The sequence below is a fragment of the Tamandua tetradactyla genome, chromosome 15 (genome assembly GCF_023851605.1).
Source record: "Tamandua tetradactyla isolate mTamTet1 chromosome 15, mTamTet1.pri, whole genome shotgun sequence".
NCBI lineage: Eukaryota > Metazoa > Chordata > Mammalia > Pilosa > Myrmecophagidae > Tamandua > Tamandua tetradactyla.
The window spans coordinates 46265218-46384126 of NC_135341.1; the positions used below are offsets into that span (position 1 = coordinate 46265218).

The 118909-nt window shown below is 40.6% G+C and overlaps 1 long non-coding RNA gene and 1 pseudogene across 1 annotated transcript; both read left to right on the forward strand.

Moving 5' to 3' along the window:
* The first annotated feature begins 1628 nt into the window (after positions 1-1628).
* LOC143657385 (uncharacterized) lies at positions 1629-67669 on the forward strand. Its single transcript, XR_013162833.1, has 3 exons — positions 1629-1729; positions 40820-40997; positions 67466-67669. It is a non-coding gene; the product is annotated as an uncharacterized LOC143657385 (long non-coding RNA).
* Positions 67670-78733: 11064 nt separating this feature from the next.
* Positions 78734-107811, forward strand: LOC143656814 (zinc finger protein ZXDC-like; annotated as a pseudogene).
* Positions 107812-118909: the final 11098 nt, after the last annotated feature.

The window sequence follows — 118909 nt, forward strand, 5'->3', positions numbered from 1 at the left end:
TTGCTTTGAAAGAAAATATTATTTCCTATGGTTGCAGACTTGAGATCTCTGAAAACTTGAGCCTCACTGTGTGAGTAGCAGATTTACAATGTAAACTAAAGTCTCAACCTTGCAGGGGTCTGCTGTTAAAGTAAGGCTTTTTACTGAAAAAGAATGAGATCCTTAAATGTGGGAAGGGGATAAATGGTTTGATAATGATGGTGATGGGGAGATAGACTCCCTGGAATCTGCTGAGCCTCTGCTATCTAGACCTGCAATGGACTGCCCTAAGGAAAGAGCTTCCTGACATCCAACTTGCCTTGAGGAAACAGCTTCCCAGCCTCCAATCTGTCCAGAGGATTCTGCCATCCAACCTCCACCTAACAAAATTAACCCTTCAATGTCTGCTAACCCTATAACCTTCTAATTCTTTTCATGACCACCCCTATCACCCCTCTTTTCTTCAAGACCTATAACTAGACTAAAGCCCCAAAAGGCCCCAAAAGGTAAAGTACAACATGTGATCCGTACTCCAAAAGAACTGCAAGAGTTTTCTAATCTATATATTCAGAAATTAGGAGAATATATGTGAAAATGGATATTAAGAGTGTGGGATAATGGTGAAAGGAATATAAAGTTGGATCAAGCTAGATTTATTGATTGGACCCACTAAGCAGAGATTCTGCATTCAATGTTGTAGCTCGAGGGGTTAGAAAGGGCATTAACAGTTTGTTTGGATGATTGGCTGAAACATGGATCAAAAGGTGGCTGGCATTACTTGAGCTTGAGATGTCAGAACTGCCCTGGTATAATGTAGATGAGGGGATCCAATGGCTTAGAGAGATTGGAATGTTATTGTGAAATTTATCCCGGAAGACCTCTTCACACCCAGGAATGTCCTGAGGACACATCTTTCACCAAAACCTTGAGAAATAAATTCGTGAGACTAGCTCCATCATCCCTGAGCTCTATAGTCACCCTTTTCTGTACGTCAGGTATTACCGTGGGAACTGCTCTCACTGAGCTGGAATCCTTAAACACAAGGGATGATCAGATCCTGAGTTGGCAGAAGCCAACAGCTAATCACCATCGACAAGGTGGGTGTGGCTACAAAAAAGAGCAAAAGACTCAAAACAACAGTCAAAATAATCTGACTCACAGAATTGTAGTGTTGGGTACCTAGAAGTAAAATAGATGGGCAGTCTACTAAATTCTTATTTGAGCTGTATAAGCCAAAGAATTCTAACTTGAATTACAAAAAGCAGAGAGTCATGGCTCCTTAATTCTCAGACTTGAGACAGTTTACAGACCCAGAATCTTTTGAATGAGGCAAGGGCCAGGTATTCTTGGGGAAGGACCCTTTTACACTGCCTCAAATTTATACTGTCAATCTTCCTCCCAGCTTTCCCCAAGGAGACCCACAGACTTTTACCAGGGTGACTGGGCACTGGGGAAAAGGAAATGATAAGATATTTCAGGGATTTTTAGACACTGGCTCAAAAGTGACACTATTTCCAGGAGACCGAAAATGTCACTCTGGTCCACCAGTCAGAGTAGGGGCTTATGGAGGTCAGGTGACTGATGGAGTTTTAGATCAGATCCATCTCACAGTGGGTCCATTCTGTGGTCATTTCCTTTGTTCTAGAATGCACAATTGGAGTCAGCATACTCAGCAACTGGCAGAATCCCACATTGGTTCTCTGACTTCTAGAGTGATGAAGGATTGACATAAAAATGAAGCAGATTTCAGGTAGGTCTTTTAAGTAAGTCTTGCTAAAACTCAGAGCTCTGAAATATAGAACAGGGTGTCACATCCCCACCCCATCCAAGGTAAACAATTCATGTTTTCAAGGATATGGGAGATGATTGTATATGAATGTGGAAATAGAACTTTTCCCACTTTAATACTTTACCAGTCTATAAAGTCAGCAAAATCCTACATCAGACTGAAAGTTGAAACGTGTATCTTTAAAAGGACTCACAATTTGAAGGTGACAACCCAATATAAAGTTATGACTAGAGGATTAACCATTACTCTTTACTCTTGAAGCATTCCAGGGGGTGGCAGGTAGGGGAGGAAATTCTTCAGTGTGAGCCAAGAAAATGCAAGGTAGCCTCAGAGCTGGGTGACCCAGGGGCCCCCATGACCCATGACCAAGTAGAACTACGTGAAGAACGGAAACAAGCCCTGTTTGAAGGTTTGGCTGCAGCTCCAAGGACCTGCTTGCTGCCAGGGTGGCATGAGGCTTAGGGGAGCCCTGTTCTTACGTTGGCATGCACATCAAGAGGAGGGTTCGCTAAGGGCTTTGATTACACATTAAAGGGCACATGAAAGAGAAGGCATCCAACAACATTTGTCACTGATTTTTTGTTTCCTTCTTTTTCAACTGGTTTCAGAATTTATAAATAACTGGCGGTGGAATTGTCTGTTTTCTGGGATTTAATGTCTTACAGTCCTTTATGTGCACATATATAAGTTAAACCTATAGCCCAGGGCTTAGAAACACTGGGGTCTGCCAAACCCATGTTTAAATCCTGGCTCTCTGCCACTTACCTCCAGTGTGATTGTGGGCAACATGTTTGCCTCTCTGATCATCACTTTCCTTTTTCGTAAAACAGAGCGTGTGATACCCAGCCCACAAAGCTGCTGTAAAGGTAAAATATGAAAATGTATGCACAAATCTTGGCATACCCTAAACTCAGAGCAATTTCGTAAACACATACAATGCATAGGGAAACCGCATGGATCATGAGGGCCTCTCTCATCCTTAAGAGGAAGATACGATTCAGTCAAAGCCTCATTAAATTGATCATAGAGGGCCAAAGTCCTTTGCAAATCCTCTGGGGGCTTCTGTTCTTCTAGGATATCAGTCAAGGAGTGACAGAAATATGGGTGGAGTGAGTACAGAGGTGAAGCAGGGAGCACATGTTGGTGATGTGTGACAAGAAGACATGGTATGGACTGTGGCTAGATGAAAACTATGCGGCGTGCCAAGAGGAAACAGCTGCTCTTAGCGCCAAGCAATTGTTGCCAGGCAGGAATGGGGGGTTGAAAGAAACCATTTCTTTAAGAGAAGCCAGAAGGCCAGATTTCCCCCTAAATTCTCCTGATTTTTAAATGCCTCCAGGTAATTAAAAAAAAAAAAAAAGCTTGTACAGACCAAACAAAATAAGAGCCAAGGCTGAATTTGGCTCACATTTCTGGTTTGCCATATCTGCTTTGAAGTTTGCAGGGTGGCCGGCGTGCTTCAAATGTCAAGGCCAGCTTTTGTTTGGTCCTCCTTGGTCCCCACTAGTTTCCATCCATTCTCCAGAATGCTATAAGGCAGACATTTCATAGGCAGGGACAAATCTTTCCACGTGTCGACAGTTGATGACATGCTGTGAAAGCCATCGGGGGCAAGAGAAATAAGAACAGGCCCCAAGATCAAAGTTTCTGAAACTCCTTCCACCTCCATACAGACATCTGTTTCCTTGGAGGCTGAAAGTCAATCTGTTTCAACTCAATTCATTTCAATTAAATTTCCCAAACATTACCTTTGAATGTCAAGTCCCAGGCCAGGTTTTGGGGGATAATTTTTGCATGCCTACTGTGTGTTCAGCACAGAGTTAAATGTTTTAAACACTTTGTCCCACCATCATCTTGTGTAGAAATTATCCTCTTAATTTTACCCACAGAGAAATAAAGCCTCCATAATGGTGAAGCAATTTGTCTAAGGTCACCCAACTAATAAGTAGCAGAGCTGAATTTCAAACCCAACCTATGGGGCTCCAAAGTACTTCTTGGCTTCATGCCAACTTTTGGACAACGATATGTTAATTGTACAAATTGTAGCAAATATGATAAGGACTCTAATAGAGGTAAGTGAAAGGTGCTGTGGGAGGATAGAAAAGGGAAGTACCTCCCTCAGTGATTCTCATGCTTCAGTGTACACACAGATCACAGATTGCTGGGGCGGGGGTCTTGTTAGACTGCTAGTTCTGAGTCAGCAGGTCTCGGGTGGGGCTATAGAGTCTGCATACCTGAGGAGTACCCAGATGATGTCCTTGTTGTCTGCCATGCTTTGAGAAGCAAGGCCCTATTCCATGATCTCAGACACCCCCCCATTACTATTCCTGTCAAAGAACCCTTCCGTCTGGCAGTATTCCATGAGATCTGGAGAGGGGAACTAGTACACACAGCGTGATACTATGAGTCTGTGGGTAGTGGGGTACCCATTGGAGTCTTGCTATGATGCAGTGTGTGATAGTGCCAGATTCCGGATGAGGCAGGTATGCCTCTGTACCAACCGAACAAGGTAATTTATTGCTGGAAATACCAAAAAGATATAAAGAAGCTGCTGTAAATGCCATTGGCTGCCCTCTTCTGAGAGGGGCACCCATCACCCAGCTGCTATGAGTGTTGGCTTCAAAGTGTTTACAGCTGCCATGTTCTCCAGAGACTTGTCCTTAGCTGAATGGAAGCTGCCTGTCCCAGAAGGCTACTCTACTGCCCTCCACCACCATCATGTGGAGACAGTCTATAGGTAAAGACTGACTGATGCAGATACAAAAGTCCCACTCCATGTAGGGCCAACTCTGTGGTGCAGTTCATGCTCACGGGATCAGGCAGAACTCATCCTCCAGCTGAGACCACATCCTTGCTTAGCTGCTTCCCCTGTCCCATTCTGCTTCTCTAGCTCCCTTTCTCCCAAGGGTACTTCCCCAATAAACCGCATGGACCCAAATCCTTGAATCTTACCTAAGGCAGCAGCTCACAGGGGGGTTCCTTCTGGGCATTGGGAACTCTTTAAGTCCTCACAAAAACAGCAAAAGAAGGGTGTTACTATCCCATTTTCACAGACAAAATGCTGAGGCTCAGAAAGGAGAATTCACTGACTGAGTATACACAGCGGATAAGTGGCTGGACCAGGATTGGCATCCAGGTGTGTGTCCATGTGCTTTTCTACTAAGCTCCACCTGACACTGATTCATTAGACTCACTTTCACCTCTCATATGGTAGCAGGGCACATACCCAGAGGTTTACACAGTGAGGCCCTAGTGTGAGTAAGGATAGTAGGAGCCTTTGGAAGTGGGCATCATTGAGCTCTCAATGAAGACCCAAGAAGAGACTATGGCTGTGTCCAAATAAATTCTTGCACTCAGAACTGATCCCTTTTGAAAAATTTTAATTTTTTTTACCAGGTTCTTTGATTCAAGTTAAATTTTCTCCCCTCCGGTTCTTCCCTGGGCACATCCTTGCCAGAGGTAGCCATGCCTCAGTTTAGTTCAATACTCTAGCAGGAAACTAGAAAACTTGGGTGGAACAAGACTGAAAGAGAGGATCTAAGAACACCATTTTGATGTAAAGCGGCTCATACTTGCCAAGGACTTTGAGTCTGCTGCTCAATTTGCTCATCAGTTATTCTGATGCACATTTTATAGATGGGGCTCAAGTTGCTTTATGGTTCTAACAAGTGCAGGAATCCTAGATTTCACACAGGGAATGTGGGCTTACGCTGCAGTAAGAGGAATTCAGTGCAGTAAACAATGCCAGTTACACAGGCATCACATCCCATGTGAAAGGGGATAAACATCTTAGCCCAGAGCTTCCCCTGATCCTAAGCTACAGAGGTTGAAAGAGAGTGATGGAAAGAAGAGAAGCACTCATGTCAGTTTCCCAGTTTAGGTTCTACCCATAAGGGTCCATCCCTGGGGCCTCACTTAGTTAGACTCTCTCCAGTGGAAGCCACCAGACTCAGAGCTCTGCCCTCACTGCCAACTTATTTATAGTTGCTTATGGTCACCTGCCCTGTGTGACATACGGCTGTAGGTGGTGATCATTTCCAGATGCCAAACAGTGATTTGAATGGTTACTCTAAGACTTGCCTGCTTGTTTCCCATTTTTATATCTTATCAGTGAAGAAATGCTGGGACATTTTGAGGAAAAAGACATTTAGGATGAGAGAGAGTATGATGGAACTTTTGGAATTAAGTTATGCTTTGAGAGGTACGTGTAAGCTGTCCTGCTGGGATTTTTTGGAGAGCCAACATTCCATATCTCTAGTTTTCCTGGTCACCCTATAAACTAAGCCTTTATCAATCTCTGTAGTGCTCTCTAAGGAAGTTGAATGCAGGGGCTTACTGTTTTCTAGTCAGGGTCTGTGTTGGGGAGAAAAGATCTGGACATCTCAGTAACACTAGGCTGGAAAAGACATGAGTCACAGTGGAAATTCAGGCTGAGTAGTCCTGTTGGAGGAATAAGTTGTATGCTGCTTCTTCTAGGGCTCCTTAGTTACCAGAAAAGTGCTCCCACACCCTAATGAGAACCCCAAGGGTTTATAAATTTCCCATGGCCTAGCTGGAATTGAGTCTCGGAAAGCAGAAAAGGTTAAGAATGTGTTTTAAGCTTCAGGCAATTATAGCAACCTTACAGAACCCCTGACACCAGGAGGATTTATATTGGATTTTTATTTAATATTAACATGATATAATACTGTTGAGTATTGCAGCTCTAAGGGGCACCTGATTTTCCAGGAGAGCATCTTTTGGTTTAAGATTTAAAGGAAGACAGTGTGATGCTTGGGATCCAGGCCTCTCCAGGACAATACAATCAGGAAATAAAAGAAGCTGAGAATTAGAAATAGTGTCTCCTGTCCAAATTATAAATGCATGCCCCAAAGGTAAGTTTGAGATAGAAAGAGTCATATGTAGAATTTCATTCTCAGGAGGCCCTGAAGAATAGAGCGGGCACCTCACATTCAAACCAGCAATACAGCTTGGAGGCAGAAAGAAAGGCTGGAGATCCTAGTGGTCTCCAGCTGCAGTGGATCTCAAAGTGTAGTTTCAGGACCAGCACCAGCATCTCCTCAGAACTTGTTAAAAATACAAATTTCTGGACCCCCACTCCCACCCCAAAGCTGTTGAATCAGAGACTCTAGAGGTTGGCCCCAGAGATCTATGTTTTACCAAACTCTCCAGGAGATTCTGATGCCTACTTAAGTTTGAAAACTACTATTTTCCATTAAAAGGGGGACTGGATCTGGCCTTCAGAAGCATTTTTATTGACCAGTGGAGTGTTTGAAATATTCTGAACTGGATTCCCTTGTTTCGAAATGGGTGTTTTTACATGAAAACTTGCATTTCTGGCTTTTCTTAGAAAAAAAAATAGATCTAGCCACAGAGGACTCACGTGCCAGCATGATAATAATTGTCTGGAGGTGAGAAGAGAGTACGGCTTTTAGAAAGGGCACAAGTGCGTCTGGGAGCAGAGACCCTACGTTACCTGTCACACTGGCCTGCTTTCATTATTTCCATCTGGAGGCATTAGAGCCATTGGCTCCTGGCCTGTGTAATGTCTATTATCACCTCAAATTGAAGTTCATTCAACAGTCACTTGATGAATATTGAAGTGAGAGCATGGGGTCTTTCTGTTGCTCTCACAACCTGCTTTTCTCCCTGATCCTTATCATCCCTTCTCCAACCTTAACTCCTCTCCACTCTTTGCAAAGACAGGAAATAAAATTCAGATTTGGTTAGTGCAATACCCAGAGTACAGCCAATAGGAGTTGGTTAATACCTAAAAGAAAGATGATTAATTATTTAACCTATACTCCCCTCCTGATCTCACTCTTGAAGGTGAATTCATTATCATATTTAGAAGAGGGACAGTGCCCTCCTGTTAGGTTTGGGGAGGCCTTTATCTATGGTTCAGAGATATCAGAGGTGGGCAAGCTCAGCTTTCAGCAGCTGATGGCCGCTTGGCCTGGGATTTTTGTTCTCCTATTCTTTCAACAGATACTTAGTGACTACCATCTCTGTGCTGGACTCTGGACTGGCCTCTGAGAACAGGTGATAGGGAGCCACTATCTTTTTCTTTCCGAGAAGGCTGGCAGGGACAGCAGGCAAAGGTCGGTCTCCATTGCCAAACCCAAACACAGAAAGACCTCTCCCTTGCTGATGGGAGACATTCTACCCTTTATGCATTTTTTCAGCCTGTTGCTAAACCCCTTTATTGAAGGTTAATATTCTTACATGGGATAATATGTTTACTGCCTAACTCTTTGTAGAGGTAGGGTCCACCATTCTTTCATCAGGTTCATTATTTATCAAATGAGGAGTAGGTTCTGAGAAAGAAATAAAAATAAAAGCTTGGGATTGGGGAGGAGTAGAGTACATGTGCGGGGGCAGGGAGGGTGTACTGGCAAAGATATGCTTGGCCCTGTCACTACCTTTTCTAGACCAGCCCTGATTTGAGAGCCTAAGCCATCCTCAAATGAAGACGAGCCTTCTCATCTCTGAGGGCATCTATAAGCTGAGCACCCACTGGGGCTTGACTCTCCATGGAGACCCAATGGTCTTTGGTGGGAATTGGGCAGAGCATGAACAAAGCAGAATCCTCCTGATGAGTAGACACTGCTGCTGACTACTCTCCGGGCCTGCCCATGCCAAGATGCAGAGGCAGAGGGGATACTGGGGGCCAGATTGAGCTGGAGGGGATGGGGGAACATCAACAAGAGCTGAGGTCAGAGGAGGGCAAAGATGCATAAGGCTCTGTACAAGGGAAACCAAGAGGAGTGAGCGTGAGAGACATGACGGAATGACTGAAGGCTTACTCTCACGAACATGGGGTAGCCTGTATGGTGATCCTTTGAGTTTGGCACCTCTCATAGCTACGGGAAGCTCCTGAAGGGGACTGCCTTCAGCATCACACATTCTTCAAAAAAGATGAGAGGGAGAGAGCAGTGAGGAGGAAGGAATCAGGGCATTGAGTCATTAGTTGTAAGCTTCACCTCAACCCTACAAAGTAGGGAATTACATTCCAACCCACGTGGCCCAGAGATCTGCAGAGATCAGTGTATCCTTTGAGATCTAAATGAAGATGGCTTTGCCCCTGTTCCCAGTCTATCTCCTTATCAAGACATCTGTGAGGCCCCATGGCTGGGCGTGCTGAAGGTCAATTTTAAACTCCTGTTTTTCACCCTCACTGGCCTTCTAGGCCCACTCTCCTCTCTTTACTTCTAGGGCCACTCTCCTCTCTTTTTTCTGTCCTGCTCTTCCTTGTCCCATACTTTGCTACCCTCCTTACTCTACTCTTAACCACCTTTTGGGTGGTGGTAGACTTTACCAAAGGTTTGGGAGCAGCAGATGGTTTTTCATCACAAACAATGTAAAATGATTTTAGATAAAGTCTTTTCTTCACCAGAAAGCCCTCACATCTCCCTCCTTTTTTTTTTTTTTCCGCATGGGCAGGCACCGGAAATCAAACCCGGGTCTCTGGCATGGCAGGTGAGAACTCTGCCACTGATACATCTCCCTTTTTGAATCCTCCATTTCTCATCTGTATCTGCTCACCTGATTCTCTTCCCCATTCAAATTTTTGCTACTATTTAAGCAACGAGCATTTTACGTACCATCTTGTCTCACTGTCTCCTTCCAGGCCATTCTCTGGGGTCCTCCCCCTTCTTACAATGTAGCCCATCAATAGTTACCTAAACAAAATATGCAGCTCCCTAAAAAGGGATACTGATGCCAGCCAACATTACAGCTTTTTCATTCTGTTACCCTGATTTCACAGTGGAGGACTCTGAGGCTCCAAGCTGAGGATTCTGATGCCCAGGACATACTGCTCCTGGTCCTCCTGGGGAGACCAGATTTCTAAGGGGAGTGCCTGTCCCAGGAAGCCAGAGCCATGAAGGGCCTCACCCTGGCTGTTCTTTCTTCAGGACACCTCCTTTCCCAGTGTTCACTCTTTTAAAGCAAGGTTGTGGACGGAAGGCTCTGATGTGCCTGGCATTCTATTAATTTACTCTTGGGGGAATGGGTAGGGGTGTTGGGTAGGGCCAAAGTGCTGCATTGTCAGCAAGTTCCATCTCTGCAGTGATCACCAGTCCAGCACACTTTTCTCAGCTTAACACACCAGCGGGCACATTGTACCTCATAGCTCAGAATCAATAAAGCCAAGGCAATTTCCTTAACATGCCATCAATAAGAGATTATGGAAGGGGGAGGGTTTGCCTTAGAAGCTAATGCTTTACTAAAGTTCAAATGAGGCAATATATAGTAAAATAAATTCAATCTCTATTTTTACTCCTTGCAATTTTAGTGCAGACTAAATGAAATGGAACTGTGTTGATCCTAACCTGTTCAATATATCTTCACTACCTAAGAACCAAGGTCATTTTTACCTTCATGGGAAGGGAGGCAAAATATAAAATACTCACCCATACTGAACAGAAATGCATTGCAGGTTTTTGAAAGCCAGGTAGATGACTGATATATTATGTAATCCATTTCATGGCATAGCTGAATGTGTTTTATAGATAGTGTTTAACCTTGCCAATTCTGCTCTGAGATAATCCCCCTTCTGAGGATAAAAATCATATATGTAACATAAAAGGAAAGATTGGGGGTGGGTGGGAAAAGCTGCATAATGCATCCTGTACAACAGATAACCAGAGTTGCTTACACAGAAAGATGATCAGTCCACTGCTGCTTCGCTCTATTAGTTAATCATCATGTTAAGACCAATCAGAAATGCGGTGATAACTGCTTGAAAGGCTGTGGCAGTGCTGCTGCTGAATGACAAAATATGCCCAATATAGTATGGCAGGATGGCATGTGGGAAATGGCACAAATGCAGTAGGGCAAATCCCAGTTTGATCCTTGGCTCTGTACTGGATGTGTTCTGTGACCTTGGGTAATTTACTTAACCCCACTGAGCCTCAGTTTCTTTGTTTGTGAAATGGGCATAGCAACATTCACTGTAGCAGATAATATTGGTTATTTACTCAATAGCCACATCTCTTCTTTCTCCTTTCATTTGCTTTTACTTGCCCCCCAAACCACATCTTCATTCTTTTATCAACCTCCTCTTCTCTGCCTCCAGCTTGGCTACCACCTGGAAGCTGATTCATTGACAGAAGCGAAATGTTAAGATCCTTATAGCCCATGGCCTATGAGATAATGTCCAGTATGGTTGAGGAAAAAAAATCTCATTAAATTTCCCAATTCTACAAGACCGGAAGTATGGTGTGCCATTTATGTTTTAAAAGACTTGTTTAGCCCTACAGGCTCTGTAGGGGAAGTGTGCTATTGTTTGCTTCCCAGAAAACAGGCACATTAGATTTATGGGTTTGTTTGTGTTTTTTTGGTATTTACTCTTAAATTTTTTTTTGAGTTATAACCTGCGTCAAGTGTACAAATCTTAAGTGTACATACCGAGGAAATTTTACATATACATAAACTGTGTAACCCCTATCCAGAACAAGGAATATACCTTCCCTCAAAGGCAGTGACTGTTCTGGTTTCTATTACCACAGATTGGCTTTGCCCATTCAAGAACTTCATATTAATGGAATCATACTTCTCTTGCTCAGAATTGTCTTTGAAATTTATCTAAATTTTGCATGTAGCAGATTTCTTTTCCAAAATAAAAAGGGCTGACTTTACCAAGTAATGACGAGAATGCAGAGAAACTGAGAATGTAGAGAAATGTACCTGAATTTGTTTTAATCTATTCTTCAGTTGCTGGACATTTGTCCTGTTTCCATTTTGGGGTTATTATGATAAAGCTACTAAAAATGTACCTGTGCATGTGTTTTGGGGACATTTGCGTTCACTTTAGCTGGGTTTATACCTAAAAGTGGAATTGCTTGGTTGTGAGCTGTGTATATTTAGCTTTAACAGATATTGTTAAAGTTTTCCAAAGTGATTGTACTAATTTATATCCTCCATAGCAATGTATGAGAGTTTCAGTTTCTCTACATTCTCGTCATTACTTGGTAAAGTCAGTCCTTTTTATTTTAGTCATTCTTGAGTGAGTATTTGGCCATTCTGGTGGAGATGTATTACCACATTTTGAAGCCCAAAGTCAGGGCTCATCAAGTTACGATCCATGCACCAAATCTGGCCCATTTACTGTTTTTTGGTAAATAAATTTGCACTGAAGCACAGCCATGCTCATTTGATTATGTACTGTCCATGTCTGCTTTTGCACTTAAACAGCCAAGCTGGGTAGCTGCAACCAGAGATAGCGTGGGATGGCAAAGCTTAAAATAGCCGCTCATTTACTGAAAAAATTTGCCTACCCTTGCTCAAAGTAAGTGATTCATGGGGAAAAGAAATTCAGTAATAATAATCACAAACCTCCTGTTGCTATTCTATTGGCTTTGTCAGCCAATGGGGCAGGCCACAGGCTGCAGCTGTTCAACTGGTGTGTCTGGCTCCGCTGGTGCTGAGATAGGAGGCAGAATGCTGATTGTTGATTCCTCAACCCTCAGGGTAATTGGGCAAGGCTTGGGATAGTTGGAGACCCTGGGAAGGCCTTCTCTGGTTTAAGCAGCTTCATCAATTTGTCCCAGTGTTTTGTGTAAATATTACAATTTTCTGAGTGTGCCATGACCTGTAAAAGGTTAGGAGGCCCTAAGACAGGAGTCCATACTGACTATCTTTATTTTCTCAAGACTATTCCCTATTACCCTGAACACTGGCTTCTGCCTGTCACTGCTCACTGAAATTACAAATCTAGGATTCTTCTCAAGTCTTCATGTTTCTTAGTCTCTCTGTTGCATTGGCCACAATTTTTTGCTACCCCTTCTTCAAAACAATTGCCAACCTTGCCTGCACAATAATTATAATATTGGTTAACATTCATTGAGTTCCTCCTAAGAGACATAAGATTTACATCCAGCAGCTCAGCTGTTTATCACAACAATCTGGCCCAATGTTACTGTGGCGAAACAGTTTCCGCAAGTCTCAGTTCCCAGCTAGTAAGTGGAAGAGTAGGGGCTGTGGATACTCCCCCAGAAGCCAATGCTACCTCCTGCTGCATGCCACGGCCTTTCCTCTTACCTTAGGGATCTCTCTTTTGTTCTTGGCTTTTATCCTGGTCCTTTTATTGCCTTCTAATTCTTGTTTCTCCAAAGGCTCAGGCCTTAATCTCACATACTCTTTCCCTCAAAGTCTGGCTCATGGTTTCAACTTTAACTTTGATTCTGAAAGTGAGTTAATATTGATTTTTCAGAGTGCTCTGGGGCCTTTACATATGGCAGCTTACTTAATCTTCGACATAACTCCAAAGGTCAATTCTACCCCCACTTTACAGAAAAGAGAATCGAAGCTGAGAGGAGCCTGTTGACCCAGCTGAAGTCCACTCAATTGGAGGGTGGAGAGACGGGGCAGCTCAGACCCAGTTCTGCATGCCTTGGAAGCCTTGAGGGCCTAGGACCTCAAGGTCCAGACCTCCAACTGCCCGTAGGATGTATCTGCTTATGTATTTCCCAAAGATCTTGAAATCAAAATGTCTTAACAAACTCTTATTTCCCTCTTCTATCTCTATGCCAGTTCTGCCTAATAGATTCTCCATTTCTGAGGAAGAGCACTCCAATCTCGTGGGTACCTATATTGAAGTCTGCAAGTCACCTTGGATTACAGCCTCTCCATTCTGAACCTACAACCTGTCACCTAACCCCACCAGACTCTGACATTTCCTATGTCTTCCTAAGTCCAAGTCATGCATTTTTATTTCCTGGCACCAAGCACAGCTGTCCTGGATCACAGCCCTTTTCTCTCAACCTCTAGCTCTCCTTGTCTTTATTGTTCCTTCTGGGACTTGGTGCAATGCAGCTGCGCAAAATTACATAACTGCTTCACTCTGTCTACCTTTGCAATCACTTGGGCTTGTCCAGTCCCATCAGCGTAGGGAAGACCCTTTAACATTATCTTTCATGGTGGCCCTCAACTCTCCTGTGTCTTAGAATCAACGGCTGTCTTTTTGTTTTGTTTTGTATTTTTTAAAGATGTACAGATGACTAATCTATCCACAGACCATTTGATTCAGTGGATCTGAAGTAAGGCTGAGAACTTGTATCTTTGCAGGCACCTTTGTGATTTTAATGCAGGAGACCCCCTGCCTCACTCTGAGAAATGAGGAAGGAAATTGGGAGAAGAAATTTGCTGGGGCAGAAGGCTCTCAGCTCCCACAGTGCAGGCACATATTCCTTCTGGCACTCAACCCTTGGCTTCTGTTTTTCCCTCTTTGGTGCCTTCACTAATGCTTTCTTTGCACATATTGAGTGCTCAGTGATTGTTTATAGAATGAATGAATCACATATTCCTTCTGGCACTCAACCCTCGGCTTCTGTTTTTCCCTCTTTGGTGCCTCCACTAATGCTTTCTTTGCACATATTGAGCGCTCAGTGATTGTTTATAGAATGAATGAATTTTGGAAGCCTTTGTCCTCAAAATTATTCTCTGGTTGTAAAGTTAAGAGATTGTCATGGAAGTTGTGTGAGTTCTCTCTTCCAGAGGGATTTCTTGGGGAAAAAAATGTCAGGGCTGAGGGACATTCCATGAAATATCTAGTCAGGACTCCTCAAAACTGTCAAGGAAAAACAAGGAAAGCCTGAGAAACTGCCACAGTTAGGAGGAAGCTAAGGAGACAAAGGATAATATGATTACCTGGATGGGATTTGGGTACAGAAAAAGGACATTAGGTGTACACTAAGAAAATCTGGACTTCAGCTAATAATTAAACAACGAGTGGTTGAGCAGGAATCTAAATTACCTGTGTTATCTTCCTTTTAGCACACAGGAGGTAGCACACAGGAGGTTCGCAGGCATCTATTTACAACCACAGGGTCGACCTCTTAGCCTATTCATAAAATCGATGCTGGATGCAGTTGCACAGATTGATCTGAGACCAATGATTGCTCTGTTTCCTGTACATTTTCTGGGATGGATGCTCATGAAGATTCTGGCTGGCTTGAAAGCCTGGATGATGCAGTTGGGTCCTGGAGAGCAGGAACCTGGGCAGGAAGTGCTGATGGATAGGACGGCCTGGTAGTTTCAGCAGAATCCAGCCCTGACCCCCAACAGTGTATATATTTGGGTTTGTCACTTATCCTTCTTAATAAATGAAATGGGGGTGATGGTGCCCTTCTCACACAACCTAATACTGTGAACATTCAGTGGCGTAGAGCTGGGGACACAGTAGTCAATTAATATCTGGTAGCTGTTACTCTACTTAAGGCACTATTCAGCTGGGCACTGGGAACTTCAGGTTTGCTAAAGAAGACAAATTTGGGGTCCCTTTGAACTTCTGCCTAGAATTTATTTTGCAAGTTGCACTCCATCCTGTCCCTGCGGTGCTGCAAGATACACCTTCTCCCAGAAAATCCACCCTCCCTCACCCCCCACAGTTGGCTGGGCTACCTCAGCTATAACTCAGGTTTCTGGTTCCTTATAAATGGGACATTCATCTGCCCTGGCCCCAGATGTCATTTTTATTGGTGTCTAAAAATAAAAATAATAGTAATTTCCTTAGCCATAATAGCTTCCACCCAGCCAGCTCGTGTTCTTCCTCTAGGCATGCTGTGAAAAGCCTTTCACACCACGTCCAGATTGCAAACCTCTGACCTGCCACCAGCCTGTCAGTGTCAGTGTGAGGCCGGCAGAGAAACACAGTCCAGCAGTCTATGTAGGAAGCTTTCAGCTCAGAGTGCAATCTCAGTGTCAGGGATGCTTCCCCTCTGGCCTGCCCCTTCAGCATTGGTTGAGGACACTGATGGAGGGAGGGAGGGGAGTAGGAAGGGGAGGAGAGAGAGGAAAGAGAGAGAAAGAAGACCCTGACAGCTTAAAGGTAAAAGAGGTAGGTAAGAAACAAAGGTGGCTTCCTCCTGCATCTAAGTCTATGCTGCTGATTAGATTTAGCATCACCCAGAATCATTCTCTGATGTACTCCATGCTATGTGGGGGGAAGATTTACAAGTGCAATTCTCAGAAATGCTGTATTGGGAAGTTATGGTATCTCTGCACAGTGTAGCTGGGGAGGCCAGGAAAATCTGATGCAATTTAAAACCCTCCATAAATCTTTTTGGACACCTTCTCAATGTATCACTGTGACTGCAGCTACTACAACAATGCAGGGAATGGGAGTGGGTTGGGATTGGCAGACCCCTGCAGGATGAAATATTACTGGATCTCTTTGGTTCCCTCTAAAGGCCCCTACATCCAGCAGAGATGCTGGGAACCCCCCTTGGGTGAAACTCAAATTCAGCTCAAGGGTTCTGGATTCTCAAGGACCGATGTATATTTTATTTTTAAATTTTTTTTAGCATTGGCAGGCTCCAGGAATCGAACCTGGGTCTCCAGCAAGGCAGTATTTTAAAAGTTTTTAATCATCTAATTAATGCCCTAATGCATTCTCCTTTTTTTTTTTTTAAAAAAAAACTAAATAAAGCCATACAGATAACTGAAGTTTAGCATATGCACCACTCCTACAACTTTCCTCCCCATTAAGAGCTAACTACTATCACCAGTTTGGTGGATTTCTTCTATAGCTATTCAATGCATAACCACCTATAATATATGAAGCCATAGGAAAAGATACAGTTTTGTGTGGGGGTGGGTGGGTTGAGGGGGTGGAAGGTTTGCTTTTTTTTTTTTTCTTCCTGCCTTCTTTCCATTCTCCTTTCTTTCTGTCTTTCTCTCTTCATCTTTGAATAATATTAATTTATTTATTCAAATGGTATTTGTATACATTGTGCTTCAGTTTGCTGTTTTTACTGTTCAATGAGTGTGCTAATTCTGGGCTCCCTGGGAAGCAGAGATTGAGAGGAGTTAGGAGTAAGAGAAGTTTATTGGATAACTTGTGAAAGATAAAGGGGAAGGGAGCAGGGTTGGACAGCTAAAGTGTTCTGATAGCAATGTAGATCTGAAACCTGGAAAAAGAAAATGGGGGCAATATTGGACAGGCCGAGAACAATGCGATACAGATCTGATAAAGTCTAAGCCAATATAATGGGGAGCTTGGGAGGAAAGTTTGCCTTTTCGAGGAGTCCCTCATTGGGCAGCAATGGCCAGGCCTTATTTTCCCAGGCATACTTAGTCATCGGCTAGGGGCTGCTGCAGAAGAGCATGGGCTCAACTTACGTGCTGCAGTGAATTCCAAAAGCTCTGAGGCTGGATCCAGTCAGCTCAATGCACTCCTGGAAGAAAGAATGGCAAGTTCTTTCTTGAAGAGATGTTCGAGTGGTGCACGTTGACCATCCTTGGGATGTCTGTGTGTGAGGTATGCATATCTGGTGTTGGAAAGTGTTCCATAGTTTAGGTCTATTACAATTGATTTAACTGTTCCCCTTTCTGATGGACACATAGTTTGGTCCTTTTTTTTTTGCTATTAACTGTGTGAAAATCACCATCCTTATGCAGGACTCCTTGAGTCTTCCCCCCACAGTAGGTGTTGATGAGGTCTTCTCTGGGGGCTAAATATGGAAAGAAAGAATTAAGAATTTCTGGGTCTAAGGATGCAAATTATGAATTCACAGATTGAGGCAAATTGCCCACTTAGAAGTCTATGTACATAACCCTTCTCCCTCTGGAATGCGAGAGCATGTGTTTCCACACCTCTGAGAGGTCTGGATTTGATGTTGGATTTCCAGCCTCTGGGGCCTGCCTCCCTGTGTTGGTTCTCTGATCCTGTTAGTCCAGGCTTTGGAACTACTGCTGTATCCTGAAGATTCCTTCACTTAAATTTTTGTCCTGTATTTGTTGGCTGGCCCTTGACCAGCTGAGGCAGCAAGCACGGGGTTTATGATTAAAGACTCTGGAACCAACTCATGAGTTTAATCCTAGTTCCTCCTGTTGCTAACTATGATGCTGGGTAGGCTACTTAACTTCTCTTTGTACCTCAGTTTCCCTACCTGTAGATTTAGGATAATGAGTCTGATCCAAGCCTTCTTTGGAGAAATGCCTGAATCTAGGGCAGGGGCAGAGAAAATACAAGATGAAACTGGAGCATCTTGTAGTGCTGAACGTAAGGAAGCATTCAGAAAAGGACATCTGGGGCCATGTTAAAAGGATTTCAGCCTGAAAGAGCTCCCAAGGGCCAAAGCTCGAAAAATTTGAGCAACAAAATAAATAATGATATTATTGAATTATAACCCAAAAAAAAAAAATCCTAAAGTCAATTCTGACATGAATGAATGAATAAAGAAATGGGAAGAAGGGAAATATCTTCTTTACAGAATTCTAAGAAATAAAGGTAGATAATCCCACCTTCAGGTGGTGTGTATGTGCACACACATGTGTGTCTAGGAGAGGGCAGGAGATGAGTTGGGGAAGTTTGGTTTGGGCCAGTTTGGGACTAGTTTTTAATGCCATTCTAACAAATTTTTTTCCTTGTGCCAGATTTCCATCATTGGCCCTTGTTCTACATCTTAGAGTCACAAAGATTAACTCCTTAATTTTGCTTTCATGCGACAGGTCTTATGATGGATGTGTGAAGGCAGTGCCTTAGCTCTGAACCCTCCCCTTTCTATGATAAACACAGAGTTCTTTCTCCTATCCCTTGTATACCAGAAAAATTATAATGATAATCATCATTTGTCAGCCATTTACAATATTCCAGGCACAGGGCTGAGTGCTTTGCTGCTCATCATCTTCCTTAAACCTCACCCAAACCCTTTAAAAGCAGCTTTTTAAGCCAATGCCCAGAGACCATTGAGGTCCTGCTTCTCTCAGCCTGAATAACATGTCCCTGAGAACACAAGGCTTGATACCCCTTCCTGAGCTACCTTCGAACCTAATACAATGGTTCCTTTCAGCAGGGTTGGAAGACTTAACCTCCTACAGAGGTCAAGCAGGTGATACCAATGAGTGAATCTGGTCAGTTGAAAGAATGAGGAATGATGGTGACTGTGAGGACCTGACAGCCGCGTACTCCATCTAAAGGGGAGGAGGCAATCTCACTACTACCCATTATTGCCATTAGGATGTTGGGCACAGCATTGTTAAATTCCATTTCCTGGAAAAACTGGAACCCTCTCAATTTTATGATGATAGCAACTAACTCAGGTGAACCTGGCCAGCCAGTTCATGCATCTGCTTTAGGGTATTTCTGCACAGTTTGTCCCAAACTTGCTGTGGCACCTGAAAGCTGATGGAGTCTTTCTCTCTAAGGCACATAGTAGCTTCACCAGTTGGAAACATTTAAGTGGCAATTATGGGACATTTTGGAATGTCAGTAGCCTGTATTAAACACTGTTTTCTTTGGGTTTCTGGATCTTAATTTCCTGGATTCTTGTTTGACTTCTGTTAATCATGGTCTTCCTTCCCTTCTTTCTGCAAGGGCAGGTGATCAAGTGGGTTAGCTGGCATGTAATATCTGTTAAGTGATTGCTAAGTTTGGAATCTAGGGACTTCTTTCCTTAGTAAGGCTTTCTGTCTGTAACTCTCCTGTGGGGTAAAATTAAAGCTAGCTGTTAGCAGCCTGTTTAACCAGATGGAGAGCAAGGCCTTTCTAGAACCACAAATCTTCCTTTGGTCCTCCTCTTGCATTTTTCATTTCCAATGGCTTTATTTACCAGCTGCCAAACCTCCCTTCTACCCAGCTCTGTCCTTTGCATATATCTGGGCACTGTCTCATTGCTACATGCTAGAAATTGAAGTACGTTTTATGCCCTATTTATTCTCAGAAACTGCTACAGGACTTTGACAGTGTAGTCAGAGTTGCTGAGAACTCAGGATCTCCAGCTTGGTGGGGCATGGGACTGAGCATCAGGGGCCACAATGCCACTATCCTAGTGTAGGGTGGATGACTTCTCCTAAGGGCATTACACTCAATTATCATTTTGATTCACTCAGCCCACCCTGCACATGGAGGGAATGAAGAACTATCTTACAAAGGTTTTCAGACTTCATTTTGTCAGGGGAGACTTTCATTAAATGGCATTGTATATGAAAACCCAACATATAAAGAAAGGGATGAGGAGCTGCTCTCCTTGGAGATCCTGGCATGCTTAGTACCTCTTCAATGCTCCTCCCAACTCGAGTGGCCCCTTAGAGTTTCCTTAAGCTCTGAAGTTCCACAGTGGAGACCAGTGTCCAAAGCTGAATGTTTCTGGCGATCATTCCTTCACCTTCAAGATAAAGCTCAGCAAGTGGAGTGGACATTGTTCTCCACCAAGAGCCACTCAGTTTCCTTTTACCAGATCCGTGTGTGTCTCTGTCTTTGGTGAATTTTAGCTTCCAATAGCTAATCATTTCTGCTCCCTCTCAGAGGCTTGTCCTTTAGCTCCTGGAACCCATTTGCATATGGAGAGCTGGAGAGCTAATGACCACTGACTGACAAACCAGAGAAGGAATATGAAAGCCCAGCTCCCTTACTTGAGGGAGGGACACCAGTGAGGTTTATCTTATACTGGAGAGCTTCCCTGTAGGATCAGGCAGAGGCTGCTTCCTCAAGGACTTTGCCTGAAATTTCAATCTTGGTTGACTTTCACTCCTTCTCTGTTCTGCTTCCTTCCCTTCCTTACCAATCTTGTCTATGAGTAATCCTTAATAAATTATTTGTATCTGAATCCTTGTGTCCGATTCTCTCTGAATATCTCTCCCATGAGCCTTTTTATTTCACCAGGAAACTCACCTCTTTTCTTTGGCCAGTCTATAGTCAGTATCTTTGCAGGTTCAAAGTGGCACAGGCACCAATGACCCTTTTGGATCCAGGCAACTGTCAGCGTGGGTCTGCAGCCATTTCGTTCTTCTATGTGTTGGTTTATTTCAGGAAAGCACAACTTATCAGCCAAAGTTTGACTTAAGGATGCTGTTGCCTTGGAAACATGGGGCCAAGGGACTGAGGAGCCAAGTTGAAGAGAGCTGATGCCTGGGGAACCTTCTTTTGAAAGTAGGAGGAACAGCTTCTTTGGAGCTTCTGCCAGTTTCAAGCTCTCACAGCCCTCTTCTCTTTCATGTGGCCACATACCTCCGCCCCTGAAAATCTGATGCGCCTTTCATGTCTTTGATTAACAGTTTCCTTTATGAATCCAAATTAAGTCCTGTACATGTTCCTCAGCTCTATTGCACCGAAAAGCTTGACAAAAAAATGGCCTCCTCTAATGTTTCTGTCTGGCTTTTATGTGATCACATATACTTCTGAATGGTCCACGTAGTGAGGGAAATAAGGAAGGCAGATGTTACTTCTGGGCACCCAAGACCTGTCTTGACTTCCAGAAAAACTGAGCTAGGGCCTCTCCCATGTGCTCCCATAGACCCCTATTGTGTCATTTAGCACACTATTTTGTAATTGCTTTTTTATATGTCTAGTTGTTGAAGTTGAATAGAAAACTCTAGATCTGAAGGGTTTGAAGTCACTGAACAATAATATTTGAAAGTAAATCATGGTTTCTTAATCAAGTGATAAATTTCTACTTTCTGGTTATGCCCACTTGGCAACAAAGGAATAGCCTCAGGCTGAACATGAGTATGTAATTTGAACCTGGAAGAAAATAGTTTACTCTTTATAGTCATAGGCTATTTTTAAATAAAAAAAAGTCAAGGCACAGGGTTTTACACAAGTACTTAAGGTAACTATGGGAGAGAATAGTTGTAAATCCAGAATTGGTTGCCCTCGTCATTAAGCAGGCCAAGCTGAAGCTTCTATCCCTGTAACTCTCCTACCCCAACTCTGGTCCCACCTCACATTCATCAAGGGTAATGGAGACTGAATCACTCCCTTTTCCTCCCTCCCTTCCTGCCATCATCCTAGGCACTCCTGGGGGGATTGTTCCAACACCCCACATCTCCTTGACCTGCTCAATTCTCATGGCCTTCCCCTCCACTCTTCTGTATCTGTGACATGTACCAGACTTTGTTGCTTATGGAGCTGCTGTTGACTTTACATCGCTCCCTTTCTGGGCTCAGCCACTTTTCTATCCAGGCTTCTTGACCCTGAGTCCCAGGACATTTGCACTCTGGTTTCATGGTGCTTTCATTTCCACATTTGCTCTCCATTTTTGGGTTTGATAAGTGCCTTTCAGTATTATTTCTTCCCCAATTTCAGAGGGCATAAATCATCCTCCCTTTGATTAACACCCATTACTCCCCTGCCCCTTAGCTTGTAGCACCACTTTGCAAACCCCAGTGGAGATGCAGACCAGCATTTCCCTTTATCCTCCCTCTCCACCCTCCCCTTTCCTGTCTAGCTGCATCTTAGGCATGCCTTCAGTACCACAATGCCACTCTATTATGTGCCTTGTTCCTTCTGCCCTTCCATTCCAACTGTCCCAAACCCATTCTCAAGCCTTTGATGAACTTTCTGTATAATGGAAGGAAATAAGTCTCTAGCCCGACTTCTCCACTCCCTGTCCCCATTTGGTGTGAACCCCTCTGCCTCTTGTCTCCTGCCCATCCCTTACTGCTTTACTGCCTGTCTCCAATCTAGAGAGATGAGGATTAAGGCTAGGCAGCACTTTGTCCAGGAAGTCTTCTTTGAACTCCACCCCACTCCCAACCAAGACTAGGTTAGGGTATCCTCCTATAGGTTCCTACACAAACCTGATTTTTACTCTATCAAAGTACTCAACACATCACACTGTATGGTCTATTTACTTGTCCATCTCCTCTTCTAGGCTGTGATCTCCTTAAGGGTAGAAATGGTATATTTCTTGTTCCCTTTTATATTTTCAATACTTATCAGAGTGCCTAGCACATAATAGGACCTTGACGAATATGGTATTGAATGAGTGAATCTCTTTTTCTTTACGTAATTATTCTATTCATCTGCATTCGGATCCCTTCTTGTCCTGCCTTCTTATGTCATCAGTTGTTCCTTTTCTGTGTTGTATCTTCAATCTACCTCCCTATGGTGTGTTGCATTCAATCATTGTTGCAATTATTAATAATATTCTTATTGCATCCATTATATATTGGGCACTTACTGTTTACCAGCCATTTTGCTAGACACCTTATATAATGCTGTAGCTTAATCCATACAATAATTCTAACAGGGTAATATTAGTATTCCCATTTTCTTGGTACTATTTAATTCTCCCTTATTTAAAGCAAAACCCTTCATAGAGTCTGTATTCCTCTCCACCTAATGCCACATATCTTTCCATATGTTCATACCATGTTTCTAAAGTATCGTCTCTACCAGTTGTCTCCATATTCTGACCTCCTTTTTCCTTCTATCTTACTGGAATTGAGCCCTGCCTTACTGAATAACTCCCATTGACGTCACCAGTGACCTCCTTGTGGCCCATACAGTGACTCCTTTCAGGCTTTATCTTCCCGGTTTCACAGTAGCAGATGCAACTGATGGCTACACCCTCCCTGTGATTCTCTCCTGCTCAGTTTCAATTTCCTCTGGCCCCAATTAATTGTTTGTGTTTCCTGGGCCTGGTTCTTTATTCCTGTCTTTCTTGCCCTCTCTCCAGGTGTTCTCTGCTCTAGCTCGACTGAAAACCTCTCACCCAGCTTGACTGAAATCCTCCTCCCCAATGAGCCCCAGAACCACATGGCCAATGCCTCTGCTTCTGCTTCGATAGCCTTTAGGCAGGGGCCAAACTCAATGCGCCCATTGGGCCTTATCTTTTGCTGTCTTTGTCAACCTGTCCCAACACCAGCTCCTCCATTCATATTCCTTGACTTGGCCAATGACACAATCACCTGCTCAGTGGCCCAACTCAAAAAACGTCAATTTTTTTTCTTCCTCTTTCTATTAAAACTTTCATCTCTAGCCAGCCCCCAAATCACATTTATTGTTTATACTAGGCTTCTCTCATGTCTGTTTTTCTTCTTCTCTGTCTTCATTGGGATCGCTCTAGTACAAACGGTTGCCATGTTTTGACAGTCAATTACCATGGCCATTTGAATGCTTTCCTTTTCATCTGATGAATATTTCTAAATTAAAAATTTAACACATTCATTCTGCTTCGTTTCCTCAGTGACTCCCTATTTCCCTTGGACAGACTCTTAAATGCTCAGCATGGCTACGAAGACCCTTCATGATACAGGTGCCGTTGACTTTTCTAACCCCACTTCCTGCCTTCTCCTTTTTATTTTATGTGCTAATAATACTGAAATGCATGCCCTTCTGAAAATCAGCCAAAACTCTCCCACACCTCTGAATTTTTACACGTAGTCTCCCTTTCCTGCTTGATGACTGGTCCACCCTTCCTTTGCTCTACTTTGTGTATTCTTCATTATAGAATTTAGTATTCATTATAGAATTGAATTCATTATAGAATTCATTATAGGTGATGCTTAGCACTTAAAACCAGGGATGTAGTAAATGGGCATTCTTGGTACCTCTTTTCTCCTGTCTACTTTCTGAAGAGGGACTCAGGAACCTCAAAAAACCAGGAGATAGTGTCTTGGGTGAAGAAAGGGGAGGAGTTCTATATCTCATGGACATTTATGTATTTTGTCTCACCTAAGAGCCTTAAAACCTGCAGGCCTTTGTATATAGTTGAGGATTTGAGGCCAACGGTCCTGAAGGTGGGACTTGGATGTTGATAATCAGCTTTTATGGGTGGTTTCTTTACTTGAAATATTCAGGTTTGGGGCTCTGTTTCTTCTACTCCTTGAAAGAACCTCTGACACTTAACTGTCCCAGGAGTAGAATCTTGATCATCAGCACACATGAATAAACAGAGTGCAACCTTTCTTACACCAGTAGAGCACAGCTGAGCTATCTTTACTTGATTGAATAATGAGACTTATTTTCTGATTCCTTCCAGCAATCTTGGAAGTCAAGCTGTGCCCTAATAAGAGAACCCACCTGAGGGAGCTCTTTAGGCCCCTCAGGAAATGCTGTGTCACATTGGACAAGAGCCTTCCATTTATAAAAGGAGAAGGTGGACTAGATGTTCTCTCATGTGCTAAAATACTGGAATCCATGTTAGGTAGAGTACTCTCTGAGAATGACAAGTTCACCTTGAGACATTTACTAAGAAGGTACATTATAGGGATGAAGAGCCATTTTTCTTTTCATTTGAGAACTTAATGCCTGGAAATGGCTGTTCTCATTTTGTGCTGGTACCATCACTATCCAAACATGTCTGGGCTAACCTGCTAGAGGATAAAAGACTTGTGTCCCAGTTACCTGTCACCCAGCTGATAGCAAGCTGGTCCCCAAAAGCAAGAGCCACCTGACTGACTTTCAGCTGTCTACAGGCTCATTAGGGAACCCAGTTAAGACTAGAAAAACCAACCAGCTGAGCCCAACCTAAATTGCTTATCCTCAGAATTGTAAGCCAAATGAAATGGTGGTTGTTTTAAGCCCAAAGTTCTAAGATAGTTTGCTTAGCAGCTAAAATGGGCTAGTAGTATCCCTCTGCTCCTGACCTTCTTGCCACAGCTCAGCAGACAAGGAGAAGTAGATATGGTCAATAGAAGTACAAAGCAACAGGAAACAGAGCTAGGTCTCTGGTTCCATAGGTCACCAACTAGACAACTGGGAAAGAAATGGAGGAATGGACTGCTGTTCCTAATGAATTCAGAGCACAGTGGAGTGGACAGGCACATGTTGGCATCCCTGAAGAGCCTCAAGACCACCTCCTTAACCATTGGAGCAGATGCAGTAACTCATTTAGTCCTACTCTAGAAAGAACAAAAAAATAGAGTTTCATGTTTCAGTCAGAAAACCACTTAACGTTCTATAAGACAGCTCCTGAATCTTACCACAGGAGGGCTTAACTTGGGGAATTGAAGGGTCAAATGGGAACAATGACAGAGAAAAGCATCTTCGGAGTGAACTTAGTCAGAGATGCCAATGCATCTGAAGGGCAGAACATGAAAGGTAGTAATTTGCTGTGGCCCAGCCAGAGGACAACGTTAAATGTAAACAGCTGTTTGCTTTGTAACTGTCTGGTCTGGAAGGCTCCATGACAGGGTGAGTCATAGACTCAGACCTAGCAGGGGTCTTAAAGGTTGCCTTGTGGGCAATCTCTGCCCTCTACTTGAATGCCTCATTTTTATTTTTATAGTTATGGGTTTTTATTACACAGGCAATACCTGAATATATTCTCCTTGTAAAATAGTCAAACAGCAACCACATTCCCTCTTCACGCCATAGTGCCCACCCATCCCCACCTTTGTGGAGGTGACCACTGTTGGCAGAGCTGTGGCCATTCTACCAGCCCCTTTTCTACATATGCGCATTTGTATAAAAATGTACAAATAATCACAGACTGATTTTTATTGTAGTCTCGTATTCAGCATAATGTTTTAAATTTGATTTTCTCACTGTCCAGAAATGCTTTGGAGATCTTTATAGGTCAGTACATAGAGGTCAAACTCATTTTTCAAAGGCAACGTAGTGTTCCGTCACATGGCTATCCATGCTGTGTTTACTCAATTATTGATGGAAATGCAGATTGCTTCCATTTCCTCTGCTCTTACCACCTCAGAGCAAGAAACATTTTTTGTTATATATATATAACTCTTAGCATATATCCAAATACTTCTTTAAGATAGATTCCTAGAAATGGAATTGCTAGAGCAGGAGGCGTATGTGATCCTAAGGTTTGGTGATAAGGTTTGCTTATAAACCATCCCTACCTGGTTACTGCTCCAGCAGAAGTTCTTTATCTACCTTTTCATCTTTTCCTCCCAATTGCTTTAATATTGGTCTATTTAGGTTTTGCCTCCTCTATTTTTTTTTTCCCTAGGAAATCAGCCATTACATTCAGATTTTCTCATTTGCTGACAGTTAGGTTTAACTACGTAGTATATTTCATGTATTTTAATTCAATTTATTAAAACATCTTGGATTCATGTCTCCCTTTTATCACTGATATTCTTTCTATTTTCTAGATCTTTTCTGGATCACATTTGCCAGAGGTTTGTCTGTTTGTTGGTCTTTTCAAAGAACCAGTTAAGATTTATTGGTTTGTTTTTTATTCTATTACTTTCTGCTTTTCGCATTTTTAATTTCCCTTTTCTACCTTCTTTGGGACTATTCTGTTGGGCTTGTGTATAATTTGGGGGGTTGTGTGTTTAGTTCATTTATTTTCAAGATTGTAGTTTCTGAATATATTCATTTAACATTAATATTAATTTAATATTTAATTTAATATTTCTAAGCAGGTGGATTCCTTTCATCCATTCTTTTGAATATCCTTTCTAAGTGTGTGACATTATGGTCAGAAAACATGACTTGCATAATTTCTGCTTTGGGGAAATTTTTTTTTTTTTGAGATTTATGTATAGGGTGGGGTTGGGGGGTGGCTAATGCATGGTCAACTTTTGTGGAAAATTTTGTGGGCTTGAAAAGAATGCTCATCCTCTATATCTAGCTACCTATGTACCTATCTATCTATCTATCTATCTATCTATCTATCTATCTATCTATCTATCATCTATCTATTTATCTAATCTATCTGTCATATAACTATCATCTAGTTAGCTATCTAATCAAGTTTATCACTATAGCATTCAAATTCTCTATGCATTTAGGATTTTGCTTAGATAATATGAGAGTGATGAACAAATTTTCCTCTCTGATGGTGAATCTGTAGATGTTTTTCCATGGTATTTCTATCATTTTTGCTTTTTATATTGTAAATATAACGGTTTATGTCTGCTGAATCTTTTTAGTAGTTTGGGCCTTCTAGCAATATGAAATATTTTTCTTTAACCCTTTTAATGTCATTTCCCTTTTCTCTTATTTGTGTGATCTCAACATATTTATTCTTACTTCATTTTGTTTACAATTTTATTGGCGTATCTTTTTCTATTCCTTTATTTTAAACATTCCTACCTCAGAGAAGCCATATAAGCTAGAAAGTAGGGTTCAAAGCTCATCTTTATCACTTCCTGGTTCTGAAGACTTTTACGAGTTATTTGATCTCTTTGTGCTTCAGTTTCCTGATCTACAAAATGAGAGAAACCATAGTACTACCTCATAAGCATCAGGGGTGGATTAAAAATAGAACACAAAATAAATGCTTAATAAATGTTAGAAAGTATTATTTTGTTTAAAGCATTATTATGTAAACAACTTATAGCTTCGATTCCAATCTAAGAATCTCCTTCAATTAATAGATGAATTTACATTTGAAAATTGCTTTAAGTAGCTAAAAGTTTCACCCATTTTAAGTATGCAAGTCCATGGTATTTAGTATTTTACGGAGTTGTGCAACCATCACTCCATTCCAGTTTTAGAATATTTCCATCATTCCAAAAAATCTCTTGTGCCCATTTGCAGTTTCCTCCCCCAGCCCTAGACAACTATTAACCCGCTTTTTGTCTGTATAGATTTTCTTCTTTAGACATTTCACAAAGAATGGAATTGTATAATATGTGTGGTCTTTTACATATGGCTTCTTTCACTTAGTATAAAGTTTTTGAGGTTTGTTCATGTTGTAGCAATCCTTTTTAAACTACCAAATAGTATTATTTTGTGTGGATATACCACAATTTACTTATATACCAGTTGAAGAACATTTGAATTAATTCTACCTTTTGGCTATTATGAAAATGCAGCTGTGAACATTAATTGAAAATCTTTGAGTAGACATGTTTTCATTACTCTTGGGTAATTCAGCAGGGTTGCTGCCTGTTCTCCTGGACTTCTCCACCAGGATAGAACCTCTAAGCAACAGAGCTGGGGTTGGGGGGATTGTGAGTAGCCTTAACCTACAATGCCGTAGGTTCCAACTGTTCTTAAAGTGCTTTTCAATTTGTTTCATGCTTTGGTCAATCTTCAGAGTCTTTAAAATTTTTTGATGTTTGTTTTTTCATGCTTTTTGTTTGTTTTTCTTTCTTTAAATTGTTTTTTTTTTTTTTTTTTTGTATGCTTTGTGGCTGGGGTCACATTTCATTCTTTTTCCATGCGAGTATCCCATTACTGCAGCACCATTTGTTGAATTTTTGTTTGTTTGTCTGTTTGCTTGTTTGTTTGTTTTGGGAAGTGCATGGGCCGGGAATCGAATCCGGGTCTCCCACATGGCAGTCGAGAATTCTACCACTGAACTACCCTTGCACCCCACTATGTTTGTCTTTACATGCTTTTTTGTTTGTTTAGTTTACTTTTTGGTGAGAGATTTGCTTTGTCATTTCAGAAGTTCTCCCCCTTCTCCCCATTATGTATTTTATCACGATTACTGATAGAAATTTATCTCCATCTCCTTATTTTTGCTTTCCATTTACCATATTTTGTGTTCTGTTTTTTCCCTATTCTGCATTTTCTTTAATGCTTTTTCTTCTTAATTATCTGAGAATGTCTATACTGTTTCTAGTTTTCTAGTGATTACCCTTAAGGTTTAAACAAATGCACTTAAACATTTTTCTATCAATGTCTAAGGTTAATCAGTTTATATCTTCTCTCCAAATAAGAACATAAGCTTCCCATACTTTTATTTCCTTTGCCTCTCTGCCATCTCTCTCCCATTCCATTGCAACTTTTTCCCATGTGGAGATCATTTTGAATTTTATCTTTAATTTTAATTGTTATTATTTTTATTTAGTAATCAGTGCCTTTTTAGATAGCTCTGAGTTTTGTTGATCTCATTGTCACCGTTCTTTCTTCAGTGAACCTGTCACCCATTCACACAATCATTCTAGGTCAAAGTCTAGACTTTGTCATCCATAATAAGTGACTCATGACCTAATTCTCAATTTAAAATATCTCATTATCTGACCATTAGCTTTTTCCCTTCTGTCTCGTTACTCTGACTCTCTCATGGCAAGAAATATCTTACTTTACTGAAACTTTCAAATCTTTGATTCTCTCTTTTATCACTAGCTTTACTGTCAATTTCCTTCTCTATCCCCTTCAGTTTGCATGGACAGAACAGTATAACCTTTCACTTGTCTTGTGTCCCCTTTCCCTCCATTATTACTCCAGCTAAAACAAGCTGGTTACTCTATTTTTGTACCCAAGCAGCTGAATATTTCCGGGAAAGATTATATTAACACACTTCACATTTATGACCTTAGATCTCAAGTGGGCACTCAACTCTTCCCAAATAAATGAACTTTTCCACCCTCCCAAGTAATGTTTTTACTTCTTCTCCTTTCCTCACTCAAATAGCTCCTCACCTCTCAATCTTAGCTATGATTTCACCTCTATTTAATCAGACGACAATGACCTTATCTTTCTACATTTTTGGTCTTCTATGCTACCTGCATTTATACTCCATTGTTATAATAGAGGGTGTCCTAGATTCTGTATAAGCCCCTCACTTTACTCTGGATCCCATCTCCTCATTTCTTGGATCCTATTCCCTACTGTGATGATCCCTTTTCTCTCCTGCATTAACAATTTCTCCCTTTCAACTAGGTCATTCCCACGTTAACCTGGCATCCCTCTTCCCACTCCCCTCCTCCACTCCCCATTTCTCTGTTCCTGGTTGCAGAAAAACTCTTGAAATACTCAAGTATAAACAAATCTTCCAAATTCCTTGCCTCCCATTTTTCACTTCAGCCACACTTTACTTTCATCAGTCCAACAATAGGACTTTTATTAACCTTACCTTTGACCTACATCAACCAAAGCTGAAGGTTAATTTCCTGTTTTCATCTGATATCTCAGTGGCATTTGATCCAATTGACTGCCCCTTCCTACTTTGAAACACCTTTTCACCTGACTCTGAGATAGCACACTCTTCTCATTTTTCTCTGACTCCATTGTCCATATTTTCTCAATCTCCTTTGCCGGCTCCTGTTTCTGCTCCAGATCTATAAGTGCGAGATGCCTAGTTCTCTTTCCTTCACCCATTCCTCTTTTGGACTCTATTGGTAATCTCCTCAACTCATGTACATAAATAAATGTAAGCTTTAATGACTCTTAAATTTTAGTCAACAATCTAGATATTTCCTATGAGCTTTAGGCTCATATATTCAACCATTTACTCAACATCTCCACTTGCTTATCTAATAGACATCATACACTTCACATGTTCAAAGAGAACTACTGCTTACCATCTCCTCCTGAAGTCATCCTGGCACCAACTATCCCTTCTGAGCTATTGTCTGGTACTATGTGTCACCACCATCCCTGCAGTGTATGGTGCCAAAAACTTAGTTCTCAATTCTTCTCTTTCCCTCTCTCCCTAATGTAATTCATTGGCAAGTCTTCTTGGCCTTACCTCAAATCCGTAAAAAATCTGTCCACTTCCTTTGTATCTACACTACCCTTCATCCTAGTCCAATTTACCTTTATCTCTTCACTGCACTACTTTAACAGCCAACAGAGTGACCTTATAGCTTCTACTCTTGCACCCCTAACAATATCAATAAAACATATATTGCAAAATATTTCAGACTTACAGAATAGTACAAAGACATAATGAATGTCCATGTATCCATCTTAAGAAATAAAATATATGATTGAGGTATTTGAAGCTCTCACACGATACTCCCTGAACAAATCTCTCTCCCATCTAGTGGTAGTACCATCTTTAATTTAGTGTTTTTATCCTCACACATGGTTTTTATGCTTTAAATACGCATGTACAGCTATCCCTTAGCAATATGTCATTTGCTTTCCATGCTTTAAAACTCTATATAAACAGCATGTGGACAGAGAATAAGAATATAATTTGTTCCAGAAAATAATGCTCTGGCTGAGGAGGCTCCTGAACTGCCCAGTTCAGGCTGCTGTGCCAACCTTCTCCTCATCCCTTGGCTTGCATTTAAAGAATGTCTATGACATTCTTGACTAACTGATATTCCCTCTTTCCTCTGACTTCAAGGTGGATTCCTTCTGGATCTAGACTTGTGATGTGCCTCTGATGTATAAGACCTTTTGATTTGCACTGGGTGAATGGCCCTTCGGCTACTTCTGATTTTTCTCTTTACGTTTTCTTTTTGCCCCTACCACTCACTTACATTTTTTAAAATTATGTATTTATTTCTATAAACTGCTGAAAACCTTTCCTTATGATTGAGCAAGGCAGAGGTAAATGAATGAATGAATGAATACATAAATAAGTAAATAGACATCTCCTAGAGGAAAGAGAAGAGTTGATAGAGGTCCCTTCCATGATTGCAGCAGTAAACCCCTATTTTTGCTTTCAGGATTCTGTGCTACAACTGACCAGGTCACCTTGTACTGGCATAGAGGCTAATCTGATGTTTTAATAACATTTTGTATTAACTGCATTATTCAAAACTACACTGTAAAAGACCATGAACCATAAACCAGCTGCTCAAATACCTTATCACACAATGTCATCGTAAAGATATCCCTAGTCCCCATTTGCACTGGAGTAAGGAGATGGAATAAGGAAGTAGGACGTTCCTCTCAGATATCATATTTATGACACAGTATATTTAAGATCACCTCCATCATAACTTCTGTTTCCCTGAAATTGTCCCAGCATTGATTTTCAAGGAGAGGCAGGGCTTTTTGTATGTGGGACGATGGGAAATTTGGTAATTTTCTTCACACTTGTAAATGACCACCCTGAGGAAGAAGGATTAGATTTGTTCCATAAAACTCTAAGAGGCAAAATCAGGCCAGAAGGAATAGTTCATCAACAGAAAGGAAATTTCTCATGGTCAAAGCCACCCAAAGATGGAATGGTTTGTGCTGATTTGAGCCCCTTGCTAACCCTTCAGCATTCTTCCTTCAGCACACAGAGTCCTTCCTATTCTAAGCCTCCTGTCTGAGGGTTTTTGGTGACTGCAAGATTTTATGAAGACTGTGCACTGAGAAGGCCAGGAATGCCAGTGAATGGATGCTTCCAGGAACAGACTTTGATCAATGATGCTCAGGATTTGGTGGATAAGCAGCCTAGCTTCCCTTGGGGGGTTGGGGGTGGAGAGGGGCATCTCTGAAGCAGGGTCTACATAGTCTCCCAGAAGTCTCCAGTGGGACTGAGCCCTAGAGGCTCACCGTAGTAACACACTCATTCACCACTCTGTGAGCTGCCATCCCCACCCTGTGTCACCTCCCCAAACCCCTACTCTGAATCCTGGGTCTCCTTCCCAAGTAAACTACTGCACTAGAATCCTTGTCTCAGAGTCTGCTTCCGGGGAAACCCAGACTGAGACAGGGCCCTTGTGAATATGTTATTTGTTACAACTTACTTTCATCTTTCATGGTGGATTAGCATACACTATGGAGAGGTTGTCAACAGTTTGCCTTCTCAGAAAGGTAGTTTGGTAAAATTAATTAGACAAACAAATATTTATTCAGTACCTACCGTGTCACGACTCTGAGATGGCCACTATAGGATTAGTGGTCTCTCGTCTCGAAAAGCGGATGGTCCATCAAGCACCACAGCCCAGAGACTTCAGTGAAATATGATCAGTGTTGTAACTAAAGTAGGATCACGGGATGATGGCATTGCTAAGGAGAAAGGAACTAATTCTGATTAACAAGGTAGGATCAGATCCAAGAGGATGTAGCATTTAAGCTGTGTCTAGAAATGGCAGAATTCAACATGCAAAGAAGCAGGGAAAACAAAAAGAGAAGGGACGGCTGCATACAACTTCTTCCATGTTGACTATACATGTTCAGCGAAATATAAGTGCATGCATTTAAAAATTAGCAAGTGCATAAATAAGACAAATAAGCAAATAAATAAATAATTTTAAACATAATTCATAGAGTGCCAACAACCTAAGATGTAAATTTATGATTGGTACTTAGCAGAAATATATTGACAATTCAGACAAGAACCTTGCAAATTATAACACACAATTTGTTGTTAAAAGTCTTGAGACAAACCAAAAATGAAAATGATGAGTGAGGTCAGCTATGTCCTCTGGTTGGTAAAATTAAGTCTCCGTCAGCTGCAAAATAAAAAGACACTACTCATTACTAAAAAGTTTATAGATGTTCCAATTACATACCAATTTATTGAAAATGACGAATTCTGAAAATGCTTAAGAACTTCATGCAGACATTATAACAATGTGGACTTTGGGGAGAGATTCATGAAAGCAACTATCAACTCAGCTGTGGCTTCTCTAAAACAGCCTCATTATCCTCATTTATTCTGTTTGGACTTTTCTGAGGTGACAGGTGAGAGGAGGTCCTTTCCTATTCCTAGACTGTCCAGCTGAGCACCTGCAATGTTGGGAAGAGAGTGATGGTCCGCTGGACATTGGGTTGATGAGGAAAGTGATCCGTTGTCTAGCACCATCAACCTTTCCTTGCAGCTGGGCAGAGCTGACCTTGGGGTTAGCATGACCCAGAATTTGTTTCCGCAAGAGCTGGGTAACCCCAGCTTTTAATTTGAATCAATGAGAGGGTGGGAGTGATTGATGGCAAAGAAGTGGACCTTGAAGAGTGGGCCAGACACCCAGGTGCACTGGTCCTTTAGTTTCCCCATCAAATGCTACCTGGTGAGTCACAGGGCACAGAATGGGGGGGGGGGGGCAGTGCTGAGGGGCAGTCAGCTGTTACTCAGAAACACAGGTGGGCCACATGGTTGAAGACAGATCCAGGCTTCCTGTCAGACAGCTGGTGGTAAATAACAGGCTGCAATTTCCTGGGAGGAGCAGACAGGTAAGAGCCTCTCAGTAGATGAAAGAGCCAGGGCTGATGATCTGTATCATGGAAATTTAGTAAATTAATTTTTTCATTCATGTGTTGATTTAACAAACATCTTTAGCCTTTCTTCTCAAAGAATGAACCACAGACCAACATCAACGGCCTCACTTGGGAGCATGTAAGAAAGGTGGAATCTCAGGCCCTATCCCAGCCTGGGTGAACCAGAACCTGCATTTTAACAGCCTCTCAGGCATTCTTTAGTCACTTAAAAGTCAGAAAACCTGATCAGGAACCACTGCTGGGTAGGGCTCTGCAGAGAAGCTGGAAGGATGCATCTGATAAACGTCATGCCACCACTGAGAGGGCTTGGGCAAAGGGGTCCAGGGGGCCCTCCTGCATGTGTTACCTCTGTGAAGATATGCTTTGTACCTAGCTTATTCCATTCCGAAGTCATGTAACACCTCCCCACTTCAACAATACCACTGTCCCTTCAATATGGCTCATCGGTTTTTTGGGGAGCTTGCTGAAGGTCTAGTTGATGAAGTCAAGTATATAAGGTGACTAGGAAGGATATCCTCTGTCATGCCTGAGGGCCCCAGAGCTTGGAAGGGGTTGGGAATCTTCCTGAAGACTCTCCATAGGGGACCCTTGAGGCTATGTTTATATAATCGTGTTGGAGCTTTATCAGCCACAAAGTGCTGTGCCTACTCATGGTGCAGACTGGAAATCCCAGAACCTCTCTGCTGCCTACCACTTTCTCCTGGGGTGTTAGATAGCAGTACACTTTGCACCAATCTTAGTCACAGCCAGATGGATTATGCTGTAATGCAGGAACACAGTGAGCTCAGATCCCCCCTGATTCCAAAGTAGGCCCTGGCAGGAGGCAAGCTGGTGAATGGGCAGGTATGTGCTCTCCTTCTGATTGCACGGCATACACTCAGTGGCACCCTTGTAGCCTATGAAGATCATGAAGTCTTTTATTAAAACTCTCTGCCTCTTTTGGAGAAGGAAAAGAATGCAGAGTTTTAAAGAAATTAAAGGGAATTGTTCTGTATCAGTTTATTAAAGCTGCCAGAATGTAAGATACCAGAAATGGGTTGGCTTTTTCAAAGGAGATTATTAGGTTATGAATTTACAGTTTTAAGGCTGTGAAAATGTCCAAATTAAGGCATCTAGAGGAAGATACCTTGGCTTTGAAGAAAAACCGATGGCATCCGGGGTTTCCATCACTTGGGAAGGCACATGGCAATATCTGTGGTTCTCCTCTCCCATCTTCTGGTTTCAAACGACTCAGCAACTGTTTCCTGTGGCTTTCCCTCTAAGAGGCTATGGGTTCCTCACTTAGCTTCTCCGGAGCGGACTCTGGGTTTTATCTCCAAATGTCTGTGTCTTGGTTTCATCTCTCTGTGTCAGCTCTGAGTGCTCTCTCTCTCCGTGATCTCTTTTAAGGACTCCAGTAATTTAATTAGACCCATCCTGAATGGGTGGGGTCACCTCTCCATGGAAACAACCTAATCAAAAAGTCCCACCCAACAATAGGTCTGCCCCCCAAGATTGGATTAAATGAACATGACTTTTCTGGGTACATAACAAACCAGCACAGGTCCCCACACTCATAAATGCCTTTGGTGAAAGGTTGGGGTTGAAATCCTGGTTCTGGTTGTTATGTGACTGTGGACCAAGATCTCAGCCCCTCCATCTTGTGAGATGAAGATATTGACACCTATTATCCAAGGTTGGATGCCCAACACATGCTAGATGCTCAGTAAATGCACTTTCCGCTCACCGGGAAGGGAGCCAGGGATGTGGAGAGACCATTATGCAAAACTGCCCTCAAAGTAGCTGTGTAGTTGGCTTGCTGGCTGAGGAAAGAGGGATGAGTGGTGCAGAAAATCCATAGGCATTGCTGGTAATGTCCAAATAGCAAGGAAGGTCATGTGCTTTGGGATGAGGCAGACCTGGATTTGAATCTAGGGGTGAATGATGCTTGCTGACCTGTAGTTTCTTCATTTGTGAAATGAGAACAAAATTCTTATGCATGTTAAGGTTTAAAGGAACTGTTTGTCTAAACACTATGGTACCCATTGGTCATGTAAGGTAGACACTCATTAAATGGTGGTTTGCTTCTCTAAATCTTACTCTGAACCACTTGGGTGCAGGTGAAGGAACATTGGGCCCTGAACAAGTAATTAACATATATATTGAACATTTACCATGTGCAGGGGTTGCAAAGATGAATAAGACACAGTTACTACTTCTTAATAGTTCAAGTGCAAGGTCAGATGGGAATGTAAATAACAAGCTTGCACAGCAGTGGTAATACAGCAGGAGAACATGAAGGCCTTTCTCCTTGGAGTCTGGAGCAAAGCCAGCTGAAGTTGCCAGTCCCTTCTTTTGTGACCTCTCCCTGCCCCACTGAAAAGCCAAGTGTCCTCCCACCAAAGAAAACCTGTTCTTTCTGAAATGAATCTGCCATACATTACCTACACCTCTGGGTGAATTTAAATGAATGAGTATTTGCACATCTCCACCCTTGAAAACGGTTATACCTGTGCCAGAGTTGACAGGTGGGGAGGTGTTTGGGAGCAGAGAAGTTACTCTGTCTAGTAAACTCCTATTAAAAAGAAAGAATTGGAGCTTCCCAGGGTGGAGAAGAAATGGTGAATGCCCGTCCTGATAGTAATCATCCCAAAAGAGAAATCTGAAAGACACTATAAGGCTTATGAAAGTCCTTCTTTGCTGTGCATCAATGTTATAGGTGAAGAAATGGAAGTTCAAAGAGGTCATGACTTGTTCAAAGACACAACTAGTACATGAAAGAAGATTTCAGTTTGAATCTTCAAGTAGAAATTTTGGGTTCTTCATAATACTGGAGTAGAAGAGTTCTCAGTCAACCAAGAAGCCCCAATCCCTCATGTCTTCCACTTTCCATTAATTCATGCAAAAATATATTTATTGAGCTCCTTCTTTATGCTTAGGAAATAGAGCAGGTACAAGGATCTCTCACTCTCTCTGTCTCCATCTGCTATCTATCTATCTATCTATCTATCTATCTATCTATCTATCTATCCATCTATCTATCTCTATCTATCTATCTATCTATCTATCTCTATCTATCTATCTATCTCTATCTATCTCTATCTATCTCTATCTATCTATCTATCTATCTATCTATCTATCTATCTATCTATATCTATCTATCTATCTATCTATCTATCTCTATCTCTATCTATCTATCTATCTATCTATCTATCTATCTATCTATCTATCTATCTAATCTATCCAATCTATCTATCATGTCTATCCAATTTCTGCCCTCAACCTCAAGAAATATACAAACTAAAAAATGTAGAAAGGTTATACTCAGAAAACTATATCATGTCCCTGCCCATCTGGTAGGGACTAACTTTGATTTTAATACCCAATTTCTTGGTCCCCTAAATTCTGATGTACCCCCAGTGCATGACTGCTAGCTCTCAGAGTTCACCTGCTCTTGGGACTCTTTACTGCCAACTCCTGAATCAAGTGTGTTAACATTTCATTCTGCATCGCTGGAGACATGGAACTAAGCCACTTTACGATGGTCCATAAAAAAACGACTCATGCCAGGCATTTTGTAAGCTTAGTAGAAAGACAAGGGTCACAAAGTAGGAATGGCAGATAGAGTATGTGGCTTTTTCCCCCTTCCCACTCTGGGAAGCTCCAATTCTTTTTTTTAATGCTGAATCACTCACCCATAGCTCTATAGCTGTAGTTCCCCAAAGTTTCATAATCAAATGTATCATAGTGCTCAAGGGAAAAAAGGACTTTCCCTGTGTCACCAGGTCTGTAGACTGCATTTAGGATTCTTTTAAAATAAACTATTGAAGTCTGACATGCACATAGAGACTGCACTCATTAGAAGCATTCTGTTTGATAAAACTTCACAAAGTGAATATATGTATGTAACCAATACCAGACCAAGAAAAAAAATATCAGTGGCATTCCAGCAATTTTTCCAGGGGTATTTTTTTCCTCCTTATTACAACTTAAAGGAGAACATGGGAAGCCCTTTAGGGAGGGACAACGTTCCACCAGCAAATGGAGGAGGCATGGCTATGGCTGGAGCAAGCAAAGAAGGCTTCAGAACTGGACCCTACAGGATGGTAGCACTTGGGCAATTGAAAGAGATGAGAAAGGGAGTGGGAGGATGAACCAGGGTGCTACAGAGGGCTTTAATATGAAAAGTCATGGAGAGCAAAAGATTTCAGCAACCAGAATGGCTCCCAGTCTGGTTTGTGTCTGAAGATGGGGATGGTGGGGAGAATGCTGGAGAATCTAAGACTGGAACTGCATTGTGAAAGATCTGAAATGGCAGCGTAAGTGTCCTTCAGTGGCTTTTGCAGGATTTGGGTTTATCTATTAACACTCAGTGTTGCATGTGACAAAAAAAATCCGATTTGTTTGCGCAAATAAAATAAAAGTGACATGTTGGCTCCTGCAGTGAAATAGTCTATAGGGGTATTGCCTGGGACGTTGCTTGATTCAAGGTCCAAAAAGCTAGGCTTTCTCTCCTTTCTGTTATTTTATCTCCAACCTCAGGGTTATCACCTTTAATCTGAGGCAAGGATTTGAATGTAATTTGGGAAGCACAGGAGGTACCAATGAGTGGGTGGAGGAGTGAGACAGGGAAGGGAAGATTGCCAAAAAAGGGTGTGTTATTAAGTCAGCTGTCATTGCGGGTGCTTAGAGCTTAGTCCCACTATTAAGTGCTGGGAAACTGGGTAGAACACATGCCTCAGAGTTACTTCCTTGGAGGGGTGAGGAAGCTGAGGTACTTACATACCAATTCCTTTCAGTCATCAGTTCAGGGTTATGCCCAAGGAGTGTTAGTGCTCTAGCACTTCCAGCTGGCATACACTTAGGGAGCATGGCTTTCTGAGATTTTTGAGAAAGCCCTTAGACACAGAGATGCTGATAGTGGCAGTTAGGAGTATCTGGGACCCTGAAGGGGTGAAACCCCATGGATAAGAGTGGGGATCTAAGAGCATCAGCCTCTTCTCCATTCTTAGCAGGCTTTGCCTTTGGACTCACGAACAGCAGCCACCCTTTCTTGAGGCTGGAAAGAAGAAATTTTCTCCCCTCCCAAGTGAGCAAAAGGCTGATACTAGCTTTTGTTTTTACCCAAATTGGGTCACTTGATTCCATTCCTGAGGTCAGGGGAAGGTGATACTCTAGAAAAGAATCCCTAATTATTAAGTGACTCAGCAAGGGAAGAAAGAGAAGCAAGCTTGCTTGGCTAAATGAGGAACCTGGCTTGGGTGTGATGAAGCTTTCCTATGGGCAGCTGGTGTGTGATATTGAAGACTGAGAAAAAGCTTGGACTGAGGATGTTTACTTGAGTGTCTGTTTCCGTTTGGGTCCCCTCAAAGCAGATGCGGAGAGGAGGACTTAGGTGCAGGTAGTTTATTTGGGAGGTGTTCTCAGGAAGCACTAGTAGGGAAGTGGTGAAGTGAGACAGAGAAAGGAAAAGAAGTCAGTTCAGAGGGTGTTAATGAGCAGTCACCTGTGTGGGCAACGGCTCAATTCTCTCGGGGCCTTTGGAGATACCTCGTAGAATATATCTCAGAATTTCTCACCAAGGTGTGAGGAAACTGGAGTTTCTATTCACCCACTTCAGTTCCTCACTAGTGAAGGGACTTTCCAAGGCATTTTAGTCCCTTATCCTTCCACCCAGAGCTGTAGGTGGGCCAAGCCTGTGCCCAGTGGCCAGAGAATGTGCTTCGCCAGAGAAGCACAGGAAGCCCCCAGCAGCAGGGTACATCCCCTTGTCCCCTGGGTGCAGAAAACCTCCAGGGTGGGGCAAGTGTTGTGGTTACGGCACCATCACGCTACTGGGTGACAGAATCCCCTGCTGGGTGAGGAGGGGCAGAAGCCCACGGCTCCAGCTCACTTCTAGTCTTTAAATTCTCCAGTCCATTTCCCTAGAAGGCTCCAAAGTTCCCATCTTCTCTAATCCGTCCAGGGTACACTGGCCCTGGCTGGGTGGAAAATGGAAATGTGGTCCTTTAATAAACTCCCAGATTAAAAACAAACAAGAAACAGAGACTTGGAGGCCAAATGTTAGTCCAAGATTGCCCCTGGGAATGGAAATAGCAGCTATGCAGGTGGGAAGCAAATGAAGTTACCCAGCCCTCTATCTATTGTTTTAATTAAATTAATAATTCTCAAGTACCTGGAGGATATTTTAGAATCTCTGGGGAACCTCTTTCAAACCAGGCCCATGCCCCCTCCTCTGTATTTGGTGGGTTGGGGTGGGCACACAGCCCCTCTCTCCCTCCTGGTGGAGGACTGCTGTTAGAAATCTGGAAAGTTACTGATGGGCGAGCCTTGGAATGTGGACAATGCGGCAGCGTGTTCCCGAGATTGGTAGGGTGGGAGAAACTTATGGTGAGAAGACATGATTTGAATTTAGACCTGACCAGCTTCTCTATGCCTCAGTTTCATCATTTGTAAAATGAGAATGATAATGCAAATGCATTTCTCTTAATTGTGTTTTATGGGATCTCCCCTAGTGTGAGAATGAACAGTTTCTGCTACATTGTTTTAATGGCACACTTTTCTTTCTCTCTTTTTTTTTTTTTTTTTTGCAGTTAACCCTTTGTGATCTTCAATGCGGGTCAGTGGAATATCCCTGCTCAGTGCAGGGAAGGCTCTGCAAATAGGACCACCAGAGGCTGGATCAGACGTCTCAGGCAGAGTGCAGAGTAGGTCCACCCGTGACTCTTCTAACAAAGAGGACAGATTTTCCTAAGGCACAGGGAATGGAAGGTGAGCATCTTCCCTGGCAGAGGTGGGGGGTGTGAGAGTCATGAATGGACCTCAGAGATGTCTTCTTGACCCTCTCACCCCTCCTCCCAGGTGAATTTAAAAGCATGTTGCTTTGAGCCCCTACAGCGCATACTTTCACTAAAGAAACTAGCAGTCTTATTAATTACATGCATTTGTCAGGAAAACAGTTGCCTCCCTTTCATGTGTCTTTAGCTAGTGCTGAAATAATTTCCCTCAAATATTCAGCCTATTTTTAAAAAATAAAATAAACAAAACAGCACATGCAATAGTAAAAATTTTATTTGTAATCCTAAAAAGATACTGATTGCAGTGAACTTTACAAGAAGCCCAGGTAAGTTGCCAATTTATCTTAAACTCACATGTAAACACAAATGCTTTTAGAGGAGAGGGCCACTTGCTACCATTTGGAGGAGAGGAAGTGGGTAGAAATTCCCAGGAATTCCCTGGGTGAATCCTGCAGAGGCATTGCCTCGAGGAGGTTGACCCCAAATATAGCAGGTGCAGCTGGCCCCTGGCTGAAAAGTATTCCTCAGCTGTTCTTCATCCTTGGCCAGGAGGGATTCTGCCCAATAACATGTTCTCTCCTCTCTGCTTCTTGGATCAGTATGACATTCTCTGAGCCTTTTTTTAAGCCCCATTAGGCAAAATGCAAAGAAATTGCTGAACAACTCCCAAACACACACAATTGCATTACCCGGTGCAGCTGTTGGGGGTTGAATCATGTCCCCCACAAAAGGCACAATCAGGTCCTAACCTCTAGTCCTGTGGGTTTGAACCCATTTGTAAATAGGACCTTGGAAGATGTTATTAAAGTGTGCCCAAACTGAGTAAGGGTGGGCTTTAATCCAATGTGGCTGACGTCCTTGCAAGCAGAAGAAATTGGAAATTGGATACAGAAAGAGAAGCCACAGGGAGTGGTGAGAAGCTGGAAGTCAATGGAACCCAGAAGAGAAAGGAGAAGATGCCATTATGTGCATTGACATGCGATGGAAAAGCCAAGGAACTCCAAAGATTGCTGACCAGTCAGAGGATAATGACCCCAGGAGGAAGCAAGCCCTCTAACCTCTGAAATTGTGAGCCATAAATTCCTGTTAAGTCAACTCATCTTATGCTATTTGTTTTAGCAGCTGACAAACTAAAACTGCTGTTTTAGTTCAAGGACATATTTCTGAATTTTGTTTCCTGTAACTATTCTGAGTACACCGAGAATTGAAGCAGAAGGCTCCTGCAATGAGAGACTGCCCAATTAAAGTCCCGCTAGTGCAGGGCTTCTGAGAATGCCTGGCACAAGGGTGTTGTCAGGGAAATGGAGAAAATAATGCAAAGTGCCCCTGTCTAAAATATTCCACTGGTTATTTCTAATAGTGAAAGGGTGGCACACAACCTGTGTGTAATCCTTTCTGGGATAGACTAGAAATTAATTAAGAAATAATCACACATCAGCATGGCAATGTAAGACCTCCCCTAAAATAACCTCCGAAGAGATTTAGCAAATAAAAGGACAAATCCCACTTGCTTAGAACTCTGAAGGATAGAAGAGATTGGAGAAGGACTCCACAAATGCTGAATCAAAAAAAAAGAAAACATCAAGTAGGAAACTTCCGTCCTGGAACCGCTGGTCCACTCCCTCTCCCTCACTCAGACCCTCTCAGCCTGGGAGTTACTCAGAGACAGTGGCACTGATCCCTCTCACTTCCCAGTAGAGACAGAAGCAATAGAATGCCACACATAGCCAGGGATAAGGATCCAAGAACACAGAGACCCGGGACTGAACACAAACTGCTGAGGAGTGCTGCATATAAAAGGGCACCCAAAAACAGGGGGTGGTGGTGGCGGCAGCGGTGAAAGTGAGGTTGGAAAGTACTGCACTCATTCAATCCAGTTTATTTTGACTGGACCATCTAAACATGAAATGAACTTTTCTACAGTGACCCACCTTTCTAGATTGACCCAATATGGCTCCCGAGATGTGGGATACCAGAATAGGGAAAAAAACCTGAGGCAGAAAACCATCACAGAGGAAAATAAAACTGGGGAGGTAGCAGGGTTAAACTGAACTTCTGTAAAGCAGGAGGGTCACAGAACTACTAAGAATAAGAAAAATGAGGCATTGAGTGAGGGAGAGAATATAAACAAATTACAGGAGCTAAGGAGAAATTCTGTAAGAAAACAAACAGAAATGATCAAGATTCCTGGAGAAGGTATAGACGAAAGGAAGTTTTCTCCTAGTGGTGAAACAATTACACAAAAAGTGCAATCTTAAAAATTGTACCAAATATTCAGGGCAAGAATCAGACAAAGAAGAGTTGAGAAAATCTGATCACTTAAACTCAGGCTATTCTAAAGGTCTAGAATAAGTTGGACTAAGGGTCGAAAAAGAATCAACATGAAGCCAATCAACAATAAAACCTTAGACAAGAGGAAGAAACTAATTTTCAGAGGTAAGACATGAAGAGAGTCAGATATCTAGACATCAGCAAAAAATTACAAGCTATATTAAGAAACAGGAATATATGGCTCAGACAAGGAATTAAATGAACACTTCAGAGGAGATACAAAATTTGGAAGAACTAATCAAAGAAGTTCAAATAAATCTCTTGCATCAATTCAAGGAGATGAAGGGAAATAGTCATAAAGAGATAAAGGATATTAAGAAGACATTGTGTGAGCATAAAGAAGAAAGCCTAAAAAGAAACATTAAAGAAATTGTGGGGGTGAAAGGAAAGGAACAACATTAGAGATTGAAAATACACTACAGGCATACAATGGCAGATTTGTATAGGCAGAAGCAAGAATCAATGAACTGAAAGACAGGACAATTGAAATCATACAGTCAGAAGAATAGATAAAGAAAAGAATTGAAAAAATTGAACAATGTCTCAGAGATTTGTGTGACAGTATGAAGGGCACAAACATTCACGTCATGGGTATCTCAGAAGGAAAAGAGAAAAGAAAATGAGCAGAAAGTATATTCACGGAAATAATGTCCAAAAGATTCCCAACTCTTATGAAAGACATAAATAGACACATCCAAGAAGAACAATGTACTTCAAAAAAAAATAAATCCTAATAGACTACTAAGACACATACTAATAAAAGAATAAATGGAAAACATAAATATTTATGTACCTAAATATGGTGCTCCAAAATACTGGCAAAATGAAAGGGAGAAATAGGCACCTCTACAATAATTTTGGCGAGTTCGATACATTACTCTCATCAACAGATAGAACATCTAGAAAGAAGATCAATAAGGGAACAGAGAACTTGAATGATATGATAAATGAATCAGACCTAATGGACAAATATAGGACACTGCATCCCCAAACAGCAGGATATACATTCTTCTTAAGTGCACATGGGTCATTCTACGGGATAGACCATGTGTTGGGTCATAAAAGTCTGTATAAATTTAAAAACTAAAACTATACATAGAATCTTCTCTGACCTTAATAGGATGAAGCTGGAAATCAATAACAGGCAGAGAACTGGAAAATCCACAAATACATGGAAGTTAAATAATACACTCTTAAAAATCAGTGGGTCAAAGAAGAATTTGCAAGGGAAATCAGTAAAATATCTTGAGATGAATGAAAATGAGAACACAACATATCAAAATTTATGGATGCAGTGAAGGCAATGCTGAGAGGGAAACTCATAGCCGTAAATGCTTACTTCAAAAGAAAAGAGCTAAAATCAAAGACCTAACTGCACACCTGGAGGAAGCAGGAAAAGAATAGCAAACTAATGCCAAAGCAAGCAGAAGGAAGAAATAATAATGATTAGAGCAGAAATAAATGAAATTGACAATAAAAACAATAGAGAATTAACCAACCAAAGTTGGTTCTCTGAGAGGTTCAATAAAATTGACAAGCCCTTAGTTAGACTGACAACGTAAAAAGAAAGAAGATGCAAACAAATAAAATCAGAAATGAGAAGGGGAACATTACTACTGACCCCACAGAAACAAAAAGGATCATAAGAGAATACTATGAGCAACTTTATACTCCAAAATTAGACATCCTAGATGGAATGGGCCAATTCCTAGGAACACACAAACAACCAACATTGACTCTAGAAAAAGTAGACTACTTCACCAGACCAATTACAAGTAAACAGATTGAATCAGTCATCAAAAACCTCCCAGAAAATAAAAACAAAGGACCAGTTGGCTTCACAGGTGATCATTCCAAAACTAAGTAATGCCAATCCTGCTAAATTCTTCCCCCCAAACTGAAGAACAGCGAATACACCCTAACTCATTCTACAGCCAACATCACCCTTATACCAAAGCCAGATAAAAATAAAACAATAAAAAAACTATAGACCAGTTTCTCTAATAAATATAGATGCAAAAACTCTCAACAAAATACTTTCAAATTGAATCCAACAGCATATTAAAAGAATTATACACTGTGATCAAATGGGTTTAATTCAAGGGACACAAGAGTGGTTCAACATTAGAAAATTAATTAATGTAATACACCACATTAACAAAATGAAGGAAAAAAACTACATGATCATTTCCATTGATGCAGAAAAGGTATTTGACAAAATCCAACATCCTTTCTTGATAAAAGCACTTAGAAGAATAAGAATAGAAGGAAACTCCCTTAACACAATAAAGGGCACAGATGAAACACCCACAGCTAACCTCATACTTAATGGTGAAAGACTGAAAACTTTCTCTGTAAGATCTGGAACAAGACAAGGATGTCCATTGCCACCACTGTTAATCAATATTGTACTTGAAGTTCTAGCCAAAGGAGTTAAGCAAGAAAAAAAAAAAAAGAATAAAAAGTATACATATTGGAAAGGGAGATGTGAAACTTTACCTATTTGTCAATGGCATGATATATATATATATATATATATATATATATTCTATATAAAGGCTACAAAAATTCTATAAAAAGGCTACAAGGGCTAATAAACACATTTAGCAAAGTGGCAGGGTACAAGATCAACACACAAAAATCTGTAGTATTTCTATATACAAGCAATGAACAATCAGAACAAGAATTTACCAAAAAAGTTCCATTTACAATAGCAACTAAAAGAATAAAATATCTGGCAATAAATTTTAACTAAGGATGTAAAGCATTTGTGCACAGAAAATACAAAATATTGCTAAAAGAAATCAAAGAAGACCTAAATAAGTGGAAAGACATTCCATGTTCATGGGTAGGAAGATGAAATGTTGTTAAGATATCTATTCTACTCAAAATGTTTTATAGATTCAATGCAATTCCAACAACCTACTTTGAAGAAATGGAAAAGCCAATTATCAAATTATTTTGGAAGGGTTAGGAACCCTGAATAGCCATAAAATCTTGAAAAAGAAGAACAAAATTCCTGACTTTAAAACATTACAAAGCTATGGTGGTCACAACAGCACAGCACTGGCACAAAGGTAGATATATTGACCAAATGGAGTCAAATTGAGAGTTCAGAAATAGGCCTCCTACCTATGGCCAATTGACTTTTAAGAAGCCTTCCATGTCCACTCAGTTGGAAAATAATAGTCTTTTCAACAAATGGTACTGGGAGAATTGAACAATCATATGCGAAAGAATAAAAGAGGACACATATCTTATACCATAAACAGAAATTACTCAAAGGTCATCAAAGACTTAAATATAAGAACCAAGACTATAAAATTCCTAGAAGAAAAGGTAGGGAAGCATCTTCAGGACCTTGTTTTAGACAATGGTTTCTTAAATTACACCAAAAGGGTAAGTAACAAAAGAAAAATTGAATAAATGGGACCTCCCCCAAATTAAAAACTTTGAGTATCAAAAGACTGGGTCACGAAAGTGAAAAGACAACCTAGTAAATGGAAGAAAATATTTGGGAACCACACATCCGATAAGCGTTTAATATCCAGAATATATAAATAAATCCTACAACTCTGCAATAAAAACACAAACCATCCCGTTAAAAATTGGCAAAAGACTTGAATAGGCATTTCTCCAAGGAGGATATACAAATGCTCAAAAAGCACATGAAAAAATACTCAAAATCACTAGCTATTAAGAAATGCAAATCAAGATCCCAATGAGATATTTCATATCCACTAGAAGGACTATTATTGGGACAAAAACATTAAAAAAATGTTGGAGAGGATGTGGAGAAAGGAAAACTCATTGCTGGGGGCAATGTAAAATGGTACAGTCACTGTGGAAGACAGTTTGGCAGTTCCTCAGAATGCTAAGTATAGAATTACCATATGATCCAGCAATCTCGTTACTAGGTATTTACCCAGAAGAATTGAAAGTAAGAACTCGCACAGATATTTAAACACTGATGTTTATAACAGCATGATGTTCTAATGCCAAAACATGGAAGTAACCCAAGTGTTCATTGACCAATGAATGGATAAACAAAATATAGTATATGCATACAATGGAATAATATTTAGCCATAAAAGGAATGAAGTCCTGATGCGTGTGACAATGTAGATGACCATTGAGGATATTATGCTGAGTGAGTTAAGCTGGACACAAAAGGACAAATATTGTGTAATTTCACTGATATGAACTAACGATCATAAGCAAACTCATTGAGTTAGAATCTAGAATATAGGTTACCAAGAGACAGATTGGGGTTAGGAATGGGGAACTGATGCTTCATTTGTACAAAATTTCTATTTAGGTTGATTATAAAGGTTTGGAAATGGATGGTGGTGATGTTAGCACATTGTTGTGAGTGCAGTTAACAGCACTGAATTATTTAGGTGAATGTGGTTCAAAGGGGAAACTTTAGGTTGTGAATGTCACTAGAATAAAAATTACAAGACAAAGCATAGGATTGTATAACACAGTGAACCTTATTGTAGATGATGGACTATAGTTTACAGTACAAGCTCAAGAGTGTTCCTTCATGAATTATAACAAATGTATGACCCTAATACAAGGTGCTAATAATTGGGTGGTATTTGAGAAAAATACAACTAATGTTAAGTAGAGGCAATAGTCAATAGTACCATTAAAAATTTTTTTTATCAGTTGTAACAAAGGGAACTACTATTAAAAAATTAGTACCATTGTAAAAAAGTACTATTATCAATTGTAACAAATGTACCACATCAGTGCAAGGTGTTTGTGGTGGGGTGGTTTATGGGAATCCTGTATTTTCGCATGAATAGTATGTAAACCCAAAACTTCTCTAATAAAAACTTTTTAAAAAAGAAATAATGACACAATGTTACATTACATATTAATATATTTGGCATTTACATATGGAATGTATTTTCAGAACAGTTTGCAAATGCTATATATTCAGGGACTCACAGTCCATGATGTACACCTGCATTTGAATTTTTCTGTAATTGGATTTGTTGAAAAGTAGAGGAAAGTTTGACTCATTCAATAAAAGATTTTAGAGAGAAATAGTAGCATATCCTGCCCAGTACCATATGCAAAAATATACTTGGACAGGATTAAGAAGATGAACTTAATAACAAAGTACAAAGGTGTTAGAATAAATCACAGACTAGGTCCTTTAAAAAAAAAAGTTTGGATGAGGGCATTCCTAAGCAGGAAACAACCCCCCAAAATCTGTATAAGTGGGAAATTAACAAATTTCACCTCATAAAAATAAAAAATTATGAACAACAATAAATAATACCACAAACAAAGTAGGATTATTTTGTAGAAATTGATTATAAAATGTATATAGAAAAGCAAAAGAGCTAAACAATTTTGAAAAAGAACAAGTTTCTATGCACACTATCCAATTTCAAGACTTATTATAAAGATTACATTAATCAAGACAGTGTGCTATTGGTAAAAGGATTGACCCAAAGATCAATAAAGCAGAATAGAAAATCCTGAAATAGGCCCACATGTATATGCTTGATGGATTTTCTACGAAGTTCCAAAGGTAATTCAATGGAATAAAGATAGACTTTTCAACAAATGGTGCTAGGAAAATTGGATTTTCAGATGAAAAAAAAAGACACCAAATTCTTGATCCATACCTCATACCAGAGACAAAAATTAATTCAAAATGGGTCATAGAACTAAATGTAAAGCCCAAAACTATGAAACTTCAAGAAGGAAGCATAGGCTGCTTGTGAATGTTGTTTAGATGAAGATTTCTTAAAAGCCCTCTTGGGCCTCACTATTGCAGTGCCCGCCAGCCAATCTTCCAGTTATCTGAGGGCTTTTACTTGCCAGAAATAAGACCTTCACTCCCAGCAAATCTCAAATCACGACTGATGGGAGTGTAGAAATACCACTTGGCTCCCAGAGGGCTGACTCTGAGGTTTGCTTTCTACATAAGTTCCCAGATTTCCTTAGTGGGATTAACCTTCAGTTGTCAAAGACGGTGACTGGCTTTAAGACACACCTGTTATTTGCTTCCTTCTCTTCCCTGCTCAATTTCTCTCTCCTGGGATGCTGTCTCAAGGCAATTTTGCTTGAATTCTTTCTTGGAGTTTGTTTCTGGGGAACCTGAACTAAATCAATTGAGTTTTCCTGGAAGAAAGGCAGCTGTGGGGCACCACCCTTAAGCGGCTTCCTAAGAGATGAACATCAGTGATGGGACCAGAGAAGAGAAAAAGACATCTGTTCATGAGCACATGTGGGACCCCTTGGGGACTCTTAGCAACCCTTGGGGTTTGGAGCAGAAAGGGATGGGCAGAGTTTGCACAAGGTATGGGCTTAATCCACTGAAATGTAAATTATCTCTATCTTTAGTGACCACTTTGTTTACATTGCTGTTCATTGGGAACAACATACGCCCTCTAAGATTTTCTCACAGTCCCTGCTTCAAGTAAGACTATGACAGCTGAACTTGTGGGATTAGTGAAGCTACAGTCTTCCTAAACACCGTAAGCCACTGCTCAGAGATTTAAATTTCCCAAATGGAATCTGCAGCCTGTGAACTAATGCTGCTTAAGTTGGGTATTAATAATTTGTGCCCTAGAACTTCTACTACGAAAAAAAAAGGATTTTGAGAAATTACTGCTTATGTTGTGAATTTTATAACAGCCTGTGTCAATTCATCTTCTCGGGTCACCTGGTCAAATCAACTACTGTTCTTAATACTAGAAATAAGGTCTTCATTAATCCACATGGGCAGGCTGCGAAGACAAAGGAGAAGTTTCACACCTATCTGGAGCTACTCGGGCCAGATCTTCTTTCTCTTCCACACACTGTAACCATTGCTTAACAGAGTCAATACCACTTGGACTCATTGAGAAGATCATCCTTTCTGGCATGTGATATATAGTAAAGACGGTCCTTGGCTTCTCAGTCTCTGCAAGTACATTGTGTTCTCACCAATGGCAATCTCAGAGTGTAAGGCATATTGGCGTCAAGTGGTTCTGGTTGGGTCAGATGTTGCTGAGCCACCTGCCATGCTGGTTCCATATTATATCGGTCTAGTGTCTCCAAGATACAGCTCACAGGACAATCAGTTACTGCCATTGCATAAACTAAGTAGACTGGGAGGTGCCTTAATATGTGCAGGTGGGTGGTAGAGAATAAAACTTGTCTCAATGATATGGTTTATTCAGAAGCCATAGAACTGGCTTGTCTTCTCCTGAAGAGTGACTTTTTAAGGGAAAGCTGTATTATTATGGGAGACCATCTTTGTGGCATTTTGGCCTTATCCAGGTGTTGCTCACCTGATAACATGCCAAGTGGTTTGGAAAAAATTCTAACAATTACCCTGACTAGTCAAAAGATCTTTAATGAGAAATCCATATAGGTTTCTGCTAAATGACTGTAAGGAAGATTTTCTTGATGTAAAGCAATACAAGTCCTCTCTGTATCTATTTAGTTTGAGAAAGAATGTGAGTTCTTGTTAACAGTAGTCTCAAGCAAATGTTAGAGTTACAAATTTTAAATATGTGTACGGCCTCTGCATGGCATAAACTAAAATTTTAAAAGGCAGACCAATTGGAAAGGGCATTAGGTGGCTGAATATATTAGGATGGAATAAAGTAGATGGTTGCTTAATACTGGTAAGTTCCCTTTGAAAAATAACTTATTATTTTCCCTTAATTAAAAGTGTCTTTGCTTATGAAAATTCTGGATATGGTTTCATCAGTTTCCATCACTTAGTCTGGGTGTAGAGCAAGGTGAGGGTGGTAGATGGCCCATCGTACCCACCGACACCTCAGGAATACAGACTTGCAAGAAAACAGAGAATGCCAGGGAAGAAGAGGAAGAATAAGGATCAAGGAGAAGGTGAGGGCTCCAGGACAGGGGCTTACCAGGAAAACTTGGATTTGGGGTAGGAATTAGAAGGATCCAGACTGTGAGTGGTAGTCTAAGCAGGAGAGTGAGGGTGATGCAAAGGAGCAGTGGGTTGCAGTAAAAGGGGTATCTGGTTCCTCAGCAGATTCAGGGCTCAGTTCTAGCTGGCAGAGGCTTAGGACCAAATTTATGGACAATGGAGTGTGGGAGGCTGGCCCAACACAATGGATAGGGTGAAAGGAGAAGGCAGGGAACCCTTTGGTGGCCAGAGGACACATAGCAGATTCCAGGTCTGTGGTTCAGCAGGACTAATTCCAGCCCCACAATGGGCTGCTGAGATGCTTTCTGCTATAATGTATAACCCTGATTGGTCAAGGTTGTCAAAGACCTTGAATGGTGCAGTCTTTTCACAAGAAGACTAAATATGGCCTAGATACACACAGGGTTGCCTAATAAAGCATGCACAATTTAGTAAATTGCCACTCAAAACTCCATCTTACTGCTTTGCTTCACTCATGTGGCCTGACACATGTGGCCTCTGCTTTCCCTCAAGGAGTCCAATCATTTTCCTGCCTCAGGACCTTTGCACTTGTTGTTCCCTCTCCTGGACTGCCTCCTCCAGACATCAGTTTGGCTCACTCTCTCATTTTTTTCTGGTTTCTCCTTACATGAGCCTCTTCAGAAAGCTCTTTCCAGACCACTCTACCTAAAATAGCACATTTCCATTCTCTCACCATCTCACCACTTACCTGTCTTTATTTTTTTTCCTTCAAAGTACTTATACTTCCTTGATATTATATCATCTGCTTATTATTTATTACCCAACTCCTCTACTATGATAAAAACACAATATATAAATTGGCTTATTTGCCATCATTTTTTCAATGCATAGACCCAGGCTTGTTACAAAGAAGTGCTCAAGAAATATTTTGGAATGAATGAGCAAATGAATGAATATTATGCTCATAATATGAAATGAGTGGCTATGGTTTTCCCCACCAGCCCTCAGGTGGCACGATTAGCATAGTTAATTAAATGGGGTTGCCTCAAGTTGCCAATGATCCTAAGAGAGGACAGCGGGACTCCAGAAAACTTTGCCTCGCCAAGTGTCATAAAGAGAAGCTGTCAGCTGGCAGTGAATTTTCTTCTTCATGGCTCCCTCTCTCTCTGTCTCCACCTATTTCTTGTGGAAGTAGCGACACAGATTGACGTGCGCTCCCCAGACCTTCAGCAGGGACCTGAAAACAGGTGGCTCTGGGGTAAGCGGCAATCTTCATGACCGCTTGGGGGCTGCATGCATAGGAGAGAAGAACCTTTCGATTTGTATTCTTAGTAAGTACAAGAGGACACTGCTCTGATGAAAAGGGAAAGATCTGAGATCAGAATAGACTGTTTTTAATGAAAAATATGAATTCCTTAATTTATAGAACCATCCTGAGCATCATGGTTAACATAGTAGAAAAGGCAGGAAAGAGACTCATGGAGCTTGAAGGATGGTTTGATAAATTATCTGATTATTCAGAAATGCAAAGAAAGATTTTTTGTAAGTGTAAAAAGATTGAGATCATGAGCAAAAAGATAAGAGTCATGAAAAATGGATTCAGGAGGTATAATAAAAGCCATTTTCCTAAATTGGAAAAGACTACACTCTTCAGATTAAAAGGGCTTATCAAGCATCAGAGAAATGAATATAAAGAAAGACACATTTAGAAATATCCTGGTAAAAAATAAACACTTTAAGAATAAAGAAAAAAGTCTTACAAACAATTATGTAGATGAAACAAACATAAAAATGATAAAGTTGACACTTCACTTCTTTTCTGTATCTCTAAGGACCAGAAGAAAATGGAGCAATGCCTATAGATGGCAATTGAACACTTCTCAATGAGGCAAATGGAGAGAACTTCCCAGACAGACAAGATTTCAGAAAGCATACAGCTCACATCCCTTCTTAAATTCTGCTCTCTCAAAAAGTGGTCCAATCATTTTAGACATAAATCACCATAAAGATATCAAGTACAAAGAAATATGATATAAAAAACATTTAATGTGCAATGATAAAACAAAGTTAGAATTAATGTCTGAGTTAGTAAATTCAATTTTGTAAGGAAAATTAATGCAAATGTAAAAATAATCATCAAAAGGAAAATACTTACAATGCAACAATGTTGTCAACTTGAGCTTAACAACCAGGGTTATACTAAAAAATTTGGGAAGTTGGAGGAGGGCATAGGTAGGCAAGAAATGAAAGCATACTTTACGTAGAGAGGGCCAACAGGTCCTTCAATACTCTTGACACAGATAAAAGAATATAGGATCAAATATTCTTTTGAAATGTAAGGGTAGCTATAAGCTAATTAAAGATAGAATGCACAACTTTCAAATCTTTTGGGTAAAAAAGAGCAAATAAACACCAGATATTTGGCAAAAGATAGGAATCAAGGAGGTAAAGAGGCATGAAAAAATGCTTAAACTAAGGTGAGGGAAATAAGACCAAATATGTCAATTTTCATAATAAATGTGAATGGATATGATAAAAGCGAAAACTCCCAGGTTTGATCCAAATATACATGGTTTATGAGTCGTATCTAAAATAATGACAGAGAAATTAAAACAAACATATAAATCAAGGGAGGGGCAAGAATATGCCAGGGTAATGCACACACATAAATAAAGTAACCTGATTAAAATGAAGGCTCATGGAAGGAAGCCTTCTTTTTCCCCATAATTCCTCTTTACAAGAACATTGTGTATTTATGTGGAAGGAATAGTTTGACAAGTCACTGGGGTGGTGTTAGGAACCCACAGAGCCTCACAAGATGCTTATGGCAGGACCCAAGAAAGGACTTTATTTCCGTCCTAAGAGGAAAGTTAACTTCCTTCTGCGCTGCTTGCAATTTCAACTAGGTCAGCCCAAACACCTGCTAAACTCTTGGTGCCAATGGGCAATTTGTGCAAATGGTTAAAGGACCTAGGTCTTACCCTGGCGACTAAGGGTGAAATATATAAAGCAAAATACTGATGCAGAGAGGACCATTTAGAATCCCCGTATTTTCAACAATATTGGGGAGGTCTTTTTAGCTTTTCATGGGGCAAGGATTTGGGAGTTTGACCGATATACTGACATCTGGGTTGCATCAGAAAATGTGCTATAATGGAGTTTTCGGAAATACACAAACCAGAAAAAAGCATAAATTGAGGAGTGGAATGTAACAAATGCAGACAGACTTTAAGCTAGCAATTATGGCAGTTATATCCAGGGATGGTGAAGTAAAGAACTTTTGTCTCTGGCAGCTGGGTTTTGGACACGGGAGGTGCTCCATAAATAACTGGAATTGAAGTTGGTCCTGTAACGTCAGTTGAAATAGTGGTGCAGTGTAGCGCACATCCACTTGGAGTTATTTTTTGCCCTTTTCTTTTACGTGTTCCCTACCTTCAGTGTGTCTTTTTATTCCAACAGCCAGCGCATGCTGGAGCCCGTTTGGCCCACCTATATGAACAGCTGGAAGTGTCTGGAAGTTTACTTTTCCACTGTGACCTTTAAGCAGTAACTACTGGATGTGGCAAGATTAAAGCCCTATCCTCTTGTATGAGGTGTAACTTGCACTGCAGAACAAAATTTGCGCTTTTGTACTTATGTCTTCCTGGGACTTTGCCCAAGATCCCTCCCTTGCTTGGCTTCCTCCAGTTCTCTGTCTTGCATTTCTTACTGTCTTATCCAATGAGTTCTCATCTCAGGGTTATAGGGAAACTAACTAAAACAAGGTATGTCAGGCCTCTTGCAGCTCTGGCCATTAATATAATCTGATTACCTCCCTTTGCTTTGGCTTCCTGCCAGGAAGCAACCTCCTCATGGTTCTTTGTTTCCCAGGTAGAATCTCTTCTAGGGAATGAGTGAGTTGGCCTACAAACACTGGAATTAGAGCATACCTCACTTTAGCATTTGCTCTTGGAGAGCTTATTAATGAATATTCATCCAGCTTCTTGAAAACCTGCAAAGCTGCTATTGAGGTTTTTAGTTGTTGGAGTTCCTTTTCATCTAGACCATGATTTCTTCTCTTTGGGCCAGATAATTCTTTGTTGTGAGGAATAGGCTGCCCTATGCATGATGGGATATTTAACAGCATCCTGGATGCCAGTACAGCTCCCCAATGAAGATATGACAATCAAAACTGTCTCCAGACATTGCCAAATGCCCCCCTGGTAGCAAACGACTGCCCCATCCTTGTCCATGGGGCTATGGTTGGTGCTACCACCACACCCTGTAGCACTCTCTGGAGTGAGTACCCACTTCCTCTTTCTCTTCCATGACCAGCTTTGTTAATGGTGTGAAGTAGAGGGGCTGAACATTTTCTGTCAAGTTGAGCTTAGAATGGAGTGTGTCAGTTGACTCCAGCAATTGGGGGTTTTGGACCCACCCTTACATCATCTAATACAACATTTATATCATCATTCACTCTAACAGTGCTCTTTGCCCTCAAGTCTCTACATCATCAAATACATGGACGCTTTCCCCCCAGCCTTCTTGTGTAGATTCAGATAGTCTATCTACAAGATTATTTCACTTCTGCTTGCTTTAAATGATGCTTAAGGATCCTTAAGTATTCTGCAACAGTATCTTGGGTTGTTTTGGAAACGCAATAGAATCAAAGGCTAGTCCTCTAAAACAGCCCATTAACCTCTGGCATTTTTTTTTTTTTTGGATGTGACTCTCTCTCCTTTTAAGTAGCAACAGCTTTCTTACATGTTCTAGTTTTCTCAACCATGCTGGAAGTATACAATAAGAATAGAAATTGATTTTCCTTTCCTTTGGAAACAAGAGGGATGATTTTCTCCAAGGTTTTCCTAAGTGCTGAGAATCACTCATTGGGCTGGTCAAAAGAAGTTTCTGACTCTGTGAATGGATCCCCAGATACACTCATTAATTTAGATGTCTCTATCTATGCTGAAGAGCCAGAAGTAGGAGCAAAGATATCGCCTTAGAAAATGCAATCCAATCCATGTATTTTTTTTTAATCTAACAAATAAAAATACTAATTCCTCCTTCTAGGGGAATGGAGAAGAAAAAGTATATACCTCCTCTTATCCACTTCCTTCTATTGTCATCTTCCCCTACTGTCAGCCATCCCTTGACCCATTGAGGTAAGAAGCCCAGCGATGTGGGCTTTAAGAAGTGAAGTGCGATGAAGTAAAGTTCTAAACTTTCAAGAGTCACCTCTAATTTGTCCCTGCTTTAAGAGACTTCAAGACTTTATGAATTCTGGACCATTACCCTGCTCAACTCTTTGCTTCTGACTGCAGCCATCTGAGCTGCTGCAAACTACAACCAATAATCTCAGTTTCCATCAGCCAATGTGAGCAGGTACAAGGGTATTGACAGATGACACACTTGGGTTCTGCCAGTTGTTTTGGGACATTCTTCTGAGAATTACTGTGATGTTAAGTTTTATATGTCAACTTGTGGTCTAGTTTGCTAGCTGCCAGAATGCAATATACCAGAAACAGAATGGCTTTTAAAAAGGGGAATTTAATTAAGTTGTTAGTTTACAGTTCTAAGGCCAAGAAAATGTCCCAGTTAAAACAAGTCTATAGAGATGTTCAATTTAAGGCATCCAGGGAAAGATACTTTGGTTCAAGAAGGCCGATGAACTTCAGGGTTCCTCTCTCAAGTGAGAAGGCACAAGGCGAACACAGTCAAAATTTTTCTCTCAGGTGGAAGTGCACGTGGCAAACACAGTGTCATCTGCTAGGTTTCTCTCCTGGCTTCCTGTTTCATGAAACTCCCTGGGAGGCAATTTCCTTCTTCATGTCCAAAGGTCGCTGGCCAGTGGACTCTTTGTTTCTCATAGCTATGTTGTTCTGCTCTCTCCAGAATCTCCCTTTCTTCAAAATGTTTCCTCTTTTATAGGATTCCAGTAAACTAATCAAGACCCACCCAAATGGTTGGAGGCATGCCTCTACCTAATCCAGTTTAACACCCACTCTTGATTAAATCACATCTCCAGGGGGCTGATCTAATTATAGTTCCAAACATATAATATTGAATAAGGATTATTCTGCCTTTACAAAATGGGATTTTGATTAAAACATGGCTTTTCTAGGGTACATATATCCTTTCAAACCAGCACAACTTGACTAACTTATAGCTCCCAGTTTTTCAATCAAACACTACTCCAGGTGTTGCTGTGAAGGTATTTTGTAGATGTGGTTAAAGTCCATAGTCCATTGACTTTGGGTCATGGAGATAATCCTAGATAATCTGGATGGGCTTGTTTCAATCAGTCCAAAGGATTTAGCAAACCTGAGTCTTCCCTAGAGAAGAATTTCTGCCTGTGTCTAGCAACTTCAGCTGGAGCTGGAGGTTCCAGCCTGTCCTTCCTGATGGCCTATGTCTTTTGGACTTACTTAACTAGCCCCCACAATTATTTAAGCCAATTCATGTGAATAATCTCATAAATATATAAACAATCTCCTACTGGTTCAGTTTCTCTGATTTACTCTGACTCATACAGTTAGCCATCCTCGTATTGTAAGCATGTTGAGATCATTGGTGGCCACTCCACTGCGATTCTTGCATTTCCATTTTCCTGAGTGCCTGTAGCTACTTTTCTGACTTTATTTTCTCAGACTTTCTGATAGTTGTAAACACCTCAGTTTCTCTGTGTTAAATCCCTTCCTTCTTGAAATACATAAGAGGCTTCAGGTTCCTTCACTGAACTCTGCCTGAGACATTTCCTTTCCAAGTGCCATTATGTTTCTGTCTTATGAAAACAGTCCATAGGGCTCATCCAGGGAACTTTAATCCTCCTTGGCCTCTGTCCTGCTAGTACCTCCACATGAGTAAGACAGCAACTCATCATTTAGAAAACTTTTGGCTTCACATAAAAGAAGCTAAAACTTGAACTGGCTACAACAACAAATATGCTTATTATCTCACATTTCATTTAACCCAGAGCTAGTATGGGCTTCATTTGCAGTTTGGTCACCAAAGGACCAGGTTCTTTCCATTCTACCTTGCCAGTGTTGGGGTTGGCTATATCATCATGCTGGTAGCAGGAGTACTACAGGGTACTGAATACCACATTCATCATGACAACAATCAGAAAACAAGAGGAATCTTCTCTTCCCATTGCTGTCTCTTTAGAACAAAGCAAACTTCCCACAAACCTCCATCAGACTTACTCTCATATCTCATTCAGTGGAGTTAGGTCACATGTCCATTCCTGAGTCTAACCAATAAGGTATTGAAAAGGAGTAACTAGAAGAAGGAAACGGATGTTCAGAGGAATAGAGGTTGGCTTAGAAGCCAAAAAGTTCACTGTAGGAGTGTCACACTTTTCCCCTGATAATGGGTATTAATTCACCTATGACATTTTTAAAGAGCTGGATGTTCTAAAGGTATTTTACCCAGTAAATTAATCTTTCAGGTAATCTAGTATGTCTTCTATTCATTTTTTGGCAGAAAGTGGAAGAGATAAGTCAGTGCTTTAGTGAGATCTTTCCCCTGCCTGCCCAATGGGTCTGGGTGTCTTAAAATCATGAATTGCTTAACTCGTAGTAGGTGCTCCGTATATGTTGTCAAATGAATGAGGAAACGAACAAGAACTTCTGATACAATGACCTGAAGATCAAGGACTGGGGCTGGTATGGAGAGAATGAAAACAGAGGTTTAGAAGAAGCAGATGCAGAAATATAGGTATGAGGATGGAGGTGATCCCAGCTTTCTTTAGTGCCCATAGTTCTTTTTGATTCTTTTGTACATAGAATACATGCCATGTTAGTCTTTCCTTTGGTTTACTTTTTTTTCCCAAGTAGATTGTTAGAAACCAAAGGGTTAGGATGCAATCTGGATAAATGTTCCTTCCTTCCTTTCCCCTTGCCTTCCACTTCTCTTACATTCACCGAAACCTGACTTTACACTGAGGACCATGATAGGCTCTGTGACCACAAAGACAAAAAAGAAACTGCTCCAGGCTATAGAAAGGTCACAGTTCAATGAAATGGCCAGTCAAACAAAACATCTTTAAGCATGACAAATTCAGGATAAAGATGTACAAAAATGTTGTAGGAACAAAGGACAGACGGACATGTTCTATTGAATCTTCAAAATATACAGTTTTGGGGGGAAGGGTGAGGTGGCATGAGTGCAGGCTCTCTTCCCAGTGAGAAGAACTCTCATTCATGGAAATAAGTTGAGCTTTCCTCAGTCTCAGGTAAACAGAAGGGAATGGGCTAAGTGCTCAGCTTGGATATCTGAGCAGCCTATTACTAAAACTTTATCCTACTAGTTAAGGCTGACTCGGAGGTGCAAATATCTCTATGTGTATTGATAATCCTGGAAAAGAAAAACATTGATTCAGTGACAGACTACATTTGAAAGACACCATTGCTCAGTGGACTACAATTTTGAAAGTTTTTCCAAAGCCAAATGCACATAGACAAGTCTGGAATGAAGGCATCAGAAAAAAAAAATGGGTGAGGTTTAATGATATGACCAAGTTACAGTGGACCAAGCCTGGGTAGGTCAGAAGGACCAGGATCCTGGAGCAGCAAGTTATTTGGATTGTTTCAAGGTTGATGTACAGAATCTGAAAAATGTCCCTTAGTGCTTCCTTAACCAGATCTGCCAATTTATCACAGTTTTCTGCTCTGTTCTGTGTGGCCCTAATCAATCACTTCTTCTAATCCCAGTTCTCCATTTTGGACCGGATGTGGCACTGCTCACAGGCTTTTCTTGGCAACAACTCAGCTCTGCCAGAGAGAGCTCACTGTGGAAAATCTGCTGGAGCTAGAAATGGCTTTGTTACTGTAGTTGCTTCTGGAAAAAATGAATCTTGTGGACTTCTTTGTTTTTCTCCCTGAAAAGCTTGCATTAATTGAACAAAGTGCAGCAGATGCTTCACATGGATCAATATCTCTGCCACTAACTACTGAGCATTTATTTAATACTCTTGTGTACAGAAGAAGTGGTCAATTTCTTTCTCATATTTTATTTTTTTGGAGCATGGAGGAAAAGTGGGGAAAATCTTGGTATTTTTACATGCCTTTCTGTGAGGGAGCTGAAGGATAGGGGGACAGAGTCATCATTTCCTTTCTGTCTGAATTTGTTCAGAGAATTCTCATATTTATGTAATCCCTCTTGGCCATGTTGAGATTATAGTGAGCACGTAGACTTTTGCAGCAATGGGCTTATTATAGCTGTGTGAGCTTTAGAAAGTTCCTTAACCTTTCTGAACCTGTTTCTTTATCTCAAAATGGTCTGCTAATATCACTACACCATGGGTGGGTGTTCTTTTTTTTTTATTTTTAATAAAATGAGATGGCATATGTAAATTTTCCCAGTGCAATGCCTTGGCATTCAACAAATGGCACTTGCTTTTGTTCTTTATGATCCTGAGCAACTTCCTTCATTCATGTGAGCTTTAGTGTTCTCTTTTGTAAAAGGAAGATAATAAGGCATAGATGAAATCATGATTTAGATGGAACTCTCTTTTGAATCATGAACTGCCGTAATAGTATGACTTCAGTGTCACTGCTTTTATAACCCTGGTGCTTGTGCATGGTGGTCTCAGACATGTTGGAGGGAAATTCTGGCACCTGGTTGGGGTGGCTGTGCTCCCCTGACCACATCAGGGCTGTTCTGCCCATCTTAAAATTAATGCCGCTTCCCACACTTCCTGGTAAGCAGTGGCCCTGAGTGAAGCTGCCAAAGTACCCCACCTTAAAGGCAACCACCATTCCCTGGCTTCAGAATTCAGAAGGGGTGAAGGATGGTACAGGATAAAATATCATCTGTTTAATACTTAGCAAGTGCCAGCATCTTTGGAGGGCTCAATCTGTGTGAGGTCATGTGTTGTGCTAAACATCTGACAGGATTTTTAATGTAATCTTTACATAAGCTTAAGAAGCATACACTATTATTATCCCCACTTTATATGCGAGTTAGCTGAGGCTCATGGTGGTTGCTCAAATGTTGGAGCTGGGATTTGAATCCAACGGTCTAACACCACACAACTGGTTATAGCCTAATTTCAAATATCAAAAGTGTAGTCATTCTAGACCTTAGATTAGGACCAGTGCTTGGAAGGTACATGGAGGAAGATTTTTTCTCAAGCTAAGAAAGAATATCTTATTAACCAGAGTTGTCCCAAGTGAAGCATGGTGCCTTTAAGCTACTCAACTCCCCGTTATTGCAGCCATTAAAATACAGGCTGAACAAATAGCCATCAGAAGTGCTGAAGAGATAATTCTGTTTTACTAAATGGGTCTTTGATGGCATCAGGACCTAAATATGTTAGGAACATCACCTGGTCTGAGATTCCAGCAAAACACAAAGGACCTGTGAAGTGTAGAAGTGTAGCCTGTGTGGTCAATGTATTATGAATAGGAAGGCAGGCTCCATCTAGAAAATAGAATAAGGTTAAATATCACAGATCATGGGTAAAATAGAACAGATACCAAGATCTCTAGGATGGCTAAAGAGATAGAAGAGTCAAGAAAGGCAAGATGGGAGCTAAAGTGAACATTTAGAAATTCAAGATAGCAGATAAATCACAGTTCTGAGCAGGCAAGCTAGATTTTCAATCCAGGTGATCAGTTCAGATTAGTAGGTCTACATTAATGCTACAAAAAGAGATAGACCCGAAGAGGTGGACAGGAGACAGATCCTGCCTTATGTGTTATGCTATGGAATTCAAGCTTTGCTGTGTAGGCAAAGAAGAGCCACTGAAGAGTTGTAGCTATGTTGTTTTGTGTTGATGAATTTGGGGATTATGACTGGTGATATCAATTTACATTTGTATACTACACAGAGAAGGTCTGATATTCTGGTCAGGTAGCAATGCTTAAGAGACAAATCAATTACAGGATTTCGTTAATCAATTATAGCCCAAGCTGGGTTTATCTTTCATGGTGTCATTGACTGCTCTTATCAAGCTCAACAATGAGCTTTGTCCTGAAAAACTGTAAGTAATTTCTTGTCTTCATTCTACTGGATTTCTAAGCAGCATTTTACGTAGTAACATTCTCCTAGCTTGGCTTCCATTATACCATACTCTCCAGGTTTCTTTCTTTTTTTTTTTAAATTAAAAAGAAAACATACAGGGCGGGCCATGGTGGCTCAGTAGGCAGAGTTCTCGCCTGCCATGCCAGAGACCTGGGTTCGATTCCCGGCGCCTGCCCATGAGAAAAAAGAAAACTATTAAAAAGAAAAATACAAGGGCAGGCCACGGTGGCTCAGCAGGTAAGAGTGCTTGCCTGCCATGCCCGAGGACCCGGCTTCGATTCCCGGTGCCTGCCCATGTAAAAAAAAAAAGAAAAAGACAAAAGGCATAGAAATAGTTTAGACAGCTATGTATACATGAAGATCAAACAGATGTTGATATTTTGTCATATTAATTCCAACAACTTGCTTTCTGTATCTCATCTTCCTTTTGGATTTAATTTTCTTCATTCTAAAGTACAACCTTAGCTCCTTCAATGAAAATCTGTGAGTGGTAAATTCTCCCAGTCTCTGTCTGAAATATCATTTTGCCCTTACTCTTGAATGATATTTAGCTGAATATGGAATTTTAGATTAAGAATTAATTTTCCCATTGTTATTCCATCATTTTATGTCAATCTTCTGTTGTTGCTTTTGGAAAGTTTACCATCAGGATAAATGTTGTTTCTTCGTGTACTATTCTTCTCTGACTGCTATTCTGATTTTCTCTTTGTTTATGGTGTTGTGCAGTTTTACAACAATGTGTTAGGCATGGATTTATTTATATTGCCTGGAAGCTTCTTCAAGCTGAGAATCCATGACTTTCATTTATCCTAAATACATACATATTTTTTAATAATACATTTCCTATAGCCTCTTTATTTTCTCTTTCTGGAACTTCTATTTTTAGATGCATGATGTACTTTCTCATCTTGTCCTCAAAATCTTTTAACCTCTCTTTTATGTTCTCCGTATTTTTTATTTCTGTTCTGTATCTGGATATTTTCCTTAGATCTATATTCCAGGCTTCTAATTTTCTTTTCAGCTCTATATAACCTGCCCTTTAATACCTCCTTCACATTATTGATTTCAATGATGGTATTTTTTATTTCAAAAAAATCCCATTTGAATACTGGATTTCTGCTTCCATCCAAGATAAAATCACAGTGACCAGATTTTTCCTCCTGCTTGAACCAGCCCTCCCTTCCTCCCCCCCCAAAAAAACACAGACAAAATATATGAAGCAATGGTTCTCAAGACATTGGACATCAGCCGATGAAGGAAGTTGATTCCTGAGAAATGGGAAACAGGAAATTATTATCCTGAGAGATTTTCTAGGCCAGAGGGGAAGGGGAACCCAGATAAAGCCTGGTAGCTTCTCTGAGTTGAAAGTTGAAGAAAATCAACGTGGCTAGAACTTGCAGGATAGAGGACTAAAGAGGGGAGAGGGCTGCGGAAAGAGAAACAACCTAGAGATCTCCAGAAGGGCCTCCTTGCATATTCAGCAGAATACTAATCAGTGCATATTTTTAAATAAACTACCTGAGGCTAAGGAAAAACTACCCCAAAATATTAAAGCCAAAAATGCCCTGCACTCACATTGAAAGGGAACAGTGCATGTTTTCACCAACTAGGCTGGAAAATGTATGACAACAATGGCATACAGCCAGGAAGGGAGAAGTGGAGGTAGACTACTATAAAGTTCTCATACTATATGTGAAGTAATAAATTAAATGATAAATTCAGGGTGTAAACTGTAAGCCCTGCATCAATCACTAAAATAACAAAATGAAGAGTTATACCTAATAAATTAAAAAGGACACAAAATGGAATCACAAAGATTTAAATAATCAAAAAAAGTCAGAAAAGGAAGAAAATAGAACAAGGATCAAAGGCATAAATAGAAGAAATAAAGCAAATGATAGACTTGAAACATAGCAATAATAATATTCCATTAAAATCCCTGCCATTATGCCATCTTACAACCATTTTTGAAAACATTTTGGTTATCCCACTGCCAGGTATTAACCTGAGAGTAAAGAAGTATATGTTCATGCAAAGACTCGTACATGAATGTTCATGGTAACTTTATACGTAACAGACAAAAATTGGAAATAACCCAAATGTTTATCAGCTGCTAAATGGACAAAATGTTATGCTAAATCTATATAGTGGAATACTATTTCCCAGTAAAACAAATGAACTATTGATTTACACAACATAGATGAATCTCAAAAAAATTATGATAAGTGAAAGAAGGCAGAGAAATAAGGGCAAATACTGTAAAACTTCATTTATATAAAACTCTAGAAAATGCAAATTCATCTGCAGTGACAAGAAGATCAGAGATTCCTTGGGGAAGGAATGCAGATAGGAGTGAAAGGAATGAATTACAAGGAGCACAAGGAAACTTTTAGGAGTGGTGGATATGTCCACTCTCCTGATTGTGGTGATGGTTTCACTGGTGTCTACATATGACAAAACGTATTAAATTGTATACTTTATACGTGTGCAGTTCAATGTGTGTCATTTATAAAGGGCACAATAAAGCTATTTGTTTCCTTTTCAAATCTTTTATATTTATACCACTCGATCTTATTCTTCGGTATTTTATTTCTCATTTTATGGCTCATAATTTTAAACATATTATTTGTTATTTGCTTTCAGAATGTTGCTCTATTATCTCAACTTCTTGGAGGATCTAATTGTCCTTTTTGTATTGTGTCCTGACTCTTGTTAATGATAGCTTGTTCTCTAAAGTGCTTTGTAATTGTTGCTTGTGAGCTTATTTTAGCAGGTCGTTTCTTTTTATGATGGGATCCTATATAATTTGGTATGTGGAAATCTTGAGCTATTTAATGTTTGGTTCTGTCATGTTCTCTAGGGCATTATTAGCTAATTTTCATGTTAATTTTTGGCTTATGTAAGGTAAATATATAATGTATTTATCCAGCAGATAATGTAAATTTGGATTCCAAACATATACAAAGCTCAGGTCTAATATATTGAATTTTCTGGAGAGAGCATGTCCTTTCCCTCAAAGCTCATGCAGAAAAAAGAAAATGTCTCCCTTTGTCAGTAAGATGTTTTCCTGGCTGGGCAGGAGCACAGTAGGCATCAATTTGCCCCCTAGATCTTAGGTCTGGGGAGGGTGTCACAGCAGATGCCTCTTGAGATGGCTTTTGGCTCACAATTCCTCCCTTTTTAGGAATTTCCCCTGAAATAAAAGGATAAGCTCCTGGTGGCTGTATCTGTGCTTCATGACTGAAACTCCTGCTTGTACCCACTTCCATACACATATCTCTCCAGGGATAAGCGAAGTTTTTTCTCAGAATACTTTTGAGTCCTAAACTGTGGAAAGAGAGGCAGTCATCTCAGGCAGCAGAAATTGTAAGATGTTGGGAAACACCAGCAACCATGTTTTGTAACCTGGATGGAAGCATTCTGGAATGAAAGAGAGAGACAGAGAGAAAGAATGTTGTAGGTTTTTGTACCTGATTCTAGTTGTCTTGGATGCCCAGATGTCCTTTTGCCTTGCCCCTGTTTTGGCTATTCTAATATCTTTCTAATGAATTTCTCTTTTCACCTAAATTGGTTAAAGCTTGTCTTTGGTAACAGGCAGTCAAAATAATTCTTGTAATACAGCTCTTAATAAAATTACATAGGGTTGTAGTTGTGCCTCCTGTCTCTGTCTGGCTTAACCCTGACCCTGTAAGTAGAGGCATCAGAAGACTCAGCTGTGGGGAGCTAGAGACAGCAGAGACAAGGAAATGAGGACAGAACCAAGAGGGGACAAGGAGTTACAATTCCATGTCTCAACGGGAGGCCGCACTTGCTTCCCCAAGGATCCAGCCTCAGGAATAAGGTGGTTCAGAATCACATCCAGACAGTTCCTCTCATCTTTAAGAGAAACCATGTGGTACAATATAAAGAGCCATGATTTGGGACCAGCACTAAGCCAGCACTGAGATAACAGCTCTGCCACTTGCTAATGGAATACTCATTCCCCAATCAAAACCTTAAGGATACTCATGTACCACATGCAACCTTGAACTTTGTTTATGACAACCCATTTTTATGAAATAACGTTAAGTCTTTCCATGGTTCCTTACAGCCTTTCCTCCCTTTCCTGTTCATATTGTTGAGTTATTGAACTTGAACCCTTGGCTTTTGCAAAGAGATGTGTTTGGCTCTTTCTAATTCTGAATGCCTAAACTCCAATGCCAGTCAATGAGATGCCCAGCCATATCCACCCAGCAAGGTGGTTTCAAGTAAAACAAGACCAACTTCACTTATACTTGTAGGCTTAAATAGATAATACATGTAAAACACCTACCATATACTAGAGACCCAAGAAGCATCACTTTCCTTTTCTTCTCTCTACGGAAAGAATCTGGATGAAATCTGAGCAAGCCAAGTTACCTGTCATGTCAAGCCTCCAGTTCTACGTTGCAAACCTGGATGTGGTCTGCCCATATTACTTCTCAAATGTCATGCTTGGATGGGTAACATTGCAAAGTACTGCTCTGCTGGAAGGGTGAGAATTTAATTTCATCATTACCAGCAATTCAGTTAGGGCTGATGACCCTGTTGTAGGATTGCAGTCCCTATCAACAAGATAAGGTGCGTCAGTTCTGGGAGATGTAAGATTGAACTGCGAGATTATTTTTAGGAAACTGCTTTTTCTGTCCAGAACATCCTCCTGAAAATAGCTTTTAGCATTGCGGAGGCAGCACCTTGCAGGGAACAGAACTGAAAGTAGGAAACCTGGCTCAGACCTAAAGATTAATAGAGCAAAATTTTCCTCTTATTCCAGCTTTTTTTATGATGCAAAAACAGGTTGATAACAAGTACCAGCTATAAACTTGAAACAATGATCCAAATTTAACTTACTTCTTGCCATTTATCCAGGAAGAAATTCAGTATCATGTTCCTAGAAGCAGGAGGGAAATAATTACTGTCTGTTTCCCCTTACAGATAATAATGTATCCTTCTATTGCTTTCCTACTCACAAGTCATTCTCTTTTTCTTCCTTTGCTAATGGATTCCTTATTTTGTTCAAGTGGAAGTCACTCTTGGCAATCACATTCCCTTTTACTAGTGATTGTTCTAAAGGTGGGTATGAGATCCACTGGATCCAGAGATCCATTGCTCGCAAAGGAAATGGGAGGGAGCTGCTTAGGACTTCTGGGAAAATAAAAATGGAGAAACACAAGAAGAAAGAAAACCCATTCCTACCATCTCTTCCTTTGGTGCAGGTTGTAAGGATATGATGCCTAAAGTTGCAACCATCATCTTACTACTATAAGATCACAGACTGAAGAAATAAAGTCAGCACACTGAAGAAGCAGAATGGAAGTATGGGCCCCTCATGACATGGTGAATTGCTGAAACAAGACCAGGAACATCTATCTTTAAAGTTCTTGACAATTTAGGAATAAAAGTTCTAATCTTTTAAACCACTGGTAGTTGGGCTTTTATCATTTGTGGCTGCTGGGAGTCATCCTTAAAAAAGACATCTGGTACATTCACTTTACCCCTTTCTATAATGTGCTACCTAAATGACAATATTGTGCGTGGATTTTCAGCTACCCTTGGACTGTGAAGATGATGACTGATCCCACAGAGATAAATGACACACTGAGAGACACTGGGTTTCTGAGCCATTTGTGGGGAAAACAGCCATGGATTGCCCACCTTCAGACTCTCATGTGAGAGACAAATAAGCTTCTAAGCCTCTATCACGTTTAAGTCATGTTTAAGTCATTGTTATATATTTTTAAGTGTATCCCCACTATTCACTAAATGAGTAGCTGCTATGAACACCCCTGACCATTGTAGCCATATTCTCCTAGCATCTACAACACCCACCAGCATTTAGAAGAAAAGGAAGACATTGGCAATAAGGAAAAGAACAGATTTTTTTTGGTTTAAATTTCCCCCCAAGTACCAAAAATAATTATTTAATCAAGCCAATAGCTTTTCCCCAGCAAGAATCAGTGCTGAAGAGAGGGTGGTGAAAATGTATGAGAAAGAAAAAGTCAAAGAGAAAACTAAAGAGACATTTTAGCTAAAGAGGGGAGAGAGGTAGCCAGTAAGAAAGGGTAGACATCAAGAAGCAGTGAAAGTCAAGCAGTGGGGACAACCAAAGCAACAGGCTGAGCCCCCAGTTTTGGGGTTTGTTCATATGAAACTTAACCCTGCAAAGGATAGGCTAAGCCTACTTAAAATTAGGCCTAAGAGTAACCTCCAAGAGAACCTCTTTTGTTGCTCAGATGTGGCCTCTCTCTCTCAGCCAACACGACTGTCTCTCTCAGCCAACACAACACAAACTCACTGCCCTCCCCTCTCTAGGTGGGACATGACCCCCAGGGGCATGGACCTTCCTGGCAACATGGGACAGAAATTATAGAATGAGCTGGGACTCAGCATCAAGGGATTGAGAAAACCTTCTCAACCAAAAGGAGGAAGAGAGAAATGAGACAAAGTGTCAATACCCAAGAGATTCCAAATAGAGTTGAGAGGTTATCCTGGAGGTTATTCTTATTCATTAAATAGGTATTACCTTTTTAGTTAAGGTGTAATGGAGAGGCTAGAGGGAAGTGCCTGAAACTGTAAGCTGTGTTCCAGTAGCCATGTTTCTTGAAGATGATTGTATAATGGTGCAGCTTTCGCAATGTGACTGTGTGATTGCAAAAACCTTGTGTCTGATGCTCCTTTTATCTACCTTATTGACAGATGAGTAAAACATATGGATTAAAAATAAATACATAATAGGGGGAACAAATGATTAAATAAATTTAATAGATTGAAATGCTAGTGATCAATAAAAGGGAGGAGTAATGGGCATGGTATGTACGCATATTTTTTCTTTCTTTTTATTTCTTTTTCTGAATTGAGGCAAATGTTCTAAGAAATGATCATCATGATGAATATACAACTATGTGATGATATTGTGAGTTACTGATTTTATGTAGAATGGAATGATCATATGGTAAGAATTTTTGTGTTTGCATGTTGGTATGTTTAATAAATAAAAAAATAAATATTCTCTTTAAAAATAAAACAAAAGAAGAAGCAGTGAAGGTGGCCCTGTAAAAATGGAAAGACCAGTGTTTTCTCTCCTGCCCCTTTATTATTTAAAATGCTCAGATATGAGCTGTGGGTCTGAGCTATTGAGGCCAGGGCACCTGGGAAACATGGACAGTTCAAGGTAACCTCACACAGGATGTTCAGAAAGTGGGGAAAGGCCTGAGTACAAGTTCAGGGTCCTGTTTGAAGAGGAGGATAATAAGAAAGACACATAACTTCAGCCAAATGTGTGAATGAAGGATGTCTATATTTTGGGGTGATGTTGAAAGAAATGTCAGCATCCGTATGCTATTATTGACAACATCTGGTATAATGAGGTAAGGGTATATTCTGTTCAACCAGTATTGATAGAGCATCAGCCATGTGTCAAGCATTTATAGAATATGTTTTAGAACAAGGGTCAGCAAATCTTTTCTATAAAGGGCCAGATAGTAGATACTTTAGGCTTTGGGGACCATATTGTCTCTCTCGCAACTACTCAACCTTGCTGTGAGAAGCAGCTACAGATAATATGTAAACAAATGGTCATGGTTGTGTCTCAGTAAAACATTTTTTTGTATATATAAATATATAAAAAGTGGTAAGCTCAATTTGACCTGCATGGTGGCTACCGCTTGTCAACACCTAATTTAAATGTTGTGATGGTTTAAAATTGTTATGTCCCCTGAAAAGCTTATCTTCTTTTAATCCATTCTTGTGGGGGCAGACCTACTGTTGAATGGGACCTTTTGATTAAGTTGTTTCCATGAAGATGCCACCCTGCCCATTCAAGGTGAGTCTTAATCTGCATGCTGGAGTCCTTTAAAGGAGAGATATTTTGGAGAGAGCTCAGAGCCAAGAGAAAGAAAACACTCCAGGAGTAGCCAGAAGGACGAAGAAGAACTTAGAAAGCCATTTTGAAACCAACCCAGGAGAAAAGGGCCAGCAGACATCACTACATACTTTCCCCTGTGACAAAGGAACCCCAGATGCCATCATCCTTTCTTCAGTGAAGGTATCCTCTTGTTGATATCTTAGTTATGGCATTTTTATGGCCTTAGAACTGGCATTTTTATGGCCTTAGAACTGTAATAAATACCCTTTGAAAAAGCCAATCAATTTCTAGTACACTGCACTTCAGCAGCTTTAGCAAACTGAAACAGAGGCCAAAGAGTGGGCCAGATGCTCTAAAAATAGTTTGTTTATTAAGTATCTACAATGTGCCTGACACAGGTTACAAAATACATTGTCTCTGATAATTATAATCAGAAACTATGGCTTTTATGGCCAAGGAAATGGACATTTGGATATAGTACATAACATGGCCTCAGTCTCATAGACAATAACAGGTCTAGGATTCGGACTCAGACCTGTGTCTCTAAAATTGGTGCCGTATGAGCACATTGCTCTCATATTATTTTCTGCTAATTACATTTCTTTTCTAATAACCATGTGATTCATGCCTGTGAGATTGTCAGTATATGTACCTGACCACATTTCAGACATTCCCCAAGGACTAGAAGAAGGAATATGCCAGCAAAGCATGGAACGAGGCACTAATACAACATTGTCTTATTGAACATATTTCCTGCAGACAGAACCGTCAGCTTGAACTTGTGGGTGGGAAAGGAAGGAGAAGACAATTGAAGGAAAAGAGGGGCACGAGGCTCTGAGGAATTCCACCACAGAATTACCTAATTATAGTGTCTCCTCTCCCTGGCCTGAGAACTCAGTGGGCAGGAAGTTAAAAATACCAAGCCAGTTGATGGGGAACTATTGAGGGCTTTCCTTCAGTGACCTTATTTAATCCCTACAAAATCCCCATGACGTTGGAACTGGGACCCCCTTCTTAGCAGCACCAGAGGCTCAGAGAGTTGGGCAGAATGCAGAAGGCCAGATTGCTAGTGAGGGACAAAGCTGAGATTTAAATGCACATTTGTCTCACCCCAAAGCCTAAGCCCTCTCTGCTTCTCGCAGCCAGTCCAGCACCACTCTTGAGCAGAAAGAGCAACAGGGGTCCTTCCAGGAGTGAGTTATCCAACAGGCTATACCCCACTGATCTTGCCGTGTGCATTTACAAGTCCTGGATCTCCTCCTTTCTCTTTAGGCAAATCAGCAAAATATGCAGGAATATATGGTCTTGGAGGGGTGAGCTGCATCACATCCTGGCTTTGCTACAGAGAACAAGATGGAGGCATTTCAACCCTCTGGGGCTCAGTCTCTTGTCTGCAAAAGTGAGACTAATAAAGACCTCCTTGACAAGGTTGTTGTGAGGATTAAAATGACAGTGAAGACAACAGCAATTTGCACAGGGCATGGTTCATTTGTGTAGGCTTAATAACAGTCGGCTCTTAAAATATACTGAATATCAGTGAACACTTATTTAGGAGGCAGAGTTGCCTATTGGTTGTGGTATAGGCCTTATAACATCAAAAAGATGCTCTGACTTTGCTGGATACTATCATCTGACTTAATTCACTGAGGCTTGATTTCCTTCTCTGTAAAAGAGAAGGGGTCGACACTAGTAACCACATCATAGAGTTCTTCCAAGGACTAAAGGAAAATTCTAGGTGGACAGTGCCCAACAAATTGCAAAAGTTAGCTAAATGTAGCTATTATTATGTATGATTATGATTACTATATATGGCTCACCTAATGAATCAAAGGTAGAAAGGAGGGAAGAGGAGAGAAGGGAGAAGGAAGGAATCAAGGGGAGGTTCAAACCTCTTTGGCGTGGTTCATGGTCCAGGGGAGGGATATGCCTTGCTTCTCTCCAAGCTGCCTGATGTAACATTAAATCATGGGGGCTACTCAGAGACATTGGATCAGGGAGAATCAGAGATTCAAGGGGTAGGGGAGAGTCAGAGGCTCTCTTAAGAGAAAATACAGTAAATTAGTTTGCTCTATTTTAAGATTTATTTATCCATTCATTCATCAAATATTTACTGATCACTTATTATACACCAGGTGCATTACTGGGCTCTCAGAATAGAGGGGTAGGCAAAAGAGACATGGCCTCTGCCTGCATGAAGCTTACGTCCAGTGGAAGGGCCAAGCATCAAACCAGTAAACCAAATAAATACTTCATAACAAATCATGATATCTGCTATGGAAGAAAACAACTGGGTGCTCTGAGAGAGAATAACTGGAAGCATGCCCTTACGATGGAGTGGTCTGAGACTGGGTAGATAAGAAGTAGACAACCACTGCAAAAGGCAGGGAAGAGGGAGGAATTCCAGGCAAAGGGAACACATGGCATGAAGACCCTAAACCAAGAACCAGTTTAGTTCACTGGAGAAACTGAAGTGCTGTAGTGTCATCTGTAGGGAACAAGTGGGTTCAGGTGAGGTTGGAGATATTGCCTGGGTCAGACCCTGAAGTGTTTAGATTCTGTTCTGAAACCATTAGAGGGTATTGATCCAAAGAGTGATCTGGTCTGTGCTTTTGCAAGATCCTCTGGCTTCTCTGTGAAGAGCAGAGGGGAGGTAGGAAACCTACTATGGATGCTATTTCAATGATTCAGGCAAGAGGCTGTGGAACCAGGACTAGGGAGGTGGCCTTGCAGATAAAAAGAAGTGGATGGATTTGGGAGCACCATAGGAAGTGGTGATGGGCTATATGTGGGAGGAAGGAAGAGAGAACCTCAGGGACAATGCCTAGAGTCTATCTTGAGCAACTGGGTGGATATTTTGTGAAAGGGATGGACTATGGTTTCCATTTAAGCAAATTAAGTTTAAGGTTTCTAGAAATAGATATCAACAAGTTAGTCTAGAGCTAGGAAAAAAGTTCTGGGCTGGAAATAAACACATGTGAGTTATCATCATTTGATTAACATTTAAAACTATGGGTTAAACTTAGCAGATGAACTCACTGCCCTCCCCTCTATGTGGGACATGACTCCTAGGGGTGTAAATCTCCCTGGCAAGATAGGTCATGACTCCTGGAGATGAACCTGGACCGGGCATCATGGGACTGAGAAAACTTTCTTGACCAAAAAGGGGGAGAGAGAAATGAGGCAAAGTTTGAGTGGCTGAGAGATTTCAAATAGAGCCAAGAGGTCATTTTGGAGGTTATTCTTATGAATTATATAGATATCCCTTTTTAGTTTTTAGTGGATTAGAACAAATAGCTAGAAGGAAATACCTAAGCTGTTGAACTGTATTCCAATAGCCTTGATTCTTGAAGACGATTGTATAATTATATAGCTTTTACAATGTGACCATGTAACTGTGAAAACCTGTGTCTGACACTCCCTTTATCCAGTGTATGGACAGAAGAGTAAAAAAAAAAATAGAGACAAAAAATAAATAAATAATAGGAGGGAAGGGAATAGGATGTTTCGGTATCCTTTTCCATTTTTATTGATACATATATATTTTTTGAGTAATGAAAATGTTCAAATATTGATTATGATATGATGATACTGTGAACCACTGATTGTACACTTTGGATGATCATGTGGTATGTGAATATATCTCAATAAAATTGCATTGAAAAATAGATAAATAAAAACATGGGCTAGCTCAGTGCTCAGGTTTATAACTGTCACCACATCCTTAGCCTCTCTTCCTTGTGCTGATTGACTTAGAATCTTGATCGTGGTTCCATGCTCTGCTTACTCAAACTTGCCTTCACACTTCCTCTTTGGTGGCCCTTCCCCAGAGGAGTGGGTCTTGGGCCACCTTGGACCTCCTCTCCACCAGTCTTTAGCAGGTGCAGTCCAAAGCTACTGACACCAAAGTACCTTTCTTCTTAGAGAGGCCCCATGACACCTGAGCACTCTCCATGAGAACTGGAGAAGTGAGGGGTAGTATAAGCAAGTTCCAGGCTGGGGGCAGAGCGTGTCACATAGCTCTTTGTGCAGGACATTTTCCGGCACCTCTGGCTCTAGATCCTTGTATCTCAAAGTTCTGATCTCTTCCCAGTTCTAAAAGAAGCCTTGGTCTCCCTCTCTGAGTTTACTTTTGCAAACTGTAGCATTGAATATTCAAATACTTAACTTCCTTAAAGTTTCTTTCTATCTTCATCTAATGTTCACTTAAAACATTCACTCTCTTTCTTCCAGTTGTTAGTTTAACCGAGTTCTCAGAATCAAACTCCCTTTTCAGGTGCAAGTGGTATTCTTCCAAGTGGCATATTATCTGCTTTAGTCATTGAAATGCTGGGATTGAGAATTAAACACCTCAGCTCAGGGGACAGAGGTAGGTGAAGGGAGGTGCAGGTGACCAGCTGGGTGGAAATTTGCTGTGTGGTCCTGGAAACAGCACCTGGCTTGGGTCCAACCAACCTAAGTGCAAAGCCAGGATTTGCCTGGTATTAACTATGTGAAGTAGGGTGTATCACTTACCCTCTCTGTGCCTCAATTTCTGCATCTGTCAATAGATACAATAATTTCAGGATTGTTAGATTAAATCAGCCAAAATATGGCAAAAATGCTTTGTACACTGTAAATAAAATAAAAAATGTGATGTTATTTTTTGTGCATGACACTCATAGCAATATGTATAACTAGAATCTTACATTTTTGCTTTTCATGATTGTTTTGAATTGCAAGTATCCCAAGGGAGTAGGTCAGGCATGCCAATGTGGATGTGAAGGGCAGTGATGGGGGATAAGGTTGTGGCAGCTTCTTCTGTCCAAAGATGCCTCATGCCATTGTGTTTCACACTTTCAAGGAAAAGCAGTAAACTTTTCTTTCTCTTTCTCTTGATAGAGATGGTGACATCTAGTATATATTCTGTGCAGGGGTATATATCAGGATGTCAAGGTGGCAGAGCAGGGAGAGAGGGTGCAAGGAGCAGGAAGGAGGGGCAGAAAATCTCTTGTTTATCAAGGCATTAGTGCTCATTTGCTGTTTGTCTTTTTCCCCACCCAAGCAAATAATCACAGGAGAAAACTTTTCTCTTTGTACACTGCCCTTCCTGCATTTCATCCAAGGTAGGGCTCTGTGGAGGAAGGAAGTAGCCATAAGTATGGGGCATTTACTACCAGCTTCTCCAGCTGAAGCTGCTATCTTCTGCATTCACTTGGGCAGGACCATCTGAGAGTTATCATGTGTTTGTCTGCCCTTTGGCCTGAGGAATAAGAGAGGAAGCCTCCACGACGTCTGGGTTGATTCTCTGTTTCTCTGGTTTGTCTCTGGCCCAGTTTCCTGTTCACCTCTGTCCTGCTGTCTGGTAGGCCTGACTCATAGGAAACCACAGCCAAGTCACCTGGTGGTCTGAGTCATTGGCCCTTGGAGCATCTCCTTCTTAAAAATAATAAAGGCAAAACCAAGTGCCTAAGCACTGCATTTTGTGATAGATTTCAGTGAGGTATTGTTTTAAATGGTTATTCTGGAAATTTGCTATTTGCATGAGATGACTTATCTTTGGCAACTGTGATATAAAGTAAATCATTTTACCTCTTAGTAACGGACTTTCCTCAATACCTCCCTCTTTTCCTTCCACAAGTATTGGCAGCGAACCTGCTGTATACCAGGCACTACACTAGATGCTGAGCCTGGAAGTAAGAACATAGTATATGACCCTTGACAAACTCATGGAACACACTGGCGTTGGACCAGTCAACACATGTCAACAAGTGTGACAAATTCCCTGGTAAGGGGGTGGCAGGGAGGGGCACAGACCTCAGTCTGTGAATTGCACTGGACTAGGTAACTCAGGTTTGAGCAGACCAGGTGAAGCAGGGCAGGATTGACATTCTAGGGAGGATCACTTTCCTTTGTGGTCAACTGCAATTCTTTTTTTTTTTCTCTAAAAATTCTCTTTAATTTTTATTGATACAACAATGTACAAGCCCATACATTCTTAACATACAAACATTCCATACATGGTGTACAAGCAATGGCTTGATAATATCATCTTATAGTTGTATATTCATCACCATGATCATATTTTAGAACATTAATTGCAATCCTCTCTTAAATGGTAGCTTTTGTCTACCATGGGGCCAATTAAGGTTGCACAGCTCCTCTTAGCTGCATAGATGTGCTCTGCAGAAGAGAGGATGCAGGCAGACAAAGGGACAAATAGGTAGGATGGAAGCTGGAGTAGGCTGGTCCTTTTCTCAGGGACCCCCATACCAATCAGGAGAAAACAAAACTGGGAGCCTCACCCAAGCACAGCCTTCTGTTATAATGGCCTCTCAACTGCATTAATTAATTGGCTTCATCCACATGATCCACTGGTGATGGTGCAGAGGGTAATGGTGGAGGCAGAAGGGAAACTATGGTTAAGGTGATGCCTTCAGTGCCCTGTGACACATCTCTATGGACCCCCTTTTCATTTCAGCCTCAGCCCTATTAGTAAGTTCAGTGTGGGCTCACATAAAAGCGTCCACCTTAAACCCAAGGTGAGCTACGCTGTTTGTTTTTTTAGAGAATAAAATATTTCATTTACTTAGAAACAAAATATTTCCAACATATAGAAAAAAATGTGAGTTTTCAACGTATAGAAAACACATGAGTTTTATAAATAATTGTATTAGGGTTCTCTAGAGAAACAGAATCAACAGGGAACACTTGCAAATATAAAATTTATGAAAGTGTCTCACGTGACCGTAGGAACGCAGAGTCCAAAATCCACAGGGCAGGCTGCGAAGCCGATGACTCCAATGGATGGCCTGGATGAACTCCACAGGAGAGGCTCACCAGCCAAAGCAGGAATGCAACCTGTCTCCTCTGAGTCCTCCTTAAAAGGCTTCCCATGATTGCATTTAGCATCACTAATTGCAGAAGACACTCCCCTTTGGCTGATTACAAATGGAATCAGCTGTGGATGTAGCTGACGTGATCATGACCTAATCCTATGAAATGTCCTCATTGCAACAGACAGGCCAGCGCTTGCCCAATCAGATGAACAGGTACCACAACTTGGCCAAGTTGACACCTGTCCCCAACCATGACAATAATATTTTCATATCATGTAGTATTTTTTAATGGTGTTATGGATATTTGAGATGTAAATCCTATATCAATAATCAATTTTAGGTCAACAAATGAGGATAATCAGTTATTTGTTGATATACAAAAATAAAGGCAAGGAATTGCAGTAAAACACATACATATCAACATTTTCATTAGCAATGATGGGAAAGCATAACATTAAGATATGGGAACTGTAGATCAGTTAATGTGAGTCAAGGTCTAAAACACTCAGGTAACTGACAATGAACTTGTGCCTTCACAGGTACTTGATGTGTTTAGCTCAAAATATTGCTTTTATATATATATTTTTTCTCTAAGTATATACTATTTCATTGAAGTCAGAGATAATTCCCACAACTATAAAACTACATATGTGAAGCATTTAGTAAAATCAAACGTCCTCTAAAGCAATGAAGTCTTGTACTAGGATCTTTTCTTTTTCATACTGCAAAAGTTATATCTTTATCCAACCGTCTTCAAGAATCACGGCTACTGGAGCACAGTTTCAGGGGCTTCCGTCTAGCCACTGCAATACGCCATGAACTAAAAAGGGGATATCTGTTTAATGCGTAAGAATAACCTCCAAGATGACCTCTCAACTCTGTTTAGAATCCCTCAACCACTGACACTTGATTTTGTCTCATTGCTCTCTTCCTTCTTTTGTCAAGAAGGCTCTCTCAATCCCCGGATTCTGGTGCTAGCTCATTCCGGGAGAACAACTCTGGTTTTCTGCCTCACAGCCTTCCAGAAAAGACCGGGGAGCCTCACAGAAGCACAGCCCAGAGGTGTGGTGAGTTAACACCCGGGAGCCACCCTCAGTCACGGAGAATGAGCACCGGTAGACAGACGCCCAGCCTCGCATCCTTTGAGTAGAACACACTGGGAGGCACTCTGCATGCTTGCCCAAGAAGCAGATTGGAATCCCCGTTCCTCACAACAGAAGCCTTGATAACACACCCTTAGCGTGGCTTTCCCTTCTTGAGTATGTTACTCCCTCGCTGCTGCTTCCTGAAGCATCCTCTCAGATAAGCCAGGTCCTTGTCTCAGGCTCTGTTTTTGGGGCAGCCCAAACAGAGGTTGGAATCTTCTTGACGTTCGTGGACTTGAAATGAAAGGCATTTAAATGTCAGTATGCCAGCCTCCTGGCAACACCATCTCTTACCTTTTGGAGTTGCCATTTATACCTAAAGCAGAGGCACGTAGAGCTCTAAAAATGGTTTTGAAAGCCCTCTGACCCACAGGGAATAGCTGGCATAAAGCCGGGCTATGCAAAGCGTTTAGTAATCCAGGTCCTGACGGGGCCATTGGAGGGGTGACTTAATTTAGAGAGTGAGAAGAAATTCCAGTTTAACTGAGGGGAGAAGTTGCTGGACATTAATTTTTCCCCAATGACATTGTTTTTTTAAACCACAGTCCCAGGTGGATTAATGACTGAGGAAAGACTGGGACAGTGAGGTTGTATGTGAACTGAAAAACACTCACAAATACTCTTACATTCATAAAAGGACATTAAATTAAGAAAATAACAATGGAATTTCACACCTCTAAAATTGAAAATAAAAGGTAATAGACAATTTCTCCATGTCTTTGATCTCAAGGTAATGTGCTAAGGGGGTGATGAAGTGATGTAGGAAGAAGGATCATTCGGGGAACAGGCATTCTTAAGAGCCCTTTCATCCTCTGAGCAACTTTTGATCTTCCTATACTCTATTAAAATTCTTTCAGTTGCAGAAAGTAAATCCAGTGCAGATGTGTGTGTGTATTTGTATGGTGGACTCATGCATTTGGTAAGGTTTGATGACTCCCACTCAAATATTTCAGGACACTCCCAACTGTTTTTTTTTTTTTTTGCATTGGCAGGCACCGGGAATCTCACAATTTCTTTTAATTTTACTCTTCTCATTAAAGGGCCCACTAATATATTAAATGTGCTATTGCATTTTGTAAAACAGCTTAGGTCTTTTTAATATTCATATGTTTTGCAACTCATTTATAGCACAATAATTCTTTAAGGCAAATAATACAGTCCACGGATGAGGAAACTGAGGTTTCTTAAACATAAATTGCAACCTGATTTAATTTTTAAAAACTGGAAGCCTTTTCATATGGATATATTCTTATGTTGGAGGAAAAAAGAGACACGAATTGTTTTGCTTTGTTTTAATGTGATCATTTAAAAATATTGGGGTAAGTGTCGTTTAAAAAAAAACTAAATTTTGGGCTTCTGACCCAGTTTCAGGGGCTGGCACCCAAGATGGAACTCCAGAGGCTGCTCGCCGTCGGGACCCCGCAGGAACCAACTAGGTGGCGACGAACCCGAGCTGGATCCGCCGCCTGCGGAGGACTCCTTTGTGGCGTTGCTGGAAGCACTGCGCGGTGCCCCAGGTAAGGCCTGGGCGGGCACCATCACCACCAACATCCAGGACCTGCTGATGTGCTTTGACCAAGTGTCTTCACGCTGGCCGGCGGGGGTCCTTCCTCGCCGCCTGCCGCCCTGATTCTGGCCGAGGCTCCCGAGCTCGTGGCCACCCTGGCGCCTGTGGAGGAGGCCTTGAGTGTTGCTGAGCTCTGGTGCAGAGCTCCAAGTGCGCCCCTGGCGCTCTGGGCTTTAGCTGTCCTGAGTCGCAGTGCACACAGATCTTCCACAAGAAGCACCAGCTCCAGGCACACATGCTGGAGCATGGCGGCAGCCAGGGCCGACGGCTCGTTAAGGCCCCTGGACGGCTGTGGGTGGACCTTCAGAGGCACCTGCAGTGGCACAACAAGCTATGGCCTTTCAGGTGCCCCGTGGGCGGCTGACTGCAGCAAGGAATTCGCCACCATCTACAACCTCAAGGCGCAAAAAGAAGGGCAAGAAACATAACCTGTTCAATTGTGAGGGGTATGCCGGTGCTTCCCAGCACACCAAACTCAGTTACCACCAGCATGGCCAGTTCTTCTCCGAAAGGCCTCGCAAGTTTGACTTCCCCTGTTGCAAGAAAACACAGGATGCGCATCATGGTAAGTGCTCTACTTTCCCATAATTGAGCCCAATTCAGGGAATAAAAGCTCATTTCTTGCCCCTTTCTTGGATGCAGCAAATATGTGACAAAGCCTGTCCACTGCAAATTCACCTGAGAAGGGAAACAGGTGAAAGACTTTTGATTTGTGACTCTGACAGCTGTGGCTGGACCTTCACCAGCATGTCCAAACTCTCAAGGGACAAGAGAAAACATGATGACGACGGGAGGATTACCTCCCCTGTGGAAGGTTGTGGGAAATCATTCACAAAAGCAGAGCATTTGAAAGGCTGCAGCATCCACCCAGCGCAAAGCCATTCCAATGTCCTGGGGAAGGAGACTGTGCTAGATGCTCCACTCACAGTATCCTGTACATTCACTCTAACAAACACCTTCAGGGCATGGATGCTTCAAAGAGCTGTTGCCCAGTCTCCAGCTGTAATAGACTCTTCACATCTAAGCATAGCATCAAGTCTCATGTTGTCAAAGAACACGATCCACTCAAAGATGGTCTAACTCATCTACAAGCTACACGTTCTCTTATGCCTAGCAGTTAACTTACCAGAGCAGGACAAAGCGAGCTCAATTATACAGACCTAGTGTCTCTTTTCTAATGCATCCAGTATTGGTAATAACTTGGCAGTTGCATCAGGCATGGCACTGGTGAACTCTGGAATCGTGACTATTGACATAACTTCCATGAGCTCATCTCTGTTTATAATTCTATATGGCAGATGGATCCACTGTGTTGGTGGCTGTTCTAGTTTGCTAGCTGCCAGAATGTGAGATACCAGAACTAGAATGGCTTTTAAAAAGGGAAATTTAATAAGTTGCTAGTTTACAGTTCTAAGGCCAAGAAAACGTCCCAATTAAAGCAAGTCTATAAAAATGGCCAAATTAAGGCACCAACAAGAGGTTACCTTCACTTAAGAAAGGTTGATGATGCGCATCACAGGATGCGCATCATGGTAAGTGCTCTACTCTCAACTGGAAAGGCACATGGCAAACATGGTGACATCTCCTAAATTCCTCTCCAAGCCTGTTGCTTCATGAAGATGCCCAGGGGGTTTTCTCCTTCATCTCCAAAGGTTGTTGGATGGTGAACTCTGTGGTTCTCTCAGCATTCTGAAATGCTTCCTCTTTTAGATTCCCGTAAACTAATCAAGACCTATGTGGAATGGGTGGAGTCACATCTCCTTCTATTCAAAAGTTAATACCCACAATTGGGCGAGTCTCATCTCCATGGAGATAATCTAATCAAACTTCCAGCATGCAGTGCTGAATAAAGTTTAAAAAAAAACAGTTGCTCCCACAAGATTGGTTAGGATTAAGACATGGCTTTTCTAGGACACATAAATCCTTTCAAACCAGCACGGTGCCAACAGCCATATTCCTCCAAGTCTGCATAACCCTCTTGTTCTTGGGACAATGGCCACAGCTCTCCAGCAAAGCAACTTAAATATCCATGATCTACAGACTGTAAGTGCAGAAGCATTAGATTGTTTGGTATCTCTGCTGGTAAAGCACTCTAGTCAAGACCCAAAGGCTTTGACCTCTGGCAGTAATTTAGCATTGAACCTAACCACAATGACCCTTTCAAGCAACCTCAGTGGAAACAGCAATGTCCCAGAATTGATGACTCCAATCAAAGTGAAACAGAGCTTGCCGCATGGCTCAGATGTTGTTGGACAGCAGGAAGGAGCAAAATGGCAACCCAGTTTTTGTTCTCCAATCCAGCAGAAAACTATCATGCTCAGAAAGACAGATCTCAGTACAGTGGCTGGCAACTTTTACTTGGTATGAGGCACTGTATTCAGTCAACACCACTTAGCTCACTTATACTCAATTTTGAAGATATTCTGGGTTAATCATTTATATGCGGACATGTTGTTCTGGTTTGCAAAAGGACAGAGTCTTGAGCTACAAGTCTGCTTCTCTGAATTCTGATTTTGATCCTAGAATTGACCAGTTTTTATGACTTTGAGGAAATCACATATCAGAGCCTTGAATTTTCATTTATCTCCAAAATGAGGCATTTGGCTAGATGATTTCTAAGGTTCTTTCGATTTCTGTAACCTTGTGATAATGTGTTTCTTTTCTTTAAAAACATTGGGATATTTGTCTGTGTTGGAACATGTTGTCTTTGTGCTTCTCACATAATAAACAAGTCCTAGAGTTACTATTGACCAGAGGAGGGACAATCATTACAGAAATTATCTCTAAAAATTTAATGGAAATTTAAAACCATGCCAGAATATTTTCTAAAACTTAGAATTAACAAAAGAAAAAAGGAGTGGTTTGTGAGCCTTCATTCCTGGAGAGTTATGAAAGCACTTTTTCAATTATAATGCTGGACATTTAATATACTTTAATTATATTTCTATCAATTAAACATTTAATATAACTTAATTTAAATAATTATAAAAGCTAACTTTGATCAATTTTGTATTTGGGAAGGCAAATTTGTTCTCAGGGAAAAGAAATATTTTCTTTAAGAAAATGCTGGAATGGCCTTTTTGATTATAAATAAGCTCCCTGGTTTTTGTCAAGACAGAGAGAGAAAAATTACTTCTTTGTTGTGCGATAGTGTTCCTTTGTTACCCTCAAATTTTCAGTGAACTCTGTTACAGCATTGTATTAGTGGTGCCTTGAGGAATTACAAAAAAAAAAAGATAAAAACAAAAACAAAAAACAACACAGCTATGTCTGAATCTGGGGCAAAGCAATGCCAAGAAAAGATGATGCCAGCAGAAGCAGAGTTGAAACAGCCAGAAGTGATTAGGAAAAAGCTTAAAACAGTTTATAATGAGAGGAGACATCTATAATTCCCACCTTCAAAAATATTCAGCAAAAGGCTAATTTCTTGCAGAACAATCTAAATGAGATTCAGTTTTGGGTGTTTGTTGGTTATTTGCTTTCCTGAATATTATAGAAAAAGAGACTTAGTAAGGTCATGAGGGAAACAAAGAGTCCCATGAGGTAGTAATATGTGATAATTGATTGTATCAATACACCCACAAAGAAAATAAATGAGGATTTTGTCACAACTTCCTGAGCTCACTACTCTTTTACATCAACTCACAGCCTCTAATTTTGGGGGAATTTTTATATTCAAGTTTATTAGATAAGTAGCAGTTGATATTTGATTTTACCTTTTTCCTATTCATCACCTTTGTTCAGTAGCTCTGTAGGATGTGATGGCTTTCAATAAATTTTCCAGTCTACATTGTTGGTAAGTGTTTCCTATGTTTCTCAGTCTCTTTCAGGCAATTTATTAAATATATTTGCAAGTGTGCAATGGGATGTAAATTAAATTCCTCACTCACAGTATTCCATTCAAAATCTGACCTTTGGAAGCCATATGTTGAGTTTCATGAATGTATAGGCACTAATGTAAGGCAACTTATGTGGGGATTCCAGGAGAGTTATCAATGCTAGCCTATAAAATCTAAGGCAGGGACCAGAGAGCTTCCACTTCCCAGAAGATAGAATAGATGTACTTTTCCTACTCTTCCTGCTAAGAATTGCTGCACATATGAAATAAACATAAGAAGACTGTGAAAGGTAGAGAAAATAATGCAGACTGACTAGAGATCTCAGGCTCCAGGAACAAGATCGTGTGTTCCTTGGTTTTTCCTTTTGCCTCATAGATCCTACACTGGATACTAGGGAAACTGACAACCAGAAATTTGAACCATTGCAGTCCAAAAATGATCCCAAGAAAAGCCTGCTGTTTATGTAAATGTATGGTACACCGAATAGCCAACACAATCTTGAAAAAGAAGAAAAAAGTTACAGACCTCACACTTCCTGATTTCAAAACTTGCTACAGAGCTACAGTAATCAATACTAGCATAGATACATTGATTAATGGAATGGAATTGAGAGCCTGCAAATAAACTCTCACATTTATGATCAATTGACTTTTTATTTATTTATTTTTTTGGTCAATTGGCTTTTGACAAGAGAACCAAAACAATTCAATGTGAGAAAGAATAGTCTTTTCAACCAGTGATGCTGGGACAACTGAATAGCAGCCAAAAAATGAAATTGGAGCCATACTTCACACCATACACAAAAATACACAAAATGAGTCATAAATCTAAATGTAAGACCTAAAACTATAAAACTCTTCCAAAAATCATAGGCATAACTCTTCATGACCATAGATAAGGTGATTGCAATTTAGATTTGACACCAAAAGGAAAAAAAAAATAAATCAACCATCAGTTGTCCCATCATCACTGGTTGAAAAGACCAAGTATTTGCAAGGATATGGATAAATTGGGCTCCTTATACAGTGCTGGTGGGAATGTGAAATGGTGCAGCCACTTTGAAAAACAATCTGGCAGTTAAACATAGAGTTACCATGTAACCTAGCAATTCCACTATTAGTTCTATATCCAAGAGACATGAAATCATATCCACACAAAAACTTGTACATAAATATTTATAGCAGCATTATTCATAATAGTCAAAAGTGTAAATAACCCAAATGTCCATTAACTGATGAATGGATAAATAAAATGTATGTTTATATAGTCCATACAGTGGAATATTATTTGGCATAAAAATGAAATACTTAGATGTGCTAGGCAAATCTACAGAGTCAGAAATTAGAATAGTGGTTGCCTACAATTAGGAGTCAACCCTAGATTATCTTTTAGGGATAATGAAAATGTTCTAAAATTGATTGTGGTAAACTCTGTAATATATTAAAAGCATTGAATTGTACTCCTTAAATGGAAGAATTGTATGGTATGTGAATTGTATCTCAACAAAGCTATTAAAAATTTTAAAAGTGAACAGTGCCTCAAGTATATGTAGGATTATAACAAAAGGTCTAATATTCATGTCATTGAAGTCAGAGAGGAAAAGGAGAAAGAAAGTGAAGCTGAAAAGTATTTGAAAAATAATGGCTGAAAAACTTCCAATTTTGGCAAAATACACATGCCTACATATTTAAGAAGCTGAGTGAACAGTAAGCAGGATAAATGAAAAGAAATCCATGCCAATATTTTTAAAAATAAAAGACAGAGAAAAAATCTTGAAAGCAGTCTGAAAGAAATGATACTTTACCTATAGGGGGAAAACAATTAGAATGGCAGTGGATTTGTAGTCAGAAACCGTGGAGTCCACAAAGAAGTGAAGCAACATTTTTCAAGTGCTGAAAGAAAAAAATGTCAACCCAGAATTTTATATGCAGCTGAAATACCCTTCAAGAATGAAAAGAAAACCAAGGCATTCTCAGGTAAGAGAAACTAATAGAGTTGTTGCCAGAAGATCTACCTCAAAATAGCTAAAGAAATTTCCCTAAGCATAAAATAAATGATAAAAGAAGAAATCTTGGATCACGAGGAAGGAAGGAAGGATGCAGTAATAAAGATATAGATAAATACAATAGGCTTTCTTTTTCTCTTTTTCTCAAATATTCTAAATTGTGTTTGATGGTTGAAGCAAAAATTATAACACTCTCTAAAGTATTTTTCAATGTGTGTAGAGGAAATATTTAAAGCAATTATATAATAAATGGAAGATAATTAAGGGACGCAAATGGGGTTAAGGGTTGAACTAACACTGGTAGAATGTGATGTGTATATATTATGTATTATCTATAATAGCCACAAAAAACCTATACAAAGAAATATACTCAAAAACAGTATTGATGAATCAAAATGGAATTCTAAAAAATATTCAAGTAACCTGTAGGAAGTCAAGAAAAAGAGAAAAATTAGCAATGCAAAACAGAGAACATGAGAACATAAAAATAAAATGACAAATTTAAGACTAAACATATAAATACTTACATTAAATGTAAATGAATTAAAAGGCGGATATTGGCAGAGTGAATAATAAACATATAACCCAACTGTATACCATCTACAAGAAAGTTACTTCATAAATCATGCTATTGGTAGGTTGAAAGTAAAGGATGGAAAAAGATATACCATGCAAACATTAATAAAAAGAAATCAAGAGTGGCAATATTATTATGAAAAAGAAGACTTCAGAACAAAGAAAATAATTATGAACAGAGAATGACATCACATAATAATAAAAAGTCAATACACCAAGAAGATATAGTCATCTCAATGCGTATGCATCAAACAATAGAGCTACAAAATATATGAAGTAAAACTGATGGAACTGAAAAGAAAAACAGACAAATCCATAATTATATTTGAGATTTCAGCACCTATCTTTTAACAATTGATAGAAGAACTGGGCAGAAAATTAGGAGGATGTAGAAGAAATCAACAGCACCACAAACCAACAGTATGTAATGGACATCTATAAAACACTCCATCCAACAGAATGCACATTCTATGCAAGTAACCACTGAACATATACCAATATAGACCATATATTGGGTCATGAAACAGACCTCAGTAAATTTAAAGGAATTAAAATCATACTAAATGTGCTCTTCAATCCAAGGAAAATACTTATCAGCAAAAAGAAGATAGGAAAATTTCTAAACACTTGAAAATTATAAAACACACTTCTGAATAATCCATGCATCAGAAATAAAGTCTCAAAAGAGAGAAAAAAATACATTACTGAAAATAAATTAAGCATATCAAAGCAAAAATAGTGCCAACAAGAGGCAAATATTTAGCACTAGTTGTTTAAATTGGAAAAGAGGTGTTTGGATTTGCTAAAGCTGCTAGAATGCAATATACCAGAAATGGGTCAGCTTTTATAATGGGGATTTATTAACTTACATGGGAAGGCACATGGTAGACATCTGTTGTCCTTCACTCCAGGTTTCATTGCTTTAAGCTTCTGGTTCCAGCAGCTTCCTCTCTGAGCTTCTGCAGGTCTTCTCCTAGCTTCTTTAGGACTTTTCTCTATGAGCTTCTCTTAATTTCATCTCATACAAAGGGTTCCAGTAAGGGAATTAAGACCCACCTGGGGTGGGCCTCAACTGAAACAACCTAATCAAAATGTCCCACCTATAATAGGTCTTCACCCCCAGGAATGGATTTTTAAAATATGGCCTTTTCTGGGATACATACAGCCTCTATACTACTACAAAAGGAAAAGTCTTAAGTCAGTAATTTAAGCTCCTATTTCAAGAATCTTGAAAAAGAAGAGTAAAATAAGTCCAAAGTGAGAAGAAAAGAAATAAAAAAGATTAAGTGCAGAAATCAGGGAAATTAAAATCAAAGAAATAATAGATAAAATCAATGAAAAAAGTCTGATTCTTTGAAAAGATCAATAAGTTGACAAACCTCTAGTAAGACCAACAAAGGAAGGGAGAAAGAAGACACAACTTACTAATATCAGAATGAAACAGAGAATATCACTGCAGAGACTGTAATCAAAAGGATAACAAGGGAGTTCTATGAATACATTGGCATATATAAATGTGATAACTTAGGCATCCTTGAAAAACATGAACCACTATAACACACTCAGTATGAAACAGATTATGGGAATATCCTTAGAACTATTAAGAAATTTTAATTTATAATTTAAAAGCTCACAAAAAAGAAATATCCAGGCCCAGATGAATTCACTGAAGAATTCTACCAAACTCAAAATGGATCATAGATCTAAGGGCGAAATGTAAAATTATAAAAGTTTTGGAAGATAACAGGAGAACAATCTTCATGATTTACATCTTGGTAAAGAGTGTTTAGACATGACACAAAAGATCTACAAATTTAAAAACCAATAAATTGGACTTTATCAAGATCAAAAATCTCTGGTCTGTGAATTACCTTGTTATGAGGATTGAAAAGACAAGCTATGGACTGGGAGTAAATACTTTGCAGACCACATATCTGACAAAGGACTCATACCTAGAATATATGAAGAACTCTTAAAGCTCAACGTGAAAAACCAAAAATCCAATTAAAAAGTGGGCAAAAGACATGAAAAGACATTTTGCTGAAGAGATTATATGGTGGCAAATAAACACATAAAAAGATATTCATATGGAAACAATCCAAGTGCCCATCAACAGGTGAGTGCATTAACAAAATGTGATATATACATGTGATGGAATATTATGCAGCAGTAAGACAAAATGATGTCCTGAAACACATGACAAGATGGATGAGCCTTGAGGATATAATGCTGAGTAAAATAAGCCAAACACAAAAGGACAGATACTGTATGATTCAACTTTTATGACTATGGTAAAGGTAAAATCAGAGGTTGATAATATGGAATACAGGGGCTCTAGAGATACACAGAAGCTTGAGATGGGTGAATAGTTTTCTAATAAGGTTGAACTTAATAGTAAGGGAATAGAAAGGAGTGAATGTGGTTCTCTAGTGGGTTTATAAGTAATATTATCATATTGAAGGTGAGCATGATTGAAAGGAGTTGTATAGACTCATGTATCCCACTGATTAACACTACAAATATAAATAAGTTTTTACATGAACTACTGCAAATATATGAACCTTGTACAAAGAGTGTATAATTTCGGGGTGGGGGGGAAATGATATTACATGCTCTGGGCTATGTTTACAGGAAAATGTCAACAGTACCACAGGAATACCAGGGTACATATTAGGGGGAGGGACAAGAGTTAGGGGGAGGTTTGGATTTTCTGTTTGTGGATGGTGTGTTTATTGGCTATTATTCTCTTGGGAACAATGAAATTATTTAAAATTAAGTGTTGATGGGCTGTTGACTTTGGACATTATGCATGAGTCCCAGTAGATGGAGGTGGCTGAAAGATGCACTGACTGAGAAGTAGAATGGCAAACAATGGCATAAACGTATGATCAAACACAGTACTACAAAAAGGAACAAAGTTGTGAGGCATGCAATATTGTGAATGAACCTGTGGGACATTTGGTAAGGCTAAATGTCAGAAACAAAAGGACAAATATTGTATGATCTCATTTAGAAAATACTTTTAAGAAAACTGGGGCTTGGGTGGCCCACAGTGGCTCAGCAGGCAAGAATGCTCGCCTGCTGTGCCAGAGGACCCAGGTTTGATTCCCGGTGCCTGCCCATGTTAAAAAAAAGAAAATTGGGGCCTATATTGTAAGCTTTTATAGCAGTCATATTTAGTCTGGACTGGTAATTGTTATTTCTGGATTCTGAGGAGCTGTTTTATATATGTATAACCTGGTATTTAGAGATAAGAATGAAGCTGATTGGGTTAGGATTAAGGTAATTCAGAATACAGGGGTAAGGAAGACTTTGTCTGTATTCTAGAACTTCATCTACTCTGAGACCAAAGGAAGAAAGTTTTGTTATGTCCAGAACCTTAGTTTTCTGTAGAACATAATCTAACACAACTTGTCTGGATAGATCATTTAAATAACCCCAAACACAGGAAGCCCAGAATAAGAATGAGGGCCTTTAATCCTGTATAACTTAATGTAATGCCTGGATACATCCTAGAGTAGATTAAGCAGATAATCAAAAAGTATTGACAATGTCCCTTGAAGGATAGGGAAAAAAATTATGGAACTATTGAACTTTACCACTGGGGAAACCCCAGATACTGTGCCAAACATTAGGGACACCCAAGTCAATAGACCAAGCCCTTGATCTTGAGGCTTGTTCTTATGAAGCTTATGTATATAGTGGAGAAGCTTAACTTACCTACAGGTATGCCTAAGAGTCACCTCCAGAAGACCTCTTTTGTTGCTCAGCTGTGGTGTTTCTCTCTCCAAGCCCAGCTCTACAAGTGGAACCACTGCCCTCCCCCAACATGGGACATGACATCCAGGGATGAAAGTCTCCCTGGTAGCATGGGAGATGACCCCCAGGAATGAGCCTGGCCCTGGTACTGTATGATCAACAATGCCATCCTGACCAAAAGGGGGAAAAGAAGTGTAACAAATAAGGTATCTGAGAGAGTTCAAATAGAGTTGAGAGGCTACTTTACAGGTCACTCTTACACATACTTCAATTAGACATTGCTACCTATCAAAACTTGTCAAACCCCAACCAAAATCATTCATGTCAATCCTAAAGAATACCTAGGGCATTATATAAAATTCTGCAAAGGTTCCATGCACTAGGGTAATTCTCCAAAACCTACAACCTCCAGATGGGTTCCTGGATCAGATAAGTCCTGAAACTCAGAAGGACCAGCCCGACCAGTACATCAACTAGTTCTATCCCACTATCCCATATTATTGACAGCCCCTTCCAACATGAAAGATTTAGAATGGGCATAGCCCAAATACCCCTAAAGAGTAAGAGAAAGATCAAAGGTGATGGTGGAGTTATACAGAGAAAGTCAGGTTTAACAAATGAGTATGAGTGCTAATCATTATACTGATAATTCTTTCAGCCTCCAGTACCTTAGAGCAGTTAGTTAGTGACAAAGAAGGAGGAGCATAACAGAGAAGAAAGGATTTAACAAATGAGTATAACTGCTGAAACATTATATTGATATTTCTGTTGGTCTCCAGTGTCTTGGAACAGCTAGAAGGAAAAATACAAAAATCATGAAACTGTAACCCATACCAAACTTAAAATCTGTTCTATAACTATTTGTTAAAATGTACTTGGAAATTTATTGCTTTTTATGTATATATTATAGTTCACAATAAAAAAACATGTAAAAAAAGAAATCACAAAAAGATATTAATTACTAAGAATTAGAAAAATGTGTATTAAGAATATGATGCCTTATCATTATAACCATATCAAAATAGCTGAAATAAAAAATAGTGACAACATCAAATGCTAGCATAGATGTGGAGAAACTAGGTCTCATACATTCATTGCTCATGGAAATGAAAATGTTACTGGCAGAAAATAGTCTGGCAGTGACTTATAAAGCTAAACATACACTTGTCATATGACTCAGCAATTATACTCCTGAAGAAATGAAAACTTTGTCCACACAACAAACTCTACCTGTTGTTCATAGCAGTGCTATTCATAATAGCCAAAGTCTGGAAATAACCAAAATGTCCCTCAACATGTGAATGGTTGAACGGTCTTCTCATACTCATCGATAAAATGAATGACCTACTGATATATGTTAGTTGGATGAATTGCAAAGGCATTTGGCTTTGAGTGAAAAAAAAACAGCCCCAAATATCACATACCGTATGATTCCATTTATGTAATATTCTTGAAATGTCAATATCTTAGAGATGGAAAACAGATTAGTGGTTGCCAGGGGCTAGAGATGGTAGGAGGTAGGGGGTGGCTATGACTATAAAGAGGTACCACAAATGTAATCTTGATTGTGGTGGTTACAAGAATCTACACTTCTATAGAACTCCTATAGACATAAGACTATACATAAACACTGTACTCATGTCAGCTTCCTGGTTTTAATATTGTACTCCAGTCATGGAATCTGCAACCATCAGGGAAAACTCCCATACTTATTGGGAGATCAAAAAGAAAAAATAAAGTCCAAAGAGCTAGTATTATGAGCTTCAGTACTGTGTTTGCAACTTAATTTCCCTATGTTGAGGAATGGAGTGTGGTGCCTTAGTGATACTTGCATTAACTCGAGGAAGTGTCAGGAACTCTGAACTCAATGCTTTGTTTGTATTCCTAGGTCTCCAAACAGCTTTGAAGTGTTTGGTCTCCTGGGGGGTCCGAAGTTCAACACACTGCTGACTAAACAGTGCCACACCTGGCAACACACACACACACACACATACGAGCTGGCTGGCCTCTTGGGAACCTCTTGGTTAGGGAAATGTGACCAGAACTTTGGGGAATTATCTGTATAGGGAATGAGAACAATTTCCAGTTGTACAAGAACTAAATGCTCCATTGAATGGTTTTCTGTTGTAGAGACAGAGCATATTCCACCTCCTAGTCTTGGAAATTCTCTTGTAGATGAACCTCATACAGACAAGATCCCCACAGAGTTTCTTCTTTGGCCCCTGGAAACCATACTTTGGAGTGTCACTCCCACTAAACTTGGAGTTGTGTGTTCTTGAGTGTGTAATTAGTTGCCTGAGGCATGTTGGTTAAAGAGCACATTTTGCTTTAAGACCTTGAACTGAAAAGGAGAATAAATTGAAATTTGTTTAGCCTGGTTCTCTTGATGTCTAAGTTGTTCAGCTCAACTCAGTACCCAGTCTGGGCAGGGCTTGTGCTAGGCATTGGGATACAGAGATAAACAGGGCACTTGCTATCCCTGCCTTCATGGAATTTGGTGGAGAAAATGTCAGACATTTAAACATACAAATATAGAGAAATATGTAGCAATCAGTGCCTTTCAAAACTCACTGCTGGGATACTGGTATAATAGAAATAAACCAGGTAAGTGCCAAGGAGGCCAGGGGAAACTCCTCTGAGGTGTCCCTTCAGCTGAGAAAGAAGGGACAGAGGCAGAAAGATGGAAATACGGTCCAGATAGAAGACCCAATATGTGAAAAACATGGACTCAATAAAGGACTTGAAGCTTTTCAAAATTGAAAGGGGTTTGGCTGGAGAGGGGGTGCCTGCGGGCTATAGGTTCTTGTTCGGGAGGGCACATACTACTGTTTCCAATGGTCAGTCTGTTAACAAGCATTTGCTGAGACCTCCTATGGAATGAGCCATACATTGTAGGGTGCAAAATAATGTGCAGGTCCTGCCCTTAAGGAATTTTCAAGCCTTGAATGAAAAAGAAAAGTATACTTCAAGGAAATGTGTTGTTTTCAATCTATGAAAGAGTGAGCTGGTGTTGGCAGACTTAAAATATCACCAAAAGGTCTCACCAGCATCTACAGCTGTTATACATTACTGGGTCCAAAGTTCTGGCCTTGAGTGTCTTACTTTCTCTCTCCCAATATCCTTGTTTTAAAATGGAAAACAAAACAGTCTTGTTCACTTTAGCCAAGATTAAAGACCTTGAACTGACTTGGACAGTCTAAATGGATTTTTAAGTGCTTTATGGACAAGTACCCTTAATTGCTAAAATGCTGGCCTGGGATTCTGTGACTGTATGGTGTGCTTTAGTTGTCTGGGTTTGCTTATTTACTCTCCTTGCTAGAGGTCAAAAGCTAAATCTCAGATTAGAAGATTTTAATCTCTGAAGCTATGAATTGAAACAAGTTCTCCAGGGCTATGGTACACCACGAGCCGGGGTTTTAAATGTTTTTCCATGAATGGACTGGTCCAGAAATGTCTCTAATCCAGTGATCTACACATGGAAAACTAAGGAAGTGGTGAAGAACCCAAGATGTACAGATCATGATCCATGTATCCTGAGAGCACGGAATAGCCATGGAGAAGTACAAGAAGGGACAGAGCTAGATTCTCTGGTCTTTCCTTCCTCTTCCTTTCGCCAAGCTCACAGACAACCTGGGATGGTAGACAGAACCCCAGATATGGAGACCCCAGCTCTGTGTGTGCATTCTGAGGCTCTCACTGAGGGACGGTGTGACTTTGGATGGGACATGTCATCTCTTTGAGTCCCAGTTTCCTCCTTTGTAAAGTGGTGACAGTAATATCTGTCTAAATGGTTGGTTGTGAGAACTAAATCATGAGTATGAGAGCTCAGACAATCCCAAAGCCACCTGAATCAGCAGATGTATTGTAAGAGAGTCCCTCCTAGAGACAAATAAGCCCTGATAACTTTGTAGAAAACATCCTCACAGCATCAGAAAAAATTATACACAGGGAATTTTCCCTTAGGCTGACAAATGTTTTTTAAACACTTTGTGAAGATTTATTGTAATATTCTTAGGAGAGGCAAGGGGGGACGGCATGGTTTATATAATTTTTTGGTATTGATTCTCTACTTATCTTATTAATAATCAAAGCTTTGCATGGTCTTTCTCTTCCTGCTGTGTTATTTTAGCAATCACATTTCTCATGATTTCTGCAAGATGGTAAGCAGGAAGTGAACTCAACACTGTGGACCCACCATTATAGGAAACGGAGGCCCAGCCAACTTGGTTTTTAGAGACACACGACATGGGTCTGAGGGACACCAGACCACCCAAGTGTGGTGGCTCAGCTTGGCTCAGACTTGCTCTGTAAGCAGCTGGAGTCACCCACCAGGTGGAGAGGCCTTCCCTCCATGGTCCAGGCAAGTAGTTTCTGAGCAGGCTTTCACTGATGTTCAATTTAATGCCCATTATTCCCTCTAGAGAAAAGGGTATTCTAGTAAACTGCAAGGGAAATCCCTTTGAGATGGAAGCCTGACCATGAAGCAAGCATTGTTGTGTCAGGCATTGTGCTAGGTGCTGTGTGTATCAGACAGAGCAGGGGCTCCTGGCTTCAAGAGACTCACAGTCAAGCAGGGAGGAGGAGAGCAACTCTAATTCTGAAGTGGAGTGTAATGAGGGGAGTAAGGTGAGTGAGAGACTCATTCCAGTGAGGGGAACAACAAGGGGGTTTGCTGAGTCATCACAGAATGCGATCTTAGGTAGAAATAGGGTAGTAGCAAATGAAATCAGTCAAATTAAGAGGTGATCATACTGGAGTAGGTCAGGCCTCTGATCTGTAGGTGTTTTAATAAAAAGAGAAGAGATAGAAGTGACCAGGGAGAAGACGGCCATGGGAAGACAGAGGCAGAGATTGGAATTATGCTGCTACAAACCCAGGAATGCCACAGATTGCTGGCAAACTACCAGAAAAGGCAAGGAAGGACAGATTTCAGAGAAGGAATCTGCTGACACCTTGATTTTGGATTTTTAGCCTCTGGAACTGGAGGAGAATAAATTTCTGTTATTTTAAGTCACCCAGTTTATGGTACTTTATTACAACAGCCCTAGGAAACTAAGACACCGAGGTTAAAAAATCAGAACGATAAGTGTACTTAAAGGGGAGAGAATGGGAAAGCGTTGAAGGAAAAGGCCTTAAGCTGGAGCAACTGAATTTTCAGTTATACAGAATTGTAAAAATATATGCTGTGTTTAGGAGCAGCAGGTTCAGTGAGAATGAGCAGTTAAGTATAGGAAGTGAGACCTGAAATGAAGACAAGATTGAACAGGCTGTGTTTTGTGCAAGGTGCTTATTGGAAGTTGTTTCATTATCAGGTTAACTAAAAAAAGTTGACAAAAAATGCACATTGGTGTGGGTCTCTTTTCATTTATTTATCATGTAACATGGTAAGCAATTTCAATCTCCATACTCAGCTCCACAAAAGGTCAGAAAAATTGTCTTCAATTATAAATCCAATTTTTGCCTGTTTTCTGTCCTTGGGAAGCACCAACTCTTGATGTTGGATTTCAGCTCTCTACCTTGTATGTCTTTCCTCTGTCTTATTTTCTTATCATCTTTTTTTTCACTCCGTGTTCTCAAGTCACTTCTGTAATTTATCTTGCATGTCTTTGATATGCTCTTCTGCAGTATTGGCACCTAGGGGTAAGCTGGGGATGGGGGAGAGGGCTTATGAAGGAGAGCACAATGCAAACGCCTGGAAACATTTTCTTTTGTTATAAAAGGAATGCTTGGAGTTTACTCTAACCCCCATTCCAGAAAGCACTGCTGAACCTCATATCACTATTTTTCAAGTTTGCCTTCCACATTACTGATCCAATACTCCATTGTGCTTGATTTTGCCTTACTGTCTCACTCTCCATCCCCTTGGGGGGCTACTTGAATCTCTTTCTCAGAGCTATATTCTGGCAGTGGGTTAATGACAGCTCATAAACTAGTGGTGGTCAACCCTGACTGCACATTACTTTGCCTAGGGAGATTGAAACATATTGATGCCTGGTCCCCAACCCATATATTTTGGAAGGTGAGGCCTGGGCACTGGTATATTTTCAAAGCTCCCCAGGTGATTTTAACATGTTGCCAGGACTAAAAAGAGACAGCGTCCCTGGACCATGACTTCTTGTTCCTGCCACCACTCCTGTCCACAACATTTTATGTGAAGACCACACAGCCCAAGTTGTCTCCAATTTTCTGCCTAGCTGTTCTTTGTCTCCATCTTGAAGAAGAATGTAAAGAGGTGGGACAAGCGTCTGGCTTTAGCAATTGCATAGTATGGGGATAACACCCCACTTTCTGGAGCACATGTGATTTTTGTAATCAGGTTCTCAATTTGAGAAACTCAAACATTTTTGTTGGATGTATTTACGAAGCTTCCTTATATAGTTCTCTGGATATGCTTCTCTTTTCCTGCTGATTTATTTTAACAAACTTGAACAATTCTGCATGTGTCAAAGATTTCAAAGCATGCCAATATCTAGAAGCTTGGAGAAGGCCATTATCTTTATATTCAAAATTGGCCATGACTCCTTGCAGTGATGCAGCAAAAGATTTGGGCCAGAAAAACAAGGATTCTACCAAAAATAATGGCACCTAGTTTTGGAAAATCATTAGGCTTACAATAATTTGCCTAATTCACTCTTCTTTATGATATATTAGTTTCCTTTTCTTTCTATTATCATTTATCCATTTGTTTCTATAAGTATTTCCTGGGCACTAAATTGTGCAAAGCACCATGGGGGATATCTAACAGTATCCATCACAGTGTCTACTTTCAAACAGCTTCCTGGTCTACTTAGGGAAAAACACATAAGTACAAGTTAAACACACACACATACGCTCACGTACATAATAGTGTGCTTGCCTAGTGCCTCTGGGGCTACCTACCCATCTGAGTCATTTCAAAGCTGTGAGGTTTTGTCTACGTGGGTGTAGGAAACTTTGCAGTTATGTGGTTGGTTCTCTGGGTCAATGGTCTCCAGGTCACAGTGTCATTCAAGTGGATACTGAAAAGAGAATTGTAGCAGGACAGTCATCTGTACCCCAGAACTTCTATCATCTCTTCACAGAGCCTTCGCCCCTTAATCCTGTTCAACTTTGGAGACCTGGATGGGGCAGTGCCACTGGGATAATTTTTCCAAGGATTTGAGATGGGAGATGACTTTTATCCACTTGCTGGTGGTAGGTTTCTCAACTGGAAGGGAAAAGAAGAGACCAAAACTCAAGTAAAGGAGCTTTATTGGGAAGTTATGTGTAGGCAGGCTGATGCCTAAGAAGCCCTGAGCAAGGAAAGGGGTACAGATTTATAGGATGGTTGGTGTGTGTAGGGAAAGGGAAGTGGGTTTTCACTGTATCGCTTGGGAGTGAGAAATTGGTAGGCTAAGTGGGGAGTTATAACAAGCTTGTAGCCGCTGGGGCTGTAACTACCGGAGGGGGGAATTTGGGTAAGGGGAGCTATGGTAGGAATGCAGCTGCTGGAGGATAGATGCAAGGACAATCACGGGACTGCTGTGTGAGGGGGGCAGGTTTGGTTTTCCAAGGGGCCTCCTGGAAGTTATGGATAGGAAGGAGGTGTTTAGGCTAACAGCTGGTACTAGTAGAAATGTGGAAACAGAGAGATGTTTCCCCTCCCTGTGGCAGATAGCTCACACCTTGTCAGCTCATTTGCCGTAAAGCCACTGGAAAAAAATCTGTGTGGTCTTCTGTCTCCTGTTGTCTTTTGCTTCCTGTGCTGGTTTGAAAGTATTACGTTCCCCAGAAAAGCCATATCTTAATCCTGATCCAATCTTGTGGGGTACAGCTGTTTCTTTCAATCCTGTTTCAGTATTGTAGGTGGAAACTTTTGTTTATATTATCTCCATGGAGATGTGCCATGCCCAATCACAGGTATGACCTTTTGAATTAGATGGATATGTGACCCCACCCATTCCAGGTGAGTCTTGATTAGTTTACCAGAATCCTTTAAAATAGGAAACATTTTGGAGAGAGTTAGAGCTGAGAAACGAGAGCCAACAGAGAGAGAAACAAGATAGTTAACGGAGCCCCGAGCTGACACAAATGCTAATACTTGAAGACCAGAGACACAGATGTTTCGAGATACTTGGAGCCCAGCAGACATTGCCATGAAACGTTAAGCAAACCAGAATCTGGAGAGAACCAAGGGAAGCTTAGAGATGAAAGCCAACCCCAGAGAAGCAAAGTGAGGAACCCCCAAAGGAACACAGGCTGAAAGCAATGGAGTCTAGGAGCAAGGGAACAGCAAATGCCAGCCATGTGACTATCCAGCTGACAGAGGTGGTCCTGACCCATTAACCATCCTTGAGTTAAGGTATCTGTCCTGAATGCCTTAGTTTGGACATTTTTATAGGCTTAGAACTGCGCATTTGTAACTTATTAAATTCCTCCTTTTAAAAGCCATTCCAGTTCTGCTATATTGCATTCCTGTAGCTTGCAAACCAAAACAGTTCTTAACTTCAGGTGTCTGCTGTGAAACTCACACAGAAGGGTGGGGAAATCAATAAAGCTCAAACATAGAGGGCTCCTGAACTTGAGGGGTAGAACACTGTTTTAGTTTGCTAAAGATGCTGAAATGCAATATATTAGCAATGAGAACTTATTAATTTACAAGCTTACAGTTCTGAGGCTATGAAAATGTCCAAATCAAGGCATCATCAAGATGATACCTTCTCTCTGAAGACCAGCTATAGGCAATACTGGACTCCTCTGTCAGATGGCAAGTAAGGCACATGATGGCATCTGCTGGTCTGTCCCTTCTCTTCTGGGTTTTGTTGCTTCCAGCTTCTGGCTTCTGTAGCATTCTGTCTGTTTCTGTGGTTTTCTCTCTGAATTTTATCCTCTTAAAAAGGACTGCAGTAAACGGATTAAGACCTACCCTGAATGAGGTGGGCCATATCTCAACTTAAGAACCTACTCACCTAAAGATCTTATTTACACTATGTCCACACTCATTGGCAGGGATTAATTTTAAGAACATAATTTTCTGGGGTCCATAAATCCTCCAAACCGTCACAGAGGATTTGGAACAACTCGTGGTTCCTATTGAGGCAAAATTCATTAAAAAGCCAGAAGAAAACTTAACTTTCTGAAAAATAGTGAGCACTCTAAAAGAGACAAAATTATAGAATGCCAGAGGCCTGTAACCAAAAAATATGGTTTCTGAATTTAAACTTTAATAATGACACTAAATGATAGCAATCATTCCTAAGAACAGACTAACTGGTTTGGAAGATCAAAAGGAAAAAGTATCTCACCACAGTGAGTAATAATACAAAGAAAATAAAGTGATGGGTGAAAAACAAGACACCTGGATAGCAGATACAGGAAATCTAAGGAGCAAATGATATGTGAAATGAGATGTGAAAGGTGTGGAGGAAGGGTAACTGAGAAATAATAGAAGAAAACTTCTCTGAGCTGAATAAAAGAAAAAACTTCTCAGATGTTCAGATTTTAAGGACTTACTGAATAAAAGGAAGAATTAATAAAGAAATTAAGAACAAAATCAATATTAAAAAAACAGTCTTAGATATCTAAGTTTATCCATTCCAAAGACAAAGAGAGAATTTTGCAAGCTTCCTTACAAAGGAAAGATAAATCAATGAGGACCAGACTTCTCATCTGTAGCTCTGGGAACCAGAACTACATTTTTAGCTCTCAGTGGAACCTGATTGAAAGAAAAGGACTGTAGTATAAAAGCCAGACACATTTCTATGTCAGGGCTAAAGAATGACATTTTGGGACATGCAAAGGCTCAAAAGTATCCTACTCAGGCATCTTATCTAAGGAGAAATTACAACAGAAGAATTCAAACCAAATGAAAATCAAATGAGATCAAAGATTGCAGGAGAGGATTAGAATAGTGAGAAGCAGACTCTTCTAATTCACAGTCAAATCTAAATGGATGGACTTCCAGTTAAGAGTTGGCTACACACTTACTATTTATCTTTCCTGTGACCCAACTTAAAGGATTGTAAATAAAGTTAAAAAGGAAAACAAAACAAAACACAAAGACAAAGAGACAGGAGAGGAAACAACAGAAGAAAAGAGAGTTCAATAGTTGTTTGGAAATCAAAAAGTGGGTGGAAGATGATAGAATAAATTCACTCTATAGAACCTTTAAGGGTCTCAGGACTCAAAAGCACCAGGGAGAGCAAAGGTTAAAGATGTCTGCCATCTCATCCATCTCTTCCATCCCACAGTGTCAGAAAGAGGCGTGAATAGATTGACTCGGAAAGACTCAGAATGCAGAGGACACCAGATAGAGTGAGGGTGGGAAATAATGACCGAAGTAAGTAAAAGGAAAAAATAAGTAAAAATTTGCATCTTAAACAGAGGGACCACCTGCAGTGCCTTCTTCTCCCAACCCTTCCCAGTAGACTAGTGGTCAGTTATGTGTTCCACAGGCAAGAGACTAAAGCAAAAATCTCTGGAAAGAATAAATATCCTCAGACTGAAAAGTTACTGTGAAGACATTGGATATTATACGCCCCTCTTGGGGATCATTACTCATCCTGCTATAATATTAGTATCATTGACTGATTCATTGGGTCAATAAAGATTACAGAAATGAGTACATGTCAAAGTTAAAAGGTATCATTTGATACTCAGCCAAGAAGAGATAAACGTAGAATGACCTCCTGAAAATCACTTCATGAAGAAAGCTCAAGTTTACTCAAACGTTGTTTTACATATGTGTAAGTACTATGTGGCCTAGAGAATTAGGTAATAAAAGGTCTGAGAGTACTTCCTCTTTGTGTTTAGAAGCCCATAAGATGTCTTTATTAGGCTGAATCAATATTCAAACATCTTTGAGACTATACACAAATGATGATTTCATATGATTCAACCTCATGATGAGGGATTCAGTGTGACAGTAAGGGTGGCAGAAAGGATTGTTCTGGGTTTCTGCGGCTCCAAGTCTCATGCCCTGGCAAAATCTCTAATAGAAAATAACTGTGGTTACCTGAGGCAGAATTTGACCTCTTAAACCACAATAAGATTTAGAATTAAGGATAGAAAGGCTTAAGGGAATAAAAATCAGAGTATCGATATTTTTTATTAAGAGGGAATTTTTCACATTTGGAATTTGTAATCTAGAATTTGGCTTATTATAAAGAGAGAACATTGAACTTGAATTTAAAATGTGCATTTAAATAATTGTTTTAGATTTGTGACTTTTAGATTGACTTGGAACATTTAAGATAACTTTAGATTCAAAATATTTATAAATTTAATATTTTAAATGCATAAGAATATTTACATGCACAGGAGAGTATTGTATATTAATTAAGAAAAAATAAGAATTTAAAAATAAAACTGGATATATTAAGTTTGTATATGCATTTAAAACATTTATTTCAAACATCATTCAAAGGCCCCTTAGAGGTGATTGCTAAGATCTGTAAGATTTATAAAATAGAATAATAAGATTTAGAAGTGCAACCTTAAAGTTTAAGAACAAGGGTTTAAAAATGGTAACTTTAGTAAATTGATTCATAGTAAAAAAGGTTTGAATGGTATTTTATGTGGCCAAAAATCATCAGTGAGGACACTAAAAGCTGACATTTTGCAGACTTGGCCAAAATGGTCAGATCTCTAAGACCAGGATCTGCAGGAAAGTCCTATGGTTGGCAACTCGACCCATGAATAGTCAAACTTTTAGTTTCTCACTTTTAAATATAAATAGACAGTCAAGGATCACTGGAGACAGGTGGTTGTTAATTTCCACTCTCCCTTTTTTATACTTGAGAGGCCTGGTTCTATCTGGGTTGCAAAGTTTCAGTGGTCACCTCCTCAGTATTGCTTGCAGCTAGAGTTGGCCACGTGGATTGCTCTCTTGAGTGACTGAGATATAAGCACATTTTGCTTGGTAGGGTTTTTAGGAAATATCTTTACAAAAAGAATAGACTAAAACTGCCATATACAATTTTCCTTTTAATCTTTCTTCTTTTCTACCTTTTTTTTTTTTTTACATGGGCAGGCACCGGGAGTCGAATCCAGGTTTCCAGCACAGCAGGCAAGAACTCTGCCACTGAGCCATAACTGCCGAGTGTTTTGGTTTCTGCCGGAATGCAATATGCCAGAAGTGGAATGATTTTTAAAAAGGGAATGTATTAAGTTGCAAGTTTACAAGTCTAAGGTGAAAATGTTCAAATTAAGGCACCAACAAGAGGTTACCTTCACTAAGAAATGCTGATGCCATCTAGAACAACTCTGTCAGCTGGGAACATGGCTGGCATTTGCTGGGATCTTTGACTTCTGGACACCTCTGTCAGCTGGGAAGGCACATGGGAACATCTGTTAGCTTTCTCTCCTGGCTTCTTGTCTCTAAGGGCTCTAAAGCTTTTTCCAAAATGGTTCCCTCTTAAAGGACTCCAGTAAGCAACCCCACCTTGAATGGATAGAGGCACATCTCCATGGGAACCACCTAATCAAAAGGTCCTCCCCACAATTGGATGGGTCACATCTCCATGGAAACAACTTAATCAAAGAGATCCCACCCAACATTATTGAATGAGGATTAAAGAAAATGTCTTTTCTGGGGTACACAAAGTTTCAAACAGGTACAACTGCCTATTATGAAAGGTGGAGAAGATATGAGATAAAATAAAATGTTGTATCTATAAAATAAGATTAGGACATTCTGAAAAGAGATGAAAAAATAGGAATAAAGATAAGAGACCTAAAGGATAAACTCAAAACACTCAACATCAAAATGATAAAAGTTCCATAAAGAGAGAAAATAGTTGAGAATAAATTGTCAAAGGAATACTTCAAGGAAATTTTCCAGAGCTGAATGACATGAGGTTTCTGATTGAACAGGCACAGTAAGGACTCAGTACAATGAGTGAAAAAGTATCCTTCTCACCATAAAATTGTAAAATTTCAGAATATCATAAGTATACCAGAGCCCAAAATCCTCCAGAGAGAAACAAAATTATAGAGATTGAGTCAAAAAGGCATAGGTCTTCTTAAAAGCAATACTGGAAGCTGGAAGACTAAGTATAGAATCACATTAAAAATTCTCAGGGAAAATAATATGCAATCTAGAATTCTACTACCAGACAAAGTATTATTCAAGAGTAAAAGAAAAATAAAGACTTGGACTAAAGAATAGTACCTACAAGGCATCCTTTCATAGGAAACCACTGATGGATGTACCGCAGTAAATTAAGGGAGCAAACCAAGAAAGAGGAAGACATGGGGGCCAAGAAATGGTGTCCAACAGAAGAGAGTACAGCAGGGCGTCTCTGGCTGAGGATTTTGGGGGCCAGCCCACCCAGATTGAAGCAGAAGCATGAAGCCTCCAGAAGAGAGATCAAAAGGGAACAAAGGAAGACTGTTTACTGGAGCATTCGAAACATAGTAACTGGTAGGCATCAGTTATACTGGTAGATCACATGCAGCATGTGGGAAAAACATAAGTATATAAAAACCAGGTGAGTGAATAAAAACCAGGCAAACCTTAATTCTGGAAATTAATTAATTCCAGAAAACAAAACATTGTACAGGAAAGAAATATAGTCATCTACTTGCTCCCTACAATGACATTATTGACTGTCACATTAATGTAAACATTGCTTATTATAAAGTAAAAGTAATTTTGTAAATGTTTTTGAAGAATGGAGCAGGGAAGAGCAATTTGCTGGTATCACAACAAAATTTTGAACTATTTTAATAGGGTAGCAATAGATCAAGCCTAAAATTGGTGAAGAAAAAAAACTAGCAAAATAAAAGTATTTTGAAATGTGCAGGTTAATATCTGGAGAAAACAAATCAAAAGGTAAAAATAAATTGTTCTCAGGAGCAGTCTTGAGGAGCAGTAAGAGTTGGGATAGGAGGGTACAACTCTTTATCCATGAACCTTTTGGTATTATTTAATTGAGTAATGATTTGCAAGCACTACATTTGTATTGAACACCCTCTATGCACTGCTGCTTCAGATTGTCTAGGTGGCTTCTGCCTATTATTCAAATCTTGGCTGTGGTGACCAGTTTGGTGCAGGCTCTGACCGACTTCCTGCAGGTGCAACCTGACAGTGCCTTACCTCAGGCCCACACCCAACGTCTCTTACTCATGCCCTTGGGCTTCTTTGTGAAGGCCAAGCAGGAGCCACCGTGGGAACCTGCTCACTTCTCATGTAGGTGCAATCTGGAAATGTAAGAAGTTAATATGCCATGAGGCATATAACTTTGGCCAATGGGAGTCCTGCCCTAGTGGACAAATCCTTCCCTTTTCTCCCCAGGACAGACAGTTCTGAGTCAGGATTCTGGTAGCTCCACAGGCAGTCCACCAGGACAGAGAGACCAGTCACCCGAAGCCATGGCCAAGCAACAAGGCATCTCCGTATTGCCTCTCCCTCCTTCCTGCTTCACACCCTGTCATTGTGCTGACTCCTGGATCACTTCTTCAACAAGCCCTAGTCTCAGGCCCTGCTTTCTGGCAGCTCCTAGTTAAGACAAAGCTGATTAAACACATTTCAGTAAAAAATAAATAAAAACAACAACAACAACAACAACAACAAAATGAATTAAATGACCCTTTAAAATAAAAGTCTGAATGGAAAACCATAGTATATCATGGAAATGCAAAGTAAATATAAATGCAAGATTTTTGAAACTGAAAAGAGATACTCTAAGGGGAAAATTAATGGTTTAGAATGTATTATTCTGGGCTATCTCAGCAAAACTAGAAGTTGAAGGTGCAAGGAAATAACATGCAAAAAAATGCTTCAAAGCTTCCCCTCACAGTGAGAGGTGAAGGAGACTGAGCTGGTAAAAAGTCTTGTTGAGGAAAGAATGGTCATTATTTAATTTTATACACTCATGGAAATATATAGGCTTAAATATGATAACAAAGATAGGAAACCACCCACTAACATAATGATAACTACAAATTATTGATGATGATGAGGGGTTAATATAGGGAAAAAAAAATTGCTTAGGCCACATGCTAGATAAAAGGTAAATCAAGACCAAAAAGCATTAAAAAGAAAAGAAAGGAAATATATCTTAAGCCAATAATCATAAATGGGCTGAATTTTCCTTTTAAAAAAACTTTCAGATCATTTTTAAAATAAGAGCAAGCTTTTCATCCTTAAGAGACATACCTAAAAGTAAACAATGAAGAAATATGGATTTCAATGTTGACTTTAAGGCAAATGTAAACAATTAAAAAAACAAGAAAGGAGAGAGTTCAATATGAAGTTTAATTCAAGGCTGAACGATTAAACAAAGGAAAAAATCTAGATTGTTTATGATAAAAGATACAATCCTTAAGGAAGTTAAAACAGCCATAGGCCTTTATGTATTGTAAAACATAAACATAGAACAAAATCTCCTGAAGATGGAGGGAGAACTTGATAAAATCACAATGATAGGAGATTTTAATGCACTTATTTCAATATTTGGTTGATCAAGGAAACAAATAAAAGCAATTTAGAAAGGATTTAAATATCACAACCAGGAAACTAGTTTAACAGCTCTATAAGAATTTTTTTTTGCCCTGGAAATATGTAAAATAAACATATATGTGACCGTAAAGAAGAATTAAATTCTCTCTAATAAGAGGTTTTATAGGTTGGATTCTCGGACCACACTCCCTGGGTAACTGTGACTATGCCGGGTCCTCCCCACTGGATCAAGCCTTCCTGTAATTACTGAGGAGAAGGGAGAGAGGGAGGGACGGGGCAAAGGAAGAGTGCTTATGATGTGCCATAAGCTTCCGTAAGCCGACTGCTTTCCCTGTATTTTTTGCACCCAATTCTCAACCCAGCCCTGTGTAGAGGAATTACCATCCCATTTTGCAGGTGATGGACAGAGTATTCTGAGAGTTTAGTATTTGTACTACTGAGTTCCTACAAACTCCAGGAAGCAAAGTCCCTGCCTTTCCTTCTGCCCTCAGATTCAAGTTCTCTCCCACCTCTGGGTGGCTGTCTTCCATGGTGGTGGTAAAATGGGGATCGTAACACTGACCCACTTCCCAGCAGGGTGGTGAGATGTGACGACTAATTACAAAGGCTAATAAAATATTTACAGAGCCTACAGCACACTTTGGAAGTACAAGGGCTTACTTAAAAATAATGACAGTGCTAAAAAAACACTGCACAGGACCTAGCGCCACTCTCGAGAAGAGTAAACAACTTACCAGGGTAATTTCAAGGTCTATTAGACGCTTGTAGCAAATGTCATTGTGAACCAAGAGGAGAGAAAATCTGCCACGCAGGAAATCTTTACTGAAGGCCATAGCCCAGCCGTGCAGAGAAAGGTGGCTTGATTAAAATGTGCAGTGACCTTTTGTGCAAGCAATGGTATCTCTGGGCTTTTCAAAATTCAGAAACGTAGAAGCGCATTGGCTTCATGCTGCCTTGGACTCACGCTGCAGGGACTTGCTTGCTTTGTAAAGAAACCCGTCTCCTGGAATCTGGAGGACAGGCTGCTCCAGGCTGGCCAGACCCAAGAGAGAAGGGATCACTTGGTGAAAAGCATGGGGCAATTTGGATCTTTGCAGAAGACCATGAAAAGAGCAAGTGGCAGAGTCCATTTAAGTAACAAAAAGAGAAGTGGGGAATTAGAAGCGTCCAGGCAGGAGGGCAGAACCCATGGCAGGAATGTGGTGCAGGGAACTAGAGGTGGCAGAAGGTCTGGAAGGGTGCACAGGAGAGAGGGAGACCACCTAGAGGTCAGTAACAGTGGGAAGATGCTACTATATATAGGGCTGGAAGGACAAGGTGGAGCATTATAGACACCAGAAGACATGAGCTGGACCCACAAAAAAGATGCAGCCACTGCCAGAGACACAATGCAAAGCAGAGAGAGAGAGAGAGAGAGAGAAGGGGAGAAATTCCAGTTTCTCCCCTTCCCATCTATTATTAGTGTCTCCTCTTGGCAGACCAGGGAGCCAAGGATACGGAGATTGCATGACTGGCACCTGTGCACAGAGCCGCGCAGGAGAGGGCTCTGAGGGCAGCAGGCAGATGTCCAGCATAGCCGGTGCAGCTGGAGACAGAGCCAGGTGAGCAGGTCTGCGTTGGGGCTGTGTACTGCCTGCTAAGTCAGAGAGGACACTAGGCTGCATCCTCTGAAGAATATTTGGAAGCACTGATGAATATAAAAGCAGGGGATGACTTTCCCCATCCCACACACCAGATAATTAGCAGAGCAGGAGCAAAGCTCAGCTCTCCTAACTGCTGGTTGACCCCATGCTCTGTCACCTGGGGAGGTCAGTCCACCGCACTCACACAAGAACAAGCCTGAGGGTCGAGGAATAAGGTTCTGGTCACTTGGCACAGGGTGTGAAATCCCAGAGCGGGCAGCCCCTGGGGAGCACATGAGCCCTTCCTCTGAGCTTGGGTTCCTGCCTTTTACTGCTTCAAAGACCCTGTGCCAAGGTCAGCCGAGTTCTAACTGATCAACCAGATTCTAATTTCACGTGGCTGTAGAATTGTAGTCACAGAAAGTCACCTTTACACCCACCACAAATTACTAAAGCCCACAATAGGAATCAGGGAACATAGCAATGTTTCAAAAACATCAGAGTACGTGAATCTACCAGGTGACCCAAGAAGACAACCTAAAGAGTTCTAGACAAGCTCTTGTTTAATTTCCCTCCCCAAGAAGGGTGTTTATAAATGCAAGCTGTCTTATGAATCAAATAAGGAGAGTTAAGTTCGTGGGGCTGTTAATTTAATGGCTCACTTGGGACTTAGACTAATTTTGTTCCCCTGACAGTGTGATAATTTTAGAAACTCCTAACTGGGAAGTGAAAAGTAATTCATTTCTATTCACTCTGTTAACAGAACTGAATTGCTAGAAACTGAGCATTCCTTTAGGTGGGTAGAGAGATGGGGTTTCATAAATTCACAGGGAGTCATGGAAATAATTTACCTAGGGTCATATAATTTGTTCGTGGCAGAAGTGGAGACCAGAATCCGGAACTCCAGGACAGAGGCTGTGCCGGGAACAAGGGGAGAGCGTTTGGTTAAACGGTGCCCCCTCCCACTCGGTATTCTGTTCAGAGGCTCCCTTTCTTTTCATTTCAGTTAGTTTAACAAAGAACTATTCATTCCTGCCTCCCATTGGGCAGGGCGTTGCTTTTGTCTCTGAGGCTCCAAGAGTTTTAAGATGTGATCTTTATCTTAGATGTGAGCTCATACAAAGCACCCATTTTTATCCGAGGATAAAAGGAGGGAAGGCGTTTCCAGGTGTCTAGCACGGTACCTGGGACAGAGCAGTGCCTCAAGTAACGTGAACTGTTGCTTTGCAAGTTGTGCTCGATGGTCTTCAACTGCTCTTCCCAGCAGGCTGACACTCATGGACTGCAGAGGGATATCCTTCACCCTGGTTTCTGTTCGGTTGAGTTATGGGAGGTGCTTGCAGGAGAACGGAAGATAACAGTGTGCGTTTGGGATATCTCCTCCGATGTCCTCTCCTCACTTAGCCAGAGTGCTATGCTCCTCTGTCGAGGACCTAGCTACACAGCTCCTGTAGCCTGTAATCGCACTCTCCCCTCGCCCCTCAGGACTTCCCAGGTGCTTCACCATCCCCTGTTGGCTTCTTAACCCTGTCCACACCCTCCAACTTAATCCTTTTTCTTTTTCATTCTCCTCAATTATCCCATTTGAATGTTTCCTACCTAATCTAGTAATTGAATAAACCTTGTTTTACAGTTAAAAGGAGGTTGAAAACTTGTAGTGCTTGTCTTTGGCCCACTGTCGTCTGGCTAGTTCATCCTTCATACCCCTCACCAGTAGGGCTTTGGGAGAGGAAGGTGTGGGCATTTGGGCCAGTGAGGAGGATGGTCAGGCGTGTGATGTAGGGCCGAGACACACAGATTTTCTGGATCATGGCCAATCCAGAATACCCTGGCCCATGGTAGCCACATCACACACCGGGGCCAAGGTCACAAGACCCACAACCCCCTTCCTGTGGCTAAGGAGTCTGAGGAGAGGATTCCCTCTCATGTCATTTGCTATGTCTGGGAAACTGAGCATCAAATTCCAGTTCCTAGAAAAGTGCCGGGCACATCACAGGTACCCAGTACTCATTCATGGAATAATGAGTAAATTCTGGAATAGATCCAGATCCCACTGTGGTTGGTCTAGGGGACAGAGTCACAGAAACCATGAGCTGCTTCAGGGCAAAATGTGCCCCCACATGCCCCCATATCCAAGTGTCCAGGCATCATCTGAGAAGTGGGGTCGCCCAATCTTTTGGTAGGTACTGGTAGAAACATCCAACTGGGCCTCTGATTTTAAGTCATCTTTTCTAAGGGAATATGCCATACATTAAAAAAAAATTACTGTGGCAACATACTTTCAAGGCAAAATTTCTCATCTTAACCACTTTCATACATATTATTCAGTGGTATTAAGTACATTCATGTTATTGGACTACCATCACCACTATCCATCACCAAAACTTTCATCAACCCAAACAGAAACTCCCTACCTATTAAGCAATCATTTTCCATTCCACCCCTCCTTCTCCCCTCTACCTACTATAGTCCCTGGTAACCTATAAATCTACTTTCTGTCACTATAAACTCATTTATTCTAGATATTTCATTTATTCTAGATATATAAGTGAAACTGTATAATATTTGTCCTTTTGCCTTTGACTTATTTCATTCAACATAATGTCTTTGAGCTTCATCCTTGCTGTAGTATATATCAGAATTTCACATCCATTGTATGTATGTACCACATTTTGTTTATCCATTCAATGGTTTTTTGTTTTTTTTGTTTTTTTGCATGGGCAGGCTCCGGCAATCGAACCCGGGACTCGGCATGGCAGGTGAGAATTCTGCCACTGCACCACTGTTGCACCACCCTCCATTCAACTGGTGATGCACACTTGGATTATTTCCATCTTTTGGCAACTGTGAATAATGTTGCTATGAATATCAGTGTACAAGTTATCTGTTCAAGTCCCTGTTTTCAATTCTTTTGGGTATATATCTAGAAGTGTGATCACAGGGTATTACAGTAATGCTATATTTAGCTTTCTGAAGATCACGCATTTCTTTGCAAGTCCCCAATTCTAGCTTCTGAATTAAGTTAAAAGAAAAAACATCTCTGCAGCTAATTCTATTGGCACACAGCTGAGAAACTATGATCAGAAGTTGCTCACAGTTTAGCTCAGACTGAAATAAGAGCGTTCCCTCTGCAGTTTTACAAAGCATTAATTTTTGTAATGCTAATCGAATATAAGGGAACTACTTAGGGAACAAGATTTGCTTTAGGTAACTGGTGTTTGGTTGTATTGGCCTGGCAGTGGTGAATAAGCAGCTTTCAAGAGCCAGCCCTCAATGCAGGAAGCTGTTTTGCTTGCACAGTTTTGCACCCTGAGCAAATGAAATTGCTGGTGAGGAAAGAAGAAGCAAGGCCTGAACTCTTGAGCAACTCTGCTCAGTGTTTTACAGATAAATGCTTATAGCTATTACAAATTGTCATGACCCAAATTCCTGCAAGATAAACAAGACTTTACTATGGAACATCTGAAATTCTCTAGCCCTGATTTTCCTCCCTCATTCCACTGGAGCATTCATTTTTCTGGGTACTTTTGTAACAAGGTTTCTTCAGCGGAACAAACTGCGGTGAGCCAGAAACCTGGGGAAAGCTGAACCCTACTGTCTACCATTTTCCTCAGCTTGCTCAAACTGGCAAAAGAGCCTCACTCATCAGCTTGGCAGCATTCATTCCGGCCAGTCTGAATGGTCCCTGGGTCCTTCTGTGACAGCGGGTGCCTGTGATATCTCCTGCCTTGCTCTTCAAGAGGATATTGACATAGATCCCCTCAAATAGGTAAGCAGTCCAACAGACAGCCCCCTTTGGTGAAAATAAGTATTCTAGAGCAAGAGGTAAGAATGAGATAGAAGGGAGAATAATAAGAAGAAATATTGTAAAGTTGAGAATAATATGAGTGCTAGTGCCCCCTTTTATTTTCTCTTAACCAAAGTAAAAGTTGACTGGAGCAGTTTTCTAGTTTGCTCTGATTGGCCATACCTGTCAAAGCACTAGAGTCCCCTCCCTTATTTTGTCCTTGCTCTTCCCCTCTCTTTTCTCTCTTCCCAGGGAAGAACAGGACACAAGTTGGGTCAGAGTCTTTAGTGGGTTAGGTCGAGGTCAAGGGCACGGATATCTTGTCTTCTCTCCTATCCATTATGGAGAGCAGGGACCCACTGTGTGTGTACATACCAGGGGCAGGCACCAGGAATCAAACCCGGGTATCCAGCATGGCAAGCGAGAACTCTGCCTGCTGAGCCACCGTGGCCCGCCCTATCCTTAACTTTTTACTTAGAACCAACATAGGCAACTACAGGTTGGTCTTCTATATTTATCTATGTTCTAAATAAACCAACACTGCCATATCTGACATTTTATATAAAGCGTGAGGCTTTCAAGAAAGTCCCCTCATAGAGTCCACCCAATAGCATCTACATGCATTAAATCTGGAACTGGCTTTTATTATTTTGGTTTGTTTTTTTTGTTCTTCAATAAATGCTGTTTTATCAAATATATGCCGTATTAATATTTTGCAACTTCTTATCCATTTTTTGATAAAGTGATCAAATAACTTTGAGAAAAGCAGATAATGCAGTACATATACAATAAAGTCCAATGTATATATCACTACTGTCGTTTCTGCTTCATAAGATGATGCTGCAACAGATAAAATTAAAATGAAGGTGTTCAATTATATTAGTTTTGAATGCCATTATTTTTAATGACAAACTTTCCTCCATCTTCTTAACTTGTATAATGTAAACCAACCTGAGTTCAAATTAAATTTTTAAATTCTGCTCATCACTAATCCATGAAGTCTTGGCAGTTGTTATTATTTAAGAAGCAGTAATAATAACCTCCTAAAACCATACATTTTTCTGTTTTTGTAAAGAAAATTTTATATTAAAGTAGCAATAATGCAGAAAAGTACACAAATCCTAAGTGTTTAGCTCAATGAATCTTGGTATTTATTTTAATGTGTAATTCTAGATAATTTCTGGGTTATAAATTATACCAGCATATCTTTCTAAAGTTCCCGCAGAATTAGACTATAGTTTGCTTATTCAAACCATAGAATGCTGTTCTTTATAAATTGCTTTATTTCTTGTGGCTTGTGTGTCTTGACTTTTAGTGGCTGGGAGCTGGGGAAACTAGCCACAAAAGTGTGAGCTCATCCCTAGTCCTTGCTGACCACTCTCTAGTCCCAGTAGTCAGCAGGAACAAGGGTGACAGATTCCTCTCGGTTTGCTGGTGTGCCCAGGAATTTCCTATTTTATCATTGAAAGTTCAAGACTTGGAAGACCTTCAGACCCTGTCAAACTGGTCACCCTAGCAGGTCAACATAGCATCTAGGTTAGACCATCTCATTTCCGTGTCGAATCACCTCCCCAACCCTTCTCCCCTGGCTCTTTTCTGTTAGACTCAACATGACTTCTGTAAATGGGCACAGAAGTGTTGGGCATGGGTGGGTGAGTGAGTGAGTACGAGAGGCAGGGAGGTGCCTGGGGGTACCTGCTAGATTTTCCAAGTGGAATGTCAGTGCAAATTTTCAATTAGCTTTTCCCTAGCAGTTATTTACTTTACTTTTACAGGGCAGTCCTTCTTTCTCCCTTTTTGGGTTAGGTATTATTTCTTTGCCCCTCAGTCCAGTGCCCCTTTTGGGTGCTGCCCTCAGAGCCCCAGGTATGCTCGAATGCATGGTGGGATCTGCTTGGCTTTGCAGCCCTCAGGCATCAACGGCTAAGCCTGTGCTTGTTAATCACTTGTTCTTCCGAATGGATAAACTTCATAACAAAAGGTCCTGTCAGAGTTCATATTTCCTGGAACATGAAGGGTATGATGGGAACATTTTTGTGGATGAAATGAGTTGGAATATAGAAGCATTTAAAATGTACCAAAACATATTTTCTAAAAGATAAAGAAGAAAAAAGAAAACTCATCCTGTAGCATCTGTGTAGATGGAAAGAAACTATAGACAAGAGGGCAGAGAGTAAGCTAAGAACTCTGCTGCCCAAACTTTCCTTCAGTAGATTATTTCTTAACCTTGCTCAGCCTGGAACTTTTGGAGTAGTTACTCTGTGTATGAATTCTTTCTTCACCACATTCTGGCTGTTTGACCTGTGGCAAAATGCTTAGGAGCTGTGAGCTTCAGATTCTTCATAGAGAAACTAGAAATAAAGATATTTATCTTGAACATGGTCTGAGGATTAAATTAGACAATGTTTAGGTCTTAGCCCAGTGCTGGCATATAATTAATGTATAATAAATATGAGATCACCATGACCTTAATCAATTTAATTTCATAAATATTGCAAACAAGGCATTCATTCATTCATACATCCATTCATTTAACAAATATTTATGGCACTCAATGGGGCTTTGAGTGTACAGAGATGAACAAATCTCACATGATTCTTATCTTAAGAAGTCTAGTGGGAGAAAACAGACATTAACAAAACTATATACAATGGAAGATTTATTTACATATGTGTTAAGAAGAAAAAGAATATAACCCTATGAGAAAACATACGGGCAGATGTTAGTTTTACATGAGGAGGTCAGGGAAATCCACTTTAAAGAAGATATGTTTAAGTTGACAACTAAAAGAATTATTAGAGATAAGTCAGTAAAAACACAGGGTAGGGATAGAAGAAAGTGGAGAAGTTCAGAGTAGAGCAGTATGTAAGAAGACTCAGACACAGGGAGAGCCTGGCTGGCTTGTTTAGAGGGAGGGGGAGCATGGAACTCAATAAGAAAGAAGGAGAGTGGCCCTTTGACCACACCATACGTTGGTGACCTCAAGAGAAGCAGGAAAAGCAGACCAGATCAGATATGGTCTTGTGTGCATGTGTTGTAGAGATGACAAGCTCCTAGAAATTCATGCCATCACTTCCAGAGTATAAAGTTGTTCTTGGAAAGTGGCTGTCCCATCAGGGGCTTCATTTCCAGCCCTTTTGCATTTAGAGCCACCATTTGACTACTTCTTGCCAATAAATCAAAATGATACATGTCTTTTCTAGGCCAAGACATGGAAAGCAGGTTTGCTTTCTCCAGATACTATCTTTCCCCTTCTGTGCTACTGGAGGCACATGTCTATGAGGCCCTGAAAGATGATGGAATTAAATGATAGATGAAACTATGGTTTCTAAATCATGGAGGATAGCTGCCTGCCAGTTAGGACCATTCACCTAACACTGTTGTCTTCTTTTGTTGCACGGAAATAATTGTCCACTGTGTTTCAGACATTGCATATTTTCTACCTCATTTGTTATAGCAGCTAGTATTACTTTAACTTACACATTAAGCTAAGGAGTTTTAATTTTATTCTCAAGTTTTAATTTTGAATTCTGTTTTATTTTATATTAAATGTAATGGAAAGTCACTGAAGGTTTTAAAGCCAAGAAATGAAATGACCTGATTTTCATTTTAAAATGTTGACCCTGGCTGAATGATTTAGGAGAGGACACAAGGATGAAGGTGTGGGGCTAGAGCTGTTTAATAGACAGGGCCGGAGAAAATAATCCTAAAACTAAGGTTGTAGCAGTCGAGAGAGAGAGAGAGAGAGAGAGAAGTTTTGGTGTATGGGCCCACTAGGAGTTGATGATGCTGGTTAAAAGAGAGAGGGATGTTGAGAACGACTCTTATCTTCTGACTGGAGCACCCAGAGCCAGAGTCCTGAGCAAGGGTGAATGCAGTGAGGGTACAAATGAGCAGTGCAGAAGCAGGAGCATTTCTGTAGAAAACCTTCTCTTATTGCTGTTAGTGTTTGCTGTGGAGTTCATCTTTTTAGGATCCTGCAATGACATTCTCAGATGGGGTCTTTGGGTGGTTAGCATGGAGCATTTTTCCCATACTAAGTACCAAAATCATAATGCCATTCAGTCATTCAATCATGCATTCAGCAAGACACTGGCCTCAGGCCTGGGAAGTCAACACACCGTCTTGCTGTTGAAGGACTCATAGTCCTCATACTCCCAGTCTTTAATTGCTCATATTAATGTATCATGATGTAATCATTAGCCAGAAACATGTGACCAGAGGAACTGACAATTAATGAAAAACAAATGCTCCTGATAGAGAGAGGGAGTAGGGTGTTGTGAAGGGAGCAGAAAGGGCGAGAAAGGACCATTTCCCTTAAAAATTTACAAAGCATTTCTGCATTTACCACTTCCTGGTATACTTAAAATGGTAGGAGGGAGAAAATAAGGCCAAGAATGCTTTTGGGATCTCCTCACAGTGTCGCAACTAGAGCAATCTTTTGACTCAAGGTCCGGTCATCACTCCACACCACCACAATGCCTCCCTGGGTTAGGAGAATGGTTCAGAGGAAAATGGCTGGGTGTGGGTGGGCATCAGGAGGGGCTGCAGCTGCTGAGGGGCAGAAAGATGCCTCCTCACCAGGGCGGGAGCTTAGGCCTGCCCGGCTGTCTCCACCAGGTGAGGTCCCTGAGGCTGCAACTGGTTGGATCAGGTTCCCAGAATAGAGCCAGAGGGTGATTGCAGGCTGTGCCCGTGGAGCCCCTAGGGCCAAACTGTATCTGTAAGTCAGAGAAGAGGGTGTTGGGCTGGAAATGAGGACACAGTGAGAAAGTCTGACTACAGGCAGGCAACGACCTGTAGTGTGTGGGAGACACAGCCGGGTTCACAGACCCCAGGGATGGTGGCCCAATTGGGAGCCCGACTGGACTCAGTCAGAAACTATGTCATTTCCTTAAAGCCAGGAGAGCTTAAAAAGATATCCCCAGCATGACTGAGTATGTGTGTGTGCATGTGTGGTGTTCATGTAAATGCCTGCTGGACATGCATGCAAATATACACAGGGCATGATCCGCGTGGTGCTTGGGATGGGTAGCATGGGAGCAGGGGACGATTAGGGGCAGAAAGCAGACTCGCAAGGAGCCAGGAGAGCTGACCTGGGAAAACATTTGCTTCCACCCACACTGGCTCTCTCTGTGTAACTAGGTCTTTCAGTTTTGTTCTCAGAATTCATCACAGGACATTTCCTTCGAACATTCCCCTTAAGAGCCGGGATGCTCCTGGCTGTCCCCAAGAAACAAAGAACCCCCCTGAAGCCTTTGCTAGAAAGGTCCAAAAGCCAACACTGTGCAAATACTGCACACCTGAATTCTCTGTGAAAGGTGATCTGTTAAACATGAGCATGCTTTAACGTTTCCACGTTCTGTAAGGCTTCCTATACACGAATGCTTATAAATCAGGAAAGCTTTGCTAACGTATTCAGTGTCTTCATTTTCAGTGTGGAAAATGAGTTCTCTGTTCTTTGGTAGTCACTCCGTGCTCCAGTCTCAGCCTGTAATGAGAGTGGATCCCCCAAGTCTTGTGCTTATTTAACTTAAAAATAAATACAGGGCAGTGTGATGGTGGTTCAGTGGCAGAATTCTCACCTGCCATGCCGGAGATCCGGGTTTACTCCAGGTACCTGCCCATGCAAATATAAATAAATAAATAAATGAATGAATAAATAAATACAGTGTGCCTACTACAGGTTAGGCACTTTAAAAACATTCTTGTGATCCTCCAACAGCCCCACGAGTTGAGTACTATTATCCCCATTTTACAGACGAGGACATTGAAGTACCGTGAGGAAAGGTCAGATAACTTCCCCAAGGTCACACAGCTAGGAAGAAGCCCAGGGAGGAATTGAGATCCTGCTCTTAGCTGTGCACTCCTCTTTCCAAGGGCCCTGCTCTATCTTATTGGTGTTTAACAGGCTGTTTTCTGCACTAAATAGTGTACTTGAGGCCAAGAGCTGTTTCTCATTTATTTTTATTACCCCAGCAGGGAGTACAGGGCTGGCACAGCAGAGAAGCACACTGAAGCTTCTTACATATTTGCTGTTGAGATTGGGAGGGCCTGCCAAGGTGGACCAGTCCATTCTCCTGCCTCTGCCTTCCTCATCTGGGATTTTGCAGGCAGGGACCGTGCTTCTTCTCACCGCAGTGATGGCTTTCCCTTCATAGTCTAAATCCCTTCTAAACAAGCTCCTCTGACAAGACCTGGTGCAAGACTGTGGACATCTGTCATTTTTGCGCAGGGCCAACAGGAAGTGTGCCCACAGCACTGAATAGTAAACAATTCGGAATCAGGCACAGGCCCCAGTCTCAGCTACACTTCATCTGGGCTGAGCACCAAAGCAGGCTGTGGGTCGCTTGTTATCTGCACAACAAAACTCCCTCCAATTCCAACAATGATTTATCAGGGTAGGTCGCTGCCAGTTTCACTGTGTTTCTGCAAACCCCCCTTTCGTTTCAGGAGCACAATAGGTAAATTACATCTGTGAGGCAGAACGGTGGATTAAATTTACAGGTGCAGATGTAGACGCTTTCTTGAAGTCTTCTACGCTGCTTGTGTTTCCTCCAGATTATCGCCTCGAGGCCTAATCAAAACGAGAAAAATAGAGCTGTCTTTTCAATTTCCCTAGTAGACTTGGATGAGAACAGAATTTAATTGTAAAGTCCTAACCGCATTTTCCAAAAGGCGAATCTGGACTCTGCAAAATGCCAACCTAAAAGAGGGAGGTTATTAAGATCTTCCTATGTGTAAGGGTTAACATATGCGCCTTTAGAAGTCACAATAATCTATGATGTGATTATTTTGAGGTGAACTCAGGGATGAAACTGAGGCCCCGAGGCTGTGTGACATGCCCAAGGTCACATGGCTAGTGGGCCAAAAAACTTGAATTTGAACCAAGGTCTGTGTGACCCCAATGTTCATGCTATTTTCACTCTACAGTGCTGCCCCAGACCTTTACTTTACTGAGCTATCTACAAAGAACGGGTTTCTAAAATGCTGGAATAGATGTTTCTAACCTTTAAAAGCACCATGAGCGTATATAGAAAATACATTTATTTTGAACACTTAGCATCTATTCAGAGATTTATTCAGGAAATAGTGTAATGGTAAACTGTATTTTTGAAATATCGTATTTTGAAAAACTGTCCTGACCTCATGTAACAACAAATAGACTGCAACAAGTAAATGTGAAGAAAGACAAATGTTAAAACCGTTCCGTTTGGTGTTTCAGAATCTTTCATTCTGACAAAAGCCAAGAAGCAACATAGTCAAATGGGAAAGCAAAGTTAACCATTAACTTGGGGGTGAAAAGTCAACAGTAAGCACATTCTTTGTACTACCCTGCCCACACTTCAGCAAATATTAACATATATGGGCAAGTGCATTTTCCTGTAACTATACAATTGTGCTGCATATACCTGCAAAATGTCAGTGAGGAATGTATTGTTCAATGCTAGACCCTTTTGTTACAGAGACCCAAAGTCATCTGGCAAACTGGGAACCCAGAGAAAAACAGCCCCTGGCCTTTCCACCCTTGCATAGTCGTGTCTCAGCTGGATAGAACTACAAATGTAGTCATTTATAAATGACTGCTTCCATTTACAAAACACCAATGAGTTCCTGGTCAGCTCAAATCCAACACCATACCAGCTGCTGCAACAAGAACCAAATTCTCCCGGCCCTATGCCAACAGTGGTTTTGTTTGGAGGGGCAATAGGTGAATAACTATTGATGCCCTTACTTTCTAGTATGCGGATTGATTTTCTAGAAACAGCATGGCATTATAGAAAGAGCAAGGAGTTGGAGTTAGACTGATTTGAATTCACAGCCCAGCTCTGCCTGTGGGGGCTGAGTGACAACTCGTGTTTCCTCCCCTCCTGGACCTTAGCTTTCCCTTTGGTGCATTGGAAATAATGATATCTATTAATCCCTGTACAAAGGGCTCAGCGGGGTGCCTATCACATGGAAACCAGCTGATAAATGCCATCAATGATTATTATGCACTCTTCATAATGCTTAAACAGCAGTTAGGGTTTTCTGCCAACACGTAGCAGAAGTGCCACAATCCCAAAGTCTGAATGACTTAGGCTAAAAATCACTGGTTTGATTAGTTGAGAATCTGAATATTTAAAAATAGTTTCTACCTAATCCCCCTACCACTACCACTAAAGACAAAAATAAACTTTTTATTAAAACAACAGAAACAGATGCTATATTTCAAAAAGAATCCATAGAATGCAAAACTCTAAAGAAATAGACATAAAGG